Source organism: Melanostigma gelatinosum (genome assembly GCF_949748355.1).
Source record: "Melanostigma gelatinosum genome assembly, chromosome: 2".
Lineage (NCBI taxonomy): Eukaryota > Metazoa > Chordata > Actinopteri > Perciformes > Zoarcidae > Melanostigma > Melanostigma gelatinosum.
Genome location: NC_136635.1, coordinates 10,001,994 through 10,136,993, shown reverse-complemented (window position 1 = coordinate 10,136,993; position 135,000 = coordinate 10,001,994). Strand labels below are relative to the sequence as shown.

The 135,000-nt window shown below is 41.8% G+C and overlaps 8 protein-coding genes across 10 annotated transcripts in view; 4 read left to right on the top strand and 4 right to left on the bottom strand.

Moving 5' to 3' along the window:
- xkr5b (XK related 5b) overlaps window positions 1-1,753 on the bottom strand; it is a 10,550-nt gene extending 8,797 nt beyond the window's left edge. The window contains exons 1-2 of the mRNA XM_079284406.1: window positions 1,563-1,753; window positions 246-335 (exon numbers count right to left, since the gene is read on the bottom strand). Coding sequence (XP_079140532.1) covers window positions 246-335; window positions 1,563-1,671 — 199 coding nt within the window. The 5' untranslated portion in view covers window positions 1,672-1,753. The remainder of the gene's footprint in view (window positions 1-245; window positions 336-1,562) is intronic.
- A 2,499-nt stretch (window positions 1,754-4,252) lies between these two features.
- On the bottom strand, window positions 4,253-5,606 carry eva1ab (eva-1 homolog A, regulator of programmed cell death b; the record flags this gene model as incomplete). Its single annotated transcript, XM_079284378.1, has 3 exons — window positions 4,253-4,386; window positions 4,893-5,249; window positions 5,504-5,606. The coding sequence occupies 3 exons, from the start codon at window positions 5,604-5,606 to the stop codon at window positions 4,274-4,276; spliced, it is 573 nt and encodes a 190-aa protein (XP_079140504.1). The 3' UTR covers window positions 4,253-4,273.
- Window positions 5,607-17,307: 11,701 nt separating this feature from the next.
- itsn2b (intersectin 2b) lies at window positions 17,308-47,393 on the bottom strand. Of its 2 annotated transcripts, none has more exons than XM_079292245.1 (40): window positions 47,165-47,393; window positions 39,721-39,786; window positions 38,910-39,005; window positions 38,552-38,615; window positions 38,079-38,266; window positions 37,582-37,842; window positions 36,810-36,906; window positions 36,528-36,664; window positions 35,742-35,805; window positions 35,054-35,191; window positions 34,829-34,917; window positions 33,814-34,076; window positions 33,543-33,692; window positions 33,237-33,377; window positions 33,017-33,104; window positions 32,613-32,752; window positions 31,522-31,682; window positions 30,584-31,413; window positions 30,344-30,465; window positions 30,002-30,256; window positions 29,672-29,868; window positions 28,339-28,394; window positions 27,917-28,083; window positions 27,545-27,575; window positions 27,331-27,452; window positions 26,780-26,876; window positions 26,466-26,660; window positions 23,658-23,779; window positions 23,371-23,477; window positions 22,995-23,178; window positions 22,557-22,655; window positions 22,305-22,388; window positions 22,084-22,167; window positions 21,840-21,902; window positions 21,276-21,425; window positions 20,671-20,789; window positions 20,469-20,551; window positions 20,276-20,359; window positions 19,806-19,979; window positions 17,308-19,455 (listed from the first exon to the last, which is right to left on the bottom strand). In XM_079292245.1, the coding sequence occupies exons 2-40, from the start codon at window positions 39,725-39,727 to the stop codon at window positions 19,307-19,309; spliced, it is 5,658 nt and encodes a 1,885-aa protein (XP_079148371.1). In that variant the 5' UTR covers window positions 39,728-39,786; window positions 47,165-47,393; the 3' UTR covers window positions 17,308-19,306. The 2 variants fall into 2 exon arrangements, with proteins under 2 accessions (XP_079148371.1, XP_079148372.1); XM_079292246.1 differs by having other exon boundaries at window positions 47,199-47,393.
- Window positions 47,394-48,014: 621 nt separating this feature from the next.
- Window positions 48,015-58,225, top strand: gcfc2 (GC-rich sequence DNA-binding factor 2). Its single transcript, XM_079293315.1, has 18 exons — window positions 48,015-48,381; window positions 48,673-48,768; window positions 49,189-49,347; window positions 52,261-52,515; window positions 52,751-52,851; window positions 53,126-53,271; window positions 53,532-53,715; window positions 53,882-53,993; window positions 54,110-54,161; window positions 54,698-54,795; window positions 54,974-55,173; window positions 55,261-55,405; window positions 55,727-55,848; window positions 56,407-56,483; window positions 56,708-56,774; window positions 56,902-57,048; window positions 57,185-57,321; window positions 57,679-58,225. Exons 1-18 carry the CDS (start codon window positions 48,066-48,068, stop codon window positions 57,809-57,811), a joined length of 2,547 nt encoding a protein of 848 aa, XP_079149441.1. The 5' UTR covers window positions 48,015-48,065; the 3' UTR covers window positions 57,812-58,225.
- A 750-nt stretch (window positions 58,226-58,975) lies between these two features.
- LOC306792891 (saccharopine dehydrogenase-like oxidoreductase) lies at window positions 58,976-68,112 on the bottom strand. Its single transcript, XM_079290256.1, has 12 exons — window positions 67,853-68,112; window positions 66,538-66,650; window positions 65,412-65,492; window positions 64,369-64,498; window positions 64,160-64,209; window positions 63,858-63,988; window positions 63,213-63,330; window positions 61,330-61,449; window positions 61,142-61,198; window positions 60,901-61,012; window positions 60,538-60,619; window positions 58,976-60,294 (listed from the first exon to the last, which is right to left on the bottom strand). Exons 1-12 carry the CDS (start codon window positions 68,049-68,051, stop codon window positions 60,204-60,206), a joined length of 1,284 nt encoding a protein of 427 aa, XP_079146382.1. The 5' UTR covers window positions 68,052-68,112; the 3' UTR covers window positions 58,976-60,203.
- A 320-nt stretch (window positions 68,113-68,432) lies between these two features.
- tfb2m (transcription factor B2, mitochondrial) lies at window positions 68,433-73,045 on the top strand. The gene is made up of 10 exons (XM_079287303.1): window positions 68,433-68,568; window positions 68,977-69,337; window positions 69,604-69,787; window positions 69,991-70,082; window positions 70,232-70,385; window positions 70,759-70,907; window positions 71,427-71,516; window positions 71,767-71,826; window positions 71,903-72,051; window positions 72,250-73,045. The coding sequence occupies exons 2-10, from the start codon at window positions 69,050-69,052 to the stop codon at window positions 72,437-72,439; spliced, it is 1,356 nt and encodes a 451-aa protein (XP_079143429.1). The 5' UTR covers window positions 68,433-68,568; window positions 68,977-69,049; the 3' UTR covers window positions 72,440-73,045.
- Window positions 73,046-73,395: 350 nt separating this feature from the next.
- On the top strand, window positions 73,396-93,502 carry cnsta (consortin, connexin sorting protein a). The gene is made up of 13 exons (XM_079293496.1): window positions 73,396-73,474; window positions 77,062-77,150; window positions 77,239-77,607; window positions 79,375-80,012; window positions 82,172-82,202; window positions 83,237-83,323; window positions 83,879-83,960; window positions 86,453-86,474; window positions 86,709-86,775; window positions 87,446-88,023; window positions 88,447-88,659; window positions 92,341-92,494; window positions 92,681-93,502. The coding sequence occupies exons 2-13, from the start codon at window positions 77,138-77,140 to the stop codon at window positions 92,887-92,889; spliced, it is 2,463 nt and encodes an 820-aa protein (XP_079149622.1). The 5' UTR covers window positions 73,396-73,474; window positions 77,062-77,137; the 3' UTR covers window positions 92,890-93,502.
- Window positions 93,503-100,991: 7,489 nt separating this feature from the next.
- smyd3 (SET and MYND domain containing 3) overlaps window positions 100,992-135,000 on the top strand; it is a 64,615-nt gene continuing 30,606 nt past the window's right edge. The window contains exons 1-5 of one of the 2 annotated variants that reach the window (XM_079294540.1): window positions 100,992-101,164; window positions 114,692-114,755; window positions 114,870-114,977; window positions 115,340-115,397; window positions 115,604-115,758. In XM_079294540.1, coding sequence (XP_079150666.1) covers window positions 101,004-101,164; window positions 114,692-114,755; window positions 114,870-114,977; window positions 115,340-115,397; window positions 115,604-115,758 — 546 coding nt within the window. In that variant the 5' untranslated portion in view covers window positions 100,992-101,003. Of the gene's footprint in view, window positions 101,165-105,845; window positions 105,953-114,691; window positions 114,756-114,869; window positions 114,978-115,339; window positions 115,398-115,603; window positions 115,759-135,000 lie in introns of those variants that run through there. The other variant, XM_079294541.1, reaches the window with a different exon arrangement.

Here is a 135,000-nt window from a genome sequence, read left to right as displayed (position 1 = left end):
TGAAACAAATATTAATAAAATATGTATCTGTCATCAACTCAGCCAACATCCATCCATCTATCTATTACCAACCTTCCATTCACTATGCAACACTGTCTGGTCTATTACTTCTACGTTCACAATCAATGGCATATCATACCGGTAAGCAGAATCTAACATCTCTTGTTGTTCTATCTGTCTCTGTAATATTTCTGTTGTAAACATAGATTGGCATGCTGTTGTTGTTGTTGTTGTTGTTATCTCACCTGGCAGCAGGAACAGCGCAGTGAAGCCAGCAAGATGGGCATAGCAGTAATTGTGACCCACCCACAGATAGTACACAAAGCAATAGATCACTGGGGAGAGAGGGGAAGGAAAACACATGTATACTCATCCAAAAAACACAAAGAAATGCTTCGATCAACTGATAAGGCTGGAAACACACAGGTAAATCACAAAGTGCATGTGGACAAACCTCACCTGCACACATAATTGCAGGACCATAAAACAGATGAGATTCACAATCTCTTATCTCATCTCTTACTGTATTATTGTAACCTATTATTTACACTTAGAACCATGTGTGTAATTGTCAGCAACAAACGGGCAGTTTTTTTGTATAATGCTGCTTTTGTTGCAGTGTTTAGCATAGCAAGTGTTTACAGTAGAAAAACAACATTTAATCTGTCTGTCAGATCATAGAGCTTTTTGTATTTTACGAGTGCCCACTTGTTTATATATGACCTCTAACCTGTAACCCATCAAAGGTGTGTTTATAAGAAGGTGCTGTATCTGATCCCCTCCTCTCCACATCACTGGCCTGGCTGAGCTCTGCAGCTCTGAATGCCTCTGTAATCTGAACCGATTTAGACGCCAAGCAGGCGGGCTGTCCGGGCGGACTAGGCCCCACCACGGGGTACGCCCATCCCCTCGTCCATTCATGTACCTCCAACAACAAAAAAGGGCGCTGAAATATGACAACATGGCGCCGCTTTGTTTTTATGGAGGAGAGATGTAGAAGCTGAAATGACACCGCGGTTTAACTCTGGAAACTCCGGCATGAGTCTGCAGTTCTGCTGCATAGGCTGCGAGGTCATAACATGCAGCGGATAAAAAAAGGGGAGAGGCGCACTGGTGCTGACTGCAGACTCTGGCTCCATTATTAATGACAACAAGAGACGGCCACTAGCGTGAAAACAAACGGCTAACTTTGTATGTTGGATTTTTACAATAAATAGTACAACATGCCATCCCAAATTCTCTGTCTCATCCACAATATGCGAGCGTCTCTCTCCGCTGTAGCCCTCACACTATCCATCCTTACACTGTGGCCAAAAAGGCACGCTCACACGAGCACACGCACGCCAATAAAGTCAAATAAAACACAACAGGGTTGCATGTGGGCAGTGGGCACATGTCACCAAATTACAATCAACCAGCACACTCTAAATTATACTGCACTCGGTTTTATTAATTGTGCGCAGGGCGTGTGTAATACGTGTGTGTGTGTGTGTGTGTGTGTGTGTGTGTGTGTGTGTGTGTATTTCATGAGCGGGCGTGTGTATGTCCCAGGTAAGACTCACGCGCCGTCCTCTCTGCAATGATGAGAAATGCGGTAAAGGCGAAGACGCAAACTTGGCAGCACGGAATGCAGGCGCCTCCGTGGCTCGGGGTAGCGGAGTAGTCTCTCATTGCGGATTGAGAACCTGAACTCTCAGATTTACGGAGATGACGGCGTGTCAGTCTGTTGAAGGCCGGTTCTGGTCCCGGTCGGGAGTCGGTCCGGCTGCAGCAGCCTGTTCTCTCCGCTGCGTGTCCCAACGTCACCGCCCGTCCCGTTAAAGGGATAGCACTGGTAGTGGCGGGAGGACAGAGCCAGACAAGCACCCGGGAGACGTTTGGCCGATGTTGTTCACATGAATTCAATATGATCAGCTTGGTCATAGCTACTTACACGTACTTATGACTCACGCCACAGTGTGGTTTGTATTAGTGTCTTATTACAGTAATCATGGATATTTTGGGCTATGTTGTTTTAGCCACGCCTTGGACCGATCCCGATCACTTAATTAAGTAATAGGAAATATATTTTATTAAGATGCTCACAAGTATGAATTTGAGAGACTTTAAACTCAATTTAGGACCACAAATAAATCTCCATATTAGACATGAAAAGCAATCATTGCTTTTCATGAATCTAAATCAATTTGTCTACAATCCCAACACTGTCATTTTATTTAGTGGACATGTCACCTTGTTAACATTATAGGGCAGGAGGAACATGTTTTCTGCACTCTGCAGAACTGTGTTGAACTATACGTAAAACCTGAAGATTAAAGTGACCAAACTGATTTTTGATTTCATAGATAAAAAAATAAAGCAACAGTGCTGAGCTTTCACTTATTCTTGATGAGGAATCGTTACTGACAACAATGTGGATGATGGCGGTGCATATGATGGTTTATTTTGGTTTAATTAATGGCTGAGTCAGAGCAGCCATATCCATATATCATATTTGCTACTGAGCCTCCATAAATATTAGTATGAATTGACATTATTGCTTTTATTTCATATTCACTTGTTCATTGATTCATTTTAATTCTAATTATGTGATTGCAATTTATCTATGAATTTTCTTTGACGATGCTCTTTTCCATTTGGGATTTACCATTTGGCTTTTCAAGCTCCGTTTATATACTGAGCTGTGGGTGGAGGGGCACATTATGAACACCAGGGGGAGTCTGACTCCAATAATTCTCACAGAATAAAAATGATAGAGGTAACACGGGTATTTGTCCATTACCCCAAACATGGCTGGCCTTGTGTCCAACCAACACAAATGGTCATGTTGGTGTGTGGAAAGGTGAGCACTCTAACTGTGACTGGTTGGTACGGGCATCTGCATTGTGTTGGTATTGTACACCTCCGACCTTCACTACACACCTTGTTATTTGCTCAGGTTATAATTGGTAATATTTCATATTCATTTTAATGCTGTCAATAAGATCATTCCCTGGACATATCATCTCTTCTGGGCTCTCACCACAGTCCATAATATCTCTGAACAGCGGATGACACACATGTACGACATTCCCAAAGACATTTAAAAACTGTTGAAGGAATGTGAGCCACACTATTTCATTTTAATACGAGACTTTACTCAATAATATGTACAGACAACTGCTTCCATAATTTCCTGGAATGAAAGTTTATACTTTTTTTGAGCACATTATCACATAAACCAAAGGATGAGAGGCAGCATGACCCTCTCAAACATAATGACCTGCTGTACTTGTGCAACAGCACATGTACCTGCTAACCCTCCAGCAGACAGATGCAACTAACAGACTTTTCAGGTTATACCTTGCATATTGTATCAACCACCACAGCTATTTAGTGTCCTTCCTATCAGTATTATTTTCATCTGGGGATGCAGAAATACAGCAGTAGAAGCACCAGTCTGTGTAAATGTATCTTGGCATTGCGCAACGTCGCTCACCATTTCATTCTCCTGTATCTTCTATTGTCTTTCAAGGTGCTACATTTAAAATGCAGAGCATTAATAGAGCAGCAAACAGCTATTTGCAATGGAAAGTTATAGTGGAGTACCGGTATGTCTAGATGAATGTTATGTTCACAGTTTCACTGTTAGCACCTCCAGATCAGCTGTCGCCATGTTGAGAGCCGTGTAGTGGCAATAGAAATGCTCTGAATGCTTTATTGAGCACCTTTCATTTAGGTTCCAATTCACGCTCAAAAAAAGGGTGAGCTGAGAAAAGTGCAAAATCATATTATCACCAATGTTGGGACCCACACACTCACTAACAGCAGCCTCGTCCTTTTCTGTCCATGTTTTTAAAAAGCAGCTGTTCAAAATTTGAAAAGTTATAAAATCCCTTGTGCAGTTTTCATCAACAGCAGCTATACACATCGCAGTGTGTGCTCTGAAGGTCCGCTGTGTCTTGAGGCTTACTTGTTCGTTTTCCGGTGCACAAGGACATTCTTCTTCCAAACACTTCAGTGTCATCCTGTATCGGAGGACTGAGCCATCAAAACTCATATGATTTACTTGTTGTTTACATAATGGAGGGGACTGCTCCTGGCAGTGCCGTCACTAATAGTTTGATCTGTAAGAGTCTCTTTGGTGAAGTGCAGACAGCACTTCCGATATGATGATTTATGTTCATTGCATCCTTTGTTTTGTTTTTTTCATTTGTTTACTTTTCACCTTTTATCCATCTGCTCACCTGTCTGTATTCGTGTCCCTCTGACTATCTGCCTGTTTGATTATCTGTCAGTAATATCTGTTGAGGCTTTGAGTGACTGTACTGATGTCTGGTTGTCCGTTCATCCAGATCTCTCGGAGAATCCGTTCGCGCTCTTCCAGCCTCTGGGTCCGGTCCAGCTCTGACGACACACATACACACACACACACACACACACACACACACACACACACACACACACACACACACACACACACACACACACACACACACACACACACACACACACACACACACACACACACACACACACACACACACACACACACACGGATTAAAGCACGTCCATACACTATCCATTCACATAACCATCAAATTTCACATTACTGTTGAGAAGACTTTCTATTTTAAGACATGAGCTTGCGAGACAGCAGTGAGATACACAGTCTGTGGGTGAGTATAAACGTACATTGACACATTATAAAGCAACATTTCAAACACTGAAATGAAAACTCATTCTTTAAAGCTTCCTTTCCCAATGAGTCAAATTAATCTTTTAAATTCCTGTATAAACCAGTTAATCTAGAATAGATTAACTGGGCCCACCATTTGGAATCATGGTCTTGATACTACTAGTCTCATCATATAGTCGTACCATATATGTGTGTGTGTCTGTGTGAGAAGTACCCTCAGCCGATGTGAACATGGTGGCGTGCAGCAGGGCTCTCTCAAAGCGTCTGCGTCTCCGTGACGACAGGTCAGACGTGTCATCCCAGTCCTCTGATTCGCTGTCCCAGGCAGGCCCGGTCCCTCCAGAGGCAACAACAGCAGTGTTGTCTGGATTGCTGTCAATGGGCTGATGGAGGGGACAGCTGTGATGGCGACGCTGAGGATGCCTGTTCCTGTGGCGGTGGTGAGGGTGCTTACTGTTGCCATAGAGACAGTCTGTCCGACAGTGTATCTGGAAGACGATGGCGCAGAGTGTGACAAGAAGGCCAACGCAGACACCGCCCAGAAACACCAAGGCTGTCCTCTCAGGTTGGTCTAAGAGAAAAAGAAGAAGAAAAACCATCAAAACTTTTCTCTGCTCTTATATCCATGTTGTTTCAGACTGTCATCTCTCACCTGCCCTCTAGTCTCCCCTGTTGAGCAATCATCACCTCCTGATCTCCCCACCTGAGCTTGCTCACCTGTGTTCTATCTGCCTCGCGGTTGCTTTTGTTAGTTTGTTCCTTAGCTCTCATGGTGACTACAGTGGGATCACACACAGTCATGGCAATGTGGCTGATTGGACCTACCTGCAATGAAGGTGTAAGCTGCCAGAATGTTGCTAAGCAATGCCATCTCCTGGGAGACCACATTCACCTCCGTATTTGGGATTCCTGACGTGGGAGCGCTCATGATTTGACAGCCAGTTGAGCTTATTGTAATCTCCTGCAGAGGTCAGTGGAGTTCTTGCTTGGACACTCCCCTGGATCATTTGATGGGTGGAGGAGAGAGGACAGAAGTAAGAAATGACAGAGGGTTAGAAACAAGAAGAAAGAGAGAGCGAGGGACGGATTTTGTCTACAAATCATCCCCCTCCTTAAGTTGAATCAATAATAGATACACGCATACAACACCCAGACGAGAACTCCCCCAGACACACTCAGAATTACAACTTCAGTCCATCTATCCACAACTGAAACCCGTCCTCTGCCGACAGAAGATGAGGTAATTATAGTATAATTATAGCATTTTGGAAACTTGGACACCTTATACCTTAATCTATACATCGTTTCTCACTTTCCCCCTCGTTATAAACATGCCTGAGCTGTTTGCCTGCAGGGTTTAGGAGAAAAGGCAACCAATAAACCAAGGGGCTTTTCCCCTTCAGTCACATACCAATATTCAAATTCAAGATCGCGCAAACACAAAAATGAATAAAGTAGGTATTTACACACAAACACAAATACTTAAATGCACACATGTATGAAGAGGTTTTGTGGTATCAGTAGAACAAATACGATGATAAACACACAAATAGCAATCTATGCAGAGAAAATTGAGATTTTGTATTCGTGGTTGCAAAATGATCTGTAAAGTACTTTTCACAAAGAACAGTAAAAAAACGAACAGACTCAAGATAAAGATAGTTGTCCGACTTACATGAGAGCATTTTGCAACACTTTTTCTATATTGGCATATCGAGCATGCGTTGACCCCTCCTGTGCACACGACCACTGTGTTCCAGATCACATGCCCTTTACTCTAAGTACAAACTGCAGCTTCCCTTACAAAGTATGTACGCAAAATTGGTCCGGATGCAGTATGACATCTCGCTATTTTTTGGCATACATTTATAATGCTATGTATTGGGGACATACTAAATCATTTTCTGGCTTAATAGTATGGTAGTATGGGTAGTGGAACACACAGATACTGTGCCGTTAAAAGAAGTATACACGTCGTATTATTCTTGGACAATTTTCCTAAGGTTCATTTCAATATTAAGATGATTATTTATGTATGTAAACATTAAGGTCATTACGTAAGTTATTTAAGTTATTGAAACTTTTTTATTTAATGTGCTGTATATGTTTACTGTTCATTTTATTATTTTTACTTGTTTTGTTTTCTGATTACTTGTTACATGGTTAAAATAAATCTATCTATAATCATATCTAAAACCTAGTTGTAGACCCTTTTCTTCTGCAACACACACTAAGTAGTTCTTATGCTGTGGGATGTTAACATTTAGACTTGAATCCCATTGTGCTCGGGCTATACAGGTATGGCTATATCATTATACATTATGTCGTTAAACAGAAGTGCCGTCACATGCAAATCATTTACTTTTGATGAATACTTACTATTCGAAATGACTCGGTCACTATTTGGTGAGCAGTCTGTCTCTATGAGAACCACTCAACAAACAGCCATCAGCCAACTTTCTCTTTGTGTGTTGTAAATAGAATCAGATCAAGATGAAGCTGACCTTGCTGGTGGACATACACACACTCAGACAGAAGCACATCACAGATGTGATGCTGCTGTCACAGACAAGCTGGTGTCATGGACTAAGCAAAGTCTTTCTGACTAGCAACACCCTGTTTAAGGGTTTTATTATTCATTCGCTTTCGAAGGTCTTCATGCTCAGTATCTGTAAAAGTTTTCCTTTGGGGGATTTCATCCGTATGAAAAGGCCTTCAACACAATTTGTAAAGACATCACTCAAGCTTAAAATATCAAGATACATATTGCATCCGTCTTGTCCAGCCTCGACGTGTTATGTGCATGTTTCAGGGACTGACGTTCAGAGTATCCGCCACATACCGCACCATTTACTGCAAACACTAGTCTGCAACAGCAGGTTAAATGTAGAGTAGCGATGGAGACAAAAAGTTCTGATGTAAATAGTTGTGTCTCGACACGTAGCCCCACATCCAGACTGGAACTCCCCCATACACACTCAGAATAACACCTTTAGTGTGTGTTAGTTATTGATGGCTCTGATACTAAATGTATCTTTAGTTCCACAGGTCCAAACTCTCTGATGGTGGAGAGATGTCACAGGGGAAGTAAAGAGCAACAGAGCTGAAGTCCTGAGAGGATCCTGGAAGATCCTGCATCCTCTGACAGGAGAGGAGGATTGGGAGGAAAACACGGGACTCCACAGTGTCTGCTTGTCTTTCTTAACTTCTTTACAACCTCATCTGCCCAAATTGAGAGCTCCACAGTCTATCTGATTGTGTTTTTATCTTATGAAGCACTTCCATGAGCATTGCCTTATGCTTCACTCTTTACAAGAGTTTTAATATTTAAAATACATCATGTTTTGAGGAGTTTGGCTCAATGCTCAGCAACAGAAACATCTACATCCACAGAATAAATCGGAGGAGTCACAAGATGATGAACAAGAAAAAAAAAAAAAATCGCAAAGGCATATTTGGTTACATAAAACTATGACATTTCTCTCAAATTTGCATTTTATTTGTTAATTGGCCTTTTTTGTTTCACATCTCCATATCTGAGGTTAAAATCTGTCTTTGCTTGAACGACTCACAGGTTATAGAAATATGCAAACCTGACATCAGCTTGTCCAGCAATTAACAGCTCCCTCCTCTTACAGTGGATAATGCAAATGAGCAACAATCATTGTAGTTGCAGTCTTGTGTTAGATAACAGTGGTTTTTTTATCACTAATTATTGGGTTCACTGACACTCAAATCCCGCAAAAAGTTACAATCCCTGTTCATTATTGAAATGATAAATGAAAGTATTTATCCTAAATCCCTTTTATTCTCTTCATCTGCAAAAGTTCAACACTAGAGTTATGCAATACTTCCACATATGAGTGACATTTTAAATCTGTGAACCGTGCTTAAAGCATAACACTATAATTACTCAGAATATCTGCGAAGCCCCTCGGCAAGACTGAAATTCTTCACTAACATTTTGAATCGTTTTTGTCCCAAACGTTTGTATCTCTTCTCCCAAATGAAGTTAAGCTCTATCGATGTGAACATTAATCCTGTTATGAAAGTACAAGCACAGAGTGCAGCATGGGTTAATATGACACAGACATTGGTTTTCTCTTTTTGTAGAGCCTTTTTTAAAATATAAACACATTGTGATTTCCCCAGCTGACAGCTGTAAACACATCTCATCACATGCGAATGTGCTCTCATTGGATGTTGACCAGAGTTTTTTCTCTCCATTAAACATTTTATCAATGATTGCAAATGGGCCTAATCACTCAATTAAGACAGACCAGACTTCATGACAACAACTGTAAACGTACCCGACCATGAAAACACAATCTTCTCTCACAAGTTTAAAACTGAGCAGAACTATAAAGAAGCCAAAACCCACTCTCCTGCTGCGAGGCTGGAAAGACACGCAAACGTTTAAACTCGAACGAATGAAAAATGGATGATGCTCTCAGAGAAGATCAAACTGACCTAATTTTTGAAGATGTTTTCTGCTGTAAAAACTCAGAAGGTGCAGTATATTGACCTGTTAGTGAAAACTAATATCACACTGAAGAACAAGTAAAATACACTTATGTCTCATCCCCACATGCTCATGAGCATAAAAACAGACCTCGGGCCTGTAATTATTTTACAAAACTAACAAAACAGTCTAAAAGCAATGCAACAACTCGACAACAGTTCGCATTACATTGCAGTGAAACATAACACAACCAAACACACAACAAGCTCCGAGCAATTCTAAATCCACTGACTGTCAGGGCCATTTGGTGATGCTGTGTGTAAATGCTGCAGCACGTGACTGCCCCTCTCGCTCCTGTTCTTACTCTCTTCTTCTATCTTTTGGATCCGTCAATTTAGGTTACTGTTTGTTACAGCAGATAGCATGTCATCATGCCATCACAAGTAATTCATGGTTTGGTATATTATCAGCATGCTTTTTCATTAAGCATTTCATGAAAATGTTGTTTAAAACAAAAATAAAAAAAGTAACTGATACGAACAAGTAGGAGCAGAGAACGGAAGAAAGAAGAAAAATCTGTGGCCCAACAGGTAAGTGTAGTGAAAACTCGTGCTATCAGGCAGCTGAACATCACAGTTACGTAAAGACATTAGTATGAGACTCTTGGCTTGCAGCCAGCTCATTACAGCCACTCTGTTCAACAGTCTAGATCTAGTTAAGATCTTTTTTTTTTTTTTGCAAAATAAATATTTATGATGATATAGTTATAAAGTTAGATTGGAAGATGGATACGGCTTTTGTGTCTGTACAGTAAACATGAAACTACCACCAGCAGCCATTTAGCTTAGCTTAGCATAACGAGTGGAAACAGGGGGAAACAGCTAGCCTGTCTCTGTCCAAAAGTACTGAAATACAACACCTCTAAAGCCCAATAATCAACACGTTATGTCATGTTTTCTGTACTAGAACTGAAGTGTAAAAACTACAATTTGACGATTTAGGAGGTTTACATGCCAAACTATTTCTTGGCTGTATAGGAGCAGCAACTCTCTGCTGGTAACCTACCAACTGGTCAGGGTCAAGATATAGTCTGGCCCATAACTCCCTGTAAAAACACTGAAAGGTTATTAGTATTCAGTTTTGCACAGTTTAAAAAAACAAGTTTCATTCAGCTTCCAATTTATACGGTCAATTAGCTAAAACTAATGCAATCTAAGATAACAGTCCTGCAATTAATCATTTTCTTTCCAGGTTTTAATGTTTGGTTTTTAAGTGTTTTATAGAGATAGTGATTCAATTTTATGGTAATTTCAGAAGATATAGTTTGTGGTTTGCAGACTTATAGACTGCAGTAGTTCTAACTGTACCTACGACACTGAGTGTATAACAAGTTCATTATTGGGCTGCACAGGAGTTAGTGGGCAGATTTAGTTTCCTTTGGACAGAGCCAAGCTAGCCCCCCCCCTTTACAGTCTTTATGCTCAGCTAAACTCCCAGTAACTCTGCACAAAGGCGAATAAGTACATTTTCCACACACAGTCCACGTGCGCTCATCTGTGTGTGCGTAATGCTAATGCAATGTGACACTGGCCTTTCCCTCCGCAGCTGCACCGTGACTATCTAACATGACCTGCAGAGAGAGTAGAGAAAGCAACAGAGAGAGAGAGAGAGAGAGCGAGAGAGAGAGAACTAGGGCAGGAGACAGTAAACATAGTCCAGAGGGAGAGAAGTCATGTGTGCAGGAAAAGAAAGTAATCCTGAGACTCCCTACAACATATTACCCTTGACATCATCGACAAAGACAATAACATAAGCAGCTGCAGCAGCAGCAACATGGGCAATTCTCACCTCATGCACATGCAAACTTACATTTCCTTAACGGCAAGATCCCATCTGCAGTCCATCCTCTCCTCTCTTCACCTCCACTCGTCTCCTCTTCTTACCCTCCCTTTCCTCCTCTTTGCTCTGGTCCTCTCCTCTCTCTGCTCTCTCCTCCCCTTTTCTCTCTCCTATTATCTTCTCTCGGCTCTTTGCCTTTCCCTCAAAGAAGAAAAAAACACACCAACAGTATAATTATATGAATAAATCTGGTGCGTCCTCCCCCAGTTGTCAGGTAGGCCCACGTACAAAAGCCCTCCTCTCCGATTCACTTTCTTTCGTTGATACAAATAAAAATGTTCAGTCTTCATCCCTCAGTTCTTCTTTCTCTGATGTAGAGGCAGCAGGAGGGATGTTGCTCCAACTGTTTTGCAGAGTTGAATTTTCTGATATTCCATTTGCGTTTTTCCCAGTTATTTTCCAGACAGGGAGACAGATGTCAGTTCCTCAGGGCAGAAATGTGACATGAAAGACCCCGACAAGTCGGCCAAATCCCTCTCTCCTCTCTCTGCCAAATGTCTGCATCCCTTTCTCTCTCTCTCACTGACACACACACGCACAGTCACACTCACGCACATAGTTGTAAATGCAGAATCGCTGCCTCTGCCTCCCTGGTCTCTTTCTTTCATGTAGTGCCCTCAACAGCAGGAGGAGAGAGACACGAGTGAAGGAAGGAGAGAGGGAGGGACAGAGCGACATAATGCCGTAAAAAAAGAATCACGTGTAAAATTCTGATTCTGAATTGAAGTTTCCCGCGTAATGCTGAAAAACCACATGTACCTATATGTAAATGTACCATATGTGAAATATCTGAAAATCACATGTGCCTATGCCATGTGAATATGTCAATTTATCACATATAAACTGTTCAACATGTGATAAACATGAAGTTACATGTTATTTAAATAGTATTTTTCAAAACCAGCGTTAAAAAGTGCTCTAAACGCAACAAAGAAAGAGGAATGAAATCAACAACACAGAAACGAGTGAAACATAAGATAAAAAACTAAACTTTGCAGTGTTACACAGTTATACATTTTGTATGACTAGACAGAGGTGACAATGAGAGTCAGTGAATGAGAGAAAAAGAGTAGTTGGATTTCACTCACCTGTGTTTGGGAATTCAACTTCTCAATGCATGCTTACACACTTAGACGCCTGCTGCTGCTGCTGCTGCTGCTGCTGCTGCTGCTCTTTATGCTTGGACATTATAAGTGTGTGTGGGTGTGTTTGTGTGCTTGACTGAATTTTATGGAAGCATTAGAATGATGTTTCAGAGCTTATTTTCTAAAAATAACTTCTTATCAGATACCGTTTATGAACTTGTTATTAGCCTATACCTGTCATGTTGGCGGGTTATTTTTGTGCTTATGTTACGCAACAGGAAAAGCCTGTGAAAGCTCCTGCTGCTGGTCGAAGGCTGACAGAGTTATCCAAGCAATAACTCTCTACAAGTATAGGACGAAAAAAAACCACCAAAACCTAGTTTTTATGTAGAATATGTATTACTGCTCTTAGCCCTGTCAATTTTGAATACAATGAAAGCCACCAGATGAACTTTACTGGGTTTTGACTGAATCGACAAAACACATGCTTCTGTAAAGTTATTAATGATCTGTTTGTACAATATTTAATATTACTCAAAAGCATTGTGATACTGGGGGTGCTTTCGTCAATCTGAAATGTCAGCAAATTGTAGCCCACAACAGACTACATAATTACTGGAGAGAGAACATTACAAGACATTGCAGTAATTCGTTCATGGTTGTTCAGGTCTTTATTATGCCCTGAACAGAAGACAAAGGTGGAAAACATCTTTCCTTTCTGGCTTCTACTGTTAGAGGATAACTGCACCACAATATAAGATAAATTATGTTATAGCATCAATATTATATGATTTATATCATATAATAATGTATCTTATTCATAACAAATAGTCCACGGTCATCTGCAAATAGTCTTCAGAATCAACCCCAAGATTTTCCCTCTTCATCCTCAGTCCTCTGCTCATTTCCATATCTCTCTTCACCTTCATCCTCTGCACTAGTTCTATCATTTGTCTCCACCATATTGTAGGTCTTTCTGATATCTTGATGTCACACAAGAAGGGTCAGGATATATCGCAAACATTTCTAAAACCCAATACAAGGCCGCCACTAAATTAAAGTCAACTGAATATGAACGTCATAGGATGTACTTTCATGTATTCGATAAACTGAGTGTATGGAATATGCACCTGATTTTGGAAGAGGTGGAACTTGGTGAGATTTAAACTGATGTAAATGAGAGTTTTTTACAGTCTAAACAAGACAAACAAAAATCACCGGCACACTGTCTTCTTCACTTGCATTCAGAGATATTTAGTGACGACGTTTCCGTATAGACCTTCATCAGGTTACTGAGTTTTTTGTTCTGTATTGTCTCCACCTATTCTTCTTCTACGCACCTGTCGACCTACTGTCACACTAGCGGCTCTAAGATGCTACACGGTTGTGCTATAAGATGTCAGCATGCTAACATGCTAATACAATGTTCACCATCCTAGTTTAGCATGCTAACATTTGCCAATTACCGCTAAACACAATGTCATTAGCCTTTCAGGTATTTGGTCATAAACTAAAATACTGAACAAACTGATGAGTTGACGTTATTATGGCGCTAGAGGAAACAGTTTAAGGGATCAGTAAGTTATGTCTGAGAGGGACATGAAAGACACCTTTATGTCAACTTTATGGTGGCACAAGAGGAAAAGTCAGAGGATCACCGAAGTCATAAGGATTAATTCTCTGGGGACAATGAATGTCTGTAGAAAACTCCACGGCAATCCATCCAATATATTTGATATGACTTAAAGTTGATTGAATTTAAAATGTTCAACAACGCAAAACCACATCATAGAAAACCCAACATCACATGGACCAACGAGTCCATCCCTCTCTCATACCTTTGAGAAGATTATAATAAAGATGAAAGTGAGGACATAAACAAAAAACTACTTACAACTCAAAAGATCCTTTGAGGCCAATGTGATTAGAAAACCAAATCATTCCTCATTGACACGACCCCATCATACTCGAGTCTTCCCCATCTTCACTGACACATACAAAAAAAGATCTAAACCTTGTTCTACTTACAGAATGCACAAAACATGCACCACTTACTAATCAATCATGCATCCATTTCTGCACCTCCTGCTCAGTGTGATCAAATATTAACACTCTTCACTCTGCGCAGTGTGTACTGTGAGGAATTGTTGTCAGTCGTCTCTGAAACAGCAAGGGACAGGAGTTGTGAGTTTCAGAAGCTGGGGGGGAATGCTGGGCTGCATAACAGTACATTCTTTGCTCCACTGGTATTTGAGTTCATTATTCATGAGCCAAAGGGTAAACCTTCAGGCCAGTGTGTGGCAAGTTAAAGTCCATCAGAAAAACAAAACAGCGTTAGCTTCACCCACATTCAGTGGTGAAATGTAAGTGTATCAAGAACAGTACTTGCAGGATGATGCTGATACTATTCTATACTTTTATTTTTGTTAGCACATCCCACAAACGGCTATAATCAATATTTCAATGATAACAATGACACAATAATGTTTCAAATGACAATATGAAAGGGGTTGCTTGTAGTGGTGGACTTACAGAGAATAATAACCTGAATCTGCAGCTCCCCTCAGCTTTACTAAGCTTTGTAGTGCGTTTCAGATCATTGTTTCGCTGCCTGACCAGCAAACCACTACCTGCTCTGCATCAAACTGCAGACAGAGGCAGTTGGAGACGAGTGAACATAGTGGAGCATTTAGCAGATGAAGAGTCAAATATTTCCCCCAGGAGTTGGTGGAGACCAAAACCAGAGCGAAAGAGAGTGAAGATTGCATTTTCATCAGGTGGACACAAACGAGCCCAAATGCACGTTAATGTTGCTCTGTATCTGCTAATGTGTCAACAGCCAAGTCAAGACAGACAGACAGACAGACAGACAGACAGACAGACAGACAGACAGACAGACAGACAGACAGACAGACAGACAGACAGACAGACAGACAGACAGACAGACAGACAGACAGACAGACAGACAGACAGACAGACAGACAGACAGAGAGAGAGAGAGAGAGAGAGAGAGACAGAGAGAGAGAGACATGTGCATGGAGGATGAGTCTGAGAGGCCCTCAGTTCCACTTGACTCAGTCATGGGAATGATTTGATTTTTACCACATGAACAGCTGTCTTATGTAACACTCATGCACACGCACACACACGCATGCAAGCGCACGCACACACACACGAAAATAACTCAAAAAATAATGAGGGGTCTGTGTTGTGGCCAAAAATCTACACTGAGCAAAGGTGGCATGTAGCAACAGAGAGACAGCGAGGACACGAGAGAGTCAGTATCAAAGGAAACCCACGGACAGGGTCATCTCTTCATACTGTCAAAGAAATAAAACAATTAAATACCAGGTTTATTTATTTAGGAGTTGGAACAATTCATATTCAGGATATGTACAGTAAAATTGTTCTCATAAGCACTGAAGTTGCTATTTATTTTTGCACTGTGGAGTTTTCTTGTCAACAAACATGGAAGTGGAAACATCAGACTCTTTAACTGCTAAATGTTCCGCTTTCTTCACCAGCTAGTAGCTCACTGTGTCTGGCTGCTGCACAGTGTACAGTTAATTAGAGCTAAAATCTGAAACAGCAATATTTATTTTCTGCCATTCATGGATTGCAATTATTGAAATATGTTTTACGAGAGTTTGCATGTACGGTAAAAAGCTTTTCTGTATGTTTATATAAATCAAGTTAACTTTACTAAATGTAAATGTTTGAGGGTTGATGCTCATCATCAGTCTCCAGACCTGTATATTGTCTCCTGAGGGACTAGAGGGGGCGGGCGGGCGGGCGGGCGGGCGGACACACACACACACACACACACACACACACACACACACACACACACACACACACACACACACACACACACACACACACACACACACACACACACACACACACACACACACACACACACACACACACACACACACACACACACAGTGGCAGGGCACTTTTTTTAAGCTGTCTGCCCCTATTCATCTCTTTACATATGTCCAATTTTAGCTTTCCACCTCAAAGCAAAATTGAATTAAATAGCACACAAACACATGGCCTTATTTCAACTGAGCCAAACTTTCTCTCTTTCATATTTTCACATTAAAAGGCACATTCTGTCTTTACACTTGTAGTATTTCTGAGAGTAGTGCAGTATTTTATTTACAGTACAGGCTTGTATCTGTGATTAGTGCAGCATCAGTGAAGATTATTATTTGGAGCAATAATTTCAAGTTGTGTAAAATCATAGACTTGGAAGTAATTGTTCCCTTGTGATCACGAGAAATGTTGTATTAAGTGATTCATCTACGTCCGTGACACGAGTTCTTTATCAAGTGCAAGAAGAACTAGTTACCAGAGTTACCACCACAGTCCCACTGCAGCGCTCTGCTACAGAAGGTTGAGTTCAGCTGACTTTGTCGACTCACTTTTGCAGCTGCGTGTGTTGCCGTCAGCCCCTCGCAAAGCCACTCAGGGTGGTTACATAACGACTGCTGCTCCTATGGATCCAGAGTCAGTGGAGGGTGAACAGGGACTTAGTGAGGCCTATTGGTCTGCACCGACGACGACACACTGAACTCCACTGACTCTGTGGCGAAACACCAACAGTGAAAAAACATTGAATGGTATTCTTGCTTCAAATCTTAAACTCCTTGAATATTCTTGAAATGGTTGTATGATATATTCAATAGAATATTGACTATTTTATAAAAAAATTAAAATATCCTCAAATATGTGATGCACCTGAAAAAAAACAAGACAGTTTATGCTTTGAATGTGGTGAAATTAATGTTTGTCCTTCCTGCGCTTAATGTCTCCTCCTAAATATGTTATTTCTCCTCATTGTAGGCAACTTAATACGCATCAGGATTACTGTTATTCACTCCACACAAACTATTACACTTAAAAAAAAACAGCAGCAAAGGCCTGTCTTCTGTTTTAAGTCATAATGATAAGCTAGTGTTATGTTTAAGATGATCAGCTGTCACATAATGTCTAGATGAGCCTGAGTCTCACCTGTTAACATACAGCATTTAAATATCAAATAAATGTTTTGTCTCAAGCTGAAGTTCAGGGGTCACCAGTTATGTACTGCTGCGGGAGGTTGTGCGCTCAAAGTTTACAGTGTAAACGTAACTTTTCTTTCACCAGCCAATAATTTCACAGTTTGTTCACTTTTAATATCTTTAATTTGACTTAAGAAACCCTGATTCAGAGAGTGCCACATGGAGGCCAAAGTGAGTACAAACAGCAGGTTACAGACTCCAGGTTGACCAACAGACCATCTAGAGGCCTTTATCTCAGTTAGCACCGCAGCAGTCAATGCAGAACGCTGCGGAAAACATAAAGTAAAACAAGACACAATTCAACACCCTACACAGAAGAGGATCGTAGTGCAGTCTATTTGCACATTTTCCACAAATTCAACAAAACGTAAAAGGTAATGCAGCACTTAAAAACAGAGTTTTGTGGATTGAATAAAACAAATGAATAGTTCACAAGTGTACAAAACAGCAGGCCTAACAAATGACTAGTGACCTCGTCTACTTACAGTAAAACTCGCAGAGAAAGATGTTCCGTTGCCTCTCAGAACAGTGTCAACACGTGTCTGACGAACAGAGCTTTAATAGTCGACGTCACACAAAACGAACCCAGTGTACCAACCGATTATCCAAGAAGACACGGCAGGCGAAGCCGCTACAAACCTTTGGATAGTCACACGCGCATAAGTTAAGAAATAAATACAACAGCTTTTTTTGTAATATCCAGAGCACCAGCACGCGCTCAGAGTTAGAAAAGAAACTGGATGTGAAACGACAAAAGAGTAGAAACGAGGCCGAAGACGTCAACCGGCAACATAAATAAGGCAGGAAGAGCTGACTCAGCTGTAAAACCAGTTCACGGTGTTCATCAGTACAGCTTTTCATACCAGCGGCATTTTGTCACCTAAATCCTTTTGCACTCCTACTACTTGGCCGTGGCTGATTTTGCACACAAAAGAAAAAAAGAAAAGAAAAAATAGTACAGAGACAAACATCATCCTAAATACTTCTAATGGTTTTAGAAACTGAAAGATTTTAAAAGACTAAAAATATGACTTGAATTAAAGGCCAGAGGTTTATGAGTCAAGTCCAAAAAGTTGCAGCATCAAGAGCCCTCAGCTGAAGATGTTACTATATCTCAACTAAATGTTTACACTTCTATACTCCGAAGACATGCACACACACACACACATTACACAGTTGTTACAAGTGACACAGATTCAACACAGTACAATGTATCCTGAGCTCTTCTACCTACAGCCGTGAACTGACTCCAGACCAGAGATACTTACAAAAACGTCTTGTCCGGGTTGTCTGACAGAGTTCCTGCTGCCGTGTGCTGTTTGCGATGCCCTTAATGTCACTGTGAGAGGCTGTTTCGGATCAGGAGGCCATAAAGCAGAGTCTCCTGGAAGCCATCAGTGACAAGAAGGCAACGTATACAGATCTTGTATGTTAAGAGAAAAAACTCAAACTCATTAAATGGCCTTGGTTGACCAGACTTGGCAAAGTGTGTTTCAATCACTGATCACTCAAACCCCAACTGCTGTAACTGAGATACGGAGCTGTTAAGATTCTAGATAAGAGCCGTTATATTTGATTGATTTGTTAATATTATGATTATTTGTTTCAAAAACTGTCTTTGTCCAGGTCTACCTCTTTCTGAAGGCTTTACATTTTTACAGCAGAAGGCCCAGATTCAGCTTCATGACACACTCTGTCTCCATTGTTGAAGAGGTCGGGCTGTAGTTCTTCCTTTTACCTCCTTCAGATAACACAGTGCATATTGTGCAGATGCAGACAGCTGCAGCAGCCGCGCTACCTTTTCTATCTGTGCCAGAAAAAAAGGGAGCAATCTGACTCCTACTGGTGTGTTCAGATGACATCAGACGCCAATCCCCTACTGGAAGATTCAGATGACATCAGAAGAGGTATCATTAGTGCTGGTTAATATTAAAATATTAAGGCGTAATGCATGTTCAGTTCAGGGGTGTCTTGTTTGATTTGGGTTTGTGGAAGGGAACCATCCGAGTTTCTTCAGAAGACAAGAAGCAGCCCGTCTTATTTGGTTAGGACGAAAATCTCCTTATTTGGATGTGTTGGTAGAATTATTATTATTTCAGTTCGTCCTCTACGTCTATTTGTTGGCAAAGAGCTGCAGGTCAAGGCGGACCCACACTTCCCCCGTAGGAACCTCGTGCAGCAGAAGACGACGCGTTACCGGTCCCTTGTTTTCCAACTCTTTCTTTATGGTTGCCACAGGTACCTCCGTCCGACCCAGAAATTCTGATATAAGCGAAAAAGAACATTTGAATTGGGTTTTAGAAGAGTTCAGAAAATATGATAGGTACATGTGGAGCTTCAGAAACACAAAGGACAATTTATTTTTCTTCATTAATATTCTTCAGATTTTTTTGAATCACAATATACAATATAGGTTACGGACTAGACTGCCATCTTTAGAAGTTAATCCAACGAAAAAACGTTTAGCCTCTTGCAATGTGGAAATCCGAGCGAGTCATTTTACTTCATATCCCACTTAATTTTACTGCTTTACAGAGAAATCAGCAGGAGTTAATGACGGACTGAGGGCGGAGAAGAAGAAGAAAAAGGGAAGAAACTGGCAGGTGACTGACCATCAGGTGAAAACTGGTCTTTCTCAAAGATGGTGATGGAGAGGACGTCCTGGTAAAGGTCTTTGATGTGGAACTGACAGTTGAAGTTCCACTTGGGGTTCAGAGTGTCGTTGAGCGTTCTGGACGTGAACATCTGAGCTCCCATGGTCACTTCACAGTAAGGGTTACTTTTACCTGGAGGAGGACATGAAGACAGGTGAGACGAGGGAAGGGAAGAGTAAAAGCAGATAGAGGAAAGGAGAAGAAAGCCAAGAAGAGATTAAGAAAATGATATAGAGAGAGAGGAGGAACAGAAGACGATAGAAGAGCAACAGGAAAAGAGGATTAAAGGGAAGAGGAGGAGAGTTGAGAAAAAGAAAGAACATTGAAGTAGCATGCAGCTGGGATTAACATCCAGATTCGACCAAAACATTTTAAGTTCATTGTGAACTGTAAGGACCACCCTGTAACATGAGTGTATCCATGCTCACCATTGGGTTTGGCTGGCTTGAGTTCAGTGGCCTCCAAGATGGTGACAAGAAGTCTGCCGATTCCACTCGCCTTCACAGTTCGGGCTGCAAACACACACACACACACACACACAGACACAGATTGATAAATCCCGAGATCGTCTCATTGGTTGCCATCAGGAACGGCTTAGTAGAGACAAGTGTAGAGACAAACCTTGATAGGCCTTGTCCCTTTTTTTCTTTTCGGTTTCAATAAATTCTTCAGATGCAGCCTTGATCTTCTGAACCCAAGCCGTCCTGAAAACACAAACACACACAGTGATCGTACAGGCCACCATACAACCCACCACATCTGTGTGTGTGTGTGTGTGTGTGTGTGTGTGTGTGTGTGTGTGTGTGTGTGTGAGTGCAGCTACCGTTCATTGATGTTGTCGGTCCTGAGTATGTAGACTCTATCGATGTGTGAGATGTGGAAGGTGGGCTCGTCGCTAGAAGGATCCGGCAGCTTCACCAGAACCTCATTTAGCAGCACAGGCTACAGGAAATAAAAGATTACGCAACATTAACAGTGTAGAGTGGCATACTGCCTCAGAAGAACACATTAAAACGTAACACAGAGGCCCAGCCCCAATCTCCACGCTCAGGGCTGAACACTCACTGGATTAACTCTCATCATCTGTAGTGCGTGAGTTCATGGTGGCTCGAAATGGAATAAAACGGAAGAATGGGACACACCATCATGTCATCCAGGCTGGACAGCAGATAAACTCATTACTTCCTTTTTACAACCACGTTTTAAACGTCATCAATTTCACTATGAACTACGGGCAGGTCCCTCAGGAATGTCTGCAAATATGCGGACCCACAGAAAGGGCGCATGATGTTGTTGAAAAGCCCTTATGCACTTGACGATTGGACAGTGGGACGGCTCTGAGCCCTCGCACACTTAGCAGGAACGCGCCTCACAGTCTGTGGATATTAGGATTGGGCCAAAGTGTGTGTGTGTGTGTGTGTTTCTTACCGGCTTGTAAATCTTGAGCTGTACATTGTTCTTGGTGCTGAACAGTTTATCAGGCCCGGACGAGGTGAACTGTTTAGCCGCATGAGTCAAAAGCAGAAAGTCGTTAAAGAGGAAAGCCCAGAGTTCCTTGTTGCTCTTTACCTTGTTCATCTGAAAAGAAACAATACGCATCATATTATTTATAATCACTGCAACGATAATTAAACAGTATCTACAAGGATTACAAAAACATTTGCACTTCTGTGTAACTGCTCAGTGATGATGGCGGCACGATCGTGAACTGTTCAGCATCAGAAGGCCTTTATTCTTTGAGCCAAAAAGCAAATGTTTACACAACAATATTATTCATGCTGCTGTATCATCACCGCCTTCTGCTCAGCTGAACCAGCTCACTGATCTCCATCGTGAAGGTTTTAATCTGGGGTCACGTGACCACAACACCCAGGGTCTGACACAGTAACGCTTCACGTATCCTCTCCCTCTACTCCCCGGTCTGCCTGCTCTCATGTAAAATACTCATTCGGTCTAAAATGTGAGTTTCAGAAAGGCTGCCGTTTTACTCACCTTGCCGCTATGGAGCAGCTTCCTGGGGCCCAAACAGTCGGTAAGAGAGTCAAAGACCAGGTGCTGTTGAAAGACAGGAACTTTAGAAGACACGAAATGTGGAAATCTCTCTTTTGATACCAACTTGTGAATATTCAATATAAAAATGTATACGTCATTGAATAATATTGAATTCATTGTTTTATAAATAATGAACTGGATTCATTATTGATGATACCAAGTTAATTAATAATACGTGTAATACCTCTGCAGCGCCGTCACACTGTACGTGGTTCTGGATCCATTCCAGTCGGTCAGAGTTCTCCTTCTCTCTCACGCCCTCGTTTACCTGATGAACACGGACAGTCGGTACAGAAGCATCGTTCAAATCTTTTCCACACAGAATGCAGAAGAAAAAAATAAACCAAAAATATCATAAAAGTAACAAGTGAGGTCATAAATGAGAGAATCAGTGAAGAAATTAACCTGTTTACAGAGTTCTTCCGCCTTCTCCAGAGCCTCTTTAAGAGGGCCTCGGTCAGTATGGCCCTCTACGGTGCTCTCCAGGATCTAAACACACACACACACACACACACACACACACACACACACGTTAATTACACACACAAATTAGAGACAAAAAGGGAAAAACACTCCAATTACACACAGTAAGGTCAGTATTCTGAGCACTTGATGAGGAGTTCAAACACAGACACACTCGTGAACATGAAGGCCTACGTTTTTGATGTGCAGTGGGTAGCGTGTGATCCTCTGCATGGGTTTCAGCAGGAAGCTGGACAGCGGCATCCCTTTACACCTGTAGTCTGTGGCAATTTTCTGATGAGAATACAAGATAATGTTAATAAACACATTCAAAGGGAAAATTTGCTGCTATTTATGTGGATGTCAAATCCGCGTTGATGATAAATGTAGTCAATTGAAGCAATAAATATCAACCCAGAACGTTTTTAAGAATCTGGTTTCCATCTTCATGGATGTACCTGCAGAAGATCTGGTTTCTAAAATACTACACGAGAATGATTCTAGGTCAATTCAAACACTCCCCGTCTGTCTTCACCTCTTCCTGTCCTTGAACACATCTCCATTATTCCTCCGTCTGCGTCTATGACCTGCTCTACTTCCTGTCTCTACTCAGTCCCTCCCTCACTCTCCTACCTTGAGGAAGTCCTTGAAGCTTGGCTCGCTGTTGATGCGCGTCTGGAGCAGCGTTGCTCCGTTGATCTGGCAGGAACAGAAGCGGATGTAGGGCTGCATGTGGGACAGCTCCGCGGCCAGGATGTCACCGATCATCTGCACCGGCATGTTCTCCCCACCCATCTTCTTACGCACATGTAGTGCCCTGCATACACACACACACACACACACACACACACACGCATGAACACAAGCATGAACACAAGCAGCTCTGTAGTTCTGGACAGACAGAATCCAGACACAACATTCAAATAGCTGCACTTGTATAACATTTTATCACTCCATCAGATCAACTGTCCCTTCTAGACGTCAGACAATCGGTCCTTGTGATAATTACTTGAGTAGTTTAGAGTTGCAGGACAGCAGTTCTTTCCAGTTGACGAAGATCATTTCCATCTCTGCCTCATTCAGCCGACCCGACTCCGACATAGGCTTCTGGAAAACCTGCACACAAAGAGAATTCGGATTTCCACAGACCGTCAGGTATGTGATCAGGAGATCAGGAAGACATCTTGGCACATCTCACCGTCATGAAATACTGGATAGATTTACTGTGTATGTAACTTCTTTCAGAGTGTGCCTCTGTTTGCATGCAAGTTAATAAGCAGGATATGTGTCCATTACCTCCAGAACAATCTGCAAGTCTTCCATGTATCTTTCCTCAGTCACGATCAGCTCATGGATGTAACCCTGTCTCCTCTTCTCCTGACTACTCAACGAGTCCAGGCTGTTTAGGTCTGCACACCCTGCAGGAGAGGAGGAACACACAACAGTGGGGGGGTTATTGTAAATTCAACCAGTGCAACAAACCCAAGCCACTTCTTGAACCACAGCAAGACTTTAGCACGGCCTTTACTGCCTCCTGCTGGACATTTGACAAAAATAAAAAGCATGACGCTGCTTTTGACTCATTCCTCTGCACACATTTACAGAATCTCTAAGAGAGGACGGAGACGACAAAGGGGAAGAAGAGGAAAGAGAAACCGGGAAGACTAGTCTAGATCATCATGCACACTTACCGGATACAAGGAGCCCATTCGGCTGTTGTGAGGGTCCCCCACTAGCTGACTTCTGCTCCCTCACTGACCTCTCTTGGCTCTCCCCCCCATCGGTCTCATCCCACAGGTTTAGAAAGTGGAAGCTGCTCTGTAAAGTCATTGCTATGTTTCGGTATCTCAAAGTATTTTAGTTTGTTTTCCGTCTCTCCTATTTGTCTCTTCGTCCTTCTGTACGGTTATCCTCTCGTTGCTGGTATCAGACTAAAGCTTCTCCTGGATCAAATCTGTTTGTACCAAAACAGGAAGAGGAATTCTTTCTTTCCTTATCACCCACTGACGTATGTGGAAAAAGCTTAGTTTTCTTTAGTCTAATTTTCAGTGACTTCTGCCAAATGGGAAGATTTTCTTGGATAATCCAGTCCAGATAACTAATATGACCACATGTTTGACTCTCCATCGAGCTGCGTACAGGTTGCAAAAACAGTTGTTCACATATCGTGTATCTCTCCATCTTATTCATGTGTATTGTGTTGACAATATAAACACTGCATACAACACACACACATAAAATCCCTGCAGAGCTGAAGGCTGATATTTCATTTAAAAATAATAAAAACACTTAAATGTCATCTCAATCCAATCTTTATTTGACATTTTATTTCAGAAATCAGAAAATATATTAGCCACATCTTTAAAATTAGTCGTAGCATCTCGTACCACAAATGTAGTTGTGCTTACAGCTGCTAAACTCTTGATGCAGCTTTCTGTCAGTGTGGTTCACACACTTCCACCGCAGCCTTGAACAAACCTAGAGAAGCGTGTGGTAAACTGAGAGAAAAAACCGATTTGCTTTCTTTGCATGAGGGTTCATCCTCGCAGTGAATTCGATGGCGGTGCACTTAAGACATCTGAACTGCATTGTAGCATCTTTCACGTAACTCCTTGATGTCAGGGGACCTCACAGATTCTCATGAGAAACTTCTCACTTTTTGATCGAAAGTTCACGGATCTATGATCCCGACAATAATGACGACCATGTTATTGTCACTGTGGGGAACACTACGAGCAGACATGCATTCACTTTCTGCACAGACAGAAACATTCAGAGCAGCAGCAGCATAGCAGGCTTAGTTCATATAAGGTGCAGCAATAGCTTGTGACATCACCCTTGAAGGAAATGTTTTTGTGGTTTTGAAGCAGTTTGCCATAAGGCGAAGTCTCCTGCTTCTGCTTTTACCATTTCCTGCCAAAATGTTTACAGCAAAAAGTAATGCTTCATCTCCAAACAGCTATTTAGTCATAGAAGAGATAGATCTTTCATTTTTGCCGTGCTCTGGACTCAGGTTTTTGTTAAACAAATATGTTACTTTATTCCTTCGTGAACATAATTCTCTGATGAATTTACATCGTGAGATTGCCACTTCATGCCTTGTTTCAAGCATTTTGAAGTTAAGTGCAGGGGTGCTGGGCTGGAATTTGGACTTTACATTATTTCTCACACACAGGCTTGGGGCGTATTGCACTCTCCTTTGCTGGTAGAAAGAACAACGCTTAGAAAGTTACAGCAAAACTTGCACATCGTGTCTGAATATAGACACGTCTCTCAGGACAGACGGAGACAAATAGTGGGCTCTGTGTGAGCTCTTAAAACTGGAGAGTAAGAATGGAAAACATTGTGTAAGCAAGAGGGAAAAAGTAAGAGGAGGGGGGAAGAGGGTGAAGCGGAACGCATAAAAGGGAAAAAACAAGTGTCTTGTGAAGAGAAGCAAATGAAAGGAAGTGGGACAAGCCACAGAGAGACCCACTATCCCTCTGCTTCAGATCCACGCAGCATCACTTCAAAATCAGTTCACAAGCCAAACAAGGAGCGAGTAAATCACCGAAGGCACCAAGGCTTTAACAATTCACAGAATCAGCATTGAGTCATAGCAGAGTTATTTTTCAGGTCCTGATTCATGTCAGAGGGAACACATGACTATCACGCAGACACCTGTTCACTCTCACACAGTAGCATTAGCTCAGTGGGAGACGTGAGCAGATAAGGAGTCCAGACACTGTGCCCCTTCAGAGCAGTGTGTAATAGTGGGTCTCTCTGGAGTCAGGAGTAGGAAGAAGGAAGAGGAGGAGGAAGAGGACTTTCTACCACCCTGGAAGGAGAAAGACACAGAAGGCGAGGAATGAAGAGGGAGGGAGAAAGTGGGAAAAACAGGGTAGAAGGAGAAAGTCAGCGAGAAGAAAGGATATCCAAATGAAGAGATGGGTGGATGAAGAGATATCAGTGATGGTAGATGGGGGTCGCATAGATGACCAAAGGATAAGCATTAGTTAGTCATAGTGCTTTGAAGCAACATGAAAGAAGAGCATCTCTGTGTCTTAAACATGCACGTTTCCTTTCATGTAGAGTCATGATACTATGTGTGAGGGATTTACTTACACTGCTGGCTGGGGTCACAATCCGCTGTGGTCATCTTTACGTAATTAGTGGGGACGAGACCAGTGACCCCGTTGATCTCTCCTTTCCACCAGTCATGGTCGTTCTTGTCAAAAACGTTGATCAGCTGACCTTTGGAGAAGCTCAACTCTTCCCCGTTGGCGGCTGTGTAGTCGTATATTGCTATCACCTGACAGACTGAGAGGGAAGAAAAGGAAGAGTTCAACACACCATTATTATATTCATGCAGTGTACTTTGTTACTCTTCACCTCTGGCCTTCACCTGGTAAAAGAGTGTGTGTGTGTGTGTGTGTTACCTGGTTGGGGTGCTGGCGTGGACTTGCCGCTGTTAGATCCCAGTACTTTGACATGAGAGGAGGGAAACCAGCCCTTCTGGCGCTTTTTACCACGGGCCTAGAGTCAGACAACAAACGTGGGGAATGAGGCTTTAATGAGACAGCCGGGATGCTGGTCAACATTCATCTCCAAATCTTTGAACATAGAGTTCTCCACCAGAAACCTCAGGTGCAGTGCAGTTCCCAACCTGCAGGCCGGCTCTCCCATGAGAGTTCATAAAGTAAGTCTCACTTTCAATTGTTCTTTTTTTAACCGTGTGAATAACTGGATTATTTGACCTCGACACGCCACCTAAAATTGTTAACCCCAACCCTAATAAAAACTAAACTGGTCATAATCAATACACCTATGCACAAGGTGAGTGGTCACAAGTAGACATTGCTTTGTTTTAGTGGGTCACAAGCCAAACAGGTTGGCTCATATATACAATGTCAAGAACTGCAGAGACCGTTTGTGGTCATCTACTGTCCAGTATGAAGGACTCACAGAGAACCCACTGTTTGAAACTGACCTGCAGTTCTCCGAGCCACCAGCCAGAGGGGTTCTTGCCGAGGATGACGATGAGCTGGGGGATTTCCAGATTCAGCTGTTCAGGGCTGGTAGAGGGACGGGGTCGAATCACCTGGGCGATCTCTGCGCACACAAGACACAAATGCAATATATGTTTCTATGTGATTCAGAGAGCGAGAGAGAGAGCGAGAGATTCGACAAGATGGTGACCCTACCTGGCTTCTTCTTTGCAGATAAACTTGATGTCTGAAAAAAACAATTTATATAATCATCACAAACCTTGAGAAGCACTTGTCTTTATCAAGGATAAACGTGTTTACGATGGGACAACATTCAAAGTAAATCTTTGTTGTTTCATTTGACCAGATGTGTATGTTGAGCTCATGATTTGTTCCGTTTTGTTGCTTAAAAATAAAAAAGAAAGTGGAACGAAAAAAGGACAACGCAACACAAAAGCATACAGGAAGTGAAGAAAATCAGGAGGCCCTTGCAATATAATGCAATCCAACTGCCACACAGAGTCGTAGAGTAATGGACTGGATGCAGTTTCTTCCCGCTATATAATGGCAGGTGTTGAGTGTTCTTACGTCGGTCTCTTTAGGTTTGACGTAGTTGCTGGGGAAGACGCCTGTGCAGTCGCCTATAGAGCCGTGCCACCACTCTCCATCTCTCTTGCTCACCAGGATCACATCTCCCTCACTAAACGTCAGATCAGTCGGCTCCGGAGAGTCATAGGTGTACAACGCCGTGTATTCTGAGAAGGAACAGAACTAATTAACATAAACGAACAGCAATGTACTCAATAAGGCTCCAGCTGATACAAGGCCTGTTGCCAACATACGCTGAGCTCCACAAAAGAAATCTATATGTCTGTATTTTTGTAACATTTTATGAGGATTTTTAGGTGGTTTAAGGGACAAACATTAACATTACGGTTTACGTAATGTACGATGATAAACTATGAACTCAACTACATCAAACAGATATTTCAGAGGATATTCTACTGCACCTTCAAGCTGAAGACTGTCGCTAGACTCCGAAGCATCAGGAGGGGAGCTCTTCATGCTGTAAACACAGAAAGACTACATTACCACACTTATTCATGCAATCAGTCTGCAATCATCAATCGTTCATCCATCCTCAAACGCCTATCTGGATCACAGAAATACCCAAAACATCTCTCCCTCCAGCTCCTCCTGGGGGGGATGCGAGGCGTTCCTAAACCAGACGGGGGTATGGAACCCTGCTGCATGGCCTGGGTCTGCAGTATGAGCTGGGTTACCAGAGACTCATACTTTTCAAAGGCTCGACACATTTTAACCGGCTCCTTTCAATACACAGGAGCAGTGGTTTTACTCTGCAATCTCATTCTTTTGGTTATCAGCCAAACCTCTTGATCGGAGGTGAATGTCGGAGCGTGCTTCCTCTTCACCACAACAGTCTGATACAACACCAGCTGGAATCATACTGTACGTACAACTCTGTGCTGTGGAGTGATGTGTAAGTGTGTGCGACTGTCTTAACACAGCACATTCCTCGTCACAGAGGAGGGAAGAAGTCATTTCTGCTGTAAATACCTGACATCCTGGAATTGTTAGCAAGCTTTTAGACTTGGGGACAGTCACTGACACAACCATGTGACTGATGCATGTTTTCACCGATTTACCCCGAGACGAATCAAAATCCCAACGGCCACAAAATATGTTGTTATGGACGGTGGACAGGTACGTGCTTCAGGCTTCTGAGCTTATGGGCATGTTTTAGTTTTTTATGATGTTGCATAAAGGGACAATGTACAATGAATAGGCCTTGAATGTTTAAAGAGTTATGATACAGCTAACTCTTGAGTTATTTACAGACCGCTATCACTGGATTACTTTGACACACAGAAAACTGTGAAAAACGTGATGATTCTCAAGCAACTTTTGCAGTTATAAGGAACTTCTTTTCAAATGGTTTCTAAGCCGATTTATAGAAATTTATTCGCAATGGATGTCGGAGATTACGACATCGGCGTGACCCTGAATCTGAAGATTTGTGCATCATGTGCGTTTGCCACACATTGTGATCAAAATCAGCGGGACAAACGTAGATAACATCCAGTTGTCTTTACGACACTGGCGTACACATAAAATATGCAAAGTGAGCTCTGAAGTATAGCGGGGGAACCAGTGGAAGTGAAATGCACGTCAGTACTTTGCCTGCTAAACCAATCACTGGCCTTCGTGGCCTGTTGCTAGTGAGGTCTCTAGAAACGGCTCCAAGAGGACTTTAAAAGAAAAACCCACCGTCCTCCCACAAGCTTCATCATGGGGAACACATACGTGTGCCCGAAGACTTACTCTGAACTCTCCTCTTCTCCCAGCAGCGTCACGTATGTTTTGGGGAACCAGCCCTTTTCACTGTTCAACTCTCCAAACCACCAATTCTCCTGCTGCTCCAACACCTGAATGACATCGTCCTTATTGAAGTTCAGATGGTTGTCTGTCTTTGCTGTCCACGAACACAGGGCCTGGGCCAACAGGTTACCCACCACCTGCTGTCAGGGCACAGAGAGAAAGACGAGTACAGTGAGTATTTGAGCATTGCATATGTCCAGACAATAATCACACTAGGTCAGTAGCTGGTGCAGCAGTAAAATGGCCCGTTGTAGAACGGTTTAAACCTCTCACCTGTCCTTGTGTCTCAGAGGGAGCAGGGTTTGGAGAGTGTGTTGGCGTGAAGGCAGATTTTGTGCCTGCTGCCTTGACAGCCTCGAGTGCATTGGAAAGCTGTGACTGGAGCGCCATTTTAGGAGCAGCAGCAGCAGCATTGTTAGCTGTGTCTGAAGGGGCCACTCTCGCCACGTAGCTTTCTGGGAACCAGCCCATCTTCCCCAGTCGGCTGCCGTACAGCCAACCTTCCTCCCGCTCTGTCGACTCATCAACCTGACAGACGGGAGAGTTGGAGGAAGACAACATTCCCTCTTTGCTGTTGCAGTTGTATCTTTAGTTAACTTTCAGTTTCAAGCTTACCTCGATCACATCGTCTGCAGTGAAGTTGAGCTCTTCATTGTTTCGGGCAGTGAACGGGTAGAGAGCTTTGAAGGATGTGAGGGCTGCTGACTTCCTGTGCTGTGTGGCCCTGGGTTGCCCACCTAAAGCAGCATATCAGACATAATAACGTGAGTTGAGCTTCAAAAGTGTTTTGATAAACACTGGAGACAGGAAGAGACTACAGAGAAGTGTAGAAAAGTAAAGAAACGTCCGTCTTACCTTTCCTCTCCTCCAGTCCTCTCAGCAGAGCCGTCAGTTTACTCTGAATATCCACCTTCCCTACTCCACTCAGCGGCTGCTGCTGCTGACGAGCTGCCTCCTCCTTTCTCTTTCTCACCTCCTCTGCTTTCCTCCTCTCCTCTTCCTCTTCTTTTCTCTTCCTCTCCTCCACCCTCTTTCTTTCCTCCTCACGCTTCCTCCTATCCTCGTCCTGCTGAAGCTTCCTCCTATCTTCATCCCTCTTTCTCCTCTCCTCCTCTTCCCTCTTCTTCATCTCCTCCTCTTGCTTTCTCCTCTCCTCTCCATCTCGAACGGCGGCTACGGCCGCCCTTTGTCTCCTCCTCTCCTCTTCCTCCTTTTCTCTTCTGCGCTCCTCCTCTCTCCGCTCCTCCTCTAACCTCTTCCTCTCTTCCTCCCTCTTGCGGCGCTCCTCTTCTTCTTTCCGTCTCTTCTCCTCGTTCCTCCTCTCTTCCTCAAGTTTCCTCCTCTCTTCCTCTAGCTGCCTCCTCTCCTCATCCAGCTGTCTCCTCTCCTCATCCTGCCTTCTTCTCTCTGCTTGCTTCCGTCGCTCCTCCTCTTCTCTTTTCTTCCTCTCCTCCTCTTCTCTTTTCTTCCTCTCCTCCATCTCTCTTCTCTTTTGCTCTGCCTCATCCTTTGCTCTGAGTTCTCGTTCAACCTGCTCCTTGGCGGCCTGGATGAGAGCCTGTTTCTCTCTCTCCGCCTCCTCCCTCTGTTTGGTCTCTTTCTCCTCCTGAAGCCTCCTCTGACGCGCCTCTTCATCCTTCCTGAGCTTCTCCTGCCACTGCCGCTCTTTTTCGATCTTAATAAGCCTGTGAGTGGGAAGCAAACATTATCTTAAAAGTTTGTACATCAAGGTAAAAATGTTATTTTTTAAAGTTTAAATTTTGAATGGACAATTTATAGTTGGTCGAGAATACCTCTGAGCTTCCTCCTCCTCCTGTTTTTTCCTCTCCTCTTCTCTCCTCTTCCTCTGCTCTTCCTCCTCCTTCCTTCGACTCAGCTCACGCCGCTTGTCCTCTTTGATGCTCCGTAGATTCTCAAGTGCTGCCTGCTGTTTTCTCTGGCTTTCTCTCATGTCCTTATGCACACACAAAAAAAACACACCTTTACTCGAGTGAAAGACATGAGACTTTATTAAAGAATAAGATGACTAGACAGCCACAACGAGATAAAGACTGAACACACAGCACACAGCATGCACAAACACATAGCATGCACATACATAGCTGCCGTAACATGGAGACATTTTTGGAAGGATGTAAGACAAAGAGAGATTTAAAAAAAAAGGCCAAAACAGCACGGACATAATATGTCAAAAGTATGGAGAAATATGAGCAGAACAATCAACAATAGAAGAGAGCAGAAAAGAGACAAGAACAACAAAGACACCTAAAGCAACAAAACCTTTAGTAGGTCGAAGAGGTTACGAAGGCAGGCCAGCAGACAGAAGACAGCCTGAAGCATTGAGTCCTCATCACCCACATACTGTGAAGTTGGGTAAGAGGGATTAGAGATGGGTGAGAGAGAAGAGGGAGGAAGGAAGAAAAGAGGAAAGGCATCCAGCACGGGGAAAAACAAAAGAAGATAGAGAGGAAGGGAAGAGAGGTCAGTTCAACAAAGGGATGAAATCAGTATCAGAAGGTAGGAAAGGAGGTTATGGTGGAAAGGAGAATGATTGAAGTAGAGGAAAGAGGCATCAAGCTGCAGTGGTAAGTATGTGATATATAGTATGTAACATGTATATAATACAAGTTAAAGGCACAAAATGGACAAGTGCTATGAAACCAGGCAAACAACATATAAAGATGGAGTTAGTTTGGTTTGTAATGAAAACAACCAGTTCTTTATTAAAGCTTCATATTACCAGCAACACACTGTTCATTTCATGTAATTTAAGAAACACACTTCTGTGCACATACTGTACTAACATGTACAGGTACTTATCAAACAACGAGTCTGATGCCATGTTCAGCTGCTCTACTAACGTTATTATGTATTGAACTCCTACCTGCACATCTCTGCTGTACTCGTCCATCTCAGACAGTTTGGCGGCGGTCTCTTTCTCCAGGGCTTCCAGCTGCTCTCGTAGTTTCAGACAGGTCCCTTTTTTCTCTGTCACGACCACCTTCAGGGTGGACCTGGTCGACACTACAAACCGATGAAATACAGTCAAACAAGCGAAAGTGAAAATCTCTTCAGTTACATTCTCATTGATCGGTTTCGCAAATTCTGCATATACAGTAATATGAGCAATACGAATATTTCTATGCTTTTCACTTCAGTATATTGTGAATTTACTGCGATATACACAATTCACCCATCAATGTGTTTATTTTTTTAATCAAACATCCATCAGTGCTGCTGTAATATGTTGTTGTTCATGAGCTCTGTCATTTCATCATCAATACTAACCAGGCAAGTTATTCACAGACATGTTTCGGAGTTTCTCAGTCAGTCTCTTCTGCTCCGGAGTCAGCTGGGACAACATCCTCTGGAACTCCTGACCAAGACGATATATGCATCAGAAGCAACAAGAAATGCATCATCGGGGGGGAAATATTTGGGAAAACATTTTTGCATTCTCTCTCAACAAAAAAACAGAGGAGACACACACACACACACACACACACACCTCTAGCTGTTTCTGCAGGTTGTTAATGTCCTGCTGGCGAGTCTCTTTCCTTTGATTGGTCAGATCCAGCTCCGTCTTCTGATGTTTCTTTTTGTTCTGAAAGTCACGCAGTCGGTCTGAGATCTGACGGTGCTTGTTACCCTGAGGTAGAGAGAGGATGACAGAAACTTAAACTCTCCTTAAAGTGTTCACGATGAATTAGACACAGCTGGACAAACTGAGGCAAACAGTGCATGACCACAGTGTGTCTACATTCTTGTGATAAGTTGCCCTGAAACAAAACTACTATGTCTCTCTATGACTCACCACAGCCTCCAGCTCCATCTCAAGACTCTGTTTCTTAGCTTTCAATCTGATGATATCATCCTGGTCCTGGTCCTTCTTTATCTTGAGCTCCCCTCGCCGCCTCCTCTCCCACTCCTCCTTCCTCTGACGCTCAAGCTCCCGCTGTGCAGCCTGGAATGAACCCACACAGGACACTGAAGTGTATGGAAGCGACTCTCTGCTGGGAACAATGAACGTGGGAGCATTCCTACAAAAAGTCACACTTGTAAATACAGACTCTACAGTCCCTCACCTCTTTTCTCTCTATCTCTCTCAGTCGCTCTTCTTCTTTCTGCCTCGCCAGCTCTTTCTGTCGCTCCAGCCTCCTCTCCTCCTCTCTCCTCCTCCTCTCCTCGACCTCCCGAGCCTCCCTCTCTCTCTTCTCTCGCTCCTCTTTCTGCTTCTGAGCGCGTCGCTCACTCTCCCTCCTCTCCGCATCAAGCAGCGTCAGACGTCTTTTCTCCAGCTCTGCATTTCCTCGCTCCAGGTTGGCTTTGAATTTATCCTCGAACGACACTGAATAAAGACAAATACAAAGCTTTGATGAAGTCAGGGTTGGTGCACTTTCTATGAAGATTGGGAGTAAGCAGTCAAATCAAAATCTAAATGCTGACTTGATCGTAATGAATAATGAACCTAGAGAACGTACTTTTATCTTTATTACGTTTCAGCACATGTTTTGAATAAACCCCAATCAACTCTATTTTAACGTATTAAAATGGCCAATGTCAGACATTATCTCAAAAATGTGTTAAAGATTCATTTCACAAATTATTAATTAATGACTTTTTTGAGCTTGTGTGTTTGGAAAAGAGGATAATGGACATGAAACATGAATAAACATATCAATATACATTACGATGATATTTAAGGATTTAAAAATAGCATTTAGCTGTGAACTTTATATTTAAAAACACTTTACATAAGATTTAACTTTAGCTGGTACAACTTGTGACTGTGTGTAAGACGATAGTGTGTACAAACCCAACACCAAAGTGTGCTGCCCTACACTTTGACTGGCTACAGTTCAGGCAAGCGGCCTCTGTGTATGTCACAGCAAAGTCTGTGTGCTTATACTGTTAAATTCTGACTCACCAGTATGAGTGCAAAAATAACCAGTGAGTTTGACAGCCATAGCCATTGATCATACCGAGTGATCTTATCTGGCTACTAGGTATTGTTGCTGCCTTGCATTCTCTGAGCATTGGAGACTGAACATTATGCAGCAAGGCTACACTGTGTTTCGGGTTGGTCGTGTGAGGACTGACTGTTTGCTTTGGCTTTCTGTGGAGGTTCTATGTCCAAGTCATCAGTCAGAGCAGCATATAGAGAAGAGCTGGATCCATTCACTGCACCCCTGGAAGAGAACATAATCAAAATATTAAATAAACATACACATTAATGTCGTCCATGTTTAATGCACTTAAATACACTTATACTCTACAGGGCATTTGCAATGTTTTGGTGAAATTGCACCATATGTGTGCACATACCTTTGCAAAGGTGGTACCAGTTCAGTTGGCAGAGTTAGCGGCAGTGGTTGTCCAATTTTTGCCATGTCCACAAGATGCATTGCCAGTATGAACTCCTCAGCTTTCAGTTTCCCGTCCTTGTCCACATCAGCTAAAGTCCTGTGGGAGGGTTGCAAGTCCGAGGTGCGAGGTTTAGACGTGATTTCAGACTCACAATCACATACAGGATAGGAAGGTACTTTTTGAGAACCAGGAAATATCTTGCACCATTAGAGAAGGCCTTCAACATAATTACAACTCTTTGTTTTCACATTTCTAGTTAAGGTTAGCAACTAAACTTCTCAGCTGCTTCTGATCTACATTGACAGTCCAGTTTATAAGTTGAGGCACAAGTTAAAGGGAACAGTTACAGGAAACAACTGCATACAAAAAGGATTTCGGGAGTTAAAACACCTCCCAGAAAAATCATAGCAGAGGTACAGTATTCACACAAACTTTCACAATAACCAATATCATTTCCTTGTAATCAATACTAAAAGCAGCCTTGACCTGGAAACAAATAATTCCACAACAAACAAAAGGCCTATCGTCATACAAGCTACAGTGGAATGAAGTTTCTTATGTCTAGCAGTCAAACCTGACTTTGGCTCTTGAACACAACACGTAGCAGTAAGAGGAGATGTACACACAAACAAACAGATGTTCTCACCAGATGGAAGCCAGCTGTGTCTGAGTCAGCATCGTGGTCGCCATGGCACCTCTCACCTGCTGACCTGGCAACAAGAGTGACAAATGTCAGAACACCTGTATAACCCAGATGTGTGGGTGTGGTGGAGGAAGGAAAGGGTCAAGGGTGTGTGTTAGGGGCTGTACAGTATGTGCCCATTTACTCATTAAACTAAAATGTGGCAGGTGAACATAGAGGCCAGTCCCGTAAATCAACACAGCTGGTTTCCAAGAATAATTCCAGGTCCTCTTGATGTTTTAATAAAAGTGTAAAATATGTCTGATGTTGACTGAGGAAATGAGAAACTTTTAATCTGCAAAGAGATTCGACCAAGAGCTCAGAAAATTGATTCATGTAATGTATTTAATGTGCTAGAATGCACATAATGTGCAAAGTCACACTTGCAGAAATGATCTGTAAGTGTGACTGAAGTGAGTGAGTGTATATGTGTCATGGGTGTTTCAAAAGAACCGGTCCAACAAGGCTTGCAGCAGTAACAGAGCGAGAAGTGCATACTTGGCTGTGTGTGTGTTGAGAAACTGCCACTGTGTCTAAACGCACTCACATCTGGGGCAGAAACACCCTCCACTTCCTTAGAGTTAGTTAAGACTTGACACACACAGAAGGAAAGAGGGAGACAATCGTTATGAAATCATGAGGGACTGATGTTCATGAACATCCACGCCTGCATTCCAGGCAGTTTGGTTTTGTATGACCACCTTAATGTTCATATACATACACACACACACACACACACACACTTCGTACCACTGAGGTATCCTGACATGTGTTTATCCAAGCTGTTGAACTGCTGTCTGTATTTGAGTCTGGAGGCATGTGGCACAGCCCAGTCGTTGGGAACAGTAACCAAGGGAGACATCACAGAAGGGGAAGAGGAAGCGGAGCTGAAAGACAAACACAGGCGACACATAAATACGAGCTGAATGCAACAAACTACAGCAGCACCAGTGTGTTTTTGCACTTCAAAAAGATAAGCACTGGAGAAATTGCTTAAATTTGCGTGTGTTTTTGTGTGTGTGCGTGTGTTACCTGATAGATCCCAGGTCCAGCATGGATGAGGCCTTGTTCATACCAGAAGAGGAGAGTCCGAGCGGAGAGGAATAGGGGGATGCAGAGCGAGGTAGGCCTGACAACACAAAGCACAAACACACATCCATTACATGCTTTCATAGAATTATCTGTGATATCATAAGGGCTGTCCTCGACTAAAGAAATTATTATTATTTTTTTTTTTTGAATTTCTTTATTTGATAGTAGGCATCAGACATTTACAGATGTCTTCCAGACAATGCATATACAGATCTTCAGACGATGCCCATTTCAGTTACACACGTATAGAACAAGGAGTGGAAAAGACTCAAGAAATTCTTGGTCGACTATCACTCATACGATTTTGACGATTAATCAGTAGCGCCAGATATCATGATGACATTTAATGGTAGGCTTTAAACCACAAACTCTTGATGCTTTTTATAGAGTTTCAGAAAGAGTGAAATGGGAGGGGAGCTCTACAACGGGTCAGTAATATAGTGCCATCCAGCCAAGCTTGCCAAGGACGAGGAGGCTATTTGTATGGAGATGAGACACTGAGACCGGACTCTGCAAAACCAGACCAGAATCATTGCTTTTCCCCCAGAAATATTTCATCATCTGCACTCTGCTGCAAACATATATACGATATTGACTCTCAGAGTAGGGCATCAGAGAAAATAAAACAACTTGCACGTGAAAATCAGGAAGGACAGATGAATGTATTGAACCAGACATGAGACTAAAAGTGAGAAATGAAGATCATCTGTACCAGGGGCCAAAGCTCCAGCTGCGTATGGGTCGAGAATTCCAATGGTGCCATTAGGCAAGGTGGCACTTCCCATGGTTGGCATCAGGGGCCTGGAGGAGGTGGAGGCCATTAGAGGGCTCAGGCCTGTTGCTGTAGGAACCAAAGGGGTGAGGCCCATCATTGGGGTCAAAGGTGAGAGTCCAGGGGATGCCATTGAGAGAGGGGTAAACATTGCACGGTTTGTCCCGGTCATCATGGACATGTTAGGCACAGTAGCCATACCTGGGGGACACACACACACACACACACAATAGGAAAACCAGTCAGATAACACAGCAGTCAAAATGCATGTGTGCAAACAGTCAGATACACTTCGCTTGTCAGTAGTTGTTAAAATCCCCCAAATGAGCTTTTTGTGTATGCATTTACATATTTTAATCTTCACATATATTTTTGTGTTAAAGCAAATTACACATTGTGGAGAGTTAATAACAACAATAATAATAATATGATTGTACCATAGGCTGGGTTGGTCAATAATGAGGTGGGGTTAGTGAGGCTGGGAGCAGGCACTGGAGGCTGCTTCATGATGACTGGCAGTGCTGCGGGAAGCTGTGTACCCTGGAGTTTTAGCTTTATGAGCTTCATAGCGATGGAAAACTCCAACCTGTCCATCTTCCCATCTTTATTCATGTCAGCCAGAGCCCTGAGAGAAAAATGAAAAACAGAGAGAGCGAGAGAGAGAGAGAGAGAGAGAGAGAGAGAGAGAGAGAGAGAGAGAGAGAGAGAGAGAGAGAGAGAGAGAGAGAGAGAGAGAGAGAGAGAGAGAGAGAGAGAGAGAGAGAGAGAGAGAGAGAGAGAGAGAGAGAGAGAGAGAGAGAGAGAGAGAGAGAGAGACCAGTTAAGATCTTGTGCTTCAAGTACAGATTTCAGTGAAAACTTGCAGAGTCGCTCAAAAATGCGAGTGTGTGAAAGTCTGTGCGTTTATCACCATATCTCAGCCAAAACTGAAGCAGGAAGCCCCGATCGGAGTAAAAACTTCCTTGCCTGCTCCCCTACAGAAAGAGACAGAAAGGGAAGAAACAGAGAAACACAAGAAAATTGAGATTCCTTCGCATGCAAAGCTGAAATATGTGTCTGCGTGCAAAACGTCACTATCTACAGCATTGTTGTGCCTGCTTAATCACCCGAGCATGCCAACAATATTGAGTTCATTTCAGAGCTACTTATATTTACATTTGCCTGAGTATTATTGGGAAACACTGTGCTTTATACAGCTAATGGACGTGTCCTGGTAAAATTGCATTGTGAAATGTACTGGCAGGGAAATGACTTATTAGTGTGCATACCTGAGACATAGCCAGACATCGATGGGAAGAGGGTGTCAAACATCTGATCATGTTTGACCCTCTCCTGTGGAGAGATCGCCCAAACACTTGTGCCACCTAGAGAGAAACAGAAGAAATGTCAAAGTGTGAAGAAGAAATCTTATTCTACTCTGCAAACCTGCTCCTGGAACAGGCCCATGGCTGTTTTACCTTCTCATTGTTTGAATAAATCACACAAGTACACACGGAAAACACGTATGTCTGAGCAAAGCAAACAAGCAGGATTACAAACAAGTAAAGAAGCATTTTATGACATTTAAAAAAAAACAGGTGCACACACACGCACGAGAGAGCGAAAACCCTGAGGCCTCAGTGGCCGTCAGGAGCTGGGAATGCACTGATATTGACAAAGTGATAATGAAGCGCACTGTTACTGTGTCACTTTGTTCAGACAGGAGGGCAGAACAACACTTGACTGCACACGAGTGTTCACTCCGCGGTCCATCAGCAGACGCAGTGAATGGACGGCTTACTTCATAACAACAACGCATACACAGTTTCGGTAACTTTACTCCTGTGACTGGCACCATAAACAAAGCTGGTGTCGAAATATGGAAAATAATTTTCGATGGTACTAAATGTAAACTGGTCCAGAAAACGGCACTGGAGCTTCTATGATACCTCACCCATACAAACCGTAAGAAACACTAACAGACACAGTGTGTGTTCAGACAGATGTATTAGAACTATCAATGTGTTGGCTTAGACGATCTGCAGAGCCAAAAATAACACACAGCACTCAATGCACACACACAAGCTGCAGTGGTCTTACCATTCATCTTTGCAGGTGGCAGAGGGGGAACTCCTGGTGGTGTCCTCAGCTACTGCTCGCAGCCATCTGCAAAACACACAGTCACAGCCCAGTCATCAGTCAATACTGCAGCTGCAGCTAAGACAGGACAGTCACTGAGAGGAAGGGGGGGAGAGAGAGAGAGAGAGAGAGAGAGAGAGAGAGAGAGAGAGAGAGAGAGAGAGAATTGCTAAAGAGAGAGAGAGAGAGAGAGAGAGAGAGAGAGAATTGCTAAAGAGAGAGAGAGAGAGCGAATTGCTAAAGAGAGAGAGAGAGAGAGAGAGAGAGAGAGAATTGCTAAAGAGAGAGAGAGAGAGAGAGAGAGAGAGAGAGAGAGAGAGAATTGCTAAAGAGAGAGAGAGAGAGCGAATTGCTAAAGAGAGAGAGAGAGAGAGAGAGCGAATTGCTAAAGAGAGAGAGAGAGAGCGAATTGCTAAAGAGAGAGAGAGAGAGAGAGAGAGAGAGAGAGAATTGCTAGAGAGAGAGAGAGAGAGAGAGAGAGAGAGAGAGAGAGAGAGAGAGATATTCTGGTCAGTCAGCAGAGTTAAACAGAGCTCCTCCTGTTCTCTTCCATCAGGAGCACTCTGGCCTCGTCCCAAAGCTTTTAAACTACTGGGACATGTTCCAATACTATCCACACAGCCCATGGTAGTGGCCAGATACCAACACTACACAAGCTACACTGATGAACCTTCAATTGAAAGCATTTACACCACAAGGCAAATGGTAACATGATGATGCTAAGCAAGTTTATTTAAATATTTTTACCATCTTTGTATTCCAATACCCATACTACCGTACTAGTTAGTTTGCCAGAATGTATGCATGTCAAATGCAGTATGCCAAACAATACCAGGACGTCCTACTGCATCCTACTGGTCGCATTTTGCAGCAAAGATTTAAATGATTTTAAACCCGCCTTCCCGTCACCATTGACCACTCCTTTCTCAAAGTATGCTACATCATGCTTGTTGAGTCAATCACATGCAAAGCAAGTGTGGGAATCCAGCTGCTGTCGCGTGAACCTATTCTGCGTGGTGGGAGGGCCCAAATAGACTGCAAGGTTACGGTTCGTACGCTTTAAGTCAGGGGTCTCAAACTCATCTTCACTCCGAGCCACATCAGCATCACGGTCGCCCTCAAAGGGCCGGTTGTAAATGTAAGACTGTGTAAATGTAACTACTCCTAACATATTGGTAAATAACTGTCTTTGCATTTGATTATTCAAGTGTAAAAATATTGTACATGCAGTTATATAAATGTAAACATATATTTAAGCACATTTCTGTTGTTATAACTTAAATCCTTTTAATTTAGGGTTAAGAAACCCACATTACTCTATCAAAGATCAAACTGTTAAAGAAAATATCAAAGACAAGTTATTACAATAACTTTGTTAAATGCTTAAAATCCTTTCAAGGGTGCGTTTGCACAATCCCACATGAAGTATTTCATGTGTTTTAAAGCCACGTTTAAAGTAGTCTTCAATGTACTCGCAATATATTTCCATGTCACATGTACAGTAACCAGCCAAAGAGCTGCTTCTGTGTTTACGTATCTCATCATTTTGACTTTCTACCATAGTTTTGACTTTCTATCTCATCATTATGTCTTTCTATCATAGTTATGACTTTCTATCTCATAACTTCGACTTTCTATCTCATAACTTCGACTTTCTATCTCATAATTTCGACTATGGGGATATTTTTATTATAAAGTCTAACTTAAAAAAAAAAAAAAAAGAAAAAGAGATTTTTTTTTTTTTTTGTGCTGGCGGATTCGCGGGCCACATAAAATGACGTGGCGGCCGGGAGTTTGAGACCCCTGCTTTAAGTGATTAAATACTACATTAAGTGCTTTCTTAGATAACGTTTACAATAGTGATAGACTTCTTAACACTTCTTAACAAGTCTGATGAAAGAGCCAGCTAACTCGTCAGCGAGAGAAATTTTAAGATTTATTACTTTGAAGTTTTGTATTTTATGTCAAGCGATTAGACCACATTTTCTGTAACTCAGTTTTTTTAAACATTGCTTGTGTTGGTCACAACACGGTAAATGTGCTAGACTTTGTGTCTAGACTTAATGTTACATACATGGGCGTATAATGTTGTTGACGAATAAAACCAGCACATTCAGGTCCCATCTGTGACTACAGCACTGTGCTGAAATACAGCCAACATAAAACGACCTTGTTTAGATCTAAAAAAGCTTTGCTTCAATACAGGACAGACAACCAAAGGCCACCTGTACTGTGAGGACTAAACTACTGCACAACTAAATGAATGCAATCGAACAACAACAAAACCAGCTGACAGTATTCCCATGCATCAAAGTTGGGGACACTGTGAATCAGACGATCATGTAGGTTCTTTAGCTTTCACAGTCACTTCATTACTGGCGTGCTTCCTCCATCAGCCAGCCACCCTCACATGATGTAGAGGGAGGACCAAAAGGAGGAAAGAAATTCCAATCTTTCTTCTCAACACTTCCTGCCCGGTAACCCACAGACACAGGCATTTCCTCGTCAGACGTCAGTTCACAGGACGCGATCGTGGACTTTGGCAGAGGGTCAGCTCTGACGAGCCAGAAAATATGAGCCAGAGTGAGAGCTAGGGTTGGAACGGAGGGAGTGCAAGAACCGACGAGTGATTTTTAGGAAGCTAGATGGCTGATCACTGATTTTGTCTGCTGATATGTGCACATGAGCGAGAAAACATGAATGAGATAGAGACAGAATGAGAGGGGGAGAGGAAAAGTGAGTCGTTTTTGTGAACGGGGTGTTGTCGATGATCTCACAAGGGCAGAAAACTGCAAGGGAGGGCTAATCCACTGCATGCCATCTGTCGCTCTCCCACCTCACTCCACCTGGGTCAAGTCCTCCTGTACTTATCCTCACTTCATTCTGCCCTCATCCTTTGTTTGCAGTCTATGACTGTGTGTACATATAGATTAAGAATGTCAGGTTTGCAGCAGTCCCAACACAGATATAGCAAGACTGCAAAAAAGGAAGTCAGGTTACCATTTAGTGAAGTATATATGTATTATTTAGTTGGAAAAAGACCACAGCCATGAACTCAGTGAATACATAATTCTGGCCTCAAACTATTTTCTGCACTACACTGCAAAACATGACATGAGTGATAATCAGCCGACATCATCAGTCATTCAGTATTGGTCCGGCTCGAGTCATGGAGTGTGATCTCTGGTAATGTCACCCTGTAGGAATGATGAATAAGTGAAAGATAGCAGTGGACTGTCGGCTTTAAGGTTTACTGTTTCCAGAGACACAGAGGAGTCTGATTTTACCTGACTGACCAACTGACCGACTGAACTACTGACTTGGTTGGCACAAGTGACTGACTCCAATGATAGACTCAGCTTTGCAAACCTCATGCAAATCCTTTGAGGGTTCACGTCACCTGTGCTGCAGGACCTCTTAAAAACAAGGCTGTAAAGCAGACTGCAGGCGACAGGAACGAAAGCCCGATGCACTGTTTTGATAGCGTTACAGTCGGCACCATAGAAAGGGAGACTTAAGTTATACATTTACAGACTACACTTTTCATTTTTCACACAAGGGTTTGCATGATCATCAAATTGGCTGAGCATTTTTCTTAAGCTGAGAAAACCATTTAAAAACATACTGTATAGAGAGGACACTACATCCTTGTAAGGCAACTGCAAGCAAGCCTTTGATTTCCATCCAGCTCTAGCAATACCATTGTGTGACGCTGCATTGAATTTACAGTATGGGGATGCACAATATCAAATAAATACATGTTTTTTGGAGTCCATTTTGGGGATTTCTGTACAATATTGGAGGGTTCCTGATGTTAGATCTGTACAGTGCAGTTTGATAAGTCTTGCACTGTGTTTTCTTACTTTTTAAGGTCCGGGCCAATGTTGAAATTGTGTAAATCCATCCTGGTGCCCACAGATGCACAGTAGTCCCATAATAACTGTTGTCACAGTTGAATAGACAACAGACATATGACTCATATTATGTCCCGACATGTCGTTTACAAAAACAGCTCTTCGTTATCGATTTAATAATGAATGACTTCTGTCCATGATTTTGTTGCCTTGACCCGAGATACATCATGTTTGTTGTCCACCAGCTCGGCATCATTTGCATATTTAGAATAAAATCACAATACGGGCAGAATTAAGACAATGTGTTTATAAAACCCAGATCAGATATTGTTACCCAGGTAATGTAGCCTACACAAATCACCAGGTGTAAATGTGGTCTAACTGTGCACAGAACAGGTGAGAAGACTATCAGACCAGCACAGGTGTCATCAATACCGCTAACGATGATTCTGTTCGCTTTAAGTGCATCAGTAAGCCTTGTTTGTGAGCCAGAATACACAGTAGCGTGGCTCTGAAACTAGTAAAGCTAAAGGATGTGCAGTATTATTTATCACACCTGCGGTTTTCCTGCTATATCAAGTCAAAATGCCTTTTGTGAAAATGGCTTGTTGGTCCAAAGCAATGCTGTGCGGTCACTTTTAATTAGCCCGAGTGCATGGTTCATTAACAACAAAGGAAATTTGCAAACGTCTTTCAGCTTGCACATTTTTGTTGGTCTAAAGGTTGATTGTGTTGAACTATTTGTCAAAGTCAATGTGAACCACTTAATGCTGAATTAACGCCTGACCTGAGTGTGGTGGTAAAAAAGAAGAAGCCATAAATGAAGAGAAACACCACACTTCCTCAGAGTGTTTCTCTTCATTTATGGCTTGGTTAGGTTGCTCAGACCTCCCCTCCTTCAGTTGTACTTCAGTTCCTGCTGAAAGACTGGGTCGTTTCTGCCTCTCCGTGAGTTTATACAACACTGAAAACTGTTGGATAAATAGCCCGGCTGGCCCTGACATTAGCTGCTTCAGGAGCAGCTTTGAACCCTGTATGTCTGTCTGTTTGTCCCTTATGCTCTGTCTCATGTGCACTTTCTATATGGCACCTTGCTGCCAAGTAGATGCTTTTACATTGACAGAAGTCAATTCAGAATTCAATGAAGAACCAGACAGAGATGGATGAGACTAAGGAAAGGATGTTTTACAATAAACCGTTTATCCTCTCTTAATCCCTCCACTTCCTCATTCCCTGTTTATCTGTTGGACAGTCCTTTTTTTCCTCGTGTGTCATCGTATATCTTTGTCTGTCCCTCTGCCCTTAACTCTTCCAGTTGTGTGACCCTGACTGTCCTCATCACTACTCTGTTCAGAAACAAGCAGACTGTTATTCTATGAAATCATCGACTTTGAGCCGCCTCGCTGACCTCACACCAGTGATATCATCTCCATCCCGATGACTCTTCCCCTCTCTGTGTGCGTTTGTTTCTATGTACAGTAGAGTTACCCATGCTAGTCCTTTGGCTATCCATTATCACTCACTCCTCTTTTGTGTTGTTATTTTTTTCTGTCTGCTTCCCACACAAGGCACCCATCTAATCCACCGTAAACACCCCAGTCCACCAGTTGCGTTCATACACCGAGAAAGTGCTGCAAAGGCCATTCAGAGTGTTTCAGATTTGGTTTGATTAACATTGTTTGCAATGCTGCCGTGTTCTGTTTTCTTAAGAGGCAAGGCATGCCTCTCCCTCCTTCAGTCTGCTTTAATCCACCCTGATATGTTCATATATCAGAAGGATATGACAGGACTGGTAAGAGTACTCTGATAGATTGATGTTTTATACGGGAACAAGGGTTACGACAGGATACTTCTGGTAGTACTGCGTTTGTGTGTATTACCACTGTTATAATAATGTTCACAGAAACCCTGACCTTTCCCTCCACAGAAAGGCCTGAGGTGACACTCAGCTGGCAGCCGTTAATTACCTTGAGGATAATTCTACCAATGGGAAGTTTGTGAACATGGAGATCAAAACCAGGTTGGTCAGTTTTAATTACTCTGTCATTCAATAACAACATAATTACAGTGAAGTGGAGAAGAATAAAGAAAGCCATGTTCAGCTGCATAAAAGCAGCTTGCCAAGCCTTCAATGTCTGTTCTTAGCTATACTGTAAATATATCACTGTGTGTGTCAAAGCAATAACACACAACTACACTCAACCGAACGCAAACATAATAATACCAACACAATGTTTGTAATGTAAAGTACAACTGAAGGAGGGGAGGTCTGAGCAACCTAACCAAGCCATAAATGAAGAGAAACACTCTGAGGAAGTGTGGTGTTTCTCTTCATTTATGGCTTCTTCTTTTTTACCACCACACTCAGGTCAGGCGATGTTGCAATGTTTTGCTGGCTTGAATACTGGTGGCATCATCTCCCATCAGGCCCATCCAACTGAATCATTATCCTGCCACTGTACTGGAACATCCATTCTCTCCGTGTCACTAAACCAATACTCATTTCCAAGGAAACACTGTAATAAAATTGCTCCATGGTCGCATAAATATTGAAAGGCTACATAATTTCAGTCAGCATATCTCACCATAGCACTTGTATTGGAATGGACGTCAACATCACACCTGCTCATGTCGATGGTGCATTCATTGTGTGCGGCTGCATTTGACAGCATAGCTTTTTAAGCATCAGCGTGCTGCGTACGAAAATGCAGAATGAAATAAAATTAAGATTTAGTACAGACATTTTTTTGTTTTACTTCTAACATTAGGTCATTTGTGCTTATTTCCCTGAGTAAATGCTGTCAGGGGAACTTAATTGGTCTAAATTGGGTGATACATTAGCATTGTTGGGTGTCAGCAGTAAGCCTCACCAATAGAGTAGTGAACTCCTCTGGTGGTATTACAACAAAATAAAACCCAGTACATCATTATATTTTTTTAAATACGGACTAAAGAGATTAGTATTGTGGATTCCTACAATGTTTTGTGTTGCTTGTATTGTAATGATGTTAGAAGTTATGCTTATTCACTGGTGGCTCTGATTATGCCACTTAAGACAACAAGAGACCCACTATGGGACAACCCAAAATCAGTCACATCTCCAATATAAGGTAACCGAGCACTGCTTCTCTAATGGGAACCACAGATTGCTTTATTAACAACCTCAAAGTGACTTGAACCTCAATCTGTATGAGGAACATTCCCGGATCACTTGTCACCAACAGACCTGCCTGCCTGCAATGCAACCTGCTCAACTCGTTTGAACCGAGAGGGATTTAGGAGACTGAGACTTAACAAACTTTACAGAGGCACCAAGAAACTGCCCGTGTATAGTTATCGATCACACCAAACATCTAATGAAATCATAACTTAGCTATAGCTAACCTCACATCTGAGTAGCATCACCTTCAAAGATAGATTTCACTGAATCAAAGAAGACAAAACTAAAGAAAAAATGAACAGACGGAACTGTAACGTTACATAGTCCAAAAAGCGTATGCGGAAACTAAAATCAATCTACGGAAACATTAAAATAACAACATCAAACTTACACTCTTGCTTAGACAAGCAGTTTCGCTTGCGTACCTCTCTCACAACGGCCACAAAACATCAACTTCCGAGCTTCTGAAGTTATCATCCACTACTTCTGGACGGTGTCCCCGGACACTGTGAAGCGTTGTTGTCCAAGGAGAGCAGTGTTATGGAAGAAATGTTAAACGTTTAGCAGTCCTTGTTGCTCAAGAGTAGAAAAACCTGTTGCTGACAGCTCGGTGTGTCACACCAACAACATGGCTGACGACTAGTGATCGGTGGCTGTTAACGTCTGACCGTCCACCGAGTGGGAGGAGAGAGAGAGAGAGAGAGAGACAGGGAGGAACACAAGAACAGATGGGAGGGAGAACAAATGATGGGAGAGCCGATGGGAGAGAGATATGAAAGAACTAGTCGTGTATTCTCTCCTTTGATGTCCTGTCGGCTTCATTTAACTTCACCTACAAGTGTCATATGTCGCTGTAAGGACAGATACTCTTATTCCTCAAATCACCTGATTTCGGCTGACATTTACCCTAGATAATCTCCATGTATGGCCAACACCCATACATTATTAATGTCTACTGATTATTATTCCTACTTAATAGAGGAGGCGGTCCCGATAAGGATGGCGTAGCTGGTAAATAGTAAGCCTATGTTGCAGTTTACTGATGTTCATTTATGACAATATGTTAACTGGTAACGTCGTTTAAAGTCGGAATGATGTCAAATTAATTGAAAGTTGGCTAAATGTTCTTTACAGTTTGATTAGGCAATATATGCAGACTACACAGACTATAGTGCATTGCGGCTGCTTTACGTTAGGTTTTGCGACGTTGTCGAACTGTTTTTGACGTAACGTAACGCGGTTCAGCGCCAGCAGCAAACTAGTTCCTGCCTCCATGTAGCAGTAGCGTGAACATGTTCAACAAAAAACCAAGGAGGAACTTTCGACAGAGAAAAGAGAAGTCCAGCGACGAGGAGGACGAGCAGGCGAACAGAGGAGATGAAGAGGAACATGAGAAAGCTGCTGCTGCTGCCGTAAATAAGCCGTCCAAACCGGCCCAGGGCCGCGGCATTAGCTGCAGCTCCAAGCGGGAAACGACGCCTCCCAAGTCGGACAGCAGTGACGGAGAAGACGGGGAGACGTCGGAAGTGACAGAAGAGAGGAACAAAGACAAAGATGAGTTTAAGAAGAAAACAAACTCCATCCTCAGTTTCTCTGACGATAAAGAAGGTAAGTAAGTGTAAATATGGCGTCTTGATATCAATATTTTTAAAGATGGACCCCAGTAACAAAGGTTAACGTCATAGCAACGTAAGACTCAAAATAGATAATACAATTGCATTATGATGTATTGTTTTGTGTCATATTGATAACACCAAAAAGCATATAGATAGTATTAACACAATACATTTAATGCCAACAATACGTTTGTATGTTGGCATAGGATTGTTCTCTTCATCACTCTTTGTCAGCAGCAGTTTCGTGCTCATGGATCTCTGATTTTTGTCTTTACTGTCTCAGCTGAGGAACCAACATTCAGAGTGAAGAAGTCCTCTGATAAAGCTGTGCTGTTCAAAGTGAGGAGGAAGGACACTTCAGCTGCCAACACCAGCACAGGTAATGAGCCTGACTGGTTCACACGAGACACACTGTGATACATGCTGCATTACATACACAGATCTATAGATACAGTACATCAACACTAAATTCATGTCAGGCGCCAGCTTTTTAAGTACTCCTAGCTAACAATAATGCAGTCTGATGTCTCTAATATTTAGTCTACGTCATTTATTATAGCTTAGACGAGGAAGATTTTGTCTAGAGTACAGATATATTGATTTAGAAAAGGTGCCGATTCAAAACTCTTACCTGTTGAAAATGTTTTATGAGTGTCGGCCTACACACAACATCTTAGTCATTGAAGAAATATTTAAGGTTTTCACCTGAATTCAGTATTTATCTAGATAGTAATGTGACAATGCTGGCAAACACAATCATACTTTACATTTTTTCATGCCTACCTCTCCTCTCTCCCAGCCCCAGCAGGTGGAGGTGCCGCAACTTCTGCTTCTTCCAGGCAAGATCATGACATGCACTGTAATGATGATGACGACGACGATGAAAGTGATCTCAGTGACCTCAGTTCTCTCTCAGCTGCCTCATCCTCAGATTCCAGCTGCTCTCCTGCTATACCAAGTATGTGTTTTTGTGGGTGTTCTCCACAGAAGTGTTGTTCTGACAGACTCAACGCGGTGAAAAAGTCCGCTTAGATCTTTGTTCAGAGGGGATCTGCATTGGTAGAGTAAACACACTAAGAAATGTTGCTACTTGCTGCCTGTTTATTGATCTCTTGTAACATTTATTACTGTACATCCATTTTACAACACTCCCTCCACTCTGACATCGTCATCCTCGGCCCACCTCCAAGTGTAGACAAACATACAACCTGGCTTTATCATTGGGTTGATACGGCGTTATCAGGCCTTGTTCTGAGGGTATAGTGCAATAATGTATAATGCAATGTGTCTCTGATGTTCAGGTTACCTTTATTTGTACCCGTAGGTAGACTTGGTTTGCAGTAGAAGGCGAGGCATCCATCTCGACGTGCATTACAATCCGCACAGACAACAAGACAAACATGATAAAGTACACAAGGTTACAAATCAGTCAATCACTTAGTAAATAAAATAAATAAGTGCACAAACGTTGCTTCTATAGCATCTGGTACTGTTGCTATAATTTGTTCACCTGACTGATGGCTGCTGGAACAAAGCTGTGTTTATATACCGCCTTGTTCTACACCGTGGGACTATATACCTCCGTCTAGAAGGAAGAAGCTGAAACTCCCTGTGCAAAGGGTGGGGGGAGTCCTTTAAAATGGAGCCGCTTATCCGTTGTAACAGTCTGGTGTACAGGGACTCTGGGTTAAGCTGTGACTCACCAATCAGCCTGCTAGACCATTTCACAGTTTGATGCAGAGAGTTTCTGTTCTTTAAAGATAGGTTTCCAAACCATGACATCAAAGAAGAGGATAAAATCGATTCAATAAAAGCACGATAAAAGAAGGTCAATGTGGAAATAGGACAGTTTCCTCAAACAAAACAAACGCTGGTGCCCCTTTTTGAACACGGCTACACAGTTTACTTCAAAGTTCAGTTTTGAGTCGATAATTGTCCCAAGATATTTGTAAGATTGTACACATTCCACTGTCTGACCCTTAATGGATATGTGTGTGGGCATGTCTTCTAAAATCACTGATCATATCTTTGGTTTTAGATATGTTTAATTGAAGATAGGACTGCTCACGCCACTTCACAAAGTCGTCGATGACCGGGCCGTGGCTGGTCTCATTGTCCTGGAGCCGACTAACAATAACAGAGTCATCTGCGTACTTTAAGATACAAGTCAAATTGTTCTAAAAGCCTACTGGTTAAAATCAACAACTAGAAGTCTAACATGAGATCCATTTCCCTCCAAGAGTTTAACAAGTTCATTAAACAAAGTGACTGTGGCATCTTCTACTCCTCTGTGTGGCATATAAGCAAACTGCATGGGATCAAGTGCTTGCTCAGTTTTCCTTCAAATTTCTGACCTTACCAGTTTTTCAAATGTTTTCATTAAAATTGATGCGAGAGCAAGCTGTCTAAAATCATTTAGACTTTTGGGGCAACTGGATTTGGGAACAGGGACTACCACAGCATCCTTCCAGACATGCTGTGTCTGTAAAGACTTATTAAAACAGTCGTGGAATACAGGACTCCGTTCAGCACAAGATTTAAGTAAACGACCACAGATGTCAGGTCCATGACTCTTATTCACTCTTGTTGAAAGGAAGGCCTTTTCCACATCCGTTTGGTCGATGTCAAAGTGCTGATTGTCTTCCAGTTTGTAGTTCAGTTCCTGAATTTCATTACTATAATCCAAGGTATCAGAATGAATATAAAAGCGATTTCTGTATGCTGGACTTATCCTGCCTGGTTGGACAGGAGACATATTGATACAAGTTTATGAGTGTCTTGTTAAGGGAGACATGGTTCAAATCACCCAATATGAAGTTTGGTGCATCAGGTGAAGTCAACTGCAGTTTTTGCACTACATCAAAGATAGTGCTGGAGGCAGATGTACACTGTTATAAAAAGTTGTGGAAACTTGCGGGGCAGGTAGAAAGGATGCAACGATACAGATAAAAGTTTAACATCTGGCGTACAGATGCGTTCTCTGACAGTCACAGAGCTGCAGTATCGTTTGTTAAAATATAAACATAACCCGCCACCTAGAGTTTTCCTCGTCACTTCAGCCTTTCGATCCAAACGAAATGGAGCTCCAAAACAGTCGATGGACGGGTCGGTGTCCTGGTCGCGCTCAGTGAGCCATGTCTCAGTGAAGGCCATGACGCAGCAGTCTCTGAAGTCCTTCTGAAGACTGACATTTCCTTGGAGTTCGTCCACTTTGTTTCTCAGGGACTGGACGTTCCACATGATCACCGAGGGCAAAGGAATCCGGGTGAGCCGCAGTTCCCTCAAGCGTAGTTTACCCCGCTTCCTCTTCTTATCCCTCGTTGCACCACAGGTTTCATGAGAATCGCTCAGAATAAAGTCTGGTAACTGTAACGTGACATCTGTCACGCGAGCTAAACTCGCACAGTTCAGTTGCAGCAGCACATCTCTGGTGTACTGGGTCCTTTCACCGGAGACGGCCCCGTTGACCTCGCAGGCAAGCAGTAGATGTAACAAGATCCACAAAGCGGCAGGATATAGAAGATCCATTATAGATTAGATCAGCAGCACTAGGAGCACTCAATCACAACGACACTCAAACGATTCACTTAAGAAAGGACGCGTAAAGACATTCAAAACATCAAAACCACGAGGATGCCAAACTCACTGCCGGTCGCTGCGTGCGCATGCGCCCTCATCAGATGCTATTTCTTTTACGACTGACTTGCTGCTGTTATTGCTTGTGATAATTAGTTTGTGGTATCCCGCTTGCTGTATACCTGCATCTGGTGTTAGTGTGTGTATGAGTCTGTCAACAGTTGGATCTGTGTTTGTCATGCCATACATCCTTGTGTATACCTGGACTTAATTGTCTCTCGATGTGTCTTTACAGTCGTTATCCCTAATGCTGAAGAGATCAAGGCAGCCAGGCGGCAGCGGCAGCGTCACGCCACTCGAGCCCAGAAAGAATTCATTTCCCTGGGTAGAGATGGCCACAGCTCGGCTGGTAGCACCCCAGAGCACTACAGCCGGGAAGATGAGGAGGAAAGAGTTGCTGCTGATGATGAGGAGCCAGATGATCATGAGAGAAGAATCGAGTTCGCCCCAAGACTGAAGAGCATTAGAGAGAGGATTGCCGAGAAACTCGGTATGAGAGGCCGGGAGAAATTAATACATTGGTGATAACTATCTTAACATGGAATTTGATTTTGTGCCGACTTTTTTTTTGTCTACGAGCGTTTGAACTGTAAAAACTATAGTAGCAACGTAACTACACTAAAATGACATGATGATAGGCTGGCTGCCTGAAAAGCTTTGCTTGCTTTTGCACCAAATTGTGGGGATGTGAAGTGTACTATTTAGTATGTTTGTGTGTAATCTAGGAGAAAGTGATGGCAGTCGCTCAGGAACTGATGGAGAAGAGCAGGAACTTTGGGAGGAGACACAAATTGAGAAGGGAGTCAAAAGACGGCCAGGAGGACAGGTAGGAAGACATTGAGGCAGCCCCGTACTTTATTTTAATTTTAATTTTTTTTTCCAATTTTCTTGATAATTTCTTACGTTCTCTCTTTCTTTCTAGTGTCATTTGTCTGTCTCGCTCTTTCTGTATTGAACTCTTGTCTCATTTAGTGTAACATTGGCTGCTCTCTAATGGCAGAATAGTCTCTTCCTGAAGACTCAAGCCATGTGCTAGTGTACCTGCTGTTACCCTCAGTACTGCAGCTTTGACATTCTTTACCCTGTTTTCTTCCCCTCAGAGCCCATCTGGCAGTGAGTCCAGCAGCTACAGCAACAGCAGCAGCCGGCGAGTCAGAGGACGACAAAAGAAGAGATCGTCAGGAGTCAAAATCCCGACTCTTGCTCACATCAGTATCTCAATGGTCAAGAAGAGGATCACTGGAAAGTAAGTGTCCACGAGATTTATTTGCCTCGATGTCGCACCACATCATAAATTAGACGTTATAGAGATAACATTCAAGAAATGTTGCTCTGATATGCCTTAATATTGTAATATTTAACAATAAAAAGGTAACAATATTTTCCAATACACGTTAAAGTGATTCTTCCACATTGCCAAACCATGCATGTGTTGTAATCAAACAAATACTCGTGAACTCCTTACGTCACACGACACCGCTTTCTGATTTTTTTCTTTCTTTCCAGACTAGACTCTCTGAAGGAGGTGCACAGAGCACGGCAGGCAGAGCTGAGGAGGATGGAGAGCGATGTTGAGAGCGCTAAAACCTCCGCCGAGTCTCTGGAGGAAAGTTCCTCAGAGAGACAGCTGAGGTTCTACAGGGACATGACCCTCTATGTCCACAACCTGGTGGAGTGTCTACGGGAGAAGGTCAGAGACGAGTACATCTGTTCAGTTATTGTCCACTGTTAACGATCATTGAATTGAACAGCTGGTATTGAACAGCTGGATCAACTGGAAGCTGCAGAAATACCTCCCTTCTGAAGACGGATGACGATAATATGCTGACTGGGGATAATATGTTGATTGTCGACAGGTTATTGAGATCAACTCACTGGAACTGGAGTTGCACTCTCTGTTGTCTGAGCAGATGGATGAGCTGTTAGCACAGAGACAACAGAGGATCAAGGAGCAGGCTGACCTCAGCTGTGAGTAACTATATGTGCATTTATGTATCTGTACAATGTGTCTGTAACTGTCTCTGTACAATACGTCTCACAATAGTCTCCGGAAGGAAGATTCAAATGAACTGTTTTTTTTTTAGATAACACAGATGAGCAGAGCGGCATCTCCACCACGATATCAGAAACTCAAGGGTGAGTGAAATACAAATATCTTTCAAGATAAGAAATGTTCATGTGCATCACTGCCCTTCCACAGATATTTGTATCAGTATCTTAGTTTTATTCTTCACACAAAAATGCTTTTTAGTTTCAGTCACATTTTGGTCATTTTTATCCTTCGAGTGTCAGTTGACCAAAAGTCATTACATTCTAATCAACTTTTAGTCAAAATGTTTTATCTCTTAATTTGTTTCTATTTGTTTTATGTCGTTTTGGTTAAATCTCCTTTAGTCACCAGATTATATCGAGCATTTCATCTAGTCTTGTCATTTTATATTGTCATGATCTGATGAAACACACTCCTCCGAGTCGTCCTGACTGCTCATTTGTGATGTTTAGGGTCAGTTGCAGCCTTTATGAGAGCCAACCTGCAAACCGCTAACTGTATGCATGATAGTAGCACAGTTTGTCAGGACTGAATCTCACCATCGTCTCGTCTTTAAATAAAGTTGAACAACAATATCTTTTTATCGTTTTAATTTGTATGATATTTGTCTGACATGTTGCAGCGAGGTAGCCTCCAGTGTTGAAGCCGAACAAGATGCTGATATACCTGAAGACGCGCAGCCGTCAGCTGAGGAGGAGCAGCAGCTGCAGAAGACAATAGGTGAAAGCTTCAACCTATAGACCCGGGTTTTATTTAAACAGCTGCACTGTTCTGTACTCTACGTACTGCAACTTTATCGTTTCTCTTTCGTTCACTTTTCATATTAAAAATCCTAAGTCGAAGAAAGCAGAGGTCCATGCTGAATTAAAGTGGTGGCTTGTTATCCTTCCCTCTCCAGCTGATATCCTGTCGAGATCCGAGGCTGTGTTTTCTGACGTCCAGAACGATTTCTGCGACGTTAAGAGGATTCTGTCCCGATTTGAAGAATGGAGAGGGTCTTACTCCGACTCTTACCACAGCGCCTACATCTCTCTCTGTCTGCCCAAGTTGTTGAACCCCATCATCAGACATAACTTACTGGCCTGGAACCCACTCAAGGTACATGGAGGACTCTTACATACATACATACACACAGATGCCATAACACAACTAACGGCGTTATGTGTCCAACGTTGTATGTTCCAGGACGGTATTGGGGACTTTGAAAACCTCCCGTGGTTCACAGCTGTTGAGACCTTCTGTCACGGTCATGGCCACGAGGAGCTGGAGCACACAGACAGACAGACGCTGTCTAATGTCATAGAAAAGACGGTCCTACCCAAAATAACAGGTAACTCACTCACTCACACATGTTATGTGACTTTTCCCTATTTCTTTCACACACTTGTACTTATCCACCACTCATACAATTAGCCATATTGCAATAATATTATGTTCAAATGCAAGAGAAGGCGCACGTAGCAATGGAGAAAGACTGTTTGATTTGTAGCTCGGGGTGCTTCTCCACAACTTAAAGATTGAAAGGATTTATCATATTTGAACAATCCCTCAACACACTATCCTTGACCTCCGGATCAGTTTGTGTCACATCATAGACGTGTCAAACGACAGAAGCGTCACTTCTTCTTTTTCTCGCTCTGTCTTTGCTCAGCCTATGTGGAGCTGGTGTGGGATCCCATGTCCCGCCGTCAGTCAGTCTGTCTGTCGGCTGTTTGTCACAGACTGAAGGAGGACTATTCCATCTTTGAAGGAGAGCAAAGTAAACCGGTCAAGGTGACGTAAACACTGACTGACGCATAATTGTCAACACAGAAATCCTCCTGCTTTGCTATTTTAGGTCATTTTTAATGTGAATAGGGATGGGCGATGGTTTCTGTTCTCATATAGGCCAATCAGTGGTTACTTGATCAGTCAGGAGGAGGCGTCTGACTGAGCATTGAACTAATGGAACCTTTAAGCTTTCTGTAAGACCTGCAAAACTATTAAAGTTACGTGCATGAACAGTAATAAGAGTGTGAACATTTTATTTACAACACAATCAATTTATTTGCAACGTCTCCTCTATTGAAACCACGGCTCCTTTTCAAAAGTCTGTTTTTGTTGCAACAATATCACTGCATCGTATTCCGTTTAACATTTTTATCTTATCTTTAACATCTCGATCCTAATCACTTCCATAACGTTAACTGCTCTTATGGGGCGCAGAGCAATCTTTTGGTGAGCAGGCGTCTGGAGAACGGAGATGTGGTGTCAGATGCATGGAAAGGAGACGACAAACACACATTATATGAACGTGTTTGTGTTAACGATGTGTACTTATGTCCCATGCAGGTATTCAAAGAGGCTGTGATCGGTCGACTGAGGAGCTGCGTAGATGAAGATGTCTTCATCCCTCTGTATCCCAAAAAGTCTGCATCTCTCCCTGCCTCTTTCACTTTCTAAGTGTCGTTAAGTTTTTCCTTGTTTTATGACGAAGTCCCTTTTCCCATTATACAGTAAAGACTCAAATGCGACATGTTTCTGCTTAATCATTAGATAAAATTATCGATCAATAACCTGTAACTCAAAGTACTTTATGACGTTCTGTGGTATTTTCAATCAGTTTTACATGCTGTTTTGTTTTTCTACTCAGGTTCCTAGAAGACAGGTTGTCTCCTCAGTGTCGCTTCAGGGATCAACAGTTCTGGACGGCCGTCAAAGTACTGCTCTCTCACAGATTCTGTTTTAAAAGACTTGTGTGCTTTATATTGTGTCAGCCTCTCCAAGTGGGGGAGTTGCATTTTTCCAGGCTGCTGTTTGTTAATCACCGTCTTGTGTTTGTATTAGCTGCTAGGAAACATGGGAAAATGGGATTTGCTGCTTCCTGAGTCTGCTTTGAAGGAACTGATGTTGGACAAGCTGCTGAACCGATACCTGATGATCACCATGTGCAGTCAGACACTGTACAACAATGCTGTAAACGCATGCACAAAGGTGTTTACATTTTAAATTTGGAATGTGTATTTTTGGTGTCTGTGCTCTATGCTTGATCTGGTTGTTTGTCGTCTGTCCCTCGCGCTTTTATTTTTTTGTTTAACCTCCCTCGACTTCTCTGTCTCTCTCTCTACAGATCGGAGATAGTTTGCCGCTCTCTTGGTTCAAAGGAGAGAATGAATGTTTGCCTCAGCTCCAGAATTTCAGAAACCATCTTGTTCAGGAAGTTCATACCATCTGCAAACAGCAGTCTCCTAAAGACCCAAACACCAAGTAATACAAATAACACGTTTTTCCAAAATATTTTCGAAATTGCTGTAAGTTCAACTTTGTCACAGTGAAATAAGAAAAAAATCGTATTTCTTAATGTATCATGTCGTTGTTTACCTTTAAACAGCTTAGTAGCTGCTAAAATCCATAATCCTTCTTTTGATACTTTGATTTACTCAAAGCTCCTGCATGTTTGTGGTTACAAGATGATGCAACAGCAGTTGGACATAAAAGTTGACTCCCTATTGTCCCATCATAAGGGACATCCCTTTGCATGACGTCTGCAGTGACAAGTTAATGACTTTCCTTCATACATTTATAACAACTCTCTAATCACTGCTGTGCGCCTGTCTCCTGTAGGTCTTCTGTGGTTGAAGTCTTGCAGATTCTGAGTAGAATCAGGTGCAATGACTCCATCATGGCGATAGCAGAGAAATACCACTATGAAGATGTCATCTACTCTCATCAGCTGCTGAACCAGGACACCATGTGAACAAAAAACTATGTGGAGTCGAAGGCGGATCAAACAGCAGTTATTTTGAAAGCAGTTGTCAAAGACATTATACAGCAGGAGAGGAACGGAGGCGACTGCCTTTGAACTAGAACACATGCATATAGAGCCATGAGGGCAAGTAAGTCTCCTTATGGTAGATAACCGCTGCTCATCAGGCCAGCACTGTTTACATACTGTATATAAAAAGTGCATGTGAGGTGGAGCATAAAGTACAAGCTAAAATCAACGATACAAATCAGTTGTTTAATAAAGGACTCGGCAAAGAAAGTCCTGAGTTTAATATTTTAGTCATGAACAATTTGCTGTCAGTTTTGTACAGGAGATAACTATTTTTATGAATAAATATTTGAAGCAGATGTCATATTCCCTGACTGCAACAGGAAATAAACTACTTTTGGATACTTTGACTGTTTACAACTGAAATGGTTATAGCAGCTGACAGCATGGAAACCAACACTGCAGGTCAGCTCTTTTAGGTTAAGAGAACAGTTTGTGGAGCATTATGAACTGATCGTGTTTAGGTCAATCAGATGACAGTCATAGAAGAGGTGGTGGTATTGGCAGCAAAAGATAGGATTTCACTGTCATTATCGGGCTAGAGGAGATACAATTATGCTTTTACTAACATTTATTCTATTATATATATTTAAACAAATATATAAAAGTCCATGAAATTAAGTCGGGAACACAGCTTTTCATCCCACCATGACGATAGTGACGAGGGATTTCACTACCCCATTATGAAGGCGAATGATCACCGGTGACACCCATGTTGGTGGTGTCCTGCTTTCACACAAACCCTCCAGTTACATCGACTGAATCTTGTTTTTCAACTGCATTTCCATCGTCAAATCTCTAAATCTAACAGAAATGGTGAAAGGAGTTGTTTCACAGTACATCTACAATAAATTAAAAAAGGTCTTTGACTAATCTTCAGGCCAGCGCTCTATCATGTTTGCCTTTTATGTTAGAGCCAACAGTAGAACAATGAAAGGAAATGAGACACGAGGAAAAGTCAGACTTGGATTAGGGCTGGTGTGGTTCATGGCTATGAGAGCGCCCCAAGACATTAATCATTATTGAATTAAATGTAAAACACAAGTTCTGGAAAGCTTTTGAACATGAAAGACAAAAGACTTCTTTCTCTGAGCAGAGTTGTTTTATTTAGGAGCCCCATCCAAAGCAAAGCACACCAAAACATTTCTCGTCACGTGCACATAACGCTCTAACATGAAAAACAAGCACTGGGATCAACAACACCACTTTGTGGATGAAACTATTCCAGTCCACAGGAGCGACAAGCTTCTGAAAAAAATAAAAATAACCTTCCACACACACACACACACTTGTGAACAAAACAGCAGAGGGGATCCGTCAGGCTCATGGAGAACTCATGCTGTTTTGTGCACAAACAACTGGATGCATTTTCTGACAAGGCTCAAAAGCAAACAACTGGATAGGTGAACTGTTGCAACATTCAGCTACAGAAAGAAAAGCAGAATGATTTTGTGATTATCCAAATATTAACTATCAAAACAAAGCTAGCAGATATTTTGAGCCAACAGGCCAGGAAAGGCAAGCGTGTACGTGCATACACACACAAACAGCAAGTGTCTATTCTGATACATACAGCTGGTTAGTGTACTTGTGTATATGAAGCTACCGTATGTCAAAAGGACAACACTTAAAAAGATTCTAGAAGTTGAATAGTAGTTACAGCTGACACTTTGCTACATCTCTAGCACTGATTCAACCTACCGGTACTTTACTAATCCTCAATCCTGCCATGGGAACGACCGGTAATGTCCAGGATCTTTACATTTTATACTGTGAAGCCATCGGCCGGCTATACTGTTGCTATTTAATAACGGGGCGTCCTGTGCAGGTTAAGACATATAGACTACAACATGAAGGTGTGGCAACTGAGGAGTTTATTTTCATCCAGATGATGTGGATACAGTATCATTTTATGAATACACTGTTTGATCTTAATTTAAATTTTGTCTGCACAAAATGTTACAAATCAATTTTTGGTATGATGAAAGGTACAAATATGATCAACTACATAAAGTGAACCTGGACAAAATCCTCCTTTCATCAGCAATTATGTTCGTGGACGGCCATGTTAATCCCATTTACACAAAACAGTTATTTTATTGTCCTTTGCTAGAAAATGCTGCTGCAGCTGTGCCATTTGTCTTACAAGCAGAGGGTTAATAACACATTCAAGCCAAAGGGAGACTGGCAAGTTTATGACCAAATGAAAAAGATAAATGCAAAAATAGGTTAATCTGAAACTTTCCAGTTGTTATTACGCATATTAGTAAGTGCTGAGAAAACCTGGAGTATTGCATCAGGGGGAGGCCAAACTTTAGATGACAGAAAACTGGATGCCGTGTTTGTTGAGGCGGTCCGTCAGTGTGGTTTTTGCAAAAGCAGCTCCTGGAGTATAAACTCCTCCCCTGGAAAAGAAGGATAAAAAAAAGAAAAGGAGTTTCAGACCCAAGAGTCATGAATTTTAACAAGTTCATTCTTAGATTACATGGATGTTTAAACACCAGACTGTTCGGAGGACCTGCTCCCAATATATCTCCCCCCCCCCCCCAAATGCTACACACTGTTCCTTAGGTAGTTCATGTTGTGTGCTGGATTTGTATTTGTGTGTCAATTAATTTCCAGGTCAGGAAGTAGATGTGAGAACTTACGTTTTGGGCAAGGCGGTGGGTTCGTTGAGGATTGTTAGAGCAGCCTGTACCATGGCGATGGGCGTGGCCACATATCCACACTCTGAGTAAGAAGAAAAAGACAATAGAATAACCACAACACACAACCAGGATGGTGTTGAACAGGCCAGACTGGGTACCTGGTCTGATTTGCATAATAACCAGCCTGAATAGAAACAACTAAATTGGTTGATGTTCATATTACTGCCATGTTGTCACAACTTCATTCCTGCATTCGTGGAGGGTTTAAAATATTTCACGCCAAACCATTTTAGGCGGGAAACCCAAGTATCTCTTTGCCACATCAAGTACAAAACCTACTATTCCACTAAGATTTCCAGTTACCTGGTCCCTGAACCAGTGTGCGGATCTTGCCGTCCGGTTTCCCCAGGGAGGGGTCCTGTCCCTCTGTGTAGCCCTCTCCATAGAAAGCAAACTGGAAGGATGACGCCTCCATCTAACACAAACATATCTCTCAATACAGAGAATCTTCTTTTCAGCATACGTTACCATCCAAACTAAATGGAACCACAGAAGAAGAGCATTAACTAATAGTATGAACCTTATTTTCTGGTCAGCACTTTACCTGCTTTCTAGTTGGTCCAGCCTTGGAGAAGAGTCCAAAGGAGAAGAACTCTGGGTGCTGAGGAGAGTACGAACAACAGACAGACATAAGCATGTAACCATCTCCCACCACACAGTATGTGTACTCAGACTTTTTAGTTTCAATAGTAGAGTATTCAGTTAAAGTCAGTTCACGCCATGTTTGTTTACCTTGATGAGTAGATTGCGTCCAAAGCTGAACTTTACGAAGATCCAGAACATCATGCCAGCAAACATCAGCTTGACGATGTTGCCGATACCTCCTACTCCTGCATACGCTCCATACTGAACCTGAAGTAAATACAAGTTGTATTTAATGCTCGACAAACATAGCAGAGCCAGTAATAAACACACCATAATGGTGCAATCTTGTCCTGAAAACAAGACGGTTGAGGTAGTGTCCCTGCACACCGCAATGACTCTTAAGGTCCGAAGCAAAAACGAATAATATTGAGAACGGGGGGGGGGGGGGGGGGGGGGGGATTTTCTTTGCATTAGTCATATCTGATCAAAATATCCTGTCCAAACCTATTTCATACAGTCTACACAAGTAAAATTTAAAAAAAATGGAACCAGATGTTTGCCACTAATCCCAACTTTTCCACATAAATATGGTTGGAAAAGCCTGATTAGCACAGTGTAGTTTAAAACCAGCTTTGCCCAAAAACCTAAAAGGTCACATCTGTGAAACTTCAACTGTAATTAGACACAGTAGGGTCTCCATGATGCTTTTCTACAAGAACGTTACTAAGAATTATCATCATCATTTTACAAGTGAATCATTAGAGCAGGGATTCCCAAAGTGGGGTGCGCGCACCCCTGGGGGTGCGCGAGCTGCCTCTAGGGGGTGCGCGAGAGGAAAAGTGTAATGGCGGTCTGATGGTGTAACAATATTAAATATTTAAAAAAAATGTAATTTTAATTTAAAAGGTGGGACATCTGAAGCTATCAGTCGTAAAAGAGGAGAGGGACAGAGAGAGAGAGAGGAATCGGAGGCGAGGGGAACGGAGAGGTGCAGCACAGACAAATCGGGAGCACATCGGCCCATCGCGGAGTCAAGGTGAAAAAGAGGAAACGAGAGAGAGCATCAGACTGGGAAAAAAAGAGGAAATATGATGAAAAGTATCTGTGTCTGGGCTTCACTTGGATTGGCAACGCAGATTCCCCAAAGCCACAGTGCGTGGTGTGCAGTGAGGTTCTGGCTAACAGTCTGAAGCTCTTATTTACGTCGCCACCTGAACACCAAGCATGCCAGTGCAAGTCAAAAGCCCCTTACATTGTTTATATCCAAATTGGAGGAGTTGACAAAACAGCCAAAAACAACTGGAGTCTCATTCATGTGTTGGTCTATAAATGACGCACTACGGGCTTCATATCTGGTTACAGAATAGCGAGAAAGGGGCTACCGCACACAATCGCCGAAGACGTGAGCTCGCCAGCTGCCAGAGAGATGGTGGAATGTATGATTGGGGAGAAAGAAGCAAAAAAGTTGGACATGATCCCGGTGTCCAACAACACTGTCGCGCCGCATCGATGCTTTGTCCGAAGACATCCTGGCTACATTAGTCGCTCATTAATTGTAAATTAAATGTGATAATCTGCCTCTGAGCCTGTGCGTGTGTCCTCGCCATCCGTATTGCTCTTTAAAAGTGACGCCTTGTGTCACTGAAAGATATTGAAACTTTGTTGCAGTGTTTCAGGGCGTTTTCACACCTTCAGTTCATTTGCTTTGTTCCGATTCAGGGATTAATATGATACAATGTTGCAGTTGCTCCTTTGTTCGGTTTGTGTAACACTGCAACATTTAACAGCGGACTAAATCTTGTAAACAAATGCCACGCGCGAGCAAACTGTTCTCTCATTGGTCCGATTCTTATGCGGCTATGAAGGCTTAAAAGGCTCTGTTGCTTCTTTTTTTTTAATTATTATTAAGGGGGGGGGGGGGGTGCGCGAACCCAGTCGGGATGTAGAAGGGGGTGCGCGGCCTAAAAAGTTTGGGAACCGCTGCATTAGAGGAATATTGTGTAAAATAAACACAGAAAATAAAGGCTGACCGGCTTTTCCTGATGTTCCTCCACCAGAAAGCGCTGAGTTCTCTTCACGACGGAGGGATCGGAGCCCATGAACGGCACCGTATACTGCTGGATCTCATTACTAAAGAACACATTTCCCCTACAAATACACAAATGCAAAGAAATACACTGAGAAAACACAATACTTTCAACAGCATGAAAGAGTAGTCCAACTTCAGAACATGCTGTTGCTCATACTGATGGTGGGATTCTGTACCAGACACTATATAGATATAGATAGATATATCTGTGTTGCCCATTCAAGCCTTGTTGTTCCAAAGGTTATCTAAACAGTCTGCGTTACCAAATCAAGAGGGCATCTTCCCAAGTTACAGTCTTTCCAAGTTACAGTCTTTCCAGTATAAAATCTCCCCTTTGTGTTTCCACACTGCTGTTGCTTTAAGAAAGACTTGACCGATGGTGAACCCATCCTCTCATGACTGATTAGGATACAACAAAGGTCTCCAGGAATGACATACTGGCTCCAAAAGGGCTTTTCAAATGTGTAGATTAGCCTACATTCATGTTTGAATGTAAACATACTATGTACTACATAATATTGACTTACCAACTTTGACAAACTGGCTGTGGAGGCGCCATTAAGAAACTGTAAAATATTTTATATACCTGCGTTTAAGCTTAGAGCCAACAGCAGGGAGAGGTTTGTGATTAAACTTCCTCCTGAGACTCTGGAGCTTCTGGCCGTCGGAAAAGCCGTAGATAGCAGACTGCCACGTGCCATCATGAATACATGCGCCCTGATAGAGGAAGACGGAGAGACAAACGTACACAAAGAGAGCAAAAAAAGAAGGAGAACATAAACAAAACAAGTCACATTTGAGATTAGGAGAAGATGAGGAGGAAAGTGGGTAATCAAGGAACAACAAGCTGGTTCATTGCTTGGACTTGTGGGTAATGTAGTTACATACATCATCGCCTGAGGCGACAGTCAGGAAGCTCTCCACTGCAGTCAGCGTTCCTGTGGGTGAACACGCATACACACACCGTGTTTTAGCAGAGACTAATATGACAATGAATGAATCACTATTAGCAGCAGAAAGAGTGTGAGTGGGCCGCTGCATGTCCGTCTCAGATGATGGGGTTCATTGCTCATGTGTGTTTCTGAGCACATACGTACCCTTGAACTGGTCCCTGGTGTAGAGGACTCCCATGTCCGCAGGTATGGAGTCGAATCCACAGCTGCCTATGATGTACACACCTTTCTCAGCTGCCTGGCTGCTGTAGTTCAACTGCATGCCCTCCAGAAACTGAATACAGACAGAAACACACAAATGTGGAACAGCAATGTAAAAGTAATTGTCTGTAATGTTTCCAATTAAACTGATTTTGATCAGCATGAAGCTATGGTGAACCCTCATCCTGTTGTATGAGGAGGGTGATGGGGTATTTTGTGTAGGTCTCAGAGAACCTGAAGGAGCTGAGACTGAGACACGCTGCATTACAAAGACCGGCATCTGACAGCGAGGGAAACTGCTGTCACATGCTGCAAAGTGAGAGATTATTTTGTCTAAGAGGCTCCAGCATGAAATGCAGCACGTCTCCCATTTAATTCAAACACACAAGCTGAACGTTAAGCCATCTTCAGGATTAGATCTATGTCGGGTCCACTTACAACATGCAGGGAGAGACAGAAGATTCAAATTCTTATTTAGCAATTCGATTAAAGTCAGTTATTTGGTAAAATAAATAGTGTGAAGGTCAGTAACTCAAACGTGTCTAATCTACACTATACGTTTTTAAATATATGCGTTTGAGTATCTAAAGTTATATTTAGGAGTAGCCCACAAGAGTTTAACCTTTTTAGAAAGTAACTTGAAATTATCTTTTCATTTATTTGTTTGCATTCAAATGTTCCATTTAAAACCCCACAATGTAATATGGCACTAAATGGGTTTAGTTTTGACAGATATTATTTGATGCAATTTTAACAATTAAAATTTGTCTAAGAAAAGCAAACAGTTGTTAATTTTGAGAGACCCGTCTTATTTTCTTCTTTGTACATTTACCATTTCTCTTTAAACTAAAATGCAACGTATATTTCATTCAATAGAATAAACAGTAGAATACTTGATTACTAAAATAATCGATGGTTGTCTTCCCTACCTAGAACGATCTTACAGTATGTAATGATTAATCTTGTGCACAGCACTATGAGCATACCTGAGGCTCTCCACTGATGTCAATATGGTGGGCTCCATTCTCCACACAGGCTTTGACCACTGGCTCACCATAGAACCTGTACTACACACACACACACACACACACACACAAACGGATCAATGCACTGGTCCACTTTTTCCTCCTGTCTCTCCTCCTTTGGTTGATGATCGATCAACTACAGTTCATGTTGGTCTGAGAGCTTGTCGATGAACACGTCTCCTCACACACAGAGGAAGACTCTTATTTCTGATGAAGAAAACCTGCAAAAGTTGATCACCCTACGTTGACTTAATTGATTATATGTTTATGCAGCACATATCTGGTATCAGAGAAGCAATTTTTACAGCATGCATGCAGTGACACTGACATACCAAGAACTTAAAGAAACATTTCTCAATCTCAGCTTTAATGTCTTGGGTAACCACGTCATGAAACGGTCAAAATCAGTTTCTTGCATTTCATATCAGAGATTCTTATGAGCTTTCTGTTTGTGTTCTTTAACAGTAATCTTCCTTTGGTTGACTGTTGGTACACGGCTGACTCAAGTATTACTACACAGACCGACTTGCAGAGCAAGGTACAGTCGCCCTACTTGACAATCCTTGTTTATGTTCCTTAGACTATTATGCAAGAGGTGTGGTTTACAGAATACCGTGTGGTCTTTTTCATCCTGGTAATAGATTTATCACATGCATGGCCTTGTATTGTCAACATAACAAAAACTCACACTGAACAGAACGACAACTCTTTTTGACTTAAACTTTGTGCCTCAGTTTTAACCAAGCTGGCAAAGTGCTGCTGTGTGAGAAACAGTGGCAGTTACTGCAGTGGAAGAACAAGACCCTGTTCTGGAAACCCACTTTTCATTCTGACTTTAATACAATACGACTTATTGTGTCCTGTAAGTCAGTAGCCCCCATTGTGTAAATGAAGGCTGCTCTCTCTGTGTGTGTGTGTGTGTGTGTGTGTGTGCGTGTGTGTGTGTGAGAGAGAGAAACAGAGCTATGTTGAGGAGATGGGAGACACCAACATGCCAATGTTGTGAGATGATGAGAAAAAAATAGTTTGTGTCATGTGACGGAGCAGGTTGTGTGCTGAAGAAGAACAATCCCAGGCGTCTACTTACAGGCCCCACACAGTTCAGAACAATTACAGCCTGTTTGCACATGGCTGCCAGAGAGTCTGGTTCCTCGACATCTGCCACGATAATGTCCACCTCTGACCTGAGCTCGGGCTTACCTGCAGACACACACACACACAGTTTTAAGGATAGGCTCTTAAGTGCGATAGCATATTTAGAACCAAATGTTTGCTATACAACTCTCAGTTTCTATCATAGTCCTCATAAATAAAAATATTCACGAGTTTATAAGTGGCCTAAAAAAGAAAGGAGTTGCTAAAACCATATAAGCCGTTTTAAAATGTGCCACTGTAACTCTTTGGGAGAAAAGGCAAATTTCGGTTTAAACAGACAAACTACAGTTTTCAGTGTTAACTGAAAGGCTTGTCGGGCTGCGTGTGTGTGCTGTCATGGAAGGGGAGTGGACAGTGAGCAGGTTTGTTCCATCAGCTGTTGTGCACTCCCTGAGGAGACAACAGAATAACTTTCTAATCCTCTGGAAACTCACATTCCTATCATGACAGCAGAATAGCTCTCCGGTGTTGATCTAGTGACAGACTTCATGTTCCATGTTTAGAGTGTTGCATGGATACAAATGATCAAACTGGAAAACTACTGGCATACTAAATATGTTCCCTAAATATTTGTTACACAGTCCACGAATTAATCGCAATCAGGTGAATTATATTTCTGTTTTTAGAGCTGAAATTACTCACCAATTAATCAATTAGTTAATCAAAGGAAAGTGAATAGCTACGTATTTTCAAAATGTATCAATCATTAAGTTATTTATAAAGCGAAAGGCAAAATGTTTGCTGGATACAGCTTTTCAAAAAGGGATCATTTCCAGTTTTTCTTGGTTTTGTGAACTTGTAAACTGAATAAATAGACTAGATTAAACAGAAAACCACGCAAATACATCAAAATGTGCTTTGTTGGTATTTTTAGGCTTAAAATAGATAAATCAATCAATTACTTCAATGACTCAATTTCGATCCTTAATAATGCAAATAGTGAAACTGAAAAGGTTCCTTTTTGTCGCAACCTCGCTTGTACTTTGTACCTCATGTTAAACGAATCACTATCAGCGAGCCCAGACAGATTAGTCGCCCGGAGTCGGAGTTAAGCCCGTTGCTTTAGAAATACAAAGTACTTTTGAAATATCAGCTAAAAAGGTGCAGTCCCACCAAATACAACATCCTTACATTTGACATACAGATTGAACATAATAATTGAGACGCTATCCCTGTTAGCAGGACCGTCAGTTCTAGAAACAATCGGCTTCAACGTGCACAACTAATGGGATCGTTTAAATACATACTGAGGACTGCGGCGGCCTGCTCCAGAACTTTTTCCAGCTTCTGCTTGCTCCGGCCTGCTACGGCCCACTTCAGGTTCCCTTTCGGACCCTCGGACACAGTCCGGGCCACCTCCTCCACCACAAACTGTCCCGTGAACCCAGAGGCTCCGAAGATAACCAGGTGGTAGGGCCTGTTGGATGATGTATCAACACGCGCCATAGTGACAGCTAACAGGCTGGAGGATCTCACTGCGACGGTACCTTCACCTCTCACAGAGACTGACTGGAGAGAGTACGACTGCGTGCTGCAGTTTTGACAGTGCTGCGTTCTACTTCCGTAGCAACATTATGCTAATATGCTAACAGCGGTACTTTTTTTTTGCTACCGAAACAGTTGCATATAAAGAAAGTGTGTTGCGTTCAGTGTTTTTTCCCAACAATGTATGTACTTCGAGTAATGCTATAAGCTAGTTGTGCTTTATTTATTTTTTACATTCGTATGTCAGTATGACAACTTCCTGGATTTTCTACCTGGGTTTTCTCATTGGCTTTAGTTGAAGTCGCCTGTCAATGACGACATTCACATGCGCCTGCAGCACCACGAGAGTTGCACAAATAACTGACGGGGGTCGGCTGCTCAATGTCACGGAGTTTTACCAGCAAACAGGCAGACAATAGCCACATGTATGTCACCAATGTGGTTATATTTGTATAAATATAGGATCATCTTCGATAAGGTATGTCTGTACGAAATTAAAACGTTTTAGTTGTAAGCGTACGGCTAGCCAGTCGGCTAACAACTTATATATTGTCAGTATTATGAAACTGCTCAACGCCTCCCCTTAACAGATTGTCTGCGAGGTTATTTTGTACTTCTTGGCGAACTTGTGAATATACAGGATTTAGGACCGCGAACGCTTCTCCAGTTAGGCCGATAGATTTAAGCCATCAAGTTTACCTTCCCACGTGCCAGTAGAACATATTAGACACAGTTTGGCATACGCGTGTTTTTGTATTACGATATTAACTTAATCACAAACATTTAAAGCCTGTCATTTATAATGTAGTATTCTATGTTGGTGTCAATTCAATGCCTGCTATTCCCCTTAACATCATTGGTTCCTTTTCCTCCCCATTCCCTCTAGGCAATGGCCTCTTGAAGGGGTCCCCAGACCTTCCTCCCCCTCTCCTCTGTAGTTACAGGTCCACCGCTCCACCATGTCTACCCAGATCTGTAGAGTGGTAGACCTGATGATGCGCTCTGCTTGCTGCCAGACCATCAGAAGTAGGTCCTGTTTACACAAAGCAGTGTTGGCCCCTGTGGGTCATTATGGCCTTTGTGTCCCTGGGGCTCCTATGCTTCATAGAAGGGCCTACAGCCGGGACTCTCTCTCTTCGGGTCCTGGTCGGCCCACACTGGGTCCAACCTCCCAACAGCCCCGTGCAGAGAGGACGTCCCCCTCCTCAGCACTCACACACCGGAACCTGTCTGCTGTAGCTGTACAGGTAGGCATTCGTCTTTGATCATCCACTTTCTTTTTTCATCTCCATGGTCTGACATTCTGTTTTATACAGGTGTGTTTCCTTTATTGTTGAGGTACACAACACATACATCTACTCAGCCAAGTATTGATAAAAATCTTGAGTTTGTGCAGTAAACTGAAAAAGATAATAAAGGAAATGATTGACAGTGGTTTCTGACACACTGAGCCTTTTCCACATATGATATCAATTGTTTTCACTCTCTTAAGTGCGTTGCTGTCTTTCTCCAGGGCCAATATCGTCCTCTGTGCCGGTACGACTTACTGGACCGTGGTGAGGTAGAGGAGAATGTACGCCGTGCTCAGGCCTGTAAACAAATTAGACACTTCATAGTGGACCCAGACCTGGCTGAATTGGTCACACAGCATCTCGGATCTGTGGATACTAAAAGTGTTATCTTCGACTGTAACCCAGGTATGTATTTGTACAAACACGGAGGAAAACTTAATGAATTCATGTTTGGTGTGTAACTTCAATAATATTTGGCACAAACATTGACAAACTAACCGAATATTTTTGGATTTGGGTGAAAAAGATAAAATATGTGCATTTATAAGTTAGAAGCACATTTTATTAGTCTTGTGTGTGTGTGAAACTACAATGAATTGATTTCTTAGGTCCGGGGGTGTTGACGAGGACACTGCTGAGTGCTGGTGCTCAGAGAGTTGTGGCTCTTGAAGGAGATAGGTTCTTCCTACATGATCTACAGGTAACACAAACATCTCTCTGCATCTAACGACGTTTTGTATCTTTACGCTGAATTCTACTCTCATGTTAATGATCAGATTTTATTTGTTAATTCATTAATTTTCCTTTTATGTAGCAGTTATTTAAATACATGATGTTTTCATGTTGTAGGAGTTGGAAGGTCATCTTGATGGTCAGCTGGAAGTGGTTCACTGTGACTATTTCAAACTAGACCCCATTGGCAGTGGAAACCTTAAACCCCCTGTGATGTTCACGGACAAACTGTTCACTGACCTGGGAATATCAGAAGCGAACTGGACTGATGGTGAGAGAAAAACAAACTAAGACACCACTGTGTTGCAAATTCAATCTCTCACAAATACATACACACAAAGAGGTTTCCTCTTGTTGAGCCTCTGGGTGCAAACAAATCCCACCTCCTTCATACAGTCAGTATAATCCTAAAGCTTAGAAATGCCTCATCATAAACATATATAACTACCGGTATAACTATTGACCTACATCAAGATCCACATTCAGTGGCTCACAGGTATCAAACATTTAGATGAATATGTTTAGAATAATAAATCACATTTCATCATTGTAATGACTTTGTATGTACCTTTTACACAATAACACACGTACCTGAATGTACGCTGATCTTCATCGGTAATGTGTTCATGCATGTGTCTTTCTAGACATCCCAGTGAGGGTAGTGGGTATCCTGCCTCTGCGTAATGATCGTGGAATGCTGCTGAAGATGGTTTATGCTTTGTTTGAACGGCTGTCTGTCTACAGATACGGAAGAATAGAGCTCAACCTCTTCATAAGCGAGAAGGAATACCTGGTAAAAGAACAAGAACATTATAAGCTCTGCATATGTAGAAATGACTTTGATCAAAGAGTCTTAACTGTGTGTGTGTGTGTGTGTGTGTGTGTGTCAGTCAGTCAGTCACCATGGGGATGGTTACATCCATGCTCATGCCTCTTGTTGTCATTTTGGGCAGCTTTAAACCAACTCAGATCTATGCTGAGGCTGTGGTTACACTTGACTTTTTAATGTGACCTTCGTGATCAGATGCGTCGGATCAGAATTCAGCTGTGTCTGCATCTGTGTGTCCACAATGCAACCTGCCTGATCAATCGGTCGCATTGAAAAGACGAGTGTAACCACAGTCTTAGTTACTGCTGCACTTATATCATCAGCTTTATTGATCTGTACTGAAAATAGTCATATTGCTGCTGACAACACAATCACTACTTAAAGCTGAGGGAAACAGTTGTCTGGTTACTTAAATGATAATCTGATTATGTGCCGTTCTTTGATCCTTGTGTAAAATATGTAACGCAGTTATGTATCCATCAGAAACTGGTGTCATGTCCGGGTGAAATGATGCAGTACAGAGCCTTCAGTGTCCTCTGGCAGATGGCCTGTGATATCGAACTACTGCACAAGGTACAGTATGAGAGACGGTGACAAATACAATACATTTGTGTCATAATGCTGATGTAATAAAACCAGTAATGTTGACATATAAACGGCTGTTTACAGCAAAAACTAAAAAAGCATTTTAAAGTTAAAAAAAGCATGTTGCAGTGTTTTGTTTTATGCTACCAAAGCTTTCATGTTTGCACACATTTTCAAAATAAAGAGGGTGAATGTGATAGTGTTCTAGTGGTCAACCTCCTCATTTCTGTCTGTGCAGGAGCCCTGGGAGTCATTTGTGAGGTCTTCAAAACAGAGAGTACCAAGCTCCAAGGGCAAGGTTAGGAAGAGAGTAACCTCAGTAGCAGCAATGTAAAGTGATTGTTGTCCGTTTTTAATAAAACCTCTCCCCTCAGCTTCCCAATGACCACTTGTGCCTGGTGCGTCTGCGTCCGCGGGCTGATCTGTTCTCTGCAGGCCTCACTCCGTCTAATGCTTCAACTCTGCTGATGATGGTCAAACAGTGTCTGGCAAAGAGGAAGGTCAAGCTCATGGACCGGCTCAAGTAAGCAATACACGCGTACAAAGCTATTGAGACAGGCCTGTAGTCAACACATTGTACATGTCGCATGAAAGAACTGCTCTTGGTGCGTCTGTACTAAGTGCATCCATACTATAATCGTATCATAGGCTGTTCCAGTCGACACGTTTTCCAACCTTATTTTCCTCTTGCTCATTCTCCCTCTCTTCTGTCTGTTCCTAGTCTGTGGTCTCCAGATAGTGGGAGTAAGCTGCTATCGGAGATGGGCATGCCGGAGGACATACTGACGGGGCATGTATATCCAGAGGAGTATCTTCGACTGTTCCAGCTGATGGACAAGAGTCAGGAGTTCACACAGAGCTGGCTTTATGAAGAGATTTTGGAGAACACACAGAGGGAGGGTTGGGGCTAATGATGGACACACAGGTCTTACTATTGTTTTATACAAATTGAATACAATGCATATGAGTTATATATGACCGTATGTATAATATAGTGATGATGCAATATAAAAAAAGAATGTGTAATGTATTAAAACAGGCACACAGAAGATGCATACGTTTGTGCACACATGCATACAAGAACAGAAAAAAAGTAGTAACAAGTGAAATGTTCATGAAATGGATGCAGCAGTGATTAAAAAAAAAAGTTGCAGAATAAAGGTCTGTATGTTCAAGGGGGCTGGGAAAAAAACAGCCTCATGGGTGCACCAGGTCACGCAAATTATATTTTGGTTCAGAAATGTGCATATTATCGAATGAGGTATGCGACTGCAGTTTTGCTGATGTAGTGGAGTGTGGCAGCAGTGTCACAACACAACATGTATCTTGTTGTGCATCATTTTCCAAACCTGTAATAACAGTGCAGGAAGAAGGTGGAAGCAAGTGTTTGTATTTATTTATATCCCTCGTGTGTTCGTACGATTTCAATGTCTGAAATGGCATGTCTTACGGACAGTGTTAGCTATGTGTGTAATATGATTTGTAAGAAAAACATTAAATCAGAATTTTTATATATGTGTGTGTGTGTGGGAGAACATGATATCAGCCCTGTTTTAGTAAGTGCTTGAACCTTCAATGCTCTTATTTAGAATTTATTACTCTTGTTTCCTGGTTGCACAAGGTGAACACATGGGGTTTCAATGGGTTAATCATATTTCTGTTTTTGGAACCGTCATTCTCCACACAGTATTTTATGGCCTGAAGCTTTTAGAAAACTAGCTTGAATATTTCACAGTATTGTGAAGAAATATTCCTGCCTGTCCACGTACGTACTGACAGTATAGGAACAGAAGATGGCGACCGTGCACCTTGTGTCTACCAACATCACCGATGCAGGCCTGATGACAGCAACGACCCCTGACAGTCGGTCGGTAACACCTACATATATTAACATCACAGCAGCTGGTGATGCGCGATCCTTTACAATTCAACCAACCTGTTCAGCCGTAAGTACCGGTTTACTGTTTTGTGTCTAAAAAGTTGCTTTGCTAATGATTCGAAAGCTATCGCATTTATCTAAAGCAAGCTGAGGTGTAACGTTGTATTTTAAAGGTATTGTGGACAGATGTGTGTCTGCCATTGCTCGGCTAGCTCACGTCAGTTAACGTTAGCTAGCAGCAACTGATCTGTCGCCGTAGCGTTATGTATCGCTGTTTAGTTATGAATGGATAGGCATCAACTTCTGATGTTGCTAATCAAACGTTTTCATTTTGATGAAGCAGTTCAAGCCTGTCAAAAGCGTGAAATCAACACAGCGCGTGAGCCGTAACGATAGCGACCGAGCTAATATCCTGTAACGTAAAGCATTTTACCATTAACGTAACGTTTAAATTCTAGCTTGTTTACCAAGCATAGGTTGACTAAAGTTAACGTTAGCTAGCTAGTAACCAGTTTACGGAATCGGTGTCATGGTTGAAATTGCTGTCACTTGTCTGCGTTTTAACATTGGATCTGCATATCTATCATCAGCTAACGCTAAATAAAAATGGGGATAATGTTAAGACAAACAGTTTGTTTCTGAACCGGTTAGTCACTAACGTTACACATGTGAACTGGTTAGCTACAGCTAACGTTAGGGACTTGCTGGCCTAAACTGGTAACTTGGCCAACAATGTGCCCCACCTCTTTGAATGGCAATTGGGTGCAATTTACTGCATATATTTTTCGTCTCATTCAATAACTTGCTGGATTTTTTTAGTTTGTTTAGCTTATTTGTAAAACATCTTAACGTTAAAACATAAGACAATTAGTGGCAGTTGATGTCACGTTGTTTTTAGCTCTGCTCGCTGTCTCAAGTGTCTGTAGTGGCCTCTCACAGGACAGGATCTGTTTCCTCCACTTTGTGTGTGTCCTTATGGCTGAAGTCCCACTCTGTTTGTCCCTTCTTCTGTCTTTCATTATTCATGGTCCCCTGTGGAGCAGGGTGCAGACATAAAGAGGAGAGGATGGATGACTATGAACAGATAGCTCTGAGGGAGCGAGACATTGAGGGAAACTACTGTAAACAAAAAGATACATCTCACAAAGCATTAGAAAGATGACCGGTACAGTAACAGCCGTATGTGTAAACTGCAGGTCGTCGTTGCACAAGTCTTGATGTCACAGTTGTTTGTCACAGGCTGGGACCATTTTACCCTCCAGAGGGACATTAAGAGCTTGGAGTAAGAAGACTGCAAGACAGCCTCTCATACAATACTTCTATTAGTATCTCAAAGCCTATGATTATGTCATCCCATAGGTTCTCTCCTCCCTCTGGAGATAGCAGTCCTCAGTGCTGATTGTCCCTAAGAGTATTAATAATAATGTGCACACAGAGTTGTGCTTGGTGTGTTTGTCTTTGCTGTTTTTTTGTAGATGTTTTGGTTGAGTGTTACAGAGGGAAATACAGGCTTACAGGAAGAACAATTCGCTTAGTGCTGCGGGAAACCAGGACAGTGATATTCCTCTGAGATAGGCTTTCATTAGCCTGGAATGGATGTGGGTATTTGTGGAGGTTTTGGAGTAAAAATATCACCAATGTTAGTAAAACAGTTGGATGTGTGAAGGAGTGTTGGCCAAGGATCCGGTCATGCATATTGTAACCAGGGATAGGGGACACGGTCAGTGCAATGACACTAGCATCTGTGTGTGTATTATAGGTTTATTAGTAGATTTTTGTTTTTCATTTGAAAACAAAATAAAATAAAAACTGCTTCATGTGTATGTGAAAGTCTAGAATTGTCAAATTGATGGTCGACTAGTTATACAGTGTGTGCTGTTAATGGTTGTCTCACTGACCTGAACGCAGGTTGTATGTATTGGGCAGTCTAGGTATCCAGAGGTTGAATCTGTCAGTTTTTTTGTTAAATTTCTTGCTGACTGAACTGTGAACATAAGTAAGGCAGTGAAGTAAAAAAAAAACATGCTATTGCGCAATACTTTATTTGTGCTGTACGCTGATTTACCAGTTTGACAACCTCCTGCAAGCCATTGGAACCGCCCTGCAATAAATCCTATCTTTGAGAATCTTATACTTTTCACTGTCAGGAAAAATGTTGATTTCACCTGAAAGCATTTCTGAGGCCGTAGTTTGTAGAGTTGTTGTTCTGCATTGCACTTTATAGAGTGCTGCAGGGATGATGCATTTTTATAGGCCTTCCCGGAAGATAGCATCGCACTGGTTACCTCAACAGAAAGCCCATGGAATCTTTCCATGGGCTTTTGGATTAGTGCACAGAATGAGATCTGTGGTAAACACATGATACTTGAACTTAAATGTTTTGTTCAGCAAGATCATCTCTACAAATTAACACAAATTTTATTAAGTTTGAACTTTAAATGCAAACCCTAGAAGTAAAAAGATAACGTTTGAAACAGACTAGACCACGGTCGCGTGACTTCACGTCACCCCCACTGAGCTAAAGGAACACTCGTGTTTGTAGTAATAATGTTTAGCAGTCCTATGTCCTTGTTAGCAACCGCCTTTTTTAAGACTTGTAAAAGCTTCAAGCGGGGTCATTTGCTGACGTATTTTCTTTAGTCGAGCAAAACATTAAAATCTCTTCAGTTTATGTGAACCACAGAACCTTATTTTAGGCATCCAGCCAGAGACCCATTGACAAAGAAACAGCAGCTGGATAAGGCTAATTCATCTTCAGGGTTTAGGAATCATTCCTGTCGTAGTTCATATTCTGTCTTCCTACTGTATGTAAATATAAATGGACAATATCATTTATTGCATCTCATAACTGTACCACTTGTCTCCCTTCGGTATTTACCAGTTCTTCTGTATTCTTGGTTCACATTGTGCGTTGCCACTGTTCTTGCTCTTCCCATATCATAGATATTTCTACAATAAAGGAACAGCACCATAGCCAACTTGTAAATGTCTTCGAGTCTCTCTCTCGCGCTCTCGCTCTCTCTCTCTCTCTCTCTCTCTCTCTCTCTCTCTCTCTCTCTCTCTCTCTCTCTCTCTCTCTCTCTCTCTCTCTCTCTCTCTCTCTCTCTCTCTCTCTCTCTCTCTCTCTCTCTCTCTCTCTCTCTCTCTCTGTGTTCAATGTTTAGGGGGTCTGTAAAAGGTTTTTGTATTGAAAAACTTAATTGTTTTAAGAAGATTATGAAATCCTAACAATTTGACATTTAAATGTCCCTTCGAGATTTATTCTTGTGATCAAATAGATGCTGACTGGTATTGTTCTTCACAGATAAGTTGCGGGACACCACTTTGCGGAAAACTAATATTAACAAATGTGATCTCTTTCAGCCACACCGCACAGTGGCGTCTTAAAGGCTCAGAACTTGTCCAGAGTTTTCACTTGTTTTCTATATAATGCATTGTCAGGTTTGTATCTGAAGTGTTAGTGATCAATACATTTGTAGTATTATACTACATGGAGTTGGTAGGACTGCTACACTTATACAACTAAACTTGCTAAACTTGTTTTGTGTCCCTCCCTTTCACTCTCTCCCGTTCCTCTGAGTGTAGATTGTCTTCCTCCTACTTTCTGTCATTGAAATGTTCCTGTCTTGTGTCTCATTCTCTTTATCTGTGCAGGCTTGAAGACGGGCTTGTTTAGTAGCCGGCGCAGACCCTCATGCTCAGAGCTCCACCGTTGTGAGGGGGGTGCCCGATGGATCATGGTGGTGAGTGGTTTAAATAACACAACGTATGGGCTCAACATGTTTAAGTACACCAATTGACATTTCACCTGATTCTTTATTTTATCTCCAGGTCAGCTTGAGAGGGAGGACAGAGCGATGTCACATGTTCAGGTGGGCGGGGCCAACCTCTGTGATAACCTTCCCGATCCTGACGCTCACGCTGCCCAAACACGAAATCTCAACGAGACTAACGCGCTCGCACAGACTCAAAGCCTCGCTCCTCCACACAAGGAAGAGGGAGGAGGGCTCATCCAAAAAACCTCTGTCAACAACAATGGGAAGGAGGGATACACAGGAAGAGGCAGAGAGGAGGATGAAGAAGACATTGATGAGGTGATGAAGGGAGACGAAGAGGAGGAAGAATCGGAGGAATCAAGCTGTCTAATTCGCTGCCAGTCTCCCGACACTCCAATGACTGATTCCTCCTATTCAGAGACAGGTCGGGAACATACACGCATCAAAGCCATACACTTTCTCACACACACACACACACACACACACACACACACACACACACACACACACACACACACACACACACACACACACACACACACACACACACACACACACACACACACACACACACACACACACACACACACACACACACAAACAACTGTTGATGGCCATTTGGGGGCAGCAGAAGATCACAACAAGCGAACAGATGCACAGAGCAGAGTTGCATAATCATTTTCAAGGATTGTCATTGGGAGCGACCCCTTTCATATAACACATAGAGTCATTGTCGGTGTAAAGAATAATCTGGTAGAGGACAAAAAACACACACCGTAACAGAAGTTAGGCCACATTTATGATAATGAACATCCAATTCCAACACTGCAGCCAAAAACATTTGTAGTCACACATTTCGATTTTTTTAGTTTTTGCTGAAAGGAACAGTGCGCAACATTTACGGGGATTTATTGGCAGGTATTGAATATAATATTCATTACTATGTTTTAATCGGTTCATAATCACCTGAAACTAAGTCCGCCATGTTGTACCGCCATGTTTCTACGGCAGCCCAGAGAGGACAATAACTCTAGCGAGAGCCTTTCGCGGTTTACGTTATCTGAAGGTAACGTTACAAAATCGGTATTAAACGGGCCACTTTGCTAAATAATTAAAGATCTTAGTATTGATAAGCACCAATGTTACTGCTTATTATGTTCGTTGTACTTTTGAATGTTTTGTTGTAATTTATTATCACGCTGCAGCCCGCATCTGCTCTACCTTCTCTGTCGAGCTGAGCTCCTCAAAGTACACACACACACACACACACACACACAGGCACACACACACACACACACACAGGTACAAAGCGTGAGCTGGTCGAGTGAACCAGGTGACGTGAAGGATACACTTGTTACCGTACATGCACTAAATACTGACCGATGTCGACGTTCTTCATTTTAACATCCACAGTCACTCACAGAGTATTCATTTAATTGCACAAAGATTGTGAAACTTTACTCGGTTGCGCTCTGTGGTTTCTGGAGCTCTATTCCATCAAAAGAAAGGTATTGGCTTAGCTTAGCTTAGTATTAGCTAACCACTCGAATCACGATACAAACAAGCACAAAAACACTTGATAAAAAAATCAAAGCACTCACTGCCAAGTTCCAAAAAAAGATCAGCTTTTAAGTTGAGATGGATAAATTCATCCATACTGTAGCTTCGGTGACACTTAGCTTATACACACAGAGGAACCAACACTAACCCTGTCACCTGGGGGTCTATAAGAAGAGATCGCACTATTGTGTTACCGAAGAGTGCCTTTAGCCCGTCAGCCGGTCTGTCAGAGGTTCAATAGATATCAGACAACTAAACATTAAAATCCTGCTTTTTTGCAGTTTCATTTTATATGTATATATGTCACTACTACTTTTTTTTTGTGTCCTTTTCAAACTTTTAGATGGCATGTCCTGTTTTTGTTGTTGCTCTGATGGGGACTACAGATGAAAAATCACCGTTTGGCTAGTTTGGCTGCTTTTCATACTATATTTATTCATTAAACTTAATCTTCTGAATGTTGTCTCAAATATAAGCACCAGTATTTTATTGTAACAGTCCCTCACACACCTGTGTCCTCAGCAGTTTTAGACAGCTGTTTTGGATTCATGCTGTTTCAGCACGTTCACTGTGTCATAGTTATTCTCTCTTTCTTCTCTCTGTTTGCCGTTGTCTTTCTTTTCCTCTGTAGGCAGTCTGTTGGAGACTCCGTATGGGACCAGTCCAGAGCCCACATCCCCTGTCATCCCAGTGGTCAGTCCAGAAACTGCATATCCCGCCAGTCAAGTGGAAGTGAGCCCGATTGATGTCAAAGTGGACTCTCATAACACTGACTTAGTTGCCTCCAACACAGGTTCCGTTACACATGGACCCACCTTCACCACAGGGCCAATATATTCTACGACTGGGCCTACAGGTATCACAGAAGCCACAGACAAGATAGCAGAAAATACTGACTTCACTGCAGGACATCTTACCTCATCCACAGACTCTGTCTTCAGCTATGGGCCCACATGCGCAAGAGGGTTTCCCTCAACAGCAGAGACATTTACAGTGCCTGCTTGCACCGCAACGCTCAACACTTCCATTGCTTCCACTCCTATGAGTGCAACAGCAAACACCCCAGGGCCTACGACTACTGGTACAGAATCCACCACCACAGGACCTGTAACCTCGATTTGGGAACACACTACCTCCACTCCAGTGCCCACTTGTTTTTTAGTCTCCACCTGCGCCGCAGGGCCTCTTCCAAGCCCCGCCCTGCTGGAGTCCCTGGAGGAGTTGGCACAAAGAGGAGATGACGCTCACCTTCCACAGTACCTTCACCAGGTAACTCTTCTTGTCTTATTTCTGGCACAGTATGTCAGATACTACAAGCCGTGTATCACCACCAATCCTGGCAGTCACTCACCTGAACAATTACTTCAGTCTTTAATGTTTTCTTTTTGTATTTATTTTTCTTTCTGTCATTTTAGGCTCCACATTTTGCTCTCACACTAGTTATTAAATCACTGTTATCCACTCAACCCAATAATCGGAATGACACTTTGTACCCTAAGGCATGAGTGACTTCAGCGTCTATACACAAACACAGTCTTGCACACATGAGCCACATCTACACTACATACACTCTCAGTCTTCCCCTCACCCACACAGACCTGCGTGACTGGACATGTATGTTATAGGGTGTGTGAATATTTCTGTCAGTTTGATTTACAAATGCTTCCACCAGGCACACCTGAGCTATGCTTTCTTACAAGCAAACTGTGTGTGTGTGTGTGTGTGTGTGTGTGTGCGTGTGTGTGTGAGTGTGAGAGGCAATTTCTCCACACACACACACTTGTGCTTCTGTCTTTTTTTTGGTCTCTTCACAAAATGAAAATAAAATGAATCCTTTTAGCTTTTTAAGGAAAATGTACTTTTCACTTCTTTATAGAAAGAGTACGTAGGTTGACAACAGGTCTAATCTTAACCAACCATCGAAAGCTCTTACAGTGATCTCGTATGCCTGTATCAAATTAAGCACTATTATAACCATTTACTTTTCTTTATTTTGCCTGCAAAAAAAGAAAGACATTTCGCCTCAAATTAAATCCCTGTCCTGTGTATAATTCAAATACACTATGATACAGTACTGTACATGAAATATAGCTTACTTTTGTTCAGATTATAATTTGTCCTTAGCCTTAAGATGTGTCGTCCTGTAACATCAGAACTGTAAATATGCTCGTCAGCCGCAGCATTTGGTGCATTTTTAAAAGGCATTCAAATAGGCCGTATGAAATCACTGTGGAGCTGGTAGCAGTGTTTGAAAACAAATGCTTTTGTGAGTAAAATAACAAAAATCAAACGACAGTAGTTTGAATTTTTCCCCCCATATGTTGTCATGAATGATGGAGATGTGTGACGATGTCAGATTGTTTGTGATGCTGATTCTTAGGAACTTAAAGCTGCTAACATGCTCCACCTCAACTCTATTAATGTAGACAGGGGTTTGCGTCTTCGCCTTCACCTTTTTTCTAAAATCAACAATCAGCTCCTTGGTATTTTTATTTTACTGAGCAATATTTATTTTACTTTTATTTACTGAGCAATATATTGTTCTCTGAGCGCCACTCTGCAAGGTTGTCGATTTCCTCTCCATATCAAGTCTCATTGTTGGGACGAATGAGGACAAATTCTAAACACTTTCCAGCTTAGTTTCTGAGCCGCGTCAGTAGAGTTACCTACAGAGGCCATTCAGTCGTCACCGCCCCTCTCCTCATGAGAAATGCAAGAGCCTTTTGTGCCCTCCTTTTCTCTCTCTCTCTCTCTCTCTCGCGCTCTCTCGCGCTCTCTCGCGCTCTCTCTCTTTCTCTCGCTCTCTCTCGCTTTCTCGTGCGCTCGCTCTCTCGCTCGCCCTCTTACTCTCTCTCGCTCTCTCTCTCTTGCTCGTTCTCTCTCTCGCTCTCTCTCTCTTACTCTCTCTCGCTCTCTCGCTCACACACACTTCTCTTGTTCTGAAATCAGCTGAGCAGCATGAAAGCGACACTTGCTGAGGAGAGGTAGAGTGTCAGTCTCTCGTTTTTTTGTATCTTGCTACGTGTCTTTCACTCTCACCCTGTCTCATAAATGCTATGGACCTGCTTACCTATTTTATTAGGTTTCTGATATCAGACTCAGTTTTTTTCTGTCCTCGTTAATGATTACAGAAGTCATTGTGTCAGCAGAAGAACAGTTATTGCTCTGTATCGTGCATGTTTCTATGCTCTACATTGGTGTTTTTTCTACCTGTTGTCTTGTACTTTGGCAGATCAGATTTTGGTTGTATCTTGTGTCTGAGTCAAGAATCACTACCTGAGGAATAGTTTCAGTCTGGTTTGAAAACCTTGTTTTCCTGATAGCTTCTGTGACATAACTGATTTGATAAAAGCATGAAAAAAAAGATTTTAGAGCATGCACTTTATTAAAGTTGTAATGTCTCTCTCGCTCTCTCTCTCTCTCTGCAGATTGCCGAGGCCTTTGTCCTTCACAAAGACTGTATCCTGAGTATTGGAATTGGTCTGTGTGCTGACCTCGCTGTTTTTAATTATGCATTTTTCTTTGACTACTTGTCTGTGTTTTCTCATCTGTATTATTTCACACACTGAAGTAAGAGCCTGAGGATTTGGAGTGACTTAAAGCTTCAGCGTTGACAGACAGTGTGGTAAAAAAGAGAGCAATAGATAGAATAGAGTGAAAAGAAGGGGATAAGAGAAAACACTGATCAGAGAGAGAGAGAGAGAGAGGGAATGAAGCACGAGAGAGACAGAAAAGACAGGGAGAACATGAAGAGGGGTGATTACAGAAGGTGAAACGGAGAGAGGAAAAGCACCAGTAGCTGATCTGGCTCATGCTAAATGCTCACAAGGTAGAGAGGCAGAGAGAAAGAAGACACACATACGGGGGGAAGATAGATATGTTGATGGTCTCTGTATAGTGCGTACACAACCTGAATTCTTTGCAGACGCACTCGCAGAAAGAGACGCTCTTCTACAAAATGTACACTCGCACACTTACAGTCAATAAAGATATAAGTATGAGACAAAGGTGAAAGGGAGGCAGAAATACAAGAAAGCAAGCATGAAAAATAATTGGAAGTTTTGACAGATTTAATCAGAGGAAAGAGACACAGTGGGAGGGAAGAAATAAAAGAGTCAAAGAGAAGGCAGAGCAAGCTTAGCTATGTCATGCATGCATATGGGGTTAGTTAGAGAGAGAGAGAGAGAGAGAGAGAGAGAGAGAGAGCATTTAGCCATGTCAAAGACGGATTGTGTTCTCGCTGCTCATATCCATAAACATGAGAGACTGCATCCTGGAGTGCCTTTCCCTTTATCTCTGGCCTCCCTCTGTCTTTGTCCTCCTATTTTGTCAGTCTCACTTTCTTTTCTCCCTTTACCTCCGTCCGCTGTAATGCAGAAAAAAAGAGTTTATTTTTGGAGTTGATGTTTTTATTTTATTTTTTTAAACGCAAACCGTACCCTGTAGGGTGTGTGTGTGTTTGTATTTGTTTCTCTTAACCTTTTGATGTTCAGACCAGCGGGCATTATGGTGCATCCAACTAGAGCGACTCTATCACCAGAGAGTATTGGACAACCTGAATGAACTACAAGAACAGTGGGGTAACATACCTGCATCGGATGCATGTATACACAATCTTAGTGTATAGTTTTGGAACAAAATACTTATTGTTGTATTTGTAAGATAAATGCATAATGGTAAAATTGTGTGTATATATATAATTTTATTTATTGGGATTTGGACATCTCTAAAAATAGAAGGTGTCTTACAGTAAAGAATCGGTGATATTCACATATCACAATTCAGTACATACAATCATTTGTAAAATAAATAAGTTGTGTACTAAATAACAGCTTTACGTGTTACTGAATATCATCCTTGTCATTGTATTTGCCCACATGCACAGCTATCGAGCACAAAACTACTCAACATATACCTGCAGCCTCTGTGTCTCGTCCATTGGATCCCAATAATGTATATTTAATGTAGTTTTAGTGATCATATCATTTAGATTCCATCAGGAAACATTCAGGATTATTGACCTATGTTGCATTTATAATTGTGTTGCTTACAGGGGAGCTTAGCTCTGAAAGGCTACCTCATAGTTGTAACAATGCTTTTAACTCCCTGTGTCTGTCTCTCTCCATGTCTCTCAGAGAGTCGGTCTAGAAGTTCATTCTTCGACCTGCCAACCCAACATCTGGACACTCTGAAAAACATCTGCCGGACGCACAGTCGGTCAGTCTGCATGCATGCGTCTGTGTGTGCTCTTTAATGGCTCACAATACCATGTGCATTTGCACAGTAGTGCACGGAACATTTGAGCTGTGCATATAATTCCCAGCTCTACATGCATTGGTGCACACAACTGTTACGCATTGTCCGTGAGACTCATTCGATTGACACTTGTCACACACACACTCCCGGCACACGTTCATTTTGTCATGCAGTGAAAATGTGTAAGAGGTCTCTGACGGCGCACAGACAGACGAGACAGAGCAGCACAGCGTAAAACACTGCCATGAAGTGGACCGTCCATTAGGAAAACCCGTCTTTATAAAGTGGGCTGGCTAGATTTTGTCTGTAGGTGCTGGAGCATCCAAAAAGGTTGGAGGGAAACTCGTATTTCAGCAATATTTTCTCACATTTTATATACCAAATAAAACTATTAGTAAAGAAGTCCTAATGTGATAAAAATACATTGGGAGCAATGAGTTTCTGTTCAAACTGTCCCTGACTATGACATAAGTAGTTCTGCTGTACATGACTGTAGTGGGAAAGTCAGCACAAATGACATTGTTACAGATTGAACATGTCTTCATTTGACTACTCTCATAAATTAAATAAATGTTATTTTAGTATACATGTTTGGGGAAAATGAATGGGAACATAAGCTCAATTTACATTCCAATTTTCATAGTTTCCTCATATCTGAAGGAAGAATATGTGACACTGATGGCTGCTGTTTTAAATGGATACTGCAGGCCAAATTGAAAATATTAGAGAGAGTTGTCTCTCTCCGCCCAGATTCAAAGCTCACGAGGGTTGCCAGGTAGAGGACACTGAACTGGGCAGAGTGCTAGACAAGCAAACTAAATTTGATTCATATGACAGTGTCAAATTTGACGTGATTTCATTATCTGACTCCAAACTAACTTGAAAAGTCAGACCGCGACCGTGGTGAAGGTGCAAAGAAAGAAGAACAACAATAACCAAACTAAATGATGCAGTAAAACAACCTTTTTGGTGCTGGTAAGATAAAACAAAAACCACAAGAGGAGAGCAATATGTGCTTCGTCTTGTTCTATTAGTAAAAGGTTGGGGGGACGTATTTTAAAAACCACAAACCAGTCCAACATTTTGGGAGTCTAAGTGTATCAATATCAATTTTTTGCAGAAATGTGTATGTGTTTTGGCTTGGATTTATGAAGTGGGTCAGATAACGAGCTTCATCAAACATGTACGCGTAGACAATACACCCGTTTTATTTCACTGTTAAGTAGCAAACTAGTCACCAACACGTAAGAGCAGAGGTTTGATACTGAATTGTGACAGTCAAACCAATTTGGCATTTCCACCATTTCCATTGGCTGCACGCTGAGCAACGTGTCGTCCATAAATCACTAACGTGTAACCTCTTATATCTCTGCTCCTTTTAAAATAAACAAGATCCGTTAAATGGGACAGCTTTGGATTTACTTACTCACTTAAAACTGAGCGCGGTTGTTTCCCCTTTTTTGTCTTGGTCCTTCTACTCCTCCTTAACCTAAATCTCTGTAAGGAAACGAGATCAAATGGACTGGATGTTCTCATCTTACTCTAGTTGTGAGATTGTATACAAGCCTAGTGACCCACATGTGGGACTGTGTCTTTGAATATGCAGCACTCTAAGCTTACCTGCAAGTTTTGTCGTGACATCTTTACAAGTTATCAGTAATCCAGAAAATGTTGATTTCCCAAGACAATTATTCGGTGATTGCACCGTTTCATTTTCATATCTATTGTGCTTCTGTAATACAAGGTGTGTGTGTGTGTGTGTGTGTGTGTGTGTGTGTGTGTGTGTGTGTGTGTGTGTGTGTGTGTGTGTGTGTGTGTGTGTGTGTGTGTGTGTGTGTGTGTGTGTGTGTGTGTGTGTCTGTCTGTCTGTTGTGGAGTGTGCTCATGCAAGTGTAACAAATTAGTTGAGGGAAGCCCACCTTGACATTTTTCAACATTTAATAAGAAGTGTCAGATAGACAACACACTTTCTCAAACCATACACACCTGCTTAACTGTTATGTTCCCAGAGTGTGTGTGTGTGTGTGTGTGTGTGTGTGTTTGTTTGACTGTCTATAAGCATGTATATCTTTGTGTGTGGTGAGCACTGCAGTGATAGTTTAAACATATGGTCCTCTGCTGCTGCTGCACTTTCAGACATTTGAGCCATCACACTGCTACGGTTTCACTTCTCTTAACTCATGCACACACACACGCACAATCTCACACACACACACATACACGTGTTGTAGTAGCCAGGGAAATGTGTTCGAGCTAATATTAAGTTGAAAAGAGGAGAGCGGGGTCACCCATCTCTCACTTCTTCAAACCAAGAACAGACCTTCAATACGTTCACCATCTCACTCTGCCTCTCTCTCGCTCTCTCTCTCGCTCTCTCGCTCTCTCTCTCTCGCTCTCTCTCTCTCTCTCGCTCGCTCTCTCTCTCGCTCTCTCGCTCTCGTTTCTGTTCATAGACCAGGAGCCGGAGATGCTGTGGTAAGACATTCATAATTGTTGTGTGAATGTACATACATATAAGATGAAGGCAGAATGAATGTGTTTGCATTTCAAGTGACTCACTGATGTCTTGGTAAAATATCGATCCTGTGTAAAGGGTGTACACCTGTTAGTTTAGTGTGCGTGTACCCAATTGGATACAACTTTAAATAATTACTAACATGTGTAGTGTATGTACATGTATCACATGTATGTATTTGTGTGTGTGTACAGTGTGCATCTCTGGACCTTTTGAGGCCTACATTTGAAGAAGCTGGTGCACTGCCTTTGTGTACTTCAGGTGAGTGAGTAGGTGGATTCATGTCAAAGTAGGAAGTCCACTTACTGGCTTTACTTAGCTTCCAACCGAAAAGAGATTGAGTCTTCGCCGCATATCCTGGTTCAGTTGAAAGTTTCAGAAACCGTTAGTACGTGGACCTTAAATGAGCTCGATACGGAATTCAGAACAAATGTATGATTGAGGAATTTCCTCCACATGGCGCTAAACATTGGGATGGCTGATGGACTTGTTATCGGATCAAGAAAACTTGTACCTGTTTACTGGTGGTGCTGCTGTCCATACTGACTCAAGGGTCTCGCTAAAAGACAAAATAAACATGTTTTGTCAACACAATAGCTTTGACACACTTCTGTATTCTCTGATTATCACATAACATTTGACTTTAAGGGTGTATTTGACACTTCAGGGTTGCTCAGACTTACCTTGTTTACTTTGCTGGGTTCCACTCTTACACTGAAGAGATGTTTTTTTAGGTTTTATGTCTGTTGAGCCCCTTGGGTTTGTATTTGAGAGCAGTTCTCCCTGCATATAGCAATGAAATCACTGTCAATGTAGACCATTCATTGATGATTCTAGTGACATCAACTAGGAGAGGAAGGCCCACATGGACTCATGGCTTCAAAAACAACACGCTCTCCTTTTCTACTCTCCGTGTCTCTTTTTCATCCAGTCCATCAGGTTGACGAAGGAATGGAGCAGAGAGCTCAAGACCCCTCGCGTTATCAGAGCAGCCATCCAGTGACACCTTCCATTGAGTTGACTGATGGGCTTTACTCCCCTGAGATCTCAGAAAAGGACAGACGGTCAGACCCACTCAGGGAAGTAGAGGGCAGGGTCTGTTTCCTTGGAGATCAGCTGACTGACAAGCACGGCAGCAACAGAGAGGGAGGAGAGGCAGAAGGAGGGGTAGAATATACCACTTCAGTCATAGGAAATGGAGGACACCCCTCTACAGCTGGAGAAATAGATCAGTCCAAGCCCGCAGAGCAGCAGGGAGGAGATTTAGGTCCCACACAGGAAAAGGAGGCAAAAGGGGACGAAGAAGAGAGGGAGGTGGAGGAGGCAGCCGCGGCTTTGGAGATGGAAGATGAGGGAGAGGAAGAAGAGGAGGAGAGGAAGAAGAAAAAAGACTCTGCTCTGTGTCAGGAAGCTCTCCCAGTGGAGACTCTGACCAGTGGGGCAGATGTGGAGCAACAACAGCTGCACCAGGAGGCCCGAGCTGAGGAGAAGCTACATGAGGAGAACCAGGTACATATCAGAATTTAGAAAGAAATGCAATGATGTTATAAAGTCTGTTCCTAGTTTGTTTGTTTAGTTTGTTTTTCCTGAAATGACTTGCCAGTTAAACTGTCAGGACCAGTATCCTAAATCATATTTGTTTTCTTCTGTTTGTTTGGTGAGCATTGCTTCAGGCTTTTGAGCCATGATGGTTATTACAGCTCATGCTAACTACTTAGTTCCTCTATATGTTTTAAACCATTGTTGCTATTGCCAATAAATGAAATGTATCACTTCCTTAAAAACAACAACCGTCCCTTCATTTAACAGCTTTCTATAACATACGTAGCTTTTAATGGCTTCAATCCGAAATAGAGAGCGACAAATTGTATTACTGTCTCCATTGCTCTATATTGTTATGCAATTTATAACTACACTTCATTATCACTGCAGGAGAGCGCTAAAACCTGTCTGCACCAGGAGGCCCTCCTTCCTCAGGAGGCTCACCTGCAGGAGCAGAGTGAGGAGGTGGAAGAGTATGAGGTGGAGGAGGAGGAGGTAGAGGAGGAGTATGACGACGACGACGACGACGAAGTAGAGCAAGTTGACATCGTCAAAGAAGCTTCCTCACTGGACGACATGGCTAAACACATCACTGTAGAGCAGGTGTGTACACCATCATTCTTTGCTGGGGATGAGTACGGGAGAGTAACCTTATGTCACATTGATTTAATGTGTTGGGTATTTTTGGCAGTCCTAATGGTATTACGTAGCCATTACCGGGATACCTCAGACTCCGGATTTGTTTGGTAGATATGCAGACATTTAAACCTTTTATACTGATAACATTAGACATGTAGAGAGCTGGTAATGTCACGCAGTGTGTCATGCACCTGCAATTTTAGCATCAAGCAGGATTACTGTGTTATTAATCCAATAAAATAAACATTTTCTTTTCCTTTCGATTCGTTTTAACTTAATTTTGGGAATAAGTAACGGCCAGAGTGGCACTCAGTCGATGACTGTCGGCCTTTGGCAATGGACACCGGCCATCCCTAACGGGTACCTCAATCAGGTTTAATATCGCTATCTATTAAAGCTTCTATTTTACAGTAATTCAACATTGATTGTGTCATTGGTTGGCTTTTGCTCATGTACTGGTTTCTGACTAATTTTCATCGTTAAATCTCTGTGAAAGATGGGAAGAGGGAGAGACATCAATGAAAGAGAAGTAGCTGCATAGAGATGTTTACATGGAGCAGAGACGGAGAGAACTCGGGCACAATGGTAACCGGAGGAGTGGCCTGCTTTCATCAAAGACCGGCTGCAGAGCAGCCAGGGAGATGTTTTTTAAGTCGTGGTACCTCTAGCTTTTGGACGTAGCAGGACATTTTGGGTTGGGATGGGTCTGCTCAATGTGCAGAACAGAAACGTATCTTACTGGAAGCTTTTTTTAAGATTTGTAAATAAACGAGATATCATGCCCCTCTTGTTGGTCTAGCACTCTTTAGTATGGAAAATGTCTGTTGTATTTTTCAAATTATGAGGAAACGAACTATGAACTGGGTGTGTGTTGTGTCTGGATGCATTTTTTACTACAGACTTAAAAAGCTTTTAAAAATATTGGACTCATAGCACAAAGAAATTCTCACATCTGCTTCCAATTTAAAGGTTCATGAACTAAGTTGAGTCCCCAACATAGAAGTTAGTACTAATCTGTGATCAGTCATTCAGTTGTAACGTTTGTTATTCAGCTCTGCACACGTTTTCAGATGACTTGATTTTGGACAAAATTGGTTGACAGTGTTTCTGTGTCAGGCAGCAGGTGGGTGACTACATTATGACGACATGTTGTAAAGTTAAGCTGAAGTATTGCAAAATAAGACAAGTTCTCTGTCTGGCCTTTCAGCTCTTTTGCGTTGAGTGTGAGATGATGGTTGGAGGTCTAACATGCAACCTTTCTCATCCAGAAGCCGTGCCTGATACCGCATGACTACATATATACCGGTATACTGACTGTATGTATACTGACTGTATACTGACTGTATGTATACTGACTATATACTGACTATATACTGACTGTATGTATACTGACTATATACTGACTGTATGTATACTGACTATATACTGACTGTATGTATACTGACTATATACTGACTATATACTGACTGTATGTATACTGACTATATACTGACTGTATGTATACTGACTATATACTGACTGTATGTATACTGACTATATACTGACTGTATACTGACTATATACTGACTGTATACTGACTGTATGTATACTGACTATATACTGACTGTATGTATACTGACTATATACTGACTGTATGTATACTGACTGTATACTGACTGTATACTGACTATATACTGACTGTATGTATACTGACTGTATACTGACTGTATGTATACTGACTGTATGTATACTGACTGTATACTGACTGTATGTATACTGACTGTATACTGACTGTATGTATACTGACTGTATACTGACTGTATACTGACTATATACTGACTGTATGTATACTGACTGTATACTGACTGTATACTGACTATATACTGACTGTATGTATACTGACTGTATACTGACTGTATGTATACTGACTATATACTGACTGTATGTATACTGACTGTATACTGACTGTATACTGACTATATACTGACTGTATGTATACTGACTGTATACTGACTGTATGTATACTGACTATATACTGACTGTATGTATACTGACTATATACTGACTGTATACTGACTATATACTGACTGTATGTATACTGACTGTATACTGACTGTATGTATACTGACTGTATACTGACTGTATACTGACTGTATACTGACTGTATGTATACTGACTGTATACTGACTGTATACTGACTATATACTGACTGTATGTATACTGACTGTATACTGACTGTATGTATACTGACTATATACTGACTGTATGTATACTGACTATATACTGACTGTATACTGACTGTATGTATACTGACTGTATACTGACTGTATACTGACTGTATGTATACTGACTGTATGTATACTGACTGTATACTGACTGTATACTGACTATATACTGACTGTATGTATACTGACTATATACTGACTGTATACTGACTGTATGTATACTGACTGTATACTGACTGTATACTGACTATATACTGACTGTATACTGACTGTATGTATACTGACTGTATACTGACTGTATACTGACTATATACTGACTGTATGTATACTGACTGTATGTATACTGACTATATACTGACTGTATGTATACTGACTATATACTGACTGTATACTGACTGTATGTATACTGACTGTATACTGACTGTATACTGACTATATACTGACTGTATGTATACTGACTGTATGTATACTGACTGTATACTGACTGTATGTATACTGACTGTATACTGACTGTATGTATACTGACTGTATACTGACTATATACTGACTGTATGTATACTGACTGTATACTGACTGTATACTGACTGTATGTATACTGACTGTATACTGACTGTATGTATACTGACTGTATACTGACTGTATACTGACTGTATGTATACTGACTGTATACTGACTGACTATATACTGACTGACGATATACTGACTATATACTGACTGTATGTATACTGACTGTATACTGACTGTATACTGACTATATACTGACTGTATGTATACTGACTGTATACTGACTGACTATATACTGACTGACGATATACTGACTATATACTGACTGTATATATACTGACAATATACTGACTGTATATATACTGACTGTATATATACTGACTATATACTGACTATATACTGACTATATACTGACTATATACTGACTATATACTGGCCGTGTATATACTGACTGTATACTGATTATATACTGACTGTATACTGACTGTGTATATACTGACTATATACTGACTGTGTATATACTGAGTGTGTATAAACTGAGTGTGTATATACCGAGTGTGTATATACCGAGTGTGTATATACCGAGTGTGTATATACCGAGTGTGTATATACCGAGTGTGTATATACCGAGTGTGTATATACTCAGTATATACATGCTGACGGTGAATCTGTTGGAGGGAGTGTTGATTGTGAGATTTAAAGTTGAATGTGGCTGACTGCGAGACATGCTGACCCCTGGTGGACATGTCTGGGGAAGTGCACCCTTTATAAAACGCATACACCACGTTGCTATTGTTTGTGTATGAAGATGAAAAGACGGATCAAACTGTATTTTTGAATAAATTAGAGGGAAGAAGACATTCTGCTATGTGGCTGTATGTGTCTATGCATTCTAACATCTCATTGTTTGTTGTTTGTTGTTGTTTTTGCTTGTCAGATATCCCCTGCTTCTGGCCTTGTCTCCATATTGAAGAAGCGGCGCGTTTGTGTGGACAACATGAGTGTGTCTGCCAGCTCTGAGACCCGACCTGACCAACTCCCTGCCAAAAGACGTGTCCGCTTCAAAGTCCCCGATGATGGCTATGAGCAGGGTGTGTTTGTGTGTTTATTTATTCCATAAACATGGAACATGAACTAATGTATTGACTCATTATAAGTGAGCTAATTTGCAACAACATTGTTGTCAAAAATAGCAGATGAATTTCTCTCGTCTTTACTATTAATCGAATGCTCTTGAACTTCCATCCAACGACATCTCTGCCTCTCTTTCTCTGTAGATGTCGGCGGTGGAGACTCCTGCCTGCTTCTCTTCCTGCTTTGTCTGGTTACTGTAGTGATCAGTGTCGGTGGCACCGCTCTGTACTGTGCCCTGGGAGATGCCCACTCCTCAGTCTGTCAGGACTTCTCCAGAAATGCAGACTTCTACGTTGGCCAGATACAGAGCGGGATAACTCAAATCCAACATTGGTTTGCTCCCGGCTCATAGCGGCATGCAGTTTGCAGTGGCTGCCCGGCACCATTACCTCATGGAACATTGTCCCAGGAAGTAGCAGGGACTGCCGGAGCCTACAGTGATAAACAGTAAGGCCAGCGGCTCCACAATGTTGGCAGTCCCTGCCGCTATGTGGAGCAAGTGGCTATTATGCTGCCTAATTGGCTGAACAGTTTTATCAGATGCTGTTGGCATTTGTAAGCCTGCTCTACTGCATTTTTAATGCTGTTTGAATCCAATCCCAGGGTTCATTGAGCCTAAAAGTCATAGGTCAGATGTCCTTTACAACAAAGGGAAAGTAGAACAGAGAGAGAGAAAGAGGATAACTGGAGAATGGAGACTGTATAACAGCAGAGGAAGAAGTGACCCACACTTCGCTCTACCCTCTCCAGATTAAATAGGTTATATTAAATTCTCAATGTGACAGTCAAGTGTCCTGTTGAACTAGCTGAGCGTTGTCTCCGCACACACGTTCACCGTCAGCCAGTGAAGCTTCTAAAGTCACTGGCAGATAAATCCCCCGTGACTGGATACAAGCTCTCACTGACTTTTCCGAAACTTGACTCCCTAATTTAAGAATAAGAACAAAATAATCAAGGCTGTTAAAAAAAAAAAAAAAAAAAAGGAAGTATAATGTATAGTTTGTTAACTGCGGGGGGGGGGGGGGGGGGGGCACAGATGCTCTCTACACACACTGCACACATGGGAAGTGGCTCGATGGGGATTTTACAAACTGCTGCAACTGGTGTTGCTTTTATTGTTGACTTTTTTCAATCACAAATGAAATTTTACAGTGAACATACTATTCTGTGATTTTCTACTTGGAATGAACTCATTATGTCTTAATCAACCTTTGAATGAATGTTTGGAGTAGAATGTTAAACTTTGCTTTGTGTCACTTGTGGGGCATTTGTGTGTTATCTGAATTTGACACGAGTGTCCTGTCGCTGCCCTTTTCTCTCCAACGGTTTGCAGTGAGCTGACATGGCTGCCACTGGAGACTAAAAAGTCCAAACTACCCTTTATGGTGTTCAATGAGGTAGACGTAGCTTTGTGTAGCATATGCAAAATGTACAGGAACACAGTGCACCTCTGTAGATATTGTCAGAAGAATGTTTAACATGTTGCACATAACACTGGTACGATTTAAAAAAAAAAAAAGATATTGCAATATTTCTACAGGAGTTGTTGGGTTGGTCCTGGACTAAACGTAGACTTTACATGATTAGATTAAAAACTAAATATATTCATATCCACAAACTGTTTTCAGGTTCATCGTGAAAAGTTCATGCCAATGAACATCAGTTATGCACAGATAACTTGGAACAGAAAATACTCAACTCTTAAGCGGGTCTGGATAATAAGTACGGAATATTTCTGTGAAAAAAAGATACATGAGAATTGTACGATTAGTTTGGGAACCACTAATTATTCAGTGTGCTCTATGTCAGTGCAGGCCTTGATGTCGATGGGATCATTTGAAGCTCTGTCTGCCGGTGTGTTTGCTGTTCTTGGGGATTGTGGGCGTCACCCTCAGTGTGTGATAGTCGGTGTTTACCCTTGTTAGTTTTTTCCAAGAAAATTCTTTGCAACTCCGAATGATTTTTGCCACCACCTGGTCTCCTTAAAGACTCATTTGCCATTTCTGTTTAAACGTGTGTAATGTGTTGCATCTGCTGAGTCCTGGTTTGATGGAGAAAGAAGTACTTTTTGTGGGTGAAGAACTGATTTCCTAATGAGACGGAGAAAAGACTGTCCTAGAAAGAGGCTAACACTTTGTCCATGAAACCAATACGTTATTGTCACAGCAGTGCTTTAACTCTTATTTCTAGTCATTAGAAAGCAAACTATTTGGGTCGTTTCACTGCTTAAACTCGCGTTTTTGCCTCGTCAGGCATCCATACTTTATATGTGTCATTTCAAGATGTTGCAATGTTTGTTGTCCTGTTGATTATCTTTCCTTTGGATGCCATGAAACCACATATCTCACAAAGGTCTTAATTGTCAGGATGTAAAGACAAAGAACTAATTGAAAGAGGAGAGATTCAAGTGTCTTAATTATGCATTTCTAATAGTTTAAGATGAAACCATGTTGTCTTTCTCTCATGGTGTGTCACTTACAGAAACCTGAGCGTTTGTTTGAGATATGAGGTCTCCCGGGATGTAATGTGTAGTCGATTGATTCTTGTTTTTATTTGCACATGTCGTCTGGCTGGTTCAGATGACCGTCACTCAGAAAACCTCATATTTAATCTTCTAGATGATTTTAATAATGTATAATACAAGGGATGTCTAGTGCAGGTGGTTAAGAACAAAATGATGTGTTTGCTTTATGTGCTTTATGTGATTATTGTTGTTATACATCGGATAGCTTTTTCATATTGTTTCATCATTGTTTTGACAGACAATTGAATTTCCTTTTCTATAATCTAACTCCTCTGAATAACAATATCTGGGTTGTTTATTCTTCATTCATTTTTAGGAATCAATCATCAGTTAAAATATTCTAAAATACTCATGACTCTTCTAAATGTAAGCGTTGGATATATTTTTCATTTGTTTGCCCAATTGTTTCTGAAAGAACATTCAGAAATGAATGAATATAAAGTCATGTTCTTTGTGTATGAATCAGTACTATGTACCACTATTGTGAGCCTGAAGAAAGGTGTTTTATGAGTAGTTTGATGAACTCTTTCTCTTTGTTCTTAAAGATTGTAATAAGGAGATTTTTGTTGTTGTTTATTTTCTTCCCTGTTATGTCTCCCGTTAAAGCCATTGAAAAAAAGTTGTTTGTGAGTCTCCAATCTGTGTTCTGCAACAATACTGGTATCGTATTCAGACATTTTGAACCTTATGTGAAAACTAGCAGCAACACATTTAGTTGGGATGACATCATTTCGCAGGAAGGACTCGTGCCTTACGAACAGTAGCCGAGTTGATTTGCTGTGACCACTTTCATGGTTTTTAAGTTTGATCTTCAGAGAAAGAAATCCCTTTTATATACAGGCAATGTGCTAATCCAAAGCAACATGGAGGACAACATGAATAGATTACAACTTTCAAGGACTGTGGTCACACACTTATATTGTGAATATAATAAAACGTCCTGCTGTTCATGTCCATGTATCTCAATAGTATAATAAGTCTTCTCTGACACAGGATGCATGTTTACATTTGCTGGAAAATAAACCCACTTTACGAGTCTGAGCTAACATATTTAGATATACCATTACCAGACTCAGTTCAGGTTTCACCCTATTTGCAACAGTCTGTAAGTTGTAACTTAAATCAACTGCACAGTAAGAGGCACTTTATGAGTCGATAGCACAAACTAACCTTGCTGATAAAGGCTGATTCAAACAAGAGCAGTCAGATGGATGCTTTTAGTGTCTGTGCCATAGGTTTGGCAGCAGTATACTGGAATGCTGCAATGAAGTCATCTTGTGTATTGACATCTGAAATCACGTCAGTTATTTTAGGTGTTTTCTTTATTATTTAGTTACTGTAGGAAACGCGGATTTGATGAAATGTCAGATTTAACACATCAGGTATTCAACAAATGTGACAAAATGTGAAACTGTCCCTTACTACACTCCGTACACACCAGTGCATGCTCAAGTGCTGGGTATTCTCTGTGCTGTTATCTGCATCAGTGTGTATATATATATAATGTTATCCTGATACCTCTGTGGCATATGGAATGTGCTCTGGTTGACTGTAACACACAGTACTATTTTTAATCAGGTTTTCTGAGAAGTGTCCCGTGGGTGGGAGCTGGCTTCTGACAACATGACACTGTTGTCAGAAGCCAGCTCCCACCCACTTCCACCTTCCACCCCAGATCTAGTGCCACCACACCAGTATCAGGTACTGGGTCGGTACCAGTCCCTGATCTAGTGACACATTGCTGAGTCGAGGAAGTAGCGAGTATACAACGACAAGGAGAGGTTTGTGTTGTCCCTGAGAGCTAAACCAGTGGGCGATTAGAGACACGGTGGCCTGTTCTACTGGTGTAAAAGGAAAATGACTAAATCCATTCTAATCGAAACCTTTTTTTTTAACTTTTTTTTTTTAAAGCTGCAGGGCAATTCAGTGAAAATAAGTTTTCTAAATTGAATTTTGTTACGTCATTTATTTTTTAATCCAGCCGTTATTTTACTTGAAATGAGAAGAACATGTATTCATGTATTTCTATGTGTTATTTATAATCCATCCAGTTAAATTTGAAAAATGAGAATAATATTTGTTAAAATATAATTGATGTGTACTTTCTTTATTTGATTTGACAGTTGTTTACCACACAGAGACGTTACTACGACTAGACTTCTTGAATATAGATATTCCCAAATGATATATATATATATATATATTTATAATTTGGGTCGTGGGTCCCGGCTTGTCATTAAGGGGTGATGGTGGGTCCCGCAGCCAGACCAGTTGAGAACCACTGAGTTAGATGATATTAAATCAACTTTAAACCAAGTGTTTGTTCAATCTTCGTTTTATGTTGCCACTTAAAACTAATTATAATCGTTTATTCTTTGGCCATTTAGGGTGTTGATATTGATAGCGATCATTTTCTTCAAAAGAATACTGTTCACATTGACTGAAATAAAGTGTGAGGGTTTGGGAATTTATTGTGGTATCAAATATCAGTTTGATGAAAACATTGAAATGTGATGAGTATTAATTGAGATCAGATGAAAGAGGATGTTTGTATTCAATATTCATGGCCAAATACTAAAGGTGTAAGAGAACCTAATTTCATTTAATTAAGAATAACATTCATTAATTGTACCTTTAGTGGTGGAAGAAGTATTAAGTATAAGTAAAAGCAGCAATAACCAAAATGAAATGTCTGCAGTAAAGGTCCTAAAAGCATTACTTATGTAAAAGTATATAAGTGGTATCAGCAAAAGTATCAAAGAGAGACAGCGAGATCCTTCTTGTGGCACTGGCACCTCTGCGTCACTCAGCGTCAGTCTGTGGCACGCAGCGTCACACAGCGTCCCTCTCTGTCTCTCAGCGTCCCTCTCTGTCACTCAGCGTCCCTCTCTGTCACTCAGCGTCCCTCTCTGTCAGTTCAGCGGAAAGATTCAGCTGTGGCACGCGAGCATAGTTCGGCAATTGTCAAGAAGCTGCGGAGCTGAGGGGGCGGAGCCACATTTCCTGAGACATTTCCTGAGAACACCCGTTGTTGTTACGACAGATCAGCTTCCATAAATCATTTTTATGATTTTAGTTGAGTCACAGGAGCCCCCTGTTCTCTGTATGCATCCTTAGAGTAAGTACGTTGTACTTTTTTGTTTCTCATTCATTTTATTTCAGTATGATTTAGCTGGTTTTGCAACAAAATGGAACATAATACACTTTCTAAATTATTACTTTTATAGTCACTTACAACAATCGGCTACAATAATGAAAATAAATCATCCGTTTTAGAATCATTTAAAAGTATATATTAAAATTAAGACATAAAATGTCCAATCCAAAAATACATGTTTGAAAATATCTTCACTCTTCCTCTGCTTATATGTATATGTATGTCAGTAGGACATATGTTAACTGTTAACAGTTTACAGCATACTTAAATAAATATAAATAAATACAAAACACACGCACACTTTGTACACACACTGCAGCAATTCTTTTGCAGGAATATGAGCATATTTTCCCCCTCTGGCGAAATACAACACGTCTCATGCCTTATTTTATTTTACCAGTTGGTGGCGGTAATGCGCCAATGTTTATCTGCTTTTTATATGTTGTGCTATATATTGTGATGACTTCCATAACAGTTCAACTACGTTTATTTAACACAAGTAGGAAATGGCATTTAACACATGTAGCGTCCAAATCTTTAGCTGTAAGTAAACCTTTAGTTGACGCGTGTTTCTTGTCTTTTGCACATATCTCACACCGACGCCGCTCGTAGATGAAAAGCAATACGTGTTTTATTGATCCATTTCCTTCGTACAAGTCAGTCAATCAACTTCCTTTCTCCTAAAAGTATGCTGATTACTTCGACCTACTATACGTATCCACAGGTTATCCACGTAGATCGTTCCCTTTAACACGTTTTATAACACGATCCCAAACACGTATTGCTTTTCATCTACGAGCGGCGTGATTCAGTTCCGAGAAAGAAAAGAAAATTACGTTCAATATAGGATCACAAAATATTAAAAACGTGGCAGGAAATTGCTGATATTATGAATGTATAACACGTTAATCTCATCACTGCACTCTATTATTAAACAGCCTCCAGTGGACCTTGCTTCAGTTACCATAGTAACACAATCAGTGATACATTTTCAAAATAGTAAGACTTCTGACAGTCTGCATCCACCTACAGCTCCAGAGATCAATCTTAGCGGTCACAAGACAGTTAACATGACAGCAACGAAGAAAGGAGAACACATTCATCTTGTTTTTGCTCTTGTCTTGTGAGATTCGGAATTGTTTGAATATTCTAGAGTCAAACTTTCTATATCTCAATGCCAATACAACTGAATAAATTGAATTTGGACCACAGTATTTGACCAACATTATATCTTCTCATCTTGGCCTTTAACTTCTTCTGTTTCACCAGTCAATTCAGGATTTAAGTGTGACAATTAAATCAATGACTCAGGTAAATTAGGCTTAGTGTTTGAAAAGAATGAACCAAACATCTCTCTATATTTTTCAATTGTCATTATTTATTGCTTCATGAAGTACACATGCTCACTTTTCTATTACATACAAATAACAAGTAAATACATGATGTATACAACTTGGTTGCAAATTAACCATCAACATCAAATATCTGTCACCCTGCGTCCCGCTCCGTCACCCGTCACCCTGCGTTCCGCTCCGTCACCCTGCGTCCCGCTCCGTCACCCGTCACCCTGCGTCCCGCTCCGTCACCCTGCGTCCCGCTCCGTCACCCGTCACCCTGCGTCCCGCTCCGTCACCTTGCTTCAAGCTCCGTCACACTGCTTCACGCTCTGTCACTCTGCGTAACCCTCTGTCTTCCTGCGCAGATTGAAATACTTTTTTTACACTACCCTGATGACTCCGTCCTGGCAGCAGGACTGGGTCCTCCGCTCCTCACTCATAGTATTATTACAACGGGGTACGTAGCGCTGTCGCTCATGAGCACAACAACACAGGCACGGGAAAGCTTCTTCTTCTCCTCCCTTTTGGTGTACTGGCGGTTGGCAAACGAATTGGCGCATTACCGCCACCAACTGGTAAAATAAAATAAGGCATGAGACGTGTTGTATTTTGCCAGAGGGGGAAAATATGCTCATATTCCTGCAAAAGAATTGCTGCAGTGTGTTTACAAAGTGTGCGTGTGTTTTGTATTTATTTATATTTATTTAAGTATGCTGTAAACTGTTAACAGTTAACATATGTCCTACTGACATACATATACATATAAGCAGAGGAAGAGTGAAGATATTTTCAAACATGTATTTTTGGATTGGACATTTTATGTCTTAATTTTAATATATACTTTTAAATGATTCTAAAACGGATGATTTATTTTCATTATTGTAGCCGATTGTTGTAAGTGACTATAAAAGTAATAATTTAGAAAGTGTATTATGTTCCATTTTGTTGCAAAACCAGCTAAATCATACTGAAATAAAATGAATGAGAAACAAAAAAGTACAACGTACTTACTCTAAGGATGCATACAGAGAACAGGGGGCTCCTGTGACTCAACTAAAATCATAAAAATGATTTATGGAAGCTGATCTGTCGTAACAACAACGGGTGTTCTCAGGAAATGTCTCAGGAAATGTGGCTCCGCCCCCTCAGCTCCGCAGCTTCTTGACAATTGCCGAACTATGCTCGCGTGCCACAGCTGAATCTTTCCGCTGAACTGACAGAGAGGGACGCTGAGTGACAGAGACGGACGCTGAGTGACAGAGACGGACGCTGAGTGACGCTGCGTGCCACAGACTGACGCGTGCCACAAGAAGGATCTCGGCCCTGCTGGTATCAAAATGACGAAGGTGCGCAAGTATATGTGACGCATGACGCACGGTGTGCGTCTATTACGTTGCGGATGTAAACACTGCTCAGTTCACGTGGAGCGAAAACCGGGAAGCCCGACCATGCCACCGAAGCTGGAGCGTTTCCTTAGTCCGGGAAAAGGTAACGGTCTGCGGGCGGCCGTGCGGATCAAGAGAGGAGAGCTGGTGTACTCCGCCGAGCCGCTGGCGTGCTGCGTGTCCAACAAACTGTCCAGAGATGTCTGCCACCACTGCTTCTCACGGTGAGACAAGCGGTCCTCGGACGCACGAGCGTCCTGTTTTTAAAAAGCAAAGCGCGGTGGTTTAATATTCTGCGTGGGCTGCAGTTAGCGGAGCGTGTCTGAAGGCAGCGTGGGGAATCAGGACGTGTTTGTGGCTCGTGTCTGAGTGACGTTCGATAAAGTCGTTTGATATTTTCGCTCTCCTTCTCTGACAGTGTATATGTGCACCATACTCTTGTATATGAAGCAGTCTGTACGGGATGAGCAGCGGAGGCGTTCGTGGAGATACGTGTTTTTCAATCTATCGCTACATTGGTACACATCGTTTATTATGGTAGATGCAGCCACGCTGTTAGACTGGTCACTAGATGGCACCATTGCTCTTTCATGGTTTCAGAGGCGGCAGGAAGGCACAAGAGAGAGCTGACACACTAATTGCAATTCTATAAATCCAACAGTAAAACGTGAATATGATGATTGCGGATGACAACCTGCAGATGTGAACAGTTTCTTCTGCACAAACGGTAAGCATAGTAACGAGTAGCTCTGGTGAAACTGAATATTAATATTAATGTGGAGATGCGTTGGGGAAAGAAAATGCTTCTCAATTTAGGTGATTGTATGTAGAAGGGCCGGGTGCAAGGCCAACGCTATCAAGTTCACTGCGTGGCTGCTGTAGTTTAGCAATATCATTAATTCTTACGTTGTTTTAGATGTTATGCTCTATTTATTGAAACCATCTATCAGCTGATACAGGTCTTCAGTTGAGTGCTGAAGTATGTTTTGTCTTAAAGACCAAATCTGGTTTCAGGGACTTTAATATTTCTAATATTTTACTCGCATAGTGCACATTGCTAACATAGGTTGATAGTGGCCCTGGTGCCCTGTAGCAGGTAGTGACCATGATGATGTAGATTTGTCTGCTGTAAGAGATTTTATAATACTATTTACACCATGACACTGTGTTATCACTTGAACACATCTGGTTGTATTCGGCTAAGCCGTTGTGGGCTTAATACAATTTTGCAAATCAATGTCCAGGACTTCTGGAAATATTGGATTTTTATATGAATTTAATATATTTCTTTGACACATCTTAATTGTGATGAAGAAAGTTTATTTGTCGTCAGGTGTTTATTTAGTTGGATTGCCCAGATGTTCTTGTGTGGTTATTTGTATTGATAAACATTATGCTAATTGGTTTTCATAAAGGTTTACAACATCACTATTTAGATTTAATATCAAATGAAATAGAAAATGATCGCCTATTCTTTCTCAGTACAGACTCTCTGAATAGCACAGATGTCCAGTGTAGCCGTTTTCTGCCTGATGTGAAGATTCGGCCTCGTTGCATCTCATTTGCTTGTGATCTTTGTCCATCTGGATGCTTAATAGCAGCACTGCTGCTTTCTCTACTGTAGCCAAACCAACTTCATCAAGCGAAATAGTGAATTTAATGAGACTGGAGTTGTACAGAGAGTATTCAGCTGATTTCTGGTGCAGAAACTGCAAGGTGAATGAAGGGTAAGTTACTGTGGGTTACACACGGTATATAAGAGCCTTTGTAGCAAATGAAAGATGATTAATGAGAGCAGTTAATGCAGATAACCTCTGGGAGGATTTAAAGATGAAGCGCATGTCCAATTTAGATTTCCACATGAAGGTAAAGTGTATTCGAGAGCATGATCATTTCAGCAGCAACTGCTCGCTCTGTACTTTCTCCATGTACTCCATTTGAAAAGGAGCATCCTTTCACTTCGTACACAGCGGTACTCTTTGCAGTGTGGCGGGCCTTCTGTGAGCAGCAACGATCATTGTGATTGAGCTCAAAAGTTACGCTGCATCGGTACAATCTCCGATGGTGTGTACCGTCAGATATCAGATCTCAGATCTCAGTATGTTTTCAGGTGTTTTTCTGATCTTTGCGTTGAGACATGACAGAAACAAGAGCGTTTAAGATGATGGATGTTTGATGAGCGTGAAGGTGATGATCCTGAAAAATGGACTTACAGTCAGAATGCAGCAAGACAGATCTACTTCAACAAGGAGAGATGATAGAGTGTTTGTATATGTGTATACTTGAACTGTACATGTGACGTGTGCACACATATGTACAGTTGTGTGTTTCAGAGCTGGAAGGTCATTTATTGAGTAAATATACGGAACAGTTTCTGGTTGCAGCTTCTCAATCACAAGTATTCCATTGTTCTAGATATTTTATAACTCTGTTTAAGATAATATATGATTTGGGCCTACATTTTTTTTGTTTTTAATGGCGTCAACAATTCGGCACTTGATCATTTAAACAGAAGAAATTAAAATGATCGATCGTTTCCCTTCTGGACTGAATCTTGGCTGTAGGACTCGAGAGCAAATATGCGTTGGCTTCATGTATGTTGCCTGAGGACGGCTCGTATTGATTCTTAACTGCATGTGTTTTGTCGGGCGTTAATGTATACATTGTGTCGGAGCGGATTGTGTTCTGGGTAAATAGAAACAACAAGCGCCCATCGACACACTTCTCTCATTATTTGGCACACTGCACACAGTATCCAGAGCTGTGATGTGCTGACGCTCCGGCCGAGCTGTACGAGGACGGACGCCCTCACCGGGTTTCTATCACATCGCTGTGTCACTGGGCAAGAAACATGTTTCAGCTACCAAAGTACAGTTTTGTATTTACATGTAGCTCTGAAGAACATCAACTTCATCCTCTGGTAACAAAGTTATTCATTATTTATGCTCAACTGCCCACTGAGACAGATGCTTCCCCCTCAGCCGCTGTGTGGACAGCAGTAGAAGACTTTTGAATGCGTTTCCTCTCTCAATCACGGACACGTAAGCTCGTCATTTTTACTGGCTGAAGAATAGCTAACAAATGCCCTGCAGGGATGTAAATGTGGATAATCGCTGCTACAGGAAGTAACAGCAGGGCATTATTGTTTATACTGTGTACTTTGAGTTTATTCCTCCAGCTGCTCCCTTCACAGACTGCCAATCATTTCAAACTAGAGTGTGAGGCAACATGAACACGTGTCAGTCAGCAGACTTGGGTTTGCGTCGATCATTTTTTATGACGTTACCAATCTGTGTGTCTCAAGTCTACAATATGAGAGCAGAAATTGTTCAAACACTCCCAGTATTGGCGATTCTGTTTAGACTGAAGTTCTCAATAATAATGCTCTTTGTTATGGTTTATAACATGCACATGCCTTTTGTTCACTGATAAAAACACAAGCTGTGGTTTGATTGTTGAGTTGCCTCAGTCGATCCCATTATAACATAACAATTTCCAGCCAATCTAACGTCAAGACTCTAGGGAGGGCAATGCTGGTCTGTTGGTCCAGACTGAAATACCTCACACACACACACACACACACACACACACACACACACACGCACACACACACACTGTTTTATGACTGCTGGCTACAAGCCCTAACATCATAACTTGACATTTATTCAATATCTCAAAGAAGATATTCACCCTCTCACACAGGAGGATGCAGTTATAACAACAGGAATCAATAATAAATGAAAGTGTTTGAGCGTCCACTGAATACCATTATTTTTCTTTGTGCTTGGGGTAAACAGAGGGAAGTGTGGAACGAGACGGAGGCCATGTTGTGCAGAGTATGATCATGTTTTTGGGGTATTGCACATGTGTCATGGCTACATCTGCTTGCCCTGTGGCCGACACTAATCAACCTCAGTGTCAGAATGTCTTTTGCACATCTTTTATTGATTTGATATCTGTGAGTTGTATTGGTGTCACAAAAACAGTTGTAGATCATTGGATTAGACACACACACACACACACACACACACTTGTACATAAGCAGCCCAAGGCAGATATTGGTCTTTGAGATGTTAAGTGTATTTTCCTGTTTTCACTAAAACACAATTAGTCTCACAGTGACTGAGGGATGAAGAATGTGTGCGGATCTGTGAGCGTGCATGTTTTTGGTGTGGCTGTATCTTATTGCAAGAACAACAGAGAGATTGTGTGTGTGTGTGTGTGTGTGTGTGTGCGCGCGTGTGTGCGTGCGCGGGAGGGAAATGAGCAGGTGGGGGGGGATCAAAGCTGAAGTTAATTACAGGCCTTGAAGGCTGTATGTAAGTAATGACTGATAAACGCTGAGGGAGTATGCACACACACACACACACACACACACACACTTCAGTAGAATTCAAATCGCCAGAGGTCAACAAACAAACAACTATTAGAGGTACTCAGAGAGTGGGGGGGGGGGTAATAGACGAACAAAGAGGGAAAAAAGATTTCTTTATCGGGGACAATCCTTAACATTTCAAAAGCACAAATACAAAGTCAAGATGCGTTTGAAATCCTTCTGCATTGCTTGCTAATTCATTTAAAACGTGGTGTAACAATCTCTTTGGCGTCAGTGTTAATTGCGTATCCCTGAAGTCCATTTGAAGCTATTCAGTGGTAAATGGAGCTCTGTGTTATGAATGTATTCATATCAATATATAACCTGCCTTGTTAATCTGGTTGTTTTGACCACCTGTCTGATGATCTCACATGCCAGTTGTGTTTCATGTTACTGTTGTGAATTGTTTTGTGGTCAGTAAGGCGTCGGCTCATGACGTTCCTATGAAAACATAACGAGGTGACTTCAAGGTTTGAGCTTCATGAATGACACAAACATCTTGTAAACTAAACACCAAAGCATCTGGAGAGGGAAAGGAAACACTGCATGTCCACTGGAGCTGTTAACCAGATGGAGGTTGGAGGATTGTATTCTCGCCCCGAGTCCATCATCATCTATTACTTCCTGTTCATGATTGGTGAGTTGCATCGCTGCAACACAATAAAGCAGAAAACACTGAGCCATGTGAGGCACGTTTGTTTCTACAATTCATTTGAAAGCCATTTCAGTGATTCACTTGCAAACTGTTTCAGCTAGAAAATGTCTGCATAGAAACTGAGAGAGTGAATCCTAGTCACGGTGACGATTAAATATGTGCATCGAAACTGTGAGAGGAAGAAGTTCCAGAGCAAGATGGCGGTAGAAGAGAGACAACACACAGTCTCTGTTGGACAGATATCACACACACACACACACACATTCTTTGATGGGTTTTTCTCTGGTGTTGACAGACCAAAGAAGAGCTGAGATGTGTTAGTCTCAGCTGTCAGGTTGTGTGCGTGTGTTAGGGGAGCAGGGCGACATTATTTCTGTCAGATGAAGTCTTTTTATTTGACACCAATCTCTCACTCACCGTCTCTTTGGACCACAAAGAAACACACACACACTGCCGAACAGTGCAGACAACAAAAACAAAACATCTAGAAGTTTTGTCTTATTTAGTGCGAGAAACCTTTGATTGAAAGTTGGATCAACCAAACTTCCAAAGGGTCTTCATTCTTCAAAAGAACATCGGAAATATTGACTCTGTCTGTCATGGAGTCCGTCTTTGTATACATTCTATGGTCCTGGTCATAAAGTCCCAGCTCACCACGGAGCGTCTTTGCTGCTGCAGGCTGCCAGACGAGGAGTCGGTCACATTGGACAGCACTAGAGGAGGTGCTACCAGCAGCTGGTCCAAAAGTAGTTGAGCCAATTTCACATGCGCACGTTTATATCGTGCCATGCTGTCACCCTGCGTTGCTCCGTGCACAACGATGCGCTGACTGAATGCGAGTCGTCTCCGGGGCTTCCTGACGGATTTGAATCATCAACGTTTATCATTAATGCGGCCCAAATGTTTATGAAGCAGATTCCTAAAACACAGGCATCATATTCTTTTCTCGATTTGAAACATCTTCTCATTTGCTCATCTTTTCACTGCTTTTGCATTTGATATTTGCTTCACGTTTTGTCTGAATGCACCTTTAGACAGCTCTGTACGTCACACACGGGTGAATATTTTCTACTCCTTTTTTCACGCTCACACTGCATTATGTTCTTGTCTCAGTTCACTGTCTGTCTTCATTCTATCTTCTGGCACAAACTGTCTCTTTGTCAAACATCCACCCTGTCTCTCTTACTCACGCCCACTGTTTCATACATTTTATCTCTTGCTTATGCATACACCCTCTTTTTTTCCCCCTCTTCCCCATGCCGCTTGTACACGCACACACGCACACACACACACACAGTAACTGATAGGAGTGTATGGATGCAGTGGTATGTGAAGCATACAGATTACGACTTTAGAGCTCGAGCAGATGAGAGGAGAGAAAAGGTTCAAAAGGCGAGTCAGCACTCCTCTTCCTCCTCTTTCCCCTCGATTTATCCTCCCATCTGCTACTTCCGACAGCTATATCTTCCTCTCCTCTTTCCCCAGTTTTTCTTCTCATTCACCTTTTTTTTTCTCATCCTTTTCTTCCACCATCTTCTCATCCCTCAGAGAGATGGGGAGAGAGCCTCTGCCTCATTCCTGATGTAGATTATTTTGCTTGCATCTGCTCTCCCCCCCCCCCCCCTGCCCATGTTCTCCATATCCCTCTAGTTTTCCCAGCCTCCTGCAGTTAGATACCCAGGTGTCTCAAAACATCTTGGTGTTGGCAAAACACGCACACACACACACACACCCACACACACACACACACACACAGCTGTATAGTTTGCGAACCAAGTGATTTGCTGTAAACTGGGAACACGCCTCCCCGTGTGTGTAAATGCTGAGTATTCATCAAGTATATCACCTGCTTGTTTTGTCTTAACTGTACTTGTGAGGACCACACGTCTCAACAGAGTGTTTTACGTTGGCCCTAACGAGGATGAACATGTATTTGTTCAGGCGTGGTTCAGCTGAGTGTAACATAGTTAATGGGAGTCGTGGTGTTTTTCCAGGAACTTCCCAGTAATTTGAATAAAATGAAAGGGCTCCCTCTGGATGCACATTATTCCACTGACCTTATACACAGACGGCACATCTGATACTGATAAATTCTTATGTCTCAAACGCAAAAAGCTAAAAAGAAAACATAATTGAAGCCCTACGTGGACAGGATTAGTTTTCTGAATGACGTCTGAGATAAAAGTATGAACATGATTTCTGTCTTTCACTTACTCATTTTGCAAAGGTATGATTTGCTGTTGTCCATGACCAATCTGGAGGTTTTCCCCTTCAGTTAAATATTGCTGAGCGCCTGTATTTCTGAGTTCAGTGTTTTTGTGGCTTTTTGTTTGAATTTCAATCGGCATATCACAAAACTGGCTCAGCCGTGCTCCTTTTATCCCAGAAATATAGCAAAGTTCAGATCTACTATTTCATTCTAGGACACCAAGAAAGTTATTCATGCCTTTGTCACAGCCAACTCAGATGATTAATCCCCTTTTTATTTGCATAACTCCGTTAAATTTCAATTCTGTTTGTTCAAAATCCAACTGTCAGGCTTTTAACTGGGATCAAACCACATCAGTGCTCACATTTCTGCTGGTTTATTGTCTTTCTTTACTCCGGCTTCTAGTATGAGCTTTTACATTGCTTGGTATCACCTTGAGTACATTGCATGGAAGAGCTCCAATGCATTAAGATCCCCAATACTTAAACTATTCACACTAAAATGAAGTTATTCTACATGTCCCATCAATATGTCAGAATGCTAAATCCGAACCTGTTTTCTTTTCTCAGTTTCTTTTGTATTTTGTGTGAATCAGATTTTTAGCTTTTGCATTAACCTGGATTTACCAGATTATGTTTTATCTGATCTGTTTTATGTTTGAATGTTCTACTTGGTACAAAGAATTGTTACTGTAAGTACTTTTACGAAAGGATAGATGTTCCCTTCTGGTCATATTTTGTGGACATATGCACTCTCATCATCATGATAATTAGGCCACGAGGAGACTCGTCCCATAAGAGTCCCCTCCGGTGTCAATGAATCATCCTCTAAACAACCATTAAAAACCCAGCAAGGGCTCCAGGATGCTGTGGATGCAGCACAGCTGGCGTCTCTCTCACACACACACACACACACACACTGGCAGCAGGGCTTTACATGCCAGTCACCAGTGTACACTAAACTCACATGTTGATGTGTAGCTGAGCTGCGGATGCCTACGGTGTGCCGAGTGGTTCAGATCTGCGTCGGCTGGACTACCGTAGCACAGAGGCAACACTGGATGGCAGTAGTGTCTCTTCAGGAAGCTCATTTGTTGAATTCTCATGCTTACGTTCTCTCACATTTGCTTTGTAACACACGGCAGTAGAAGTGCTGGCAAAGAGAGGATTGGCTTTGCTGCATGAGGGAGAGCTCATTTGTTTTAACAGTCGTCTTCACTATCAAATATACAAGAAGTGGCTCGAGCAGACCAGAGACAGGTTTCTGTATGTGAAACATCAAGTGCTGGTCTAGTTTTCTATTCTTCAACCACCTTGAAGGCATCTGGAATATTGCTGATTTATGTTCATATTTGTCAGGAATTTACATACATACGTACATACATACATACATACATACATACATACATACATACATACATACATACATACATACACACACTCGCACACCACTAGTTGTCATGGGGGAGTGAGTCATACTGTGCTGTGTTGGCCACTCAGCCTGGAAATGAGAAAATTCACTCAGGCACGGCCGGACAGCCCAGAAAACAGGACCCCACTAATTATTAACATACACAAGCAGGCGTGCACACACACACACACACACACACACACACACACACACACACACACACACACACACAACACACAACTAAATCTCATGACTGCAGCACAGCAACCAATACTCACGGGAAATGAATTACCATGCTACACACACACACACACACACACACACACCAACAGAGACATGCTGAGGTAGGCCTAATTAGGTGTCTGATAGCATAGATTTAACAAAATTGACCACATATACACACATCTGAGTGCACACATTTATGCTCTTGCATATCAATGAGGAAAACCAGCGCCTTTCAGTCACCTCCTCTACTGTCTGGTGGCAGTTTTATGTCTTTTTATTCTTCTGTCCTGTCTGTCCCGGCACAATGCCCTCATCTTTGAAAACAATCTACTTTTCAGGAGTTGATGATGACTGCATGTTTGACATTTTGCACAACTTCAGAATTGGCTCATTTGCATGTTCAAACTAATATAGTGCTGTTGTTTTGAGGAGGAACACAAGAATAAAGTAGGCACAATATACATACTATATTATTTGGAAATAGATATTGATTGTCTCATTACTTCAGTGACTTGCCTATCTAAGTTGTCTTCTTTTTAAAACTTTTTGCGAATTTATATTTTTTTTACAAAATACACCTGAATTTATTTAGAGACTGATAATGTTTACGGTAATTTGAGCAAAATAACACGACGTTAAAGCAACTTTACAATTAGTGACATTATCTTGAGTCTATTGGCTCTCCATGTCATTCTCACTATAGATTCATTTCTGGAGTACTTAGTCAATAAAATGTAAATATATATAGCATGTCATCTTTCTAGAACCCAAGGTGACATTTCACATTGATAATTTTGTTCAAACAACAGTGAACGATCCAACGATATTCCTTTTGAAAATCATATCAAACAGATTAAAGTAGCAGGTCCATTTTTGCTAAGTACGCAACTTAAGCCTTTGGTGGTGTGTTTTGTAGTCAAGATATTTTGATCAGTTTGTTATTATCCTACCCCTAGTGTGTAGTATATGAGCGATAACATGCGGCATGGCAGAGAGAGAGAGAGAGAGAGAGAGAGAGAGAGAGAGAGAGAGAGAGAGAGAGAGAGAGAGAGAGAGAGAGAGAGAGAGAGAGAGAGAGAGAGAGAGAGAGAGAGAGAGAGAGAGAGAGAGAGAGAGAGAGAGAGAGAGAGAGAGAGAGAGAGAGAGAGAGAGAGAGACTCTATTTCTTAATTCAGTCTTCTACATGTTCCTAATGAAACCCATCTAATGTTATTCATGAGTTTTCCTACTGTGCTTGCAGTCCAACCATGGACCTGCCATCCACACGACCATCACTTCACACAACATCTGACACGGAGGGAGAAGGGCGGAAGAAAGTGAGAGGGGAAGAAAGGGATGAAGAGAGGGTGGGAGATGATTGAGGAAAAGAGGGAACATAAGATTAGAACATGGCTGAAGATGAGGCAGATGTGCTTCATGGGAGAAATCGTAATAATCTCTGTATGAAAATGATTATTCTTAAGTATGGCTCCGTTGAATGCTAATGAACTGCCACAAACTATACAAGCATGTTTATATATTTCTTGCCGGTTTATTTTGATCCGTCTTGTTCTGTTGTTCTCCACATCTATATTTGGACCACGTTGAATCAGTGTGCGTATCTACTGTGTGCTGTATGTAGCAGCGTCTCTGTGTATTGGAATCGAGGAGTAATCTGTGTGAATTCTACAGAATGTATGTTGGTGTTTGTCATCTGGGATTCAGGAAGAAACGGTCATTCGGAAGAACATTTGGCTGAACTGTTGAACTACAAGGTGGTACTATAAAAATATGTGTTGTTATTGTCGTTATGGTCTAGGGATGCACCGTATTAAATAAACCCGGCTGCCCAAACCGGTGATATTTTCGAGTAAGCTTACTCGAACTCGCCCGACCCGCGGAGTTGTTTGTCGGTCTGCCCAGCGCTACTGCGTGAACTTTCTGTCATATCGCAGGAAATTACGTGCCGATATCGTCTTGCATACTTATGATGAGAGAGAGAGAGAGAGAGAGACTGACTGACTGACTGACTGGATACCTTGAAAATGCTGAGAGCTTATCAGCCTGGAGGCAGTCACCATAACAGTTGCTGAGGTGCAGCTGTGCATTAATGTTTCTTAGTAACGACATAATATGTAGCTACTAATACAATGATGTATATTATAGAGTATTGGCCTGATCTTTGTCTGTTTGTCTCTCTCTCTCTGTCCTCTTCTCTCCTCTCAGTGACTCAGTTGTTGCATCTGTATTTCATTACAATCAGAGCTGACAGTGGTATTACAGTGGTTTTACATATCTTGTACATTTTCTGGTAACTCAATTTGAGAAACTGCACAAATATAATAACCATATGGGAAAGCCTGTTTTTTGGCCGATCTAGTGAATTGGATACCTGTCAAATCAAGTTACTTCATCACATTAACGCAGCAGGCGTGTAAACTCAGTGTTGCCATACAACTGTCCTGCTCATTGATGTCAACGCATTGCTTACAACGACCTGTAGTTGATTCTCCAGTATGAACAGTATGGCAGAATCAAATGTCTATCGTCTTGTGGCATATATCATCAGGTGCCCATTTTGGGTAGACATGGATGTAAACTGCCCCTTGATGTTAAATCTTGTTTAAAGTTGTGTCGTTTCCAGGTACAACCAATATAACAGCATTGATCCCCACCTATATGTTTATGAATGTTAAAGTCAAGCATCATTACAGTAGGGGAGAATTTTAGCTCCTTGATACATCCAAAGATATAAACACATTTTGACAGGTTTAGTCATGGAAATCCACTGTATCGGACATTAAAACCACCGATACGTGAACGCAGTATAGCTCTTTCAGCATGTGATTGCCTTCTGAAGGGCAACCTTTCCCACAAAGTTCAGCTGCAGGGAACACGTTCAGAACTAAGAACGGTGGCGTGGTCAGCATCAGCCGTGCTGTCTGGGCTCCTGGAAGATGGATGGACTTCCTGTGGCTGGCAGCTTGTGATGTGACCAAACTCTTAGTGTCTGAGTTATGTACTCAGTTCATCTGTTGAAGCTGCACAGAGCCTGGCTGTGTTTAGGTCTGGCCTGCCCCTATCTGTTGTTATTGCATTGTGTCCCATACTGCAGGCATGTGCTGCTTAAACCGTGGGTGGCTTCCTTGTTTCTGGTCGGTCTCAACGTGACAAGAATAGCAGTGTTTTTTTGAACCTCTGTACCCACAGCAGCACAAGAAGAGGTAAAGGAGGAGACAGATGGAGAGGAAAGCTGTAAATCACAGAAACTAAGAGGGCGAGGACGAGAGAACAAAATAAAGGAGTGTGTTTTGGAAACTTGTTGAAGCCTGTGGGGGGGCCTCAAGCCAAATGCAACAGTCCAATCTGGTGGCGCACTGATAAACAGTCAGAGGAAACACTTAACTTTTGACACTAATATTAACAGGCAACAGCCTACTGTCAGACCCACGCTGTGTGAGTGAGTGTGTGTTCATATTACACGCCTGACAATGCCTTTAAGGTCCTCATAATGTCATCTACAGCATTCATAAGTATGTCCAATCTAATCAAATGTCCCATATTCAGTACGATAAGCCCTGGGCTAATGTATTATCATCCATCAGAGCATGTTCTCCATTACCTCCTTTTGTGTGTGTAAGCTCATAATTCCATCCATTGTCGGATCTAATTAGCAGTATTTTATCATTTTCTCTCCCTCTCTCTAATCATACGATAAACCACACAGAGCGACTTCTTACCGTATATGAGCTCATGCCAAACGAGCCTCGGGCGCCTCTGCTCCGCCTGACTCCTCTGCACTTATGCTCCAATGTTGGAATGACACGAGTAATGCAGAGAAATCCTTCACACTCACAGAATTGAATGCGAGATGCCAAGCATGTTGGCGTTGCCAGTTGTCAGTACTTGTATGTGTGAATTGCAGAGACTTTCATTACGACCATGTTTAATAAGATGAAATTGTAGTTGTGAGACCGAGCATCTGGCAGATGTACTGTACCCAGAAAGACGACGTAAAATGAGATTGTCAAGCTGTGCAGACGCACACGGTCCAAAAATCAGTTGTTACAGAGGTGAGATTAGAGGTTATAGTCTTGGAAAAACCTGCTCTATGCGGCGTCCTCGTCATCTAGTCGCAGACGCAGACCATGCAATCGCAAAGTTCCTGGTTTGTTGGCAGCAAGGGCTTTTGAATCTCTCTCTTTCCCCCCCCCCCCCCCAATCAATTTAGGAAAACCCCCCCCTGCTATAGTATTATATTTTGCAGGCACAGTACTTATGTATATAATCTAGATGGATCATATCAACCTACCGGTATGTGCAAACACTCACAAACACTCACAAACTCACTACAGAGTTCCTATGACTCACTTTGACTGTAATTGGCTGTGTGAAGCAGACGGTCACTGCTGTGCAATGGCTTGTTATCAGACTGCCGGGCAAACTGGAAAGGACAGCGGTGTCACACACTGAGAAACACAGCAGACCTCAGAGGCAGGAAACACACACACATGCGCTCAGACACATGCAAGTGCTGTGATACTAACAGGCTGCGACAGTGAGGAGAGTTGCTCTGAGACGAGATGGGAGGGTAGATAAAAGTAGATAATGGATGCACACGGTCAACTTGATACAGCAAATAGAAAAGGATAAGACGTCGTTGTTGGGAAAAGGTCAAGACAGTGGCAGGAACATAAAAGATGGTTGAGCAGATATGTGCATATGTTTGGTAGTGTAGCAGTGGAACACTTTCTATCCAAACACTAACATGGTGCAACATCAGTGATTTTTGAAATCTAAAGTGCTGGTCCCATTCCAGCTCACTGAGTCGTTCACTTGTTGAGAAAAGCTAACGGGCAGCAGAATGAACTAATGTTTTTCTTCCTCCTTCTGTCTAGACGTGAGACCTTGTTGCGGTGTTCCCAGTGCAAGATGGCTCGCTACTGCAATACCACTTGCCAGGTATAGTGTGTGTGTGTGTGTGTGTGTGTGGGTGTGTTTGTGTGTGTGCGAGCATATGAAAGTAAGTGTGTGTGTGTTTTTGGATCAATTTGTTAAATTTCCCTTCTCCCGCAGAAACAAGCATGGTCTGGCCATAAGAGAGAGTGTAAATGTCTGCAAAGCCTCCTCCCCAGAATTCCCACTGACTCAGTGCGTCTGGCGGCTAGACTCATCTTTGCCTTGGTATGTTTCTCACTGTGTTAGTCACACCTTTACTTTATAGTTGTGGAGGAATGTACTTTACTTCTTTGATATGAACACTTTGTAACTTCAGATATTTCGAGTTATTCATGCGTTTACTTCCGCTAACGCATTAAACGCACCAAAGTTGGTTTTAGGAAAATTCCATTTGCTCTTGCTCATCTTTAAAATCAATGCATAGATAAAAAAAAAGAATCTGTGCAACAAAACAAAGCTGCTTTTCTCAGCTTATAAAGGACTTCGTGCAACAGGAACAATATGCTTCAGAGAGTGCCACACATAGTGTGTAACAATTGCAGCAACTATGATAACACGCTCATACCGACTCTTCTTTTTCTTTCCAGCTAAGTCCATCCAAGAGCAGTAGTGAGGAGCTCTACACTTTAGAGGAGCATGAGTCACGTAAGCACATGTCTGTTTTACCCAAGGCTAATGCCAGTGGCGTTAAACAAATGTTGCTCTCTCCACTGTATTGAAGCACAAATGTTGAATCGGATAAAATGACGAATTGAAGACATTTTGGACAGACATGGTTGTAAACTGCAACATGACTGGTTGATGGAGGTATTCGACTCTTGTTCTTGTTTTTTATAAACATTATTTTACAGACCTGAGTTCCATGTCTGAGCACAAGAAACAAGGTGTGGCTCAGCTGGCATCCATGTTAGAGCTGTATCTACAACAGGAAGTACCTGACCTGGCACAGGAAGTGATGTCAGCACTGCCACCTTCCTGCCGAGAACCCTTCAGCCTTATTGCAAAGGTGGGCTAAATGCGTTTAAACACCATACATGATATACAGTATACTCACGTTTGCATTTGTGTATGTGATAGTACGTAGACACACATTCACCTTGGCACTTTCACGCACACACAAGTACAAACATGCGCGCTCGACCAGTGCACAAAAAGACAAATACAAGCAACTGTTTGATGCTGCTAGCATCCCCTGCTGTGTTTGGATGGACCCCAACATATGTCTAAGATCTTCCCAGCATCTGTGACGATGTCCTTGTGTGTGTGTCTGTGTGTGTGTGTGCGTGTGTGTGTGTATTCCCAGAACAACCTCAGGTCTAATTCCCTTAAAACACACCAGCTGCCTTCACTAGAATTTAAACCGCAAATCATTATGTATGCAAGGATGTCTGGATTTTAACCTACCTCTGTTAGCTGGTGTGACTCCTCCTTGAGATTTTTTAGCTCCAAGGTGTTTGAATTCCAACGTGTGTGTGTGTGTGTGTGTTCATTCATTTTGTTCGTCACATCACAATCATCGTATGTGTGAGTTTTAATTGAAAGCAGCTACGTTACATGGATGTTCTACACGCAGAGCAACATCTGCTTGTTTCATAATGATTTTCCAACATCCAAAATAGTAATTTAATTTTGACTGTAGTTTTGGCATTTGAAAAGATATCTATACAGAGCAAACTGTACAACATGATGTGTTTTGTAGCTTTGCTGATGACAAGGTTTCAGAGCTAGCAATGGTTATTAGTTGGTCGTTCCAAAACTTTGATCCATGCTCAAAATATTCCAATAAATACTGGATGTATTTTCATGAATTTTGGTACAGACATTCATGTTCCTGAAGTTGTTTAAGTGTGTTTGAATGACAGCCACGTTTCACATTCACTTCACCACGACTGCTGAGGATAAACCACAAACTTTGGCACTTACAATCTGCTTTACAGCCTCACAGAGCTGCTGGTGTTTCTGTTGACTCTTTTATGTGAATCTCTGCACTTCTGGAGAATTTCATTTCTCAAACACATAAACATATTTGTGTGTGTGTTTATGCATAATTTATTAAGAATTATGCAGGTGGTGAAGTGAGAAGGTAAGAGAGAGAGAGAGTAATATCTTAGCTGAGATATGAATGTGTGTTTGTGTGCCAGGGATTGGATTGTGAAGCTGGGAAAACTGGAATTAAACTGCTGATTAAATGCGGTACAAGATAACGATGGGAATTCTGCTCCAATCTGAGGGAGATGAAGAGCAAACAACACTGTGTGGATCGTAGAAGTAGAGGGGACAAAGATTATGAGAGGAAAACGAACAGAGAGAGATGAGAGAGGGAGAAGAGAGGAGGAAGTCACACAGATAGCGAGACTTAAATGTACAAAGTGTATCAGAACATGAAACATGTGAAATTGGAGGGCTGGGTAAGCAACTTCATGAAAATAGCTCTGAAAATGAATATGTCAGTTGACAGTAGATACCGATCAAAAACAACTTTAACAATTCAGCAGTTAGTGTGACAGAATGTCTGCAGTGTTTATACTGAATATACGACTGTTAGACTTGTGTTTGAACACGTCTGTGTATAAAATACTCGACGATGTAGTGACTCGGAAATTATGTTTAAGCTGATGACACACTACCATATGAAACGCGGAGACACAACAAGTGTGACTGGTTCCCTGTTTCATTACCTCTCAAGTATTACCGCTCTATACAAAAAACTATATATATATTCTTCTTCAAAGGTTATATTATGATCTGCATTGATTTATTTATTCATTGATTTATTTATTCAGTTCATAAATGGGCTATTCTAACAGAAAATGAACCCTCAACAATAATCATGTGACACATTCAGAAGGAATAAATTGCATTTAGCATCCATTTGGTGATTTGTATGAGAAAAGACTTTAAAACCTGGTTTGGTGGAGAAGTCAGTTTCTCAGATCTCTATATTACATATAACCCTTGTTTCAACAACATTCTAAGTATATTTCATTTTTGAAAGATATTCCTTTAATAACTCTGATTCTGGGTCAGAGCTATTAAATCACTATATGAATATGTGAAATATTATCTGTAATATACACGACACCACATTTATATTTATAATCTTCAGCTGCAGTATAGGTGAGCTATAAATGATCTCCCATAATGGAAGAATCTACAATGTGACTGCAGGAACACCTTGACAAAGAAGTAAATCCGGCTTTATATTTCACCCACATAACACCGTCTTGTATTACACTGAAGCCCTGTTTTTTGTCTCATGCATTGATGTTTACATTTCTCAGCTTGTTTGTGAAGGGAGTGGCTATCACCCCACCCATCAAAAGCTCCAATCACTTTGCATGGCCAGTGTACTGTAGAGACCAAAACACGACATATAGCGCATCAAAAACGGAGAGAGCTTTAACCTGTGTGTCATTTGGTTTTGCCAATATCCAGAATGGTGTTTTCTAGACAGCCAATAGGGGTCACTGTGATTTCATGGACAGCATCCTGTATTGGCTGTTAGTAGAGAAGTCCTTCATTATGCGTCCTCTCTGTCTTTATCCTCTCGACTGTTTCTGTGTTTTCTGTTTCTCTCTCATCTGCTCTAACTGTCCATGAGCATCTCTCTCCTTTGTCCTCACGTGTCTCCGTCTGTCCTTAAATCTCGTTCCATGTTTCTCTCCTCATTATTTTTCCCTACACATGCAGCTCTTTTTCTTCTTCCCTCTTTCTTTCTCCTCTCTCTCTCCTCCTCCCTCCCTTATGTTCTCCTTTAAATGTCTCGAGTACATAATAAATGAGGAGTTTACTGTTGTGTACCGGTACTTGAAAATGTTCAGTGTGCTTAACAAAATAGGTCATTTTACTATAAATGTGTGTGTTCGTGTACATGACGTGCACGTGCTGGGGGTCTCTCACAGTGGGGGGAGTTTTTGGTGCTGTATAAAGCCGTCCTTTATGCTATTATCTATTCCCTTCACACAACACTAATAGTGTTACACAAACACATACATGTATGCACACAGACACACACAATGAAGTCATGGCACAGCATCATTACTGCTCTTATTGTACCCAAGGGAAGCAACAAAGGAGGGAGTGTGTGTGTGTGTATTATGAGCTGTACATCATGCAGTGTGTGTGTGTGTGTGTGGCACTGTGCAGCTATGTGATGCAGATAGACTGCGGAGGGGTGGGTGTGTGCCTGCACCAGGTTTCGGTCAGATGAGATCTGGCTGCGGCACATTTTATTGCTTCCCTCATGCAACTTCCCCTCTCTGGTGTGTGTGTGTGTGTGTGTGTGTGTGTGTGTGTGTGTGTACATGTGTTTAAAGATGCAATGCATAACATCTGGTCAGCATTTTTGTTGAAAAAGTTTAAGTGAATTAACATTATTAACCAAATGTGAAGAGGTTACAGTGTTGACGGTATGTCATCGTCGCGATGTATTGCGTTGCAGAGCTATCTACTGCAATGAGCGCGCTAACCAGCTTGTAATACCACCTGCTCCTCAAGAGGCGATGGTGAGTCACTGTGGCGTCCAGTCTGCCCTCAGTCCAACATGAGAGGACGAAGAAGGAGAACGACCTCGTGGTCTTGTCAATAACATATCCATGATCTGTGTGTGGTTTGATAGTTTTTTATTGAATCTAAAGTGGCGGACCTTAAAGCCCCTGGTTAGTGGCACAGTAAACACAAAGATGGCAATCGTAAACTATCGGCCGACGACACACATGAACATGATAAGCAGTGTTATTTTGACCTGCTCTGAGTTTCAGCAGTTTGGTAGAATTTTGCGCATTTTTGCCTTGCTGTTAGTTGGTAGTTAGCCTTATTTTTAATAACCGATGACTATGGATTTAGATTGTCTGGAGGAGAAACGCTTCCTACTATTTATTTGGAGCATGTGGCCTGATTTTACACAGTGCACCTTTAAGATAGCATGTGGACGTCCAGTTACATACTTGTAATTCACTTGTTTGTTTACAGTAACAGTAGCTGGATGTGTATTCCTACATGCATACCTGTATGTTTATGGATCCTTCCTATCATGAAGTGTGTGTGTGTGTGTGTGTGTGTGTGTGTGTGTGTGTCTGCACTTACCAGCCTGTGAGTGCGTGTGAAAACTTATTTTTATGCTGCATCAGCCCTTGCTGCATTGAGACCCATTTTTCACACACAGCCCTTACATGTCATGTTACGCAATTAAACACACACACACACACACACACACACACACACACACCTCTCTATCTGCTTTAAACCTGCTCCTCTGTGTCTTGTTCTCACTCTCTCAGCTTCATTCATTTTCTCTCTCCTGCCTGACTATCACTTCTCTACTTCACTTACATTCCCTCTTCTCATTCAAGTCTGTTAAACTGCAGCTTTTGATACAAGAGTTATTTATAGCATTTGAGCGGCACCTCACAGACATTGTTTTATGACAGGCCAATGCCAGCATTTGAATTTTATGAATCTTAAAATCTAGGACCACGAAAACACATAAAAAATGACAAGATGGTGATATATTGTTTCATAAAATTAAAAATGCAGAAAGCGCCTGCATACTTGTATGCTATGACAAGTAGTTTGTAGATAAACAGTCTAAGCTTGTAACAGAGTGGGATTTTCAGAAGAAGAAAACAACATGAAAAGCAGGGCTGCAACATGAGCTAGATATCATGCCTCATCTCCATTACAGTACATGCACAACAAGATGTTCATTGTGACTCTTCGACGTGAGCATTCATCAAGACATGAACAATGGTTCCAGATAATGTCTGTGATGAAACTAAATATGTTCAGTTCAGGAAAAAATAAAAACTATGACTTTGCATAATAACTCTCCTTTTAAGTTTGATCTCAGAGGAAACACTTTGTCCATGCCGGTGTTTTTCTGAGCCTGGGACACGTCCCAAAATTGCACTGTACAATTAATTTATTAATTGAAACTTCTTGAACTCCTAATTACAGTATTTTTTTGTATTTATCTCATATGCCTGATATGTAAAACAAGCTGAATGCAAATTGTTGGGTCTTAATCATTCACTCTAAATATGACAACCTGACGACAACCCATTCATTATTTTAGTTCTTTGAGGTCAGAACATTCAACTTGGAGTGGAGAGGAGATGCAGGCTTGAAGGACGAAGAGATGTCCTGAAGAATGAGAGGATATGCATCAGAATTTATTTTTTGCATTAATTCTGTAAGAAGAAATGGCTTAACAGAAAGTGTTGTGGGAGGAACAGGATGAGATGTGGCGGAACAGAAAGTAGGAAAAGCCAGGAGGGAAGAGGAGAGTGAGGATAAGAAAAATGAATGTGGGAGTGTAGAGGGAGAAGTCTCACAACGGAAGACAGAAGGTTAAATCAGAGAAACAGAGGGCTAGGGGAAGAATAAAGGCCAACAATGGCAAATGGGCAATACCAGAGAAATAGAGGATGCAATAAAAAGAGAGAAGAAAAATGGGGAAAGTGAAAAGGAGGAAACGAGTGGATGAAGAATAGGAACAGGGAGTATAAACTCTGCTCAATAAAAGGTTTGAAGTAGCTGTATTTACGGTTCTGTGTGTATGAGGCTGTAAGGGGCTCTTGGGAAACAAGCGCACACACACACTTACGCCTCTCGTCTGACCATGCTGGAAGCAAGGCAACTCCCCATGGAAAAGTATGTTGTATTGTTTATTACCTATGTATAGAGACACTTTATCACAGATATGCTACACACACACACACACACACACACACACACACACACACACACACACACACACACACACACACACACACACATCTACCTGATGTCATGTGTGAGTGTGCAGCCAATACATTTACACCCCTGCTGAAAACTGTTTTGGCTTCAATTACACAAGCAAAAATGAGTGTGTGTGGGGGGGGGGGGGGGTGTGTCTGTGTGTGTGTGTGTGTGTGTGTAGTTTTCTGTGCGGGTATGTGTACTGACTCATTTTGTGTGTTGGGCTTGTTGTAATATAACTCGGGTATATCTGTGTGTAGGTGTAATTCTCTGTGCACAGAAGTGCGTTGTGGATGTGTGAGTGTTACTTCTTGTTTGCGTGTAGGAGTAATTTATTCTCATTGCTTTCCTTTATATTTATTGGCCATCTGTTGAGCAGCTAAATGAGATGCAGACACCGTCAAACTAGCATACCTTAACAAATGGAAAAGTTATCAACTTCCAAATTCGTTAAGTGGGAGAAAGTACATCAAAATGCAGAAGTATGAATAACTATTTCTGAATAAGGGAGGGAGATGTCAAGGAAAGAGGGAGGTAGGAAACTACAGGCCAAGTTTTTCAATTAAAGGATTTAAATGTAAATATTTTAATGAGATCACGAAAAGTATGACAAATGTTTAGCGTTCCTACATTAGCATGTTCCTGCATCTTGGTGCATGTGTGTTTGCCTGTCAATGGTGTGTTAAGTCATTACAATAATCCTTGTGTGTATATGTGTTAGTATGTTCAGCCTTATCTCTCTAATATTTCACTGGTCTGCCGTTGTCGCTGGCAGTGCCATGGGCGCTACCTAATTAGCTTAAGCTTTGCAAAATCACACACACACACAGCTTAGTGTAATGACTTTAAGTCCATCATGAATGCAGTCACAGACTGTATAATAGGAAGAGAGAATAAAAACCATTTGTTTAATTGACTTACATTGGCTGCATGTGTGTGGGGAGGAATGGAGAGGGGGAAAGAAGCGAGGAGGAACACGAATAGAAAGAAGGGAGAGGGTGAGGAATAGGGTTGGGTATCGTTTGGGTTTTTTCCGATACGGTGCTAAAACGATACTTTTAAAACGATACCGGTGCCTAAACGGTGCCTGAACCGATACTTCTTTCTTCAAATTGAACAATATATTAACTGTTAAAGTATACTATCAATATAAATAAATACAAAACACTTGGCTTCAAACTACAGCTTCAAACTTTTAAACTTCAAGCTATGAACAATATATGAACTGTTAACAGTTTACAGTATACTTAAACAAATTAAAATAAATACAAAACACACACACACACACACTCTGTACACACACCACAGCTTCAAACTTCAGCAATTCTTTTGCAGAAATATGAGCATATTTGCGTTCTCTGGCAAAATACGACACGTCTCATGACTTATTTTATTTTATTTAACCAGTTGGTGGCGCTAATGTGCCAATTCATCGTTTGCCAACCGCCACTACACCTCAAAGAAGAAGAAGAAGGTTTTGCGTGCCGAATGTTGTGCTTGTTATGAACGGCAACGCTAAGTACCCGGATGTCGATGGAGGAAGTCAGTAGCCTGCAAGCCGTATGAAAGATCTCGTTCTCGTTTTTTTTTAATAAATCATGGCCGAAGCTTCGCCAGAATGATGGAGGGGTTTGTTTCTAAGCGCGCACGGCTCGTCCGGTTGTAACAATACTGTGAGTGAGGCGCGGAGGACCGATGCTATTGTTAGAATCTGTCCTAGAACGAGCTAACCTAGAGCTAACGAGTTGTGTAAAACAAGTATTTCAATCGGCTCAGGCACCGAAAGGAAGCACCGAAATCTGCGTTGCATTTCGGTCCGGTAGATACCGGTCGTTTCGGAACCGGTACCATACCGGCACCGGTTTTCGGTACCCAAACCTAAAGAGATGGAAATGACAGGAGGTTACCAAGACAAGAGGAGGAAATGTTGACATGAGTGAGAAAAGAAAAGGGAATATAGAGAGATGGCATGAAAAAAGAAAGCTCTGAAAGATTTGGCACAGAAGAGTTTGGAGGAGGAGCAGATTAAAATAAGAATAATTTTAAATACAAATCTGGATTCGTCGTTTGATTCGTCCAAATAATTTGAGCAGCAATATGTTGGAGGAGATAGGCCTGTACAGCCTATATGCATGTTGTTGGTATGTTCTGATGTGTGTTATGTAGTCATGTGTGTGTGTGTGTGTGTGTGTGTGTGAGTTGGGGCGAGTGGGTTGGCTTAATGAACAGCTTTTGGCTCCAGCTGCGACAGCCACTATCTCTGTCGTCTCCTTTATCGTCCCTCGCGCTTTCTCTCCTCGCTCCTCTTTCGCTCCAACGTTTCCAGTAATTACTGTTCTTTGGTGGTTCAGAGGGATGGAAACTGGCATAGAGGCTGATAACATAGCAGAGTGTGAGTGTTTGTGTATTTTGTCTAATTTCCTGAATGTCCTCCACAGAGATGTTCCAGAAAGTGAGATTCATAAACCAGTTTTCTCTCACAAATGTCTTTCACGCCGAACACTGTGACCGGGGAAAGATTTGCTTTCTGCTGTTGGGGTGAAACGGTCTGCACACGTATCCCAACCTTGGATCATGAACTTTCTCCTGACCCGTAACAAGAAGAAGAGTCTGAAACTGCTGTGTGATAAAAGGTTAAACATGGCTCTTGTAGCAGCAGCAGGATTATTGGAGATTCACTGTGACTGTATACAGTAGATAGCGGCTATGGACTTTGCCTTTTTAGTCATACATTACACGGTCCAATTGTAAAGATATTTCAACATAATTATGAAGTGTATGTTTTCACATTAACTACTTAACAAGTTGCCGAGATAAAGTAAAGAAATCCCATTCATTTCATCAGCACCGTCCACCATGTTGAATCTCCGGTGTTTGGTTTCAGGTGTTTTGTGCTTGCATTGGTTGGTCACTCACCTGCCATATTAGCTGTCACGTTTATCATTACTCAGCCCTGTGGGTTATCAGCTGCTGTACCCATAATCCTTTTGTCCCTCTTCTCACAAAGGACAAATAAAGGCTATTTAATTAAGGCTAACAGTGAATGAAGGACCATATTATCCGTTCTATTGCAAATACTGATGTCACACAAATTGTGCTTTCAGGAGGTAATTATTTCATTCTCGTTTGACATCTTGAATTTTAATCAGGTAGTAATCCAAATCCAAAGGTTAAAAACATTTGACATCGGTTCAGCCTGTCGCTGATAGCCAAAGTATTTCTGTCCTTTGGCCCAACGCTAATAAACACAACTTACAATATGAACATGTAGAGGGATGGAAACAATAACTGAGAATCTAAACAGCTCTGTAATAGTTCTTACCTTTTGGACATATATGTTCGTTCACATGACAGTATCTAGTGCCTAGTGTATGTAGCATATAATGTTTTCTTAGAACATTGAAAAGGAAGATTTCCAGCATGCACATATTTCCAATATACAAATTCTGCCTGTGCCCTTATTCATACAGGGTTATTTCTATGTTGTTTGCTAAACATGTAATTCTATTATTTCCAACATTCATATTTTAAATTTGCACTGGGTGGAGAGAGACCCATGAGATTTAATGAGTTTGTATCCTTGCCACACACACACACACACACACACACACACACACACACACACACACACACACACACACACACACCTGTGGAGCGGGCTGGCCAGACTAATGCAAGATCAAACAGCATGGGACATTTCTTAATCTTTTAACAGTTAGACAGCAGCACCTACTTGTTATGTCTCACAGCTCATGTTTTGGTGTTTGCTAAAATATTGTTTCCCAGCTAATGTTGTTTTTGCATTGGCATATTTGGCCATTTACTGTGTACAGACAAAGTTACATCTTTTTTGGGGTGAAACCGGCATTGGCCTTTAGGATTTTATTGTCTACCTAAATTATCTTCTTCTTTCTGGGTTTATTCGCAGATGTCCATTATTTATTTGTTTGGACAGTATAAGCAGGTGTTCCTTTATATCAAGTGGAGATTTGTTCTTTTTTTCCTGTATGATTATATATTACCTGAATAAATACCAGACTCGTTTTAATTTTCCCATTTCCTGTTTTGGGCTCCAGGAAAGTTACTTTATCAGCCTTGTAAGCATGATCCTAAAGAATATTACCCATGAAATCCGACCCTGAGAAAGATGATGTCTCAAGATACATTTGTTTTTATTACATGCTGAAATGCTATATGTATCACCTAAATTCTTACAGCCTGATTGTGTGTTCACTTAAACACAGAAGAACACAGAGTTTGGCATGTGTACGTGCACGGTTTACAGAACGGATCTATTGTCAGTGTTTAATATGTCTGAGGAACACAATTCACCCTCACTGTGCTTAACATTATCATCCAACAAGGATGTACTAAATATCTTTGACAAATGCAAGTCGCAGTCATGTGATACTTTGAGTGATTTATTTATTCTATTGTTTCTGTCCACAGTGAGGTCAGAACACAGGATCAGCCTCAAGTGCGAAACAGAGTTAGCTTTGGCTGTCAGTCTCAGTGCCTCAATGAGCTACAGAAAAGGTGTCCATGTTATCACAGGTTCAAGTGTGCACTCCTTCACCCACACATCTCCTCTCCCTGTCCTGCTGTCTGTCTGTGAGGGTCGTTATGTAAAGCCTCCATGAACGCTGCCTTCTGAAACAAAGACACTGAAGGCTGTAAAGTATTCAGCTGAGGGATGCTTAACCATCAATCCTGTTATTTCCATCCTGAATATAAATGAGTTTCCTCTGGGTTCATTCCCTCGTTCTCCCTTTCGTCTGTGTCTCATCTTCCTCTCTCTGTCTCCTCTTCTTAAGCCACAGCCAAACACTAAACTCTCAGTTCTATTCAGGGACAGTGAGACACACCTCGCCGACTTTCAAGTTGTCTGTGTGCGTTTGTGGCATTTGTCTCTTTGCCATCGTTTAAAGTGCTTAAAAAAACTTGGGAACCCAAAGAGCCTATTTGCTGCACCTCATTATAAAGAGGATTATTTTTAGAGTCGGGGACCAGCACAAGTTTAGTTAGTCTGCTTGAGTTCTATGTACATTAAATTATTGTCCCGCAGTGGCTGCAGAGGTAAGAGCTCAGATGCGTTTCGTGGTTGTGGTTTGTAGCCCTCCCCTTCCTAATGGGCATTCACGCTGTGCTTGCTCTTGTTAAACATCAGCAGCTTATCAGGAACACAAATAAGACTGTGTGAATGTGGATGCATATATACACACACACACACACATTTTAGTCTCTCCATTGTGTCATTTCCTTGCCTCCTGTAAAGACTCCAAAACAAAGATTAATTGTACAGTAAACTATCGTTTCTGTCCAAATACATAACGAGTTACTGCAAAGCATCAACTAATAATTTCTAAACTAATTATCTCTTTTTAAAAGATAACATGGCAGCACTTGAGAAGCTTTTGTAAAAGCCATAAACAAAATATACTGAATAATACTTTAACAGTATAATTATACTTCTTGAACAACTAGTTTTGATATTTTGGGAAATATGCTTATTAACTTTCTGGCCAAGAGTTAGAAGATTATAACGGTCTTGTCTTGTCTGTCGGTAAATGTGTACAGCCAAAGGGTTGTTGGCTTAGCTTAGCTTGGTTTAGCTTAGCTTAGCATAGAGACTGGAAGCAGGAGAAACAGCCAGCCTATAAGTGGTATAAAAAAACAGCAGCTGTGGAAGTTACAACTTAGCTTGTTATATCTCATTTGTTTAATTTGTACAACAACAGAAGTATTTTTATACGGGGGTTAAGTGATTGCACCCTTATCACATGTTTAATTAGTGCGAATAAGTAGACAAAGTGTGTACTATTTTCAGTAAGGTAATGCTTACACTTACTGTTTTACAGGGACATTTGGGAAAGAGAACACAGCACTCACTCTATGCTCAGACCTTCGTTTTCCCCCGCTGGCTTTGGTTGTTTATTTTTGGGATCCTGAAATGTGTTTCCAGCGCTCCCCTGTCCACATGTCGCCCAAAGCTTGGGTGTAAAGTTACACATACTTGTGCTGCTTCCTCTGGAGCAATTGATTCAGCAACTTCATCCCAAAAGATGAAGCAATTCCTCCACACTGTATTCTGGCTCATCGAGCCAAAGTAGCCCCAAATGTGGGATTCCAGCATTACAATATTATAATCGCTTTCTTCCATATCTACAGGAACATTGCCTTCTGCCACGGTCTTCCAGCGGTTGTTTTGATGAAAGAGTGTTGTGGCAAAATGAAGAGACGAGACGGCGAACTGAAGTTGCAACCAGCGGGAATTGTTTTAATGCATATTCGTCAACATCACACGAACTTGGCATATCGAAACAGATTCCAAATCGTACTGTCCTCAGATCACTTTTACAGTCTAAATACACGCCTCTTTTGCTGTGCTCCCTTCTTAAGAATGTTGTTTGGTTGGTGCCCCTCTGTCTGCTCCTAATCTCTTCTCAAGAATGTTGTTTGGTCCCAGAATATGTGTTACATACCACGTTATATTAACTGTTTACTTGTGACATGAGGTTTTACGTCTCAAATGATTCTGGATATTTTGACATAAGAGGAACACTCGTGTTTACTGCAATTATGGAAGTTATATGATTGTTTTCTTCAACAAGAGCGCTTAGGAGCGGTGAGGGTGGGCGTACAATAAATGCGGAAGTACAATCTGTAGTTTGAACAAACAGCGAGGCCTCTGGGTACTGGCCACATGGAGGGACTTTCAACATTGTTCATTTTCAAATTCTACCCACATTGAAATCCTACAAAGCTGGTTGAAAATCAGCAAAGCATTCCTTTAATGATATTGTATCGTTTCCATCCATTTGATACAATGGATGGAAAATGTCAGCTTTGGATAATTCAGAAAGGTGGAAATGTAGCAAAGTGGTGAAGAAGAAGAAGAGGAAGAAGGCACGTTTTCTGTAATGTCAAACACTGTCATCCTTACTGCTCACTATCCTCACTCGCTGCCTCTCCTCTCCCCTCTACTGAAATGCTGCCTTTAATGCTGGCATTTGTTAATGTTCAAAACTAATGTTTACACACAGCGTTACCTGTGCTAATAGATTTAGAACTCATTTTAATAGAGATTTTCCATCTTTTTTTGTGCTACAAACTGAGATTTGAAGACTCTTGTGCCAATGACTCGTGGGAATTGTAGTCGTTGAATATAATTGAGTTGAATGTAATCATATGATTGGAGGATTAATAAGTTAGAGACCCATTTAGCTTGAGCAGAATACCCATACGTTATTGATACTAGCATGTTTCTTGCTTTTTTGGAAGATTGATGAGTAAAACATCAATACAACATTTTATAAAATAAATAATGTTTATTATGAGCCTTTGTCATTTCCGGGTATAATGTTGCTCCAAGAATGATAACCTCTATGCATGTATGCGTTTGTTTGTAGTAGTGTGTTTGTGTGTGTTTACCTCCACAATAGCACAAAACTCCCTATATGAAGGTTGATCAAGTGCTCCTCTCACATACCTCTACTTGGCTCAACTCCCATTGGCTGGTAGCCAGTGTTTCCATGGAGATGGAACAAAGAATAAAGTATTTTATACTCAGATTAGTTCATTTTAATATCCGGTGTATTGGGACTAAGTAGCTAATTTACAAGATCTATAGATCTATCTATCCATCTATCTCTCCACATGTTTCTATTTGTGTGAAATAGTGCTCTCGTATTGAATCTGGCAGGTTTTGTAACCGAGGGCGAACGGTCTTTTAATTTGTTTTCCTTCACGTTTCAGGGCACACATAATAACCATGATTGGTTATTAATTACTAAAATGATTTCCTCTGCTTGGTCTCCTTCATAGTGAGTCTCCTTCAGAGATTTTTTGTCTTCTGTTCTGCATTCATTCATTTCATTTTTTTAGCGCATTTGAAAGGATCATAGCCAAAGAACGATGCGTGTATTTCACCCCTCAGTTAGGGAGACCAAAGGGGGATTGAGGATTTAATGAGCCCCTCCCTGGAAACACCCCAGGTGGAGTTGAAGAGAGTAAAAGAGTGGGAGGGGAAGATGACAGAAGGAGGAAGGACAAACACTCATGTCCCAGCAGGCCAGTGTATCTCACATAGTGTAATTACAATGGAGAGCTCCTTTAATCGACTCCTACTGCGAACCGTGTGTGTGTGTGTGTGTGTGTGTGTGTGTGTGTGTGTGTGTGTGTGTGTGTGTGTGTGTGTGTGTGTGTGTGTGTGTGTGTGTGTGTGTGTGTGTGTGTGTGTGTGTGTGTGTGTGTGTGTGTGTGTGTGTGTGTGTGTGTGTGAGTGAGTGAGAGAGAGAGATACTTATATCGAATCGCATGTGAGTGTTCAGGTGCATTCCTCAGTCGTTTAAATGTCATTAGCTTCAGGCTACTTGTAATCCAATTTGAACACACGGCAAAGATGTCTCGTAATGACATTCACACTGATATTGACTGATTGGTCTGGGAGAGTGAGTGACATGACGGACGGCGACAAAGGTGTGTTTCACTGTTTTTCATACAGTGTGCTCCATTTGTACAGAATGCAAACACACACACACACACACACGTGCAGTATTGTCCTTGTAAGTCAAGGACATCCCCTAGTTTCACAGGTGAGGGAACACAGACTATTTCTGGCAGGGATGAAAAAGAAGAGCAGAGAGGAAGAGGACAAGGGGAAGAAGAAGTGGGGGATGAGGGTGGTAGGTGAAAATAGAGAGTAGGAGGAAGAGGAGAAAATAACATGAAACGATGAATTCCCCTGTCGGCCAATCACTTACAAATAAAGCACCTTGCCGTTGAGCTGAAATTAGCATCCTATTTTCAGCTGTAACAGATGGGCCAACAAGCCGAGAACCGCTGCTTGGGCCAATCAAGGAAGTTGAACATGCTCGTGCTAAGATGCATCAGTCCTCCAAACAGCTAATTGTCTTAGCTTACTTCATTCCTGATTTAAATGCAGTATTAAAATATCTGTAACTCTGGACCTCATTAAAACCGGTTCTAAACCTGCAGTATAAAATCCCTTCATCGCTCCCCATCTCTGTGTCAGAGATGGGGAGCCCCCTCCCCATGTAGCTGACATTTCAGATATCACAAGTTTTTGATCTGTGATTCCACATCTCTGCTCACCACACCATTTTTTCTGCCGCCACCCCCATTTCCTCTTTACTCCCTCATCCTTTCATCATCCGATGGTTATACCATCAGATAGTACTTACTGTAGGCCTACACCTCTCTGAAGGAATGGGCAACGAGCTGATGAAAAGCAGAGGAATAGGGGGATGGGGAGAGGAGAGTAAAGAACAAGGAAGGAGGAGAAGAAGAGGAATGAGGAAGATGACAAGTTTAACATGAGTAGATTTAGAAAGGCGGAAGGGGGGAGACACAAGGGGAGAGGTTAGAACGGTGAGCAAGACGTAGTTTTTCCACAGTTGTATAATTCATTTACAATTGTAGCTCCTAAACCTTTATCTACCACTGCTACTCTTCTCACTTGACATCCTGCATTCTCCTTTCCTGCTTTTTAGTTTTTAGTTAATATGTGAGATGCTACATAGGTAGAATGCAGCAGGTAACCCTGTTAATCCAAGATGATATGAATGCCGATGGTTATTTCTTCCACCTAGTATTCACGACTATGAATATGACTGCCCCCTCCTTCACCTCTCTCTCACTCCCTATTTCCCAAATCCTTCTTGTTTATAATTTATATCAATGAGTTATAGTTGGTAAGAAAAACAGGGAATTCATAAAACGTAAAAACTGGCTTCTCGCTTGTTCCCCCTCCATCTTTCATCATTCCATTGTGTCTTGTCTTGTTAGATGTTAGATGTTAGTGTGATGACAATTATTGTGATGCTGCAATTCATGACAACTAACATTTTCTATACTGACAGTTTCCTAACTGTCCATATGGTCTGTTTTCAAATGTCAGCCTCCTGTAGTAAGCTTACATGTTTTGCATTTGAGTACGTACATTGTGAAGTTGTGGAGCAGGTACATTTATAAATATTAGGTGTGTTTGTCTGAACCTCTCATCTATTCCACACATATTCCTTCATTTCCCATGCACTATTTTTCTCTTTCCCTGTCTCCTTTCTGTAGAGGTCACCATTAATACCCTATACCTTTAGGGGATCTATGAATCAATAACTCAGATCACACACACACACACACACACACACTGCAAAGCAGTGGAGCAAAGAGGCCAGTTCTATGTAGAGTTGTGCTGCAAAGAGGACATTGACATTTTCTCACGTTTGTCATCATTTTCCGTCATGGATTTCTTTTCCCACATTTCTCTTTCTCTGGCTCATTAATTCATTTTTTCTGACTTGCTTATCTCCATCTTCTTAATCTCTGCATCAAATGTCATTGTCCAAAGTTTTAGAATGCACACACACACACTTTCCCAACATCACTGGAGATGCTACCTCAGTGTCATGTACAGCTGGTGTGTGTGAGCTCCACTAAGCAGAAAAAATGGTCTTCCAGTAGATTGCACAACACACACACACTAACACACACTGGTTGCTCCAATGTCGACAGGATCCTCTGTGTTTTCTATTTCTAGGAACTCTGTACTGTGAAAGTTAACCAACAACACAGCAAACTGCATTATAGATATACATATTAAAGACAGACAGATACATTATACACCACAACATAACTACCAGAAAGACATCGAATAGCTTGCCTCCACATGTGTGCTCACATACCGATGCACATAGCACCTCCACGCATGATAGATATGTTGCATTCACAAGGTATCAGACAGACAATAGACGGACAACGTGTTCAGAAAGGCACAGGGAAAAGGACGACAACAAGACAAAAAGAAGCCGTCTACCGTTGCTGTTGCCGTTATTCCCTTGTCTGCTGAAATGATACCTGGTTTGCGGCCTGCCTGATTCCATGTGAATGCAACATTACTGGGATATTTTGTTGAGTGATGCTATGGCAGAGCGGATAAAATCCGTGCCATAGCGTGCCGGTCTCCAGTCCAGGGATCTGTATCTCGGACCAGATGGAAACAGTGTGAAGAATGGGTTGAGGGGATGCCTGGGGTCTTGTGCTATAGTGTGTGTGCTCTGCATTTAATGGATTTGCCGTTGAGTGGTTGGGGGTGGGAGGGCCAATAATTATAAATAAATCATCAATTGACTATAATTTCTGACTTAATAGACTTCTAAACTGCTTTCTCCATGCTAGAATCATATGAGCACTTTAAGGGCTTTGTTGTGGGTGAAAGCTTCTACCAACTGGGAGGTCGTTGAGAGAGAGAGAGAGAGAGAGAGAGAGAGGGGGGGGGGGGGAGAGAGAGCGAGAGAGAGGAGATGTATCGCCTTATTTTCTGAAAGAGGATGGAAGCTGGGACTCTGTGATGCAGACTGAAGGGTTATTTGTCTGACCACTGCGAGTGAAAGGACCCAACCCTCCGTGTGTGTGTGTGTGTGTGTGTGTGTGTGTGTGTGTGTGTGTGTGTGTGTGTGTGTGTGTGTGTGTGTGTGTGTGTGTGTGTGTGTGTGTGTGTGTGTGTGTGTGTGTGTGTGTGTGTGTGTGTGTGTGTGTGTGTGTGTGTGTCATATTTCCATCATGCTGTTTGAAGCTGCTGGTAGAAGCTAGCCTCCAGACAGTCACCTGCTGTTGTTGACTTCTACCACCAGACCAGTGTGTGTGTTCATTCATTTTTTTCTTTGTCTTTCCGCTTTCACTTCCTGTTTCCCTCTCTCGTCCCTCTATCTTCTCTTTCTGTGTCTCCTTCATCTCTCCCTCTGGCGACGCCCACATTTCTGTAGCCATTTGTTGAGTGCTGGGCTCATAAAACCAATGTTCAAGATAGCAAGGCCGTGTCTCGAGCAGGAATGTATTTTGAGTTGATAAAGTTTGCCAGCATTGGCGACCCTTTTAAGGATTACACTGTATTTCTTTATGGTGTAGTTGATGGGTTAGATATTCTTTTATCAGATGCTTTTCGACAACATGGTATACTTACCTGAAGAGTGAACAAGTAGGACGAGGTGGGGTATTTCATTTGGATTTCTTTTCTGTAGCTAGTGAATCATTTGCTTAAGATTTGCTAAGATCTGAACTGAAGGAAAATCGGACAAGATGCATTAGGATCCTTTATTTTGTAAGTTACTATTTAGTATTTAAACAACACAATCTTGTTTAAAAATGTGAACCAGTAGATCGATGTTATCCTGGTTAAACTCAGCAATCAATTAGTGGCGAAAGATATCCAGCATAATTCAATAATTCTGCTGCAATTTCCCCCCTCCTTTTGTCTTTCTTTGATTATCACGTTTTTCTTTCCTGTTCCCCGTGTAACTTTCCTTCCTCGGCAACTATATTGTAGACTGTATCGGGCTGAAGGACCGCATGGGTTCATGGGACTGTATGATGGCGTCTGCCCGTCAGTGTATTTTGATAATGATCGATTCATGTTATGGGTGTGCATTTATGTAACAAAGGTTTCGTATTTGTGTGGTTAATTTAGTGTTGATGTTGATTTACAATGTGGTTACGGTGACCAGGCCTGTGTGCAGATTGATGGTTTCTGGGTAGTGTGTGTGAGCAGAGCTCTTCAATGTTCAGAAAACGGTGCAGAAAGTTGAGAACTTTGTTTCATGAATAAATTGTCCCATGCAGTTTCCCACTCTCTCTCTGCTCTCTCATCAATCCCTGTTTTTCTCTCCCCTCATCTTTCTTTTTTATTATTCTTTGTCTCCCCAACTTTCTTCTCTGCCTTTGGGGCTCGTGGTTTGTTCCTGAGACAAAAATATCATCCATGGAGCTTCACTAATTAACTATTTCAAGTGTGTGTGCGTGTGTGTGTGTGTGTGTGTGCGTGTGCGTGTGCGTGTGCGTGTGTGTGTGTGTGCGTGTGCGTGTGCGTGTGTGTGTGTGTTGTGCTGAAGTGACTCTCTCGCTCTCTCCCAGGGTAGCAATCAGTAAGAGGTTAGTTGTATTTGTTCTGTGGAGTTTAATAAATAAGTGGGAATAAATAAATGAATTATTGAATGATATGAATTATAAATGGGACAGTGTTTCTATAGACAACACACACAGTGAATGAATAATGAACTGTTGCTTAGCTCCATAGTTACACATTCATAAAGGCCCCATGTTATATATATAGATTGATAATAAAAATCATTGTTGCAATACATAAGTATGAAGTAGATCAGAGGAGCGCTTCTCCAGATATGCGAAGAACACATACACAGACAGACAGAACATCCTTTGATTTTTGGTTCTATATTAATGAATACAAACACAGGCTTTGGCATTTACAATAGTTTTGTCTGAACTTGTTTAACAGCAGAGCTTGTGACGTGTGTGTGTGTTAAATGTTTTCTCGATGAGCTTCATTAGTGTTTCAGTCGATAGCTTTAAATTCACGCTGTTCATGTTGATTTAGAGGCTTTTTCAACCACCAGGAATCTGTCAAAGTGCTTTTCTCTAGCTGGTGGATCCCAAAATATCTGTCTCATGTGTGTGCGTGTGTGTCTGTGTCTGTGTT

Excerpts from the sequence above, each read along its gene's own strand:
- tfb2m (XM_079287303.1), top strand. The coding sequence starts at position 69,050 with ATGTCTACCCAGATCTGTAGAGTGGTAGACCTGATGATGCGCTCTGCT. Across the intron at positions 69,788-69,990 it reads TATCTTCGACTGTAACCCAG|GTCCGGGGGTGTTGACGAGG; the intron begins GTATGTATTTGT and ends TTGATTTCTTAG. Across the intron at positions 70,386-70,758 it reads AGAAGCGAACTGGACTGATG|ACATCCCAGTGAGGGTAGTG; the intron begins GTGAGAGAAAAA and ends GTGTCTTTCTAG.
- cnsta (XM_079293496.1), top strand. Across the intron at positions 80,013-82,171 it reads TTCCACAGTACCTTCACCAG|ATTGCCGAGGCCTTTGTCCT; the intron begins GTAACTCTTCTT and ends CTCTCTCTGCAG. Across the intron at positions 92,495-92,680 it reads CGATGATGGCTATGAGCAGG|ATGTCGGCGGTGGAGACTCC; the intron begins GTGTGTTTGTGT and ends CTTTCTCTGTAG.
- LOC306792891 (XM_079290256.1), bottom strand. The coding sequence starts at position 68,051 with ATGGCGCGTGTTGATACATCATCCAACAGGCCCTACCACCTGGTTATC. Across the intron at positions 66,651-67,852 it reads GCAGGCCGCCGCAGTCCTCA|GTAAGCCCGAGCTCAGGTCA; the intron begins GTATGTATTTAA and ends GTGTGTCTGCAG. Across the intron at positions 60,620-60,900 it reads CACACTGGTTCAGGGACCAG|AGTGTGGATATGTGGCCACG; the intron begins GTAACTGGAAAT and ends CTTCTTACTCAG.
- gcfc2 (XM_079293315.1), top strand. The coding sequence starts at position 48,066 with ATGTTCAACAAAAAACCAAGGAGGAACTTTCGACAGAGAAAAGAGAAG. Across the intron at positions 52,852-53,125 it reads AAAGACGGCCAGGAGGACAG|AGCCCATCTGGCAGTGAGTC; the intron begins GTAGGAAGACAT and ends TCTTCCCCTCAG. Across the intron at positions 53,272-53,531 it reads AAGAAGAGGATCACTGGAAA|ACTAGACTCTCTGAAGGAGG; the intron begins GTAAGTGTCCAC and ends CTTTCTTTCCAG.
- itsn2b (XM_079292245.1), bottom strand. Across the intron at positions 26,661-26,779 it reads CACGCCAGCACCCCAACCAG|TCTGTCAGGTGATAGCAATA; the intron begins GTAACACACACA and ends CTTCCCTCTCAG. Across the intron at positions 22,389-22,556 it reads ACCCACTGCACATCAAAAAC|ATCCTGGAGAGCACCGTAGA; the intron begins GTAGGCCTTCAT and ends GTGTGTGTTTAG.